This window comes from Ochotona princeps, unplaced genomic scaffold (assembly GCF_030435755.1).
Source record: "Ochotona princeps isolate mOchPri1 unplaced genomic scaffold, mOchPri1.hap1 HAP1_SCAFFOLD_355, whole genome shotgun sequence".
In the NCBI taxonomy this organism is placed as follows: domain Eukaryota; kingdom Metazoa; phylum Chordata; class Mammalia; order Lagomorpha; family Ochotonidae; genus Ochotona; species Ochotona princeps.
The window spans coordinates 14,895-159,073 of record NW_026697204.1 but is presented as its reverse complement, the minus strand read 5'-3'; the positions used below and the strand labels follow the sequence as shown (position 1 = coordinate 159,073).

Genomic DNA, 144,179 nt, shown 5'->3' with positions numbered 1-144,179 from the left:
AGAATTAACAGAAACTAAAACCACAATGTAAATCAAGAGTGCCTTTTCAAAAGATTAAAGAAAGACAAATAACTACAAACATATGAAAAGGGAGATAACACAGAAAAACAAAAGACTACCACAGAACATTAGAAACATTTACATGCCAAAAGATAGGCAAATCTACAAGTAATACACAACTTACAAAAACTGAACCTCAAAACACAGAAGACATGGATCGGCCAATGAGGAACAATACGGAATCAGTTATAAAAAGCTTTCCAACAAAGTGCAGGACCAGAGAAGCCTTACTAATGAATGTCAGAGTCAGTCAAGCAGAGTAATAACTACTCTTCTAACAATATCCCAAAATACTAACAAAGGAGGGAACTCTTCCAAGCTCATTTAGAGGTCAATGTCAAAACCAGACATGTACACCATGACAACAACAAAAACACAATTAAAACCTTGTGAGCAGAGAGGTAAAGATTCTCACCAAACACTACCAGTCAAATCCAACAACACATCAAAAAGATCATTCATCATAATCTAAAGGGATTTATCCCAGGAATGCAATGAATGAAGGTGAAAATTACGATTATTTAAATATGCAAAGAACAATTTAACTGAATAATACTCAACAAATGAGCTACAAAATGAACATAATTCATTTCAATAAATACTATATATAATAAAGCCAGGGCCCACATTGTATGACTAGTGGAAAGCTAAAAGGATTGCTTAAGATCTGGAACCAGATAAGGATGAACACTCTCCCTACTTTTACTCAATACAGCAGTGGAAGTTTTAGAGTAATTGCAAAAGAAAAAATAAGTAGAAGAGCAAGGAGTATTGTGGATACAAGAACTACATCCCTGTTTGCAGATGACACTATTCTGTATATAGAAAATCCAAAAGCAGGATCCCATATGGGTGCTGGTTCTAATCCCTGCTGCTCCACCTCCCATCCAGCTTCCTGCTTGTGCCCTGGGAAAGCAGTTGAGGACAGCCCAAAGCCTGGAACACTGCACTCATGTGGGAGACCCAGAAAAAGCTCCTGCCTCCTGGCTTCAGATCGGCTTGGCTTCAGCTGTTGAGGCTACTTGGAGAGTAAATCAACAGGAAGAAGATCTTCCTCTCTGTCTCTCCTCTTCTCTAGATATCTCTGGATAGAAGAGCTCTCTCTCTTTCTCTCTCTATTGTTGTGCACGTGATTCTATTTTTCTGTCAGATTTCTCAATCAGAAAAGAAAAACTTCTAAAAATGACTATAATCACATCATTGCACACCAAAATCAAATTGAAAAATGCTAAGAGACGAAATTCTGGGCAGATACAAAAGAATAACAGACATTGGAATAGTAAATGTAAGTCAATACTTATTTGCTCTGATTTTCAAACTCTTTACAAAGTTCCTATCTATTTGAGACACAATACTAATCTGATATGGGTTTTATAACTTGAAAAAGTAAAACGTGTTATGGTAAGTATGGCGCACAGGCTGGGAAGAGATCAGCGGAAATACACTACAATTCATAAATGAGGATACTATTACTTGGACAAACACTCTTAGCCAAAGATGAACTCTGTGAATTACAAAACTATGAAACAGATTAAAAACACTAGGGCAACAAAGGAGTCCCGGGCCATACTCCTATTTCTGTCTAGTATGAATTACTCCCATAGAAGAAAGACTTGATTTGGCATACCATAGATAAGACAGAAATCAGAAGCAACTGACAGAGAAAACCTAAGCACAGACACACAAGAGAGATCAAGAAAAGACTGATTGTTACAAAAACAGTCAAACTATGTAGCAAGGTATGCAGCAATCATGGTAAAGGGTTTTGTATGATTGCTGAGCAAATCAATCATAGAATCTAATCGAGTTCAACCTTGAGATCTCAGGTGAAAGGAGCCCTCTGCAGTGTGGTGGCTGCACAGAGTACCCGAGCCAGGTAGGACCCAATGTGTATGACTTGGCCCATGGGCACCAGCACCTCACAGTGATCGAGTCCTGGCTGTTGGAGGCCAGTGCGCCCAAAGGACACCAGGCTCCACCTGCTGGCCGCCCAGAGATGAGTACTAGGGTTTTTTGGGGTACGTAATTGCTACCTAGAGACAGCAATGGATTAGGTCAATGTGAATGTAGGTGAGGGATGAATTCTGTGTGACTCCCAGCAATGGGGTCACTGAGCTTGCTGGCAAGAATGGGGACTGAGACCTGGGAGTTTGGTTGGGAGAGTCCATACGATCTGTTTGGGTCAGATTGATTCACCAGTGCATATGGGAGTCCTGAGATGGGCTGTTAACATAGAACACTGCTGACTGACACACACCAGTCCACACAAAAGCTATGGCTGAGAGACTGGCAGGGTTGGATCCCAGTACCTGACTGAGTGTTGGAACAGGAGGGAGTCAAAATAGGAAGGGTCATGACACCAACCAGCTCGAGGCAGAACCAGGTCGGGGGTAGATTCTGCAGGGGATAAATGGGCCCAACCCTGTGGAAATACAACTCCTGTTGATCAGCTTAAGAGTTGGTGTGGAGATGGGCTGAGCTAGGAATGACTATGGATCCCAACGACACTCATGGGTGCTGGGGCTGGTGACAGCATGGGCAGGTCCAGGCTGCAGCACCTGCATGTGCATCCTACCAGAGGCTATGAGGCAGGCCGGGCCACAACATCCTCCAGTTCATAAATGCCAAGATGGAGTTGCAGGGTATGCTGGGCAAGAACCTAGCACCTCCTGGAACAAGTGAGCTCTGGGTCGGGGAGTGAACCGTTGGGGGAACATGAGAACATGGAGAATCTATTGGTGGTCACACCTCCCACTGGTGAGCACGTGTTTCAGACCTGGGTGTTGGACAGCTTGAGCAGGGTAACTCCAACTGTTGGCTGATGTGTGGGTTGGCTGTGTAGGGGGAGTGACCATGCAGGGGCAAGTCAACGTTATTTCATTGGCAAGAGCAAAAACCATGCAGGAGCACAGGTCAAGCTCAGCTAGGCTGTCACACATACCAGACTGCATGAGACGTGGAGGGGAGCAGACAGAGAAGGGCCAGGTTCCAGCACCTGCCAGTGAGTGGAAGGAATTGGGGTAGGCTGGGTCAGGTCAGGCTACAGCATCCAAACACAAAGGTCATGACAGGTGAGGGAGTAGGCCAAGCTGGGTCAGAGCAACCATTGCCAAGTGCAAGATCTGTAACTGGAAACACACCTAGTTGGGGAGCTAAGGGATGTTCTGGCTGGGTTAGGGTTCCCACTCAGGCTGGAATGGGAGCCATGTTCTGCTCTGGATATGGCTACAGCATACCTTAGCACAAGTGTGGACTGGGGCTGGGTATGCTGGGCTGGCTAGACCCCAGTACCCACTGGTGCTCATAAGGACCAAGGTAGATGTAGGATGGGCTAGGCTAGGTTTTTGCCCCTGTTGAGCCAGATGTGAGCTGTGTCTGTGTGTGCACCAGGCTAGACTGGGCTGTGATACCCAACAATAAGAACTGGATTGGGTTGAAAGCCAGTCAGGAAAGGCCATTCATTGTTCCTGCTAGATCAGGAGGTGGACTAAGTAGGGCTGGCCCCTGGACCCACCCGTGTGTGTGAGATCTAGCATTGGAAATGGTTCTGATAGACAAGCCTGGGATACTCTTCCATCGGCACATAGTCCATGCAGATGAGTATAAAAACCACGACAGGAAGCAGCCCAGAAAGAGCCAGCAAATGGTACCCAAAGGTATACATTTGGCACAGATCAGGGGCAAACCAAGGACTGCCAGTTCACATCACCCACTGGCAAATCCAAGCACATTAATGGAATGTGGGTCAGGCTGGGTCCGGTTGCAACACATGACAGTACAGATGAGGGCTGGGATTGGGTGCCGGCTGGGCTGGGCTAGGCTTTAGCCTCCACCAACCTGAGCTGGAATTGGGCATAGAGCCTCACAGGGCTGAGCTGAGCCAGGCTACAGCACCCACTGGCAAAAGCTGAGGTGAGGCAGGTCTTGCCAGACTGGGTCATGGCACCTAACCAGCACACGCAAGACCAAGTTGCGGGGGAGGAGTAAAGCTGCTAGGGGAAATGTGAGGCATCTGCTGCAGGAACACAACTCCCACTGGAGAGTGTGAGTTGGGATGGGGAAGACCAGATCGGGCAGGACTACCAAGCCCTTGGGCCTCATGTGAGCTAGATCAGGGAAAAGCCAACTGGACTGACTTCCTACTGCTGCAAACATAAATCAGAGTGGTTGAAGGTTGGCTGGGCTGTGCCACAGCACCAGCTGGCAGATGCTGGCACTGGGGATTAATACCGTCAATCTAAATTGCAGAATCACCTGGAAAGTGCATGATCCAGGAGTGGGAATGGGCCCAGGAGGGAAACAGTGGGCACCTCGCTCTTGAGTTACCATTCACACTGGAGAGCATGAGAACCAGGACAGGGACAGGGGTGGCAGGACAGAATGGCACCCAAGAGCCTCTGTGTGGCTGGTTAGTGGGGTTGGTTAGGTTGAACTAGATTTCAATGCCCATTGACATGAAGAAGGGCTCAATAGGATGTGAGACAGACTGGACCAGTATGCAGGGCAGGGAGCAGCTCTGGTGGGGGTTATTGCAAGTCACCCTGACTAGCCTGCAGCTCGAACTGGTTTGCATGAGGGCCAAGTGTGTGGTGGGCAGAATCAGGTTGGGCTGCAACACTCTTTGCTTCATGTGAAAGATAGGGCTGGAAGCAGAACTGACCCAGCAATTGTAACCACCAGCATATGCAAAACCTAATTTGGGTGACAGACTCTGCTGAACCCTGTACTAGCAAGCACACAAGAATCAGGTGGGATCACCTCAAAGTTTCTTCCAGAATCCCTCCAACTGAACTGCTGATCTCAGAACCCCAACCATGAAGAGAAGTGCAGCTTCCATGGTCTGACCACGGAGTGCAAGTGTCAAAGCTGAGCCACCTCAGAGCCTCAGACCCAATACCAGACAGCATATCCAGGTGCATATGGAGGATATGGCAGTCCATCAGAGCCTGCAGAGGACACCCAGTACCACAACAGAGGAGAGAAGACAGAACAAACCAACCAACTAACCCAGCCATGTGTTGACAGTGATTCTGGAGAGATTTCATCGTGCTTGGAATGGTGAGATCGGCAGAAATTCAGAACTGTTGGACTATCAAAACCACTTGAGCAGGACCCTCAGAGCATGCCTCACATCAGCAACCTGGGATGGGTGGGAGGCTGCGTGGGGCTTCTCACTTTCTCTCTCCCCTTACCCCAGATCTAATAACAATGTGGAAACAAAGGTTTTACCCACTTTCCTGTAGCTCTTGACCCTTTGCGCCCTAATCAACTATGGAAAGTTTGTCAAAATAAAATAGAAATAAGTTTTACAAATCTGATCAAAATTCACAGCATGACCACTTGAGGAGCTAGAGAAAAAATATATAAGCAAAGCAGAAACGGAATTGGAAGAATACTTAAAGTACAAACTCCTAGAAAACTGTGGGTGTTTTACTAGCAAATGCTCACCATTGTGCATACAGATTAAAGAAATAAACAGCTTTACTGGCTTGGATGCAAGAGGGCAAAATTTAAAGATGGCAAGATAAGCACGGATTTGGGGGATGAGTTAATCAAGGGAAGAAGCCAAGAACACAAGTCCCCAAATTTGCATTTAAACGTCAATGAAATGCTTGACAGAGGACTAAACCACATACATGCCACAGAGCTGAAAAGGACCAAAGAAAGAAGCACCACTGGAAACTGAAAGAAATGGAGAAACAGGTACTAATAATAGTGGCAGAACAAAACAAAACAAACAAACAAAAAAGCAAAAAGCCAACGCTGATTTTGGAACAAGAGTCCAGCCAGTGAACTGCTTTGCTGAACAGAAAGCACTATCCCAAACAATCCAACTCTCTCTACTGTGGAAAAGATGTGATTTACAATTTACAGGATGAAATTCAGAGTCATTGTGAAGAAGTCTGAATACATTACTCCAATACAAGTGGAAAAACAAGTAGAAATAAACCCAAGCTAACCCAGATATTCCAAGTAGCACAAAAGATTCTTATGTCATTCATAATTGACTTGAGGTCTTTAAATGAAGTTATAAAATAATGTATTTTAAACACACTAAGAGAAAAGAAAAAACAAGCACGAAAAACATACATTTTAGAGTTAAAACTAAAAGGGAAATTCACTGGTTGGCTTAGACTAGACTGAAAAGAAAACAATGGAACTTGAAATTACACCCAGAGATACCTTAATGTCTTTATACTGGAGCAGTCTAGAAATCAATCCAACACATACGTAACTGTAGTTTCACTAGGAAATGCATGTTGCAGAGAAATGGTTAAAACATTGTGAAAGACATCAATTCATAGATTCAAGATGGTGTGATAACGCCTAGTCATGACGGACATCAAGAAAACTTCTCCAAGCAAGGGACAAACTGCTGAAACACAAAGGTAAAAGACAAGACCCAGGAAGCAGCCAAAGGAAAAACAGCACATGGCATATCAGGTAGACCCATGTGCACATACGGCTACTCCCAACATGATGAAAAGGAAAAGTTGTACGCAAAATGGTAAAAGAAAATAACCTTCAATTTCTGACTTTATATCCAGTGGCATTCTAGAGAAGGAAGTGGAAAGACATTTTAGGGAAAGCAAAACTAACATAACTCCACTTACATGAACTTCCCAGGACAGACAAACTCAGAGAGTCAAATGGCAGAGTGATTGCCAAAGATTGGGCTAGAGAAATGGATTTAGAATTTACAGTGTCAGGTGACATGAAAAAGATGCTATAGATGGATAGTGGTGACAGCTGCAAATATGCGAGAACACATTTCAACCTACTCAACTGTACACTTACAAACGGCTAACACAGCACATTTTACGTACATGCTACAATTTTAAATAAGTTTTTCTTCATTTCAATAGTACTTGTACATACACACAAACAACAAATGTTTCTTAAACTAGTTTTTATTAACCAACTGGAATAAACTAAAATCTAAACAGCTTTTTAGGAGTGTGAAAACATGACAAATCACTGACAGCGGGAAGCATACAACTGTGAATTAATCAACACAACTTTACAGAATCATCAGTATAAATATATATGACTAAAAGGTACACATTATTAAAATACCTGCATCTTATTTTTGCTCTGTGCATTATTACTGCATATTACCCCTTGTTCAACAAGTCTCAGTGATTTCTGAATGGCTTCTCTGTGCAGAGAAGCCTGGCTTCGAGGGACTGGACCTCACCCTGGAACATCTGTGACATTTCTGATGCAGCATCAACAGCTGTTCCCTGTGTACTGCTGACACTGTATGCAAACACCAGAATAAAAGGAGAAACACAAAAGACTTGACATCAGATGAGATCACTCCTGAGAGAGAGAGAGAGAGCAGAGTCCAGAAGAAATCACTCTTGTCAATTTGTGTCACTGACTGAGCATCCCTAATCTTAAAAAAGCCAAATCCAACACATTTGAAGTCTCAAATTATGCAAATACTCCAAAATCTGACACACTCACAGTCCAAAACACTTGGGACTACGGATACTCAATCTGTAATACCTGCAAGGGATAAGAGGAGGATACAATTTTCATTTTCCATTTGTTAAGCTTCAGAAATCCTTTGGATAGCTACAAAAACTTACCTAACAGGGAATGAAGGCTATGATCTTAAAAGGTAGAAAAGAAGGACCAGCTGGAAACTGGGGTGTCAAACCACAAAAAGTTGAGCCAGTCTGGGAGGACTGCAGAATGAGAAGGATGGGAGCCGGGTTGGAACACCGGGATGAGCTACAGGAAGCAGGAGAGAGCAGACACAGGGGGACAGCAAAGAACTCCAGAGCAAAGCAACAGGAACGAACGGAAATCCCAGAAACAGATCACGGAGAGCAGTTTCACCAGCTGGCATGTACACACAGGCACATAATAAGACCTTCGACAAAAATTTCTTTCTGACGTCATGGCTGAAAGGCCACATGTAGTGTGAAAGGTAGCTTCCAAAGTGGCAGAAGACTCAAGGAAAGCACTGTATAAACAGTCTTTGGATTTAATGACAATTAAGCTGTTGCTAAATAAGACTTACTGGGTGTTTTTAAGTATAGACAGGCAGCGGGGCTGTTCCTAACAAACGTAACTTTGAATAGTCTACTATATATCCTGCCCACACCTCTACGTCAGAGACATGCATGGAACTACTGAAATCCCTGTGGCCCAGTGAATGCTTCAGACAGTCCAGGTTTCATTTGTGTTCAAAAGCTGCCCGGCACCACACAACTGGAGAAACTTGAGAAAACTCTACTTGCATTTAGCATTACGATAACCATTTCTAATGCAGAGAATGGAGAATGGTCTTTTGCATATTAACACTGAAAAACTTGCCACAACATCGGATTTGCGGGCAAAAAAGATGGCATTTAAGACTTCAGGGCCAGCCAGTCTTCTTTAGATGTGTCATGCTGTCTTCTCAGACTCCCACCAAGTCACGTTACATGTGTGACACTTTTCAGCCAAATCTGCATCTAACGTGGAAGACTCTAGGGTCTTGTAACCTGCTTATATCTATCTGCCAACTTCATCTTATGCCCAGCTCCCTAAAGTTCAAATGGACCTACTTCAAATGTTTCATTTTATCTCATAGGCCCTAACAAGTTGTTAAAATACAGTGCAAAACAAAAAATAAGTAAACAGCTCACCAGAGACGTGTACATTTTTCGCTCTTCTTGGAAACACATGGAGAACTCTGGAAGCATCCTTGGGAGTGGAGGAGAATGGACCATATCCATGAGAGACTGGTGTGGTGTGGTTCAAGATGTTCTTACCCAGAACTCAACACATGAGCTGGAACAATGAACAGAAAAGCCTCTCTGTGGAATAACAATCTTTTAGGCCTCAAATCAAAGCAACAAATACCCCACTAGCGATACACACAAGTCTATAACTTGATCCAGTTTAGCTACATAACTGATTTGGGTTGCTTAAAACACCTATTACCTACTCATTCAGCAAAAATGATCATTCCCCAAACAATTAAATAATTTAAACAACAGAAGAAACACACTCATCACTAAAACTAATGTTAGAGAAATATACTTGGATTAGAGAAACCACAGATCCTTATTAATACAGAGAAACCACCCAGGAATCCAAGTGAGTCTTTCTATTACAACTCTTCCTGAAGAAAAACCCTCTGCAACCCAACAGCACCTGCTCACATCTAGACACACTCTGCCTTGATGGCACTCACGGTCACAGCTCTGAGTGCTCACAAAGTGGTCTCACACTGGGCTTCGCTGCCAGTGAGACATTAGCCTTCTGGGACACACACTATGACGTCAGCGCGGGCACTGTGAATGCAGCAGCCAGCAGGGACTACCAGAAGCAGCCTTAATCTATCAGGATCAGCCTAGGCACCAGAACACTAACACTTCAGTTAGTCATCCCAATTGCCCAGCCATGCCCACCCCAAAATGTGGAGCCACAGATCTATAGTGAAGACTGGATTTTCTTTGGTCAGTAGTCTCAGCTGGTTCACTTTACAGTAAATGCTGACATATCTCAACACACAAAACCTGACACTTGTTTTCTTTTACAGAAACATCAAAATGATAAATGTGGGAGTCAACACCATGGTATAGTAGGCTAAGCTTCCACATGTCTTGCCTGCTCTGCTTCCTATCCAGTTCCCTGGTTACAGGCTGGGAAAGCAATGGTGCATGTTGGAAGTCCTTGGGCCCATGCACTCACATGGGAGACCTAGAGGGGACTTCTGGCTTGGAACTTGCTCAGCTCCAGCTGTTGCGGACATGTGTGGAGTGAACCAGTAAATGGAAGGTCTCCAATTCTTTCTTTCAAATAAAAAATAAATCAATACATTGGGGCCCAGCACGATAGAGAAGTAGTTAAAGTCCTGGCCTTGAATGTGCCAGGATCCCATAGGGGCGCCAGTTCTAGTCCCAGCTCCCTGCCTTGTGGCCTCGGGAAGTGGCCCAAATCTTAGGGACCCTGCACCCGTGTGGGAAACCCAGAAGCAGTTCCTGGCTCCAGGAGTCCTGTTTTCTTGCCTCCAGCTGTTGCAGAAGCTTGGGGAGTGAACCACTAGCTGGAAGATCTTCCTCTCTGTCTTCCTCCTCTCTCTTTATCCACCTTTCCAATAAAAATAAGTAAACCTTCAAAGAAAAAAAAATGAATAAATTGAAATTCCTCTTAAATGGCAGAGAGCCTGGCAAGCTTTCCTTTAACTACTACAAACACAGCCAGCATAGAGGGAACATTAGTAACAGATTCCAAGAAGCCAAATTTGGCGGTAGCTGATCTGAGAAGACTCTGCCTCCAGACACAATGAGGGAACACTGAATGCCTGGAAGTGAATTCTACACCCTGGAGAGCGCTCCTCCTGGCAGGCAGGCCCTGTATCCCTCAACACCCCTAAAGTAGGTCACATTTCTAGGTCCCTGCCTATTCCACTTAGTCACCCGCATCCCCCATTTATGACAACTAGCCTCAATCTTCCAGGTCGCTCAGTCTTTGACATGTCTCGGGATTAACAATTGCGTGGGCCGTGCAGCGCTGCGATCTCCAGCTTTCTGAGTGCCCATTCTGTCTCTTCTGTGGAGCCAGTGAAGGTTCAGACACCAGGGATGTTCCTTCCGGGGGTGGGGGGGATTACTAACTACAGGTGCACCCACTTGGCCACACCTTCTCTACCCCAAATAAGACAGGACCAACTTCCAGTTTGCACTCGCCCTCTGGCAACCCACTGACCTTGGAAAGTAACTCTACAGCAAATCGCACTCCCGCAGACTCCCCGTTGCACCAGGAACTTCACCAACCCAACTGCCCCTTGGGGAGTCCCGCCTGCAACGGGGCTCCCTGGCCCTGCCGCGCCCCTGCAGGGGCTGCACAGCAGCGGCGGGGCTGGCACTGCACGCTCCCCCGCCCCAGCCACCTCGCAGCCTGCGGACACAGCTCCCCCAAGTCGGCCGGGCCCACCGACCTGCCCTCCGCAGTCTCCTGACCCGATCCTCACAGGGCGCAGCCCCGGGAACCTCGCCCCGAGCGCCCCACCTGGGGATCCCACGGCTGCCGCCCAGGAAGCGCAGCCGGACACACCCGCACCTCCCTGCGCCCACAAGCCGCTCACCAGGGCCGCGGGCCTCCCTCCTCACTCGCGAAGGAACCTGGGACCACAACAGACGCCAACCCCAGGACCGCCCAGCAGCCCAAGCAGCTGGAAGCATTTGATGTCAGGAGTGGGCGGTGCGGCATATGCGCAGAAGGACCCAGCAGACGCTTTCCGCGGCCGGGAGCAGGTGACGTCATCGGGAAAGACTACATTTCCCACAATGCTCTGCGCCCGTCTGGAAGGACCCTGAGGAGCAGGAGGTCTGGGCTTTCTTGGCTGGAGAGCTGGAATATCCTGGCTGTTATTCACGTGGGGAGGTGTGGAATTCTAGCTATTTATTTATTTTTTTTAAATTTTATTTTGAATTCATTAATTACATTGTATTATGTGACACAGTTTCATAGGTACTGGGATTCTCCCCACCCCTCCCCAAACCCTCCCACCATGGTGGATTCCTCCACCTTGTTGCATAACCACAGTTCAAGTTCAGTTGAGATTCCCCCATTGCAAGCATATACCAAACACATAGAATCCAGCATCTTATTGTCTAGTCAAGTTCAACGGCTTCTTAGGTATACCCTCTCTGGTCTGAAGACAGAGCCAGCAGAGTATCATCCCGATCAATTAAAAGCTCCAACATACCATCAGCAAAAATTTACATCATTATGGAATTAATTGACATAGTAATGAGTAACCAATATGGTAAAAGTAAATGCGATTTCTTATCCACCTTCTGTGACCATCTCATTGACATTTCAATTTTGGTTTATACACAACATATAACATTCATAACATAACTTGTCATACATAACATCATATCATCTTAAATTAAGGCAAACATGTGGTATTTAACCTTTTGGGATTGGCTCATTTCCCTTAGCATTATGGTTTCCAGTTTGGCCCATTTGGCCACAAAGAACTGCATTTTGGCTTTTTTAATAGCTGAGTAGTATTCCATGGAGTAGATGAACCATAGCTTTCTTTTTTTTTTTTTTTTTTTTTTAAATTTTATTTTAAATTCATTAATTACATTGTATTATGTGACACAGTTTCATAGGTACTGGGATTCTCCCCACCCCTCCCCAAACCCTCCCACCATGGTGGATTCCTCCACCTTGTTGCATAACCACAGTTCAAGTTCAGTTGAGATTCCCCCATTGCAAGCGTATACCAAACATAGAGTCCAGCATCTTATTGTCTAGTCAAGTTCAACGGCTTCTTAGGTATACCCTCTCTGGTCTGAAGACAGAGCCAGCAGAGTATCATCCCAATCAATTAAAAGCTCCAACATACCATCAGCAAAAATTTACATCATTATGGAATTAATTGACATAGTAATGAGTAACCAATATGGTAAAAGTAAATGCGATTTCTTATCCACCTTCTGTGACCACCTCATTGACATTTCAATTTTGGTTTATACACAACATATAACATTCATAACATAACTTGTTATACATAACATCATATCAAATTAAGGCAAACATGTGGTATTTAAACTTTTGGGATTGGCTCATTTCCCTTAGCATTATGGTTTCCAGTTTGGCCCATTTGGCCACAAAGAACTGCATTTTGTTTTTTTTAATAGCTGAGTAGTATTCCATGGAGTAGATGAACCATAGCTTTCTTATCCAATCGTCTGCTGATGGGCATTTTGGCTGCTTCCATGTTTTTGCAATTACTGATTGTGCTGCTATGAACATAGGAGTGCATGTTGGTTTCTCATAAAACAAGTGTTCTGGATATATTCCTAGGAGTGCTATTGCCGGGTCATACGGTATGTTGTATTTGAGTTGTTTGAATGTTCTCCATACTGATTTCCATAGAGGCTGTACCAGCCTGCAGCCCCACCAGCAGTGGAGTAGGGTTCCCTTTTCCCCGCAACCTTGCCAACAAGTGTTGTTGGTGCTTTTATTCATGTGGGCCAGTCTTACTGGCGTTAGGTGGTACCTCATTGATGTTTTAATTTGGATTTCCCTTATTGCCAGGGAACTTGAGCATTTTTTCATATGTTTATTTGCCATTTGGGTTTGTTCTTTTGTGAAGTGTTTGCCCATTTCCCGTGCCCATTTCTTGAGTGGCTTGTTTGTTTTGACATTTTGGTTGTTTTGTAGCTCTTTGTATATTCTGGAGATCAGCCCTCTATCACCTAAGTCGTGTGCGAAGATCTTCTCCCATTCTGTGGGTTGCCTTTTTACTTTGTTGATTGTTTCTCTAGCTGTACAGAAGCTTCTTAGTTTGATGAGGTCCCAATTGTTTATTTTGGTCTTGATTTCTACTGCATTTGGAGTCTTTTTTAGGAAGTGAGGGCCTACCCCTAAGTGTTGCAGTGTGTTTCCAACATTTTCTTCCAAAAGTTTGAAGGTTTCTGGATGTAGGTTTAAATCTTTTATCCATTTGGATTTGATCTTAGTATATGGTGAGAGATGTGGGTCTATCTTTTTGTTTCTGCAGGCTGTCAACCAGTTGTCCCAACAGCATTTATTTAACAGACCTTCCCATTTGCCTGGGTTGTCGTTGTCTTTTTGTCAAAGATTATTTGGCTGTATTTGTGTGGGTTCCATTGGGTTTTGCATATATTGCTTTGATTGTGTTGTGGATTTTTCCATCTATGCCTACCTTGGTTAGGGTCTTTAGCAGGAAGTTGTGCTGGATTTTGTCGAAAGCTTTTTCTGCATCTATTGATACTATCATGTGATTCTTGTTTTTCAGTTTTTGGATGTGGTGTATCACATTTATGGATTTGCGAATGTTGAACCATCCCTGCATTCCAGGGATGAATCCTACTTGATCTGGATGAATGATCTGTCTGATGTGTTTTTGAATTCTGTTGGCTAGGATTTTGTTGAGAATCTTAGCATCAATGTTCATCAAAGAGATAGGTCTGTAGTTTTCTTTCTCTGTAGGATCTCTGCCCGGTTTTGGGATTAAGGTAATGTTGGCTTCATAGAATGAGTTTGGAAGGGTTGCTTCCTTTTCTATTGTTTTGAAGAGTTTGTAGAGGATTGGGGTTAGTTCTGTTCGGAATGTTTTGTAGAATTCTGGAGTGAAGTCGTCTGGGCCTGGGCTTTTCTTTGTTGGGAGGTCTTTAATCACTGATTCAATCTCTGCTTCAGTTATGGGTTTGTTAAGGTTGATTGTTGCCTCTGGGCTAAGTTTTGGCAGGTTGTGTGAGTCTAAGAACTTTTCCATTTCTTGGTGATCTTCTGATTTGTTGGAGTACAGTGCTTTGTAGTAATTTCTGATTATGTTCTTAATGGTTGTAATGTCTGTTGTTATGTTGCCTTTTTCATCTTTGATGCTGTTAATTCTTGCTTTCTCTTGTTTTTTCTTTGTCAGTCGGGCCAGCGGGGTGTCTATTTTGTTTATCTTTTCAAAAAACCAGCTTTTTGATTCGTTGATTTTGTGTATGGTTTTTTTAATTTCTATCTGGTTGATTTCCTCCCTTGTTTTGATGATTTCTTGTTTCCTGTTGTGTGGGCGGCTCATCTGCTGCTGCTTTTCCAATTCCTGGAGGTGTGTGGTTAGTTCCTGTATTTGGCGCCTCTCTTGGGCCTTGACATGAGCTCCAATTGTGATGAGTTTACCCTGTAGCACTGCTTTGGCAGTGTCCCACAAGTTTTGGAATGTTGTATCAGAGTTTTCATTGGTTTCAATAAATTTTTTGATCTCATCTTTAATTTCTTCCCTGACCCATTGTTCGTTTAATAGCATATTGTTCAACCTCCAAGAGTTTCTGTATTTCCTTGGGCATTTTGAATTGCTGATTTCCAGTTTCATTCCGTGGTGGTCTGAGAGGGTACATGGTATGATTCCTATCTTTTTGAAGTTATTTAGATTTGCTTTGTGTCCTATCATGTGGTCGATCCTGGAGAAGGTGCCATGCACTGCTGAAAAAAATGTATAATCTGTGGTCTTAGGATAAAAAATTCTATAAATGTCTACCAAGTCCAGTTGTTCTAATGTTTGTAAGAGCTCTGTTGTTTCTTTGTTGAGTTTTTGTTTTGTTGATCTGTCTATAGTTGTTAGCGGGGTGTTAAGATCTCCCACTATTATTGTGTGTGTATCTATGTCTCCCCTTAAGTCTGTAAGTATGAGATCTGGAACAAGACAGGGATGTCCGCTTTCTCCGCTGCTATTCAACATAGTTCTAGAGGTACTCGCTGAGGCCATAAGACAAGAAAAAGAAATCAAAGGAATCAAAATGGAAAATGAAGAAGTCAAGCTTTCACTATATGCAGATGACATGATTCTTTATATGGAAGAGCGAAAAGGCTCAACACAGAGACTACTAGAACTTATACGAGACTTCAGTAGAGTGGCAGGGTACAAAATTAATGAACAAAAATCAACAGCCATAGTGTATGCTAACAGCCCCAAGTTGGAAAAAGATCTAACCAGCAAGATACCATTCAAAGTAACAAAGGAAAGCATGAAGTATCTGGGAATTAACCTAACCAAAAATGTTGGAGACCTATTTGAGGAAAACTACAAACTACTTAAAAAAGAAATTGAACAAGATCTAGAAAGATGGAGTAACATCCCATGCTCCTGGATAGGTAAAATCAATATCATTAAAATGTCTATACTGCCAAAGGCAATATATACATTCAACGCAATCCCAATCAAATTGCCCAAAACATTCTTCACAGATCTGGAAACAATGATTCAAAGGTTCATCTGGAAACACAAAAAACCACGAATAGCTAGAACCATTCTCAAGAACAGGAAGTTAGCAGGGGGAATCAGAGTCCCAGACCTCTGGACATACTATAGGGCAGTGGTTATCAAAACAGCCTGGTACTGGCAAAAAAATAGAGAAGAAGATCAATGGAGCAGACTAGCTATTTATTAACTCCTGTTGCCACAGCTTGGGATTTTGTGGGGAAAATGGGGAATTGAGTCGATTGTTCCAATAGCTTTTGCTTTTCATTTCTCCTGTGTGCATTCTGGCAAACAAAAATGTCTCCTCACTATCTCTTGGAGACAGGCCACTTTCTTTGAAACTAGTCACTAGGCTACTACATGCTCTGTTGCAGCCAAGGTTTCTGTGCCAACTTGTGCATGACTGTCGTACAAGAGAGCAAGGACAACTTAGTGTCTTCCAAACTATCTATCTTTCTCTTTCTGTGTCTCAGTGTCCTCGTGGCTGCGGCTCTTTTCCCTGATCTGCCAGTGCCTGCTCACTAACCCTTTTCATCTCAAATGTTGAAAAATGGAGCAATTTTGCATCTGTGAAACCAGCTTCCAGTGTCTGGTCTCTATTCGTTCTCCGTACTAAAGATGACACATGCCTCATTTCCCCCTCCTCTCTTGCTGCCACAAAACAAAAACAAAAACAAAAGACCACTGCCAGGAATAATTCACTGGTTCATTTTAAACTGCTGGCTTTTTTTTTTTTTTTGCCACCAAGAAGTCTCCTTGTAGGGCCATTTTATCTAAATTCTCTCTTTTTTTGCATTCTTGCAAAAGTGAGCTTCTAGTCATTGTGATCCAAAAGGTTCTGATTTTCTCACCTGACCGGTTGTGATCGCTTCTCTGCCCACTTATTTTGGTCCCTCTGTTTTAAAAGTAGTGGGGCCAATGTATACTTTGTTAATCTCCATTTGTGATCAGTAGTGCTTTCCAGTGTAGGTGTTAAGACATAAGAGAATAGTCAGGAAAACTATGCCTTTTTTTTTTTTTTAATGCTGTGAACTGCTGAGTTGTTCTTTTGATCATGGTCATTTAAAATAATCTTAATCCACAGTTTGATTTTCTGAATATATTTGTAATTATAATTAGAGAACTATGTCTTTCAGCAAGATTTGTTGACTGTAGACTTACATGCTTTGCCTTCTAGCTTGAAAGATTTTCCTGGGGGCCTGGCATGATAACTTAGTGGTTAGGGTCCTCGCTTTGCATGTGCTGAGATCCCATATGGTCGTCGGGTCTAATCCCGGGCTGTTGCGGTCACTTGGGGAGTGAATCATCGGATGTAGGATCTTTCTCTCTGTCTCTCCTCCTCTCTGTATATCTGCCTTTCAAATAAAAATATATAAATCTTTTAAAAACACAAGATTTTTCTGAGATTCCTAGGGTTGGAAACACATTAGTAATTTACAACTTTGTAAAAATTATTTATCTGTTTACATTTAATTCCTCCAAAGCAAAAACACATGAAAGTAAAGTTCTGTTGTGCTTTAAAGTTGCTTTCCTCTTCATGTAGAGGTGTTCAGGACTGAAACAGTCACAGCCAGCTAAAAAGAAGGAGGGAGAAAAGTATAAACAGGTGCTCTTGCTCTGCCCAAGTTGGCAGGATCAACCAAAGGTCAGTTCTTTAAAAGTGAGAAGACAGGTTCAGGCCAGCTAAACATTGAACAGTCAGACATTGCCAGGCCAAAATAGAGATTAACAAGGGAGTTCTACCCAAATAAAAACAACGTTTTGAAAAGGAGAATTAGGGATGATCAGAGATGGATCACACGGTGGATCCAAATAGTATACAGCTGAATGTCTAATCACAGCTGACACTGCAGAAGTCCAGGATTCTAGGGAATTGTATAGGTTATACTAGTTAGTTCTGGAAACCCACGGCCTATACCCTACAGACTATGCAGGGAAAATCCAGAAGACTAAGGAACAATACACATGCAGCTTTTTCTGGAGTGGGAAGGAAGAAGCAGAGATGCCTATTATACCCTTTGAAGGGCAGAGATCTCTGCCATGTCTCCTGTATTATTGCTCCAATGGGAAACTGACCCTTATGAAAACTGGCATATTTGAGCCTAATCCATTAAAACAGCGGCAAGATCAATCACCACTTTTGATTTAGAGCACTAACTCTAATCCTATAACCTTGAAGTCAGTAATTCACTTGAACAGCCACCAGTTCTGTCCCTAGGGTTTTTGAAAACTGAGAACAGACATTCTTGGAACACTAGATATTCTAGGTCACATGTCCAACCTTTGATGAGCACATATTATGTGTTTTTATGGACCAGAGAAGTCTTTTGAAACAGGTGATGTACACATGGGGTCCTCCTGCTTATGCTCATTTAACAGTGGCAGAGATGACTCCAGATTGGGCTGCCCAGGCACCAGTGGCACTAGACAAAGTCCAGAGGCCACCTGGCAGCATCATGCCCTAGGGACTTGAACGTGTGATGTACATGGCGTATGGGCTATGACACAAGTGAGACTGAGCAAGACACTGGAGTTCACATCCAGGAGAGAAATGACTTACTGGGGGACATCTACAGACAAGGCCACTGTACTTTCAGGTAAGCAAGGGTGCTGAGACCATGTAGTTTGGAGGGGGGAATGGGAAGACCTTTAGAGACCAGTCCAAAGCACCAGCACACGTGGCAGACCTGAGCTGCGGTAGTTAGGTAGTTAGCATCAACCATCACCAAATAACACTCACTGGCACACTCTTAAGCTAAGGCTGGGGCCTATGTGACAGGGTAAGATCACACTAACCACCAGTGAGATTTAGAACAGGGGAAGGGTGAAGTTAGGATGGGCCATGACAATAATTAGCATGTGAGAGAATTGGGTCTGGTGGCAGAATGTGGAGGAGATGTGTGCTCACCCCTGTGGAATGGCAGTCTCCACTGGCATGCCTAAGAACTGAGGATGGGAACAGGCCTGTCTGGGTACCTAAGGGGATTCCCCAGTTGGGTTGGGGTTCCCACTGGTAAGCATGAGAGCCAGACTGAGGGCAGCAGGCTGGACTGGACTTGGCTATAGCCTACCTTGGCATGGGTGTGGACTGGGGAGCAATATACTGGGCTACGCTCCAGCACTCAGTGGTACTCATGAGACCCAGGATGGGTGTAGAATGGGCTGGGCTAGGTCTTTGCCCCTGCCAGGCCGCGCAAAAGCTGTCTGGGTGTTGACAAGGTATGGGTAGACTGCAACACCCAATAGTAAGAACCAGAATGGGTGTGGACTGATTGAGTAAGGCCACTATTCCTGCCAGGACAGAAGATGGGCCAAGTCAGCCTGGGCCAAGGACCCACTGGTGTGTGCAAGATCTGCCTCTGGGAAGAGCCCTGACAGAGGAGCTTGAGAAACTCCTTCATTGGGATGTAGTGAATAAAAGAACCAAGGCAAGGAGCAACTCAAATCATATCAGGATATAGTACCCACTGGCATATATGTGTGTCAGATCTGGGCATAGACCAGGCTGGGCCAGTTCATAACATCCACTGCATATCTGAGAACCAATACAGAGTGAGAAAAGGGCCAAGTCAGGGTGCAACACCAGCCAGTTCACACTGGGGCTAGGACTGGGTTCTGGCTGTACTGGGCTAGGCTGCAGCACTCACCAGTAAGAGCTGGAACTGGGGCCTGCTGGACTGAGCCAGGCTGTGCAAGACATAGTGGATGCTAATGTGAGGTGGGTCATGCCAGCCTGGAGTCAGTCGGTGCCGGGTTCATTAGTCCCAGGAGCAGGCCTTCCAGCAAGTTCAGTGACAGGACATGAGACCTGGGTACAGAGGATGCAGCAGGGCTCGGGTCACCTGGCCCGGGCCCTGGGTTCTGCCTGCGAGGTGGGTGCTGGGTTCATGAGCCCCAGGGGCACGGTAGCTGACTGGGTTCAGTTCTTGTCCTAGTCTCTTGACCTTCCTGCATGGTGGGTGCCAAGTTAGTGAGCCCTGGCAGCTGGGGATCTGTTTGCATTCAGGTCACCTGGCACAAGTACTTGGACCTGCCTATGAGTTAAAAAGATGGAGCAGTAGATGCAGAGCCTGTTGCACATGGAGAACATGGTAGCCCATTTGGTACCAAAGCAGAGGAAGAACAGAAAAAGTTAGACAACTACCCCAGCAAACGATGACAGCAAAAATCTGGGTGAATGGAGACTTGAAGTAACTCTGTTAGCCAATGACAAAATCAACAGCATCTCAGAACTATCCAAACCACTTGATCCGAACTCTCAGAACATGCAGCACATCGGTGCCATGGGTTGATACCAGATGGCCGTTCCCCATCCCTGAGTACTGGGACATTTGAGAGGCTGCTTGTGGCTTGCTCCTTCGTCTTCCCCCTTCCCCCAGAGTCAAGAAGAAATAGAAAATCTGGAAACAATGATTTCACCCACTTTTCCATAATCCTCAATCCTTCCCACCCTGATATACCATGCAATCATCATCAAAAATAAAAATGAAAAAGAAATACATAATTTATGCAAGCAAACCAAGCACTTAGCCTTTAGTTTTCTTTGTGTTTGCAGTCTTTTCCAGTTCTTTTATTCAACTTACCATACATTCAATAATAAATATTTCAAAATGACATACTCAGTATATAATACATAAAACATTGTGTTCAACTCTTCTGAGAAACCTAGGAACTTGATACTTCTAGTTGTTTCTGTGTATATTCAACCTACTTAATTTCTCTCCAACCCTTTCTGCATTTTAGAATTGTTTGTTTAAGCATATTTTTTTCTGTTTGGCTTATTTTTCTTTGGGATTTCCATTTACATTGTTTGCAAATGAAGTGTTGCTCATGTCTAAGTGGTCCATTTTGCCTGTGCATCCCATTTTGCTTTTGATATATTGCTGCGTTGATATCTAGGGTGTTTTCACATCTTGGATGTGTGGATAGTACTGTAAAAAACATAGGCATGCAAATGAGTATTTGGTATGCTGATTCTGTTTCCTTTGGGTATAGTCAGTACATGAGTACCAGTGGTACATATAGATCAATTTTAGTTAGTTTTTTTGTTTGTTGGTTTACAGGAAACTCCATATTGTTCTCCATAATGCACATACTAATTTGCATATTTGCAAACTCAATTCATTTTGTCACCAGTGTTTCTTATTGCTTTTTTATTATGCCATTTCAATTGCACTGAGATGATATCTTGATGACCAGTGATACTGAGTATTTTTTTACAAACATTTCAAATAATTATTTGAATGTGTTACAGGGAGGAGGAGATGCCAAGAGAGATCATCTGCCTACTATTTGACTGCCTGAATGATCACAGTGTTTGAAGCTAGGTCAGGTGAAAACCAGACCTGAAACCTTATCTGGATCTCCCACATGAAAACGGAGGCTCAAGCATCTGAGCCATCTTCTCCTTTCTGAGGCACGTTAGCAGAGAGCTATGTTGAAAGTAGAGCATGGGACTAGCATGGTGGTGCATCTGGCTAAGCATCCATCCTGTGATGCCAGCATCCCATGTGGGCACCAGTTCATGTTCTGGCTGCTCGACTTCCAATCCAGCTCCGTGTTTATGGCCTGGGAAAGCAGCATAGGATGGCCTAAGTGCTTTTGACCCTGCAACCAAGTAGAAGACCAAGAACCAGTCCCTGGCCCTCTGCTTGGCTCAGTTCAGCTCTGGCTAGTGCAGCCATATGATGATTTTACCAGTGGATAGAACCTTCTCTCTGTCTCTCCTACTTTGTAGAAAATTTGCCTTTCAAATAAAAATAAGTAATTAAAAAAAAGATACATTATTGGACCTGGTGTGGTAGCCTGGTGGCTAAAGTCCTTGCCTTGCATGTGCTGGTTCTCCATGTGGACACTGGTTTATGACCTGGCTGCTCCACTTCCCATCCAGTTCCCTGCTTATGGCCTGAGATAACAATGGAAGATGGCTCAAGTCTTTGGAACCCTGCATCTGCATGGGAGACTCAGAAGAAACTCCTAACTCCTGGCTTCAGATCAACACAACTCTAGCTGTCGTGGCCATTTGGGGAATTTGTCAGTGGATGGAAGATGTTGCTCTCTGTCTCTCCTCTCTGTAAGTCAAATCTACCTTTCCAATATAAATAAATAAATCTTCTAAGGACTGTTAATTTCATAGTTTTATTTTTTGTAGATTTATGTATGTATGTATATATGTATATATGTATGTATTTTTTATTGGAAAGTCAGATATACAGAGAGGAGGAGAGACAGCGAGGAAGATCTTCCATCCAATGATTCACTCCCCAAGTGAGCGCAACTGCCGATGCTGCACTCATCCAAAGCCAAGAGCCAAGAACTTTCTTCCAGGACTCCCACGCGGGTGCAGGGTCCGAGGCTTTGGGTCATCCTCCACTGCTTTCCCAGGCCACAAGCAGGGAGCTGGATGGGAAGTGGAGCTGCAGGGATTAGAACCAGCACCCATATGGGATCCCAGCACCTTCAAGATGAAGACTTTAGCCTCTAGGCTACTGTGCCAGGCCCTAATTTCATAGTATATTTAGCTGATAGAAAAAAAATACAAGACAATTCTCATCCTGAAGAAATAGAATTGGTAATGATTCTCCATAGAATTGTTTGTCAATTTTCTAAATCATAAAAATCAATTTTAATAAATTGTTAGTACCAGCGGATTCCTTCTTCCTGTTGAATATTCATCTGATTAATAGAAAAGAATCATTTTAAAATCTAATATCCTTCCTTGAGTGCTCTGTGATTATTCATCACAATGAATGGCAGCACAGAGTGTAAGGTAAATTAGACGCATGCAGAGCTGAGTTTAGGGGCTTGCGTTCAATCCACAGTTTCCTTTTTTTTTTTTAAAGATTTATTCATTTTATTACAGCCAGGTATACACAGAGGAGGAGAGACAGAGAGGAAGATCTTCCATCTGATGATTCACTCCCCAAGTGAGCGGCAACGGGCCAGTACGCGCAGATCCGAAGCTGGGAACCTGGAACCTCTTCCGGGTCTCCCATGCGGGTGCAGGGTCCCAATGCAATGGGCCGTCCTCGACTGCTTTCCCAGGCCACAAGCAGAGAGCTGGATGGGAAGTGGAGCTGCCGGGATTAGAACCGGCGCCCATATGGGATCCCGGGGCTTTCAAGGTGAGGACTTTAGCCACTAGGCCATGCTGCCAGGCCCAATCTACAGTTTTCTAATGCTGCATCCTGGGAATAAGAAACAAAACAGGGTGGCATGAATCAGAGCACCGTAAAGTATCAGTGTCATCTATAAAGGGAAGAGAAGTGATTCCCTCATTCTGGAACGGTCGAGACAAGCACAAAATGCATGAACCCATGATCTTTTGGGAACCCTAAATCATTTCAGAGGTGATCCCTGACCGCTCTACTGAGGACTCCAGAGCCAACCTCTTTCTGCATCAGCCGTAACTAAGATGGATGGTAGCGATGCACAAGTCCCAGGCTCCTGAGATCCTACCTGGCTATACTGAATTCTCTCAGCCTCACAGTAACTGACCGTGGGTCCCAAATATGACCCAGGATTCATAAGAGCTGAACTTGGTCTTTGCCTTGGTTCACCAAAGCGTGCTGAAGGACGTGGCTGAGAAAGACCCAAAGACATCTAATTGTGCAGAACAAGTCCCCTCTTTAGTTCAGCTATGACCATGTCTTTACAACACAAGGTGCTTTTTGTGGGCATGTAGAAATGGCATGTTTCGGGCAGAACCATCTCTCCCTGGGAATGCCAAGGGCCAGAAGCATTTGGAAATATCAAGAGCAAAGAGTTCTGAATGTCTTTGGGGGGGGGGGGTCCTTTACTCATTCTGTCCAGGTGGTACTAACATAGTATCCAGCTTGGACTACACTGACCCCAAATCTAAATAGCTGTTGTTTCTCCTGAAATCATGGAGTACTGGAAGATATTTAGTCAGCCACCTGGAGGGGGAGGACAATGAGGGCAAGGCTCTGATTTGTGCTATTTTCAGATTGTCACAATGTAAAGATTCCAACTTTGTCTAATTTCTTTTTTTTAAAGATTTATTTATTTTTATTACAAAGTCAGACACACAGAGAGGAGAGAGAGAGAGGAAGATCTTCTGTCCAATGATTCATTCCCCAGTGGGCCGCAATGGCCGGTACTGTGCCGATCTGAAGTCAGGAAACAGGAACCTCCTCCAGGTCTCCCACGCGGGTGCAGGGTCCCAAAGCTTTGGGCCATCCTCAACTGCTTTCCCAGTCCACAAGCAGGGAGCTGGATGGGAAGAGGAGCTGCCGGGATTAGAACAGGTGCCCATATGGGATCCCAGCACATTCAAGGCAAGGACTTTAGCCGCTAGGCCATGCAGCCAGGCCTAACTTTGTCTAATTTCAAGCAATTATTATATGTTTATCTATTGCATTTATTTATTTGCCAAAAATCATGTTTCACATTGAGGGTCATTTTTTTGTGTGGATTTAAACATTGCTATGTTAACAAATTGATGGAATGGAAAAATACATGTTCCTATAAAACCACTAACTGACTTTAAAGTCACTAACTGAATTTAAAACAACTCAAAAGGTGATAAATGGAGGCTTGAAAAAACCAGATCAGTACAACAGACCAATTGGCCAATCCTCCACTTGCAAGCTCAGGCATCACATTTTAGTGATGTTGTGTGTCCCAACTGCTCCAAATCCCCATCCATCTCCCTGCCTGTGACCTGGAAAAGCAGCAGAGGATGGCCCAAAGCCTTGGTACCCTGTACCCGAGTGGAAGATCTGAAGGAGATCAGATCCTGGCTGCTGGTTTCCGTTGCGACCATGTGGGAAATAAAACAGTGGATGAAAGATCTTTCCCTCTGTCTCTCTTCCTCTCTGTAAATCTGTCTTTCAATAGAAAGGAATCCTTAAAAAAAACTGGTTTGTCATCATCATGTATACTAGAGCACTTCACTTTTCTCATGGATTCATTCTTACAAACGTTAAATATTACTATAATAATATTTCCCCCATTAAATCAGTAAGGTCTTTGGAAAAGCTATGTGATTCTACTACTTTAATCCTTGTAAGTAAACCTAAATAAATGTTAGTTCTGATTTCTTTCAGAGAATACTAACGAACTACAGCTAGCTTTAATAAAAACCAAAAATTCTTAAGTTAAGTGAGTTTTTAGTTACAGTTGTGGTGAGTGGTGTAACGTGTACCTCTATTACTCCTTATGCCTTAAGTGTGATGTCTATAGACAATGAAGAATAAAGAGGCACACACAATTTCAGTGACAATTTAGAACTAATATGTCAGATGTATCTTTCAGAGAAGTAAGAGGACTTCTCTGAAAGTGGAAGCAAGGAATTTCATATGTGTGAACCTTTCAAATCATCTCATTTTGCAAATAGCCTACTGTATGTCATGGATTCAGCATTCCTTTCTGAATATATTCAAACATAAATATATACATGTGTATATTAATCAGGTTGGAGGTGTATTTTGCACCTGAAGATTTTGATTTTCTGCAATTGGCTGGTTATCCAAAATAGTCCAATATCAGCTCACATGGTAAGCAGACTTCCCTTCATGCTGTGTGTCCAGTGAAGCATGAAAACCACCCTTTGCTGTAGGTGTTTCTGTGCACAGAATGGAATGCACAGGAAAGAATGTGCTTAATCATTAAATGCCAGTGTCATAAAAGAAAAATCAAGTCTACAGGCTCTGGGTAGGCTTTCAAAATAAGTGCTGGTGCTATTGTACAAAGAACTCAACTTCCAATTCAGGAGGTTGGATGACATCATTTGCAATATTAGACACAACCTGAACAAGACATTTTTTTTTTTCTCTTTGCCAAATAACTCATTCAAGGAAATAGCAGACACCAAGTGTGGAGATTCATCTTGTGTTGGGGACAATATGTTCATTGTGTGTCTGACATTACTCACTGGCTCTAAGAAAGAAGCATTGACATCACATTGCAAAAAAAAATCTTTTTGAGAGTTTTACTTGCAGAAAAATGAAATTATGAAAGACAGAGATAATGTCCTGATTTGGGGAAGAAAGCAGATTTGTTCCTTGAAGTGTATCAGAAAGATAACTTGTCTTAGGAAGAAAAATTGGGACAATTGGCTAAATGTTTCAATTATTTCATATTTTTCCTAGATTATGGCACAAGTGGAGTGTCTATATACAACACTCCCTGCCTTTGTGCTGAGGGACTTGGGAGGCGAGGAGGCACCCAAGAGAACATAAAGCTCATGCTACTGTTTGTCGGGAGTGACCAAATGCTTTGCTTCTGACTGGCATCATATGTTTTCTGTCAGAACCTTTAAAGCTGTGACAGCAGAACTTGTTAGCCTCCATGCAGGGAAACATCTTAATCCTGACACTTTGTGGCCATTTATTTTTTAAGATTATTTTTCTGACTGTGAAAGTAGTATTTTCTTAGTGCGGGAAACTTGAAACGGAGAAAAGATGTACGAGAAGAGAAAAATTAGCATGACCATTAGGTCCAGAAAAGGATGGCATTTTAATTTTAGTGTAACTCTAGGGTTAGGGTTGTTTATAAACTCTCTATACACACATGTAAATGTAGTCATATAATGTTAACAGCAATTATTTCATTTTTATATTGCTTTTGTCCTTAAAATTGCAAGAATACTTGTCTCACTAATTTTTGTACACATCTCCTTAGTATCCTTTCTTACTACAGCTCAACCATGGTTTAAATAAAAATTCTCCTTTTATTTAACACTTTGGTGAATTAGACTTTTAGCTATTAAAATATTTCTGCAATGAGATTCCCTTTTATTCTCTTAGAATGTTTCTGTTATTTACATTTATATGAAAAAGAAACAAGACAATACTGGTATTTTCAGTAAATTTTCATTTGACATTTTTCCATATATGTTCAGGATCCAGTCTAATAATTGAGTTGGAAGTTCCACCAGAATTTGCCCAGAAATCAACTGCTCTAGTCCTGAACTGGAGCCAACTTTCTCTTTCTGAATAGTCATGGTGGTTTTTCTTCTTCCTGATCACTGATTCCAGACATCTTAGTCTGTGTCACAAATGTCTCCAGTTCACTTTTCATCCTTCCATTACGGAAATACACATTGCATGGCAGCCCATTTCTCTCCATGTCTCTGATCTCCTCTGAAGACTTAGCTTCATTTCTCTGCAATACAGGTAGATGTGTATAGGGTAATCTTTGTTTTTTGGGGTCCTACCAAATCGTAGGCTTTATTGCCTTTACTCTTTATCAATGAACTTGCAGGTTTGTTGGAGAGATTTTTCTCATCATGTTCGCTGTATGGCTGAGCTATTTGTTACTATAAAATCTGCATCATGATGACTATGTCTTGGAATGTTGGCTATCAGTTCTGGATTATAATGTACAATCTCAACTAAAAAGATGCCTACCTGGGGAATGTTCTTCTTTTCCACCATTCTCTGACAACTGCCAAATTCTCTAGAGTCACCTATAGGCTTATCTAGGCAAGTTCATCTGTTCATTTGATGCCTAATAGTTACTTTGTAACAGATTAGATTATGTATCCAAAAGTGAATTTCGGCACTAATGTATAGTATCTAATTTTATAGTTAAATCAAATTCAAAATAGTTCTTGGCATTTTCAAATGCTTCTGGCCCTTGGCATTCCCAGGGAGAGATGGTTCTGCCCGAAACATGCCATTTCTACATGCCCACAAAAAGCACCTTGTGTTGTAAAGACATGGTCATAGCTGAACTAAAGAGGGGACTTGTTCTGCACAATTAGATGTCTTTGGGTCTTTCTCAGCCACGTCCTTCAGCACGCTTTGGTGAACCAAGGCAAAGACCAAGTTCAGCTCTTATGAATCCTGGGTCATATTTGGGACCCAAGGTCGCTTACTGTGAGGCTGAGAGAATTCAGTATAGCCAGGTAGGATCTCAGGAGCCTGGGACTTGTGCATCGCTACCATCCATCTTAGTTACGGCTGATGCAGAAAGAGGTTGGCTCTGAAGTCCTCAGTAGAGCGGTCAGGGACCCTTCTTCCCCTGTGGGACCTGACCTGGCCATGTCTGGTTGGGGGACACTTCAGAGCTGAAGGTTCCAGGAGCCAGCATACACATGCTGGTTGCATCCTGTAGCCAATCGACTTTCACCCCTGCTGAAGCGCAAAAGTCTACTGCGGCAGGACTGCTCTTTCATGCTTTCAGGTTGTCCTCTGCTGGGTGGAGCACAGGTGTAAGGTGCAGAGCTGGCAAGGATGAGACCAAGCACAGGTCCACACGCAGCAGGTCCACACAGGTGCAGACTTGGGGGAGAGCTGGTAAGTGGTTTGTGATGGAGTCCGAATAGGGCACCCTGGCATAGACTTGTGGGTATGGATGAAGCCAGGTGTGGCCAAGCTGAGTATGCTCAATCTCTGCTCCAGACTGTCCAGCCCCACTCTGCTTCCCACCAGAGACCTTTCTGGAGCACCCAGAGTTGCATTCCACAGGCCCTGCATAACACTGGTGGCCAAAGACCAGGATCCTTCAGGCAGGAACCCATTTGGGCCTCTGGGCACAGAAGCCTCCAAGAGCAGCAGGCAGCCGCCTGGAAAGACTGCGGAGATCCCCAGGTCACTTTTGCTGAGGGAAAACAAGATGGAACCTTTTATAAGAATAGATACAGCTGCTGCAGAGAGGAGCGGCTTCCTGCACAGCCATGTTTGTGCTGCTTCAAGCCCATGTTCTAAAACAGGAATTACAGAGCTTTCATAGGGAAATGGGATTGGGATGTGGATTTATTGGACTGAAGTTTCTGCATCAAAGTAATTCATTCATAAACATCCAGCCTGATATTATTTTAAACAAAGAACTCACTGATTCTCTGGTTTCAACTTCAGAGCCAGTGTGGGGCACGGACACTGTCATGGTGTCATGACATGATCATGTCTCAGATTTAGGACAAAACAGCTATGGTTTAATCTTCCAAGTCAAAACAAGCCTGTATGACAGGATCAGGTTTCTTTCATGCCTGTCCCATAAATGTTGTTGGGTTTGGTTTTTAAGATTTATTTATTTTATTGGCAAGGCAGATGAGGAAAGACAGAGAGAAAGATCTTCTGTCCACTGTTCACTCCCCAAGTGGCACCAGTGGCTGGAGCCAATCCAGACCCAGGAGCCAAGGAATTCTTGCAGGTCTCCCACATGGGTACAGGGTCCCAAGGCTTTGGGCCATCCTCGACTGCTTTCCCAGGCTACAAGCAGGGAGTTAGATGGGACGCGGGGCTTCCAGGGTTAGAACCTGCACCTATATGGGATCCCAGTGTGTTCAAGGTGAGGATTTTGGCCACTAGGCCACTGTGCCGGCCCTGGTTTTGTTTTAAATGTCAGTGTTCCTGATGTGTTAGGGACACAGAAGGTTTGCAACACTCAAAACTGTGGTTGATGCTTCCAGGAACTGAGGTTCAACTCAATAAAAAGAACAGGAACAGTCTGAAATGGAGACAATGAAGCGACCTGATGGGCTCTGAGAAAATCCCTTCCTTCTTTCATTGCATGTTAATGGGGACCTAAGGAGTAAAGGGCACTGCTCAGCTCTCTGAAGATTCATCACTGTCTCCACAGGAGAAAGTTCCATGCTTTGTTCCCCCAAGCCCACCTGACTGCCTCCCTCTCCACTTCTGTTGAGGACTACCATGATCTATCCTTCCTTGCTCCATCCCTGTATCTTCTGAGCCCCTAATTTTTGTCTGATCCTGACATATTTATCACCTTATGACATGTGAAACAGGTTACATGTAGGGAAGGAGATTGTCATCAGTAACAAGGTGATAGGGAGATAATGCAGAAGGACAAAAGCTGGAAGAGGGACCTGGCGTCGTAGCCTAGTGGCTAAAGTCTTTGCCTTACACATGCTGAGATCCCATATGGGTACCAGGTTATATCCCCGTCGCCCCCGCTTCCCATCCAGCTCCCTGCTTGTTAATTAGGGCTCATAGGGTCAAAGGCTACAGGAAACTGGATAAGACCATTGTTTCCACATTCTCTTTTTTCCTCCCTGTATCTGGGGGAAGGGGAGAGACTAAGGGAGAAACAACACCCACCATCCCAACCATCCCAGGATCCCTGATGTGGGGTATGCTCTGAGGGCACTGCTCCAGTGGTTTCCATAGTTCAACTGTTCTGAATTGCTGTTGATCTTGCCATTCCAAGCATGATGAATTCTTTTCAGAATACATAGGCTGCCACATTCCATCTTGTCCAAATTTTCATTCCCAACACTTGACTGGGGTAGTTGATCAATCTGTTCTGTCCTCTGTTGTGGTACCAAGTGTCCTATACAGGCTCCAATGACTACCATATCCTCCATGTGCACCTGGATATGCTGTCTACTGCCCACTATTTCCCTACTGTGCCCATTACCACTCCTGGTTCATGCACTTTCCAGGTGGTTCTTCAGTTTGGCTTGACAGAATTATCCCCCTGTGCTAGTGTCTGCTACCTGATGCTGCAACAGAGCCCAGCCAATCCAAACTCACCCTGACTTGAACTTGTAGGACCAGACAACCCAGCCTGGCTTTTCCCTGGTACATATCACATGAGACCAACAGGTATTGTAGCTCTGCTAGGTCTGGTCTGCCCCCATCCCAACTCACACTCTCTAGTGGGAGTGGTGATCCAGCAGGGGAGCCCTCCGCATCCCCCTACCAGCTGCCCGCTAGCCCCCAAGTCTTGTTTGTACTGGTTGGATGCCATGACCTGGTCTAGCAAGGCCTGCCTCACCTCAGCTTTTGCCTCTGGAATGTGTAGGCTGGCCCAGCCTGGCCCACCCCAACTCCAGCTGATACTCTGGAGGCTACAGCCTAGCCAAGCCCAACTGGCACACAGTCCCAGCCCTCCTGTGTAATGGTGTATGTTGCAACCGAACCCAACCTGACCCTCCCTCCATTAATGTGCTCAGATTCGCCAGCAGGTGATATGAACTGTTCCTGCCTGGTTCACCCTAGACCTGTGCCATATGTATGCTGGTGGGTGCCGTTCCCTGGTCTGGCCTGTGCTGCTCCTTATTGTTGTTCTTGTGCACACCTGCATGGACTGTGTCCTTATACAAGGGTTTCCCACGCTCCTTCATCAGAACCTCTCCCATTGCCAGATCTTGCACATACCAGTGGGTCCATGGGCCAGCCCTACTCAGTCAACCTCTTGATCTAGCAGGAATGGTTGCCTTTCCTAAATGACCCTCACCCATTCTGGTTCTTACTGTTGGGTGCTACAGCTCAACCAAGCCTGGTCCACACACAGCTCAAACCTGGCTCAGCAGGGGCAAAAATCTAGCCTAGCCTGTTGTACACCTACCTGGTTCCTCAAGAGTACCAGTGAGTGCTGGGGTCTAACCCAATCTGGTGCACTCAGCCCCAGTATACACTTGTGCCAAGGAACACTGCAGCATATCCAGACCAGAATGTGGCTTGCTTTCCAGCCCCGTGCTTACAAGTGGGAACCACAACCCAGCCAGGACGTCCCCTTAGCTCCCCACCCAGGTCTGTTCCCAGCTATAAATCTTGAAAGTGTAGTTAGTTGCTCTGACCCAGCTTGACATAGCCCTTCACCCGTCTTGGCCTTTGCCTTACATGCTGTAGCCTGGACTAACCCAGCCTACCCCAATTCCTTCCACTTGCTGGCAGGTGCTGGAACCTTGCCTTGCTCTGTCTGCTCCCATACCAGGCTCATCCAAAATAGTAGGTGTGACAACCTACCTGAGCTTGACCTGTGCTCTAGCCTGGTTTCTGCTCTTGCCAATGAGGTAAGGTTGGCTTAGCTCTGCTCAGTTGGCCTACTCTAAAACCAACCTACAAATTACCCAACCGTTGGAGTTACCCTGCTCAGGCTGCCCAATACCCAGGCATAAAACACATGGTTATTAATTGGAGCTGTGATCCCAATAGGGGAATTTCCCTGGTTCCCCCACTTCACCTACTCCCTGATGCAGATCTCACATGCTCTAGCAGGTGCTAGGTCCTTGCCCGGTATAGCCTGCCACTCCATCTTGGCCTTTGAATGACTTGGAAGATGTTGTGGCCCAGCCTCCCTCACACCCTTTGAGAGCATGCACATTTGGGTGCTTCAGCCTGGACCTGCCCAGCCTGTTTCCAGTTCTAGGACCCGTGGGTTTCGGCAGGTTCCAGGGTCATGCATAGCTCAGCCTGTCACCACCCAACACTTGAGCTAATCAGAGGGACTTGTATTTTCACAGGGTTGGGCCCATATATCACCCACAGAATCTAGCCCTGAGCCTGGATCTCCCTCGTGCTGGTTAGTGTCATGACCCTGCCTAATGTGACTCATCCTCGTTCCAACACTCAGACAGGTACTGGGATATAGCCTTGCCAGACAGGCACCCAACCATAGCTTTTGTGTGGGCTGGCATGTGGAATTCAGTGATTTTCTGTGCTAACAGCCCAACTCAGGACTCCTGTGTGGACTGGTAAATTAATCTGACCCAAACAGATCTTATGGACTCTCCCCTCGATAGCACCAGGTCTCAGTCCCCATGCTTGCCTGCAAGTTCAGTGACCCCGACACTGGGAGTCACACAGAATTCATTCCTCACCTACATGCACATTGACCTTATCCATGGATATTCCTAGGAAGCAATTACATACCCCCAAAACCTTAGAGCTTGCCGCTGGGAGGCCAGCAGGTGGAGCCAGGCTCCACTTGGTGTGCTGGCCACCCAAAAGCCCAGGATTTACTCACCGTGTGGCAGCAGTGCCCATGATCTCAAACACTGAGTCCAACCTGGCTCAGGTAGCCTCAGCAGCCAGCATGCTGCTGAGGGTTCACTTCACCCAAACCCTGTAGCCAAATCCCCATCTTCTCTTTCAAACCATCTCTCTGACCCCCATGGCTGTCCCTCTCTTTCCTGATCTGCCAGTGCCTGCTCACTAACCCTTCTCACCTTAAATGTTGAAAAATGGTGCACTTTAGCATCTGTGCAGCCAAGGTCCAATGGCTGGTCTCTGTTATTTCTCCCTACTAAAAAGATGCTACGTGCCTCAGTTCCTCCTTCCTCTTCTGCTGCCATTTTGATAAAAGCACTGCCAGGGACTCATTGGTTCATTTTAAACTGCTAACTTTTTTTTCCACCAAGAAGGCCCCTCTCCACCCTAAAAACACAGACTTGAATGGTGTCGGCAGTTCCAGTCTCCTGCAAAGACTCTGATCATCACAGCCCCAGAGGACACTGGAGATTGACCTTCTGTCCTGGATGAACCATCCATTGCACAAGGTTGGGTGTAGAACATATGCCTTGAATATATGAGTCAAGTGATGTGCCCTCTGGTCATACACATGCCAGCACTAGAATAATGTGACAGGGAATGATAAACAAAAAAAACCAAAACAGAACAAAACAAACGAACTCAGTCATTCCAAATCACGTAGCCAATGTAGAGGATAACATCTTGTAAGTGGTTGTGTGGACTGAAGGTTTATACATTTCTGAAATCGAAATACAAAAGTGGAGCTCAGAAAGGGGCAGTTGCAAATGCAAGCTGTTCAAGTGAAGAGGAAATTCCAGAAACAGACATCCAGTCATGAGTGTTTCCATGGATTACTCACATGTGCTATTTTCCATATACTGAAGTTGTATGGATTCTAGTAAGTTTATTCTGTCGTCATGTTTTCAAGGTGACTCTTATGATTTCACTGCCATTGGCAAGGGTGATTTAGGACAAGTGGTCTTTGCACTATGCTCTTGGGATTTTTCTTCTGTGAAAACTACAGTGTCTACTGAAACATGACTAGCAGGAAAAAAAGTGTTTCCTTTCCTTAATACTCTGTAATTTCTTGCCTCTGGGAACTCTCTGTGTTTGTCCTGAAATGTATCCTCTTGCAAAACATGTTCCTATATTCACTGCATTCGCAATTATTTCCTCCTGTTTAGAATCTTCGGTGTTTAATGAGGTCCTTTTCTGGGGAAAATAAAAAGCTAGTGTACAGGTATTACACGCATAAAGTCTTCCATCTTTGAGAGCTCTCTGGTATACATATTATGAGGTGGAACTTTCGGTAAAAGGGTTTTTCACGGGAATGACACACTTAAGCCCTGTGTGAGTTTTATGATGCCCACTGTGGCTTTTCTTTCTGGAGAACGTTTTTCTACACTTACCACACTTGTAAGGTTGCTCCCCTGTGTGTCTGCTGATGGAAAGTGAGGCCCCCTTCTTGCAGAAGAAAGAAAGAAAGAAAGAAAGAAAGAAAGAAAGAAAGAAAGAAAGAAAGGAAGAAAGAAAGGAAGGAAGGAAGAAAGAAAGAAAAAAAGAAGGAAGGAAGGAAGGAAGAATAAAGAAAGAAAGAAGGAAACAGAATTGCAAGACAAAAAGAGAAACTTTCTTAAAAACCGTCTTTGAGGATTGTTTGTGATAGTCCAGTGACTAAATCTTTTCCTTGCATATGCTGAGATTCCCTGTGGGCACTACTTTCTATCGCAGTTGCTTCACTTCCCATGCAGCTCCCTGCTTGTGTTCTGGGAAAGAAGTAGAGGATGTCCCCAAACCTTGGGATCCTATATCCATAAGGGAGACAAAGAAGAACTCTGGAAAGGCAGATTTACAGAGAAAGAGAGACAGAGAAAGACCTTCCATCCACTGGTTCACTCCCCAAGTGGCCACAAGAGCCAAAGCTGAACTAATCTGAAGGTGCGAACCTGCTCCTGGTCTCCCACAGGAGCACAGGGTCCCAAGGCCTTGGACCATCCTCCACTGCTCTTGCAGGCCACAAGCAGGGATCTGGATGAAAAGTGGAGCAAAAAACAGTGATGACATGGAATCCCAGTAGTTTCAAGGCAAGAACGTAACCACTAGGAGACACACTAGGCCTGAAGATTTTTAAACTATGAAAAATTACAAATTGAAAATCATCCTGCTACACATTGTTCCATGTAATATATCTGAAAGGTCAGAAAATTTTTGAGGGCTCTGTTCTTTGAATTGTACAAACATGACCATTTCCATGGCTCTCATCAAAATACTTCCTAAACTGCTACCTTTCTGGTTGTAAAAGTTTCTTAACTGAATTCTTTACTTCAGAACTCTGCCTGGGAGATAGCTCAAACACAAAAAATACACACGGGGACAAGGGTGTCGAGTGTGTGGGAGGGTTCCAAAATGGCTGAATAGGGTATAGCTACACTAACTTAAGCTGCTATGGGATATACAAGGGATAAAAGAAGGATTACATGCCCAGAAGTCTGACAGAACTGTTAAGTGAGATAGTGAAAGAAAAAGAATAAAGGCTTTGTTGGACAAGAGGAGGAAAGTCAGAGACACTACTGAAGCCACCTGCATAGGGTAGGCTTTGAGCTATTATCCTTTTTCTTTTTTTTTTTTTAAGATTTATTTATTTTTATTGCAAAGTCAGATAAATAGAGAGAGGAAGAGAGACAAATATCTTCTGTCTGAAAATTCACTCCCCAAGGAACTGCAACGGCTGGTGCTGCATGGATCCAAAGCCAGGAGCCAGGAGCTCTTCCAGGTCTCCCACAAGGCTTTGGGCCATCCTCGACTGCTTTCCCAGGCCACAAGCAGAGAGCTGGATAGAAAGTGGGGCTGCTGGGATTATATCTGGCACCCATATGGGATCCCAGGGTGTTCAAGATGAGGACTTTAGCTACTAGGCCACTGCACTGGGCCCTGAATAACTATCTTAACACCTGAAGGTGGGAAGAAGTTGCTGCATGCTTCCACTATTTGCAGATTCGGCTCAGAGAGAATTCCCAAATAAGCGCACTGATCTTTACCCCATCCAGGAGAGGTGTCTGGAGCCTGGGAATACCATGTTATAGAATAGGAAATCCTCAATGTTTCCTTTTCCTCTCCTCTCTAACCTGAAAAATTGTGCCTCTGTTCTACGCCTAGCAGCAACATAAACAGTAGCAGGACAACTTGTGGGGCAAAGATCCAATCCTTTGCATCCTGCACCTGTGAACATTTTAGGGTGTAAGTCCCAGAACTATGCTCATGTCTCTGTTTGAGGTTCTGGAGGTGCCAGCAGAAGCAGTCTGCTAATAATCTGGGAGAGCCCACTACTCTACAACCAAGAACCATGAAGACTCACTGTACATTTCTTGGCACAACTAGGATATGTCCAGTGGACATAGGAAATAATCAACTTGTATTCCACCTGTTGATCTTCATACCCAAGACAGGAAAATCTGTATACCTTGTTGTCATCCGATATGGCAGAAACTGAATCCCACAAGATTCAGTTTACATTGTCCTAGTACCAGAACTAGGGCTGTTGCCATTCTTTACTTACTTACTTAATTAACTAAGTAATTTTCAACTTTAGATGATGTTAACAGTTGATCAGAGTGGGATGGATCAAGGATCATGGAATATGAGTGTAATCATTGTTTCCAACTTTTGTGTTTGTCCTTCCTGTTTTGGGAGGGGGAGGCAACAAAGGAAGAAGCCGTACACAGCCTCCCACCTGCTCCAGTACTCAGTGATCAACCCAGGGTCCCCATGTGGCACACATCTTGAGGGTTTTGCCCAGGTGGCTTCTATAGTTCCAAACTGTTGTCAATCTTGGTGATCAAAGATGAGGGAACACTTTCAATGTCCATTGGCTGGCATAGTAGACCCCAGAGTCTCCATTCATCCAGATATTTGCTGTTACTGTTTGGCTGGAGTAGTTGCCCAATTTGTTTTGTCCCCCTTCCTCTGGGAAGGTACAGATGTTTCCTACAGAGCTCACTGGGATGCCATCTCTCCATGAGGATCTGGGCCAGCTGTCCACTACTCTGTTTTGTCCAATGAGGAAAAGGTGGGCCACTCAAAGTGGGCCAAGTGCTTGAACCAGGTGATTCAGGCATTGCTGGATCCCCTGCACCCAGGGTTCACAGACCTGGCACCTACTGTGCAGGTGGACTACGGAGCTGGGCTCAGTAACACAGGTCCCACCTGACCTCACACCCCTGGGGCTCACAGACAAACATCCAATGCACAATTGGATCAAGGACCTGGGTAGGTGACTCATAGCCTCCTGGACCTTCTCCATCAAGTGGACTACAGATAAGGGCATGGCAACCCAGGCTCACCAGACCCTGCACACCAGGATTCACAGTCTGGCATCCACCTCACAGGCAGGCCAAAGGACCCAGGCCCGGTGACCTGGGCACCACCAGAATCCCTAACTAGGGCTCAGGAATAAGAACCCACAGCACAAAGGGAAAAGGATGTAAGCCAGGTGACCCAGGTGCACTGGACCCTGTGACACTGGGGTTCATGGATCTGGAACCCACCATCTTCTCAGACCAAAGAGCTAGGCCAGGTAACCTGGGCTCTTCCAGATCCCCACCCTTGGAGCTCACAGACCCAGCCTCCTACCATGCACAGATAGGCCAAAGACGTGGGCCAGATGTTCCCAGCCTTGATAGATCCCCACCCCTGTGCTCATGGACCTAGCATCCAACTCCCCCTAATTGTCATGGCTTTACTCAACACCCACCAGTGGTACTGCAGCCTGACTTGTTCCAGCATGCCCCTAGTTTCAGCTCATTCTGGTGGGTATTGCCACTTAGCCCAGCACAGTCAATCCCAGTCCCAGCCCTGATGTGAACTGGTTGTTGTTATGGCCCAATCTGGCCTGTCCTGAACCCCATCCTGGTTCTCACATCTGCCAGTAGATGTTATGAATTGGCGTAGCCTAGCTTGCCCCAGATCTGATCACATGTAAGCTGGTCGATATTGTTCCTTGCTTGGTCTGGGCTACTCCTTGTCTTGGTTCTTGCACTCATCTGCAAGGAATGTGCTCTAGCAAAGGAGTTTCCCAAACTACTCTATCAGGTCTCAACACAATGCATAGGTTGAACATACCAGTAGTTCATTGGTCCAGCTTGACTTTGTCCATCTTTTCTTCTGGTGGGAACAGTGGCCTTGCCCAACCAGCCCACACACATTCTGGATCTCACTCTTGGTGTTACAGCCCAGTTCGGTGGAGGCTGAGACCCAGCCAAGTGATATCCTGCATTCCAGTTAAAATATAATCTCTTTTACAATTAAATCTAATCTTTGATGAAGGGATGGATATTTCAGATAAATTATTGTCAGCAGACCCTGAGGTCACTGAGGGGTGAGGCAATGGCGTACTTTGGTTACAAGAAACACCACGATTCTTTATTGTGAAGAAAATATAAGCTTATATAGACTAGCAAAGGGGAGTATAGGGCATGACCTGACAGTCCTGCCACCCAACATTGACACTGTAATTGACTAGAAGGCACGTCTATTCCTTTAGATGCTCCAGTCATATCTCAGGTAAGTTCCACATGCAGGGCTGGAAGCTGTGCCGCAGGTCATGGGCATGAAGGCTGTGAGACATGCTCCCCAGGTAGCAGGCAGAGATCCAGGGGTGATCTCCCACATGAGTACACCAGACAGGCAGATGTCAACATATGGACACAGCAAATATGCAGAAGCAAGGTAGCACAGAACAAAATAAACCTCCAGATTTAGATCTTGAACTGAATGAAATGTTTGAAACGACAGAAAAACAATTCAAAAAATGATTGCAACTAAACGCAATAAGATGTCAGACAATACAGATAGGCATATTAAAGATATGAAGGAATCAAAGAGTGGCATGGTTGAAAATATTACTCTACCTTCCCTACTGGAGCTACAGAGGGTGCCAAAGAGGGAAAAGATTTCAGAAAAAAACTGAAAATCAGGCTCCTTAGAAAGAAGTATGCGGGCCTAGCGGCATGGCCTAGTGGCTAAAGTCCTCGCCTTGAAAGCCCCGGGATCCCATATGGGCGCCGGTTCTAATCCCAGCAGCTCCACTTCCCATCCAGCTCTCTGCTTGTGGCCTGGGAAAGCAGTTGAGGACGGCCCAATGCATTGGGACCCTGCACCCGCGTGGGAGACCCGGAAGAGGTTCCAGGTTCCCAGCTTCGGATCAGCGCGTACCAGCCCGTTGCGGCTCACTTGGGGAGTGAAATATCGGATGGAAGATCTTCCTCTCTGTCTCTCCTCCTCTGTGTATATCTGGCTGTAATAAAATGAATAAATCTTTAAAAAAAAAAAAAAAGAAAGAAGTATGCCAGGGCCTGGTGCAATAGCATAGTGGTTAAAGTCCTTGCCTTGCAAGCGCAGGGATCCCATATGGTCACCGGTTCTAATCCTGATGGCACTGCTAACCATCCAGCTCCCTCTTGTGGTCTGGGAAAGCAGTTAAGGATGGCCCAAAACCTTGGGAACTTGCACCTGGAAAGTGTCTGGAAAGTGTTTCAGTTTCTTTGCCAGATCTTTGCAACATTGTTAATCAACAAGAATTCAGTTAACAGGTTGCGTATGGTGGAATCATACACTATAAGGGGAAAAACTAAATATGAAGTCAGTAAATGAGTCAATTTGTAAGCATGACTGTAGGGAAATCAACAAGAAGCAAACTACCTTGAGAGAGAACGCTCTGATTACTCATTGTCTCAGTAAATAAAATATCAGCTGCATGGAGGGTCTGATGGAACACACTTCAAGGAAGTAATTACCTTTCTGAGGTCCTTCAGGTTATCTTCTCCCAGAGGTGGGATGAAGAATTCACCCATTCTGTAGAGAGTGGAGATGCTGGCAACAGGGAAGACCAGATGAACAGAAGGATCAACTAAGCGATCTGCTGTGGTGTCTTTGTAATCTAGTCAGATAATAAATAGTAAGTACATTCAAACAAATAAACTATTGCACTGGTGATGTTTTGTTACCCAAACTCCATCTTGGTGTTTGATAGATTAAATTAACAGCCCTCTTGCATAGAAAACCAGAGTCCAGTGTGCATTGTATGACAAACATTTCATGATTTGTGAGTTTTTTTGTGTGTATTGAAACAAGAAAATTTCAATGCTCATATTTATACTGGGCTATGAGTTAAAAGACAATCTTTCAGGCAATTGCATAATTGTAGTTAGGGTAATGATAGTTGAATTTATCAGAAAAATTACTAAGGAGAGATAACTCATTAATGATCACATGTTAATCTTATACAGAAAATCTTCAACCAGTGAAATTAAAAGTATGATTGAATGGTTTAACAACAGAGTAGACCAAGTGGAAGAAAGAATGTGTGACCTTGAGGATGAGAATTTTGAAATGATCATATCAGAAAAAAGAGAAAATAATGAAAAGGTATGAAGGACATCTGCACAAATTGTGGACACCCTTAAGCAAACAAATATTCATATTACAGATACTTCTGTAGGAGAACCTGCTAAACAAAATGATGGGTGAAAATTCCTAGGTCTTGAAAGAAACATGGCTATCCAGACACAAGAAGCTCAAGGAATCTCAAGCAGCCCTAATCTGAAAGGATCTCATTCAATGTCACAGGAGAACTTGCCACCACCAGACCAGCCGTATAAGAAAATCTCAAAGGTGTTTGACATTAGAAGTAAACAGAAAGCACATTTCACCATGAAATTCACTAATAGAGCAGGTAGAATTCTTATCCAACCAATAAAATCACAGGTCTTAGCTTTTACCTAATATTAATACTAATCATCAAATCACACGCACACTATATACTGTCCATAACAAACACACTTCACAAATCTACACACAGACTTAAAGCAGAGTTGGAAAAAGTTCTGCCAGGGAAATGGAAATGCAAAACAAGGAGGCATAGCTATGCTGATAAGACGTTATGGTGCCGGCTGCTCTACCTGTGATCCAGCTCTGTGCTACTGGCAGTTGAGGGTGGCCAAAGATTGGGCCCCTGCACCCATGTGGGAGATCCAGAAGAAGCTTCTGGATCCTGCCTTCAGATTTGCCTAACCCTGATTGTTGAGGCCACTGGGGTGTAAACCAGTAATTGAAAGACCTTCTCCATCTGTCTCTGTAGCTCTTTCAAGTAAATAAAAAAATCTTTAAAAATCAAGCAAACTTAATTTGCATGTAAAATCTACAGCCTGTTGTCTGAGACCTGAAGCACAGTTGTGAGAAACCTAAGCAAGACCAAAAAAAAAAAAAAAAAAAGCACTCAAATGGAACCTGGTGTTTGCTGTCCTGCAGCGATGGACTTGGTGCACTCAGCCTATGATAACTTGCATGGACCACCATGTTGGTGAGATAGCCAAAGTTTATTAACAGCATCAGACGTTTACAAGAAGATTGTCAAGTAGGCATCCAGGGAGTGGGGGTTAAGCCATTTGCATTTCAATAGCAAGGGACAGTCTCCAAATACACAACTTGTTCCTCTATCAGGTCCTGTAGCTACACCTTTGAACCAGGAGGTTTCCTGTTTATTCATCTCCATATCAACTGCTCCTAGCACATTCTGGAGGAATTACAGTTAGCTCTGGTTTTGCATGGCAGAAGATTCACCATGTCCTTCTACAAATCCCCCTTCTGTGTTTTGTAAATTAGGCCTTAAAGATGTAGCTAGGGAGAATATGCTCTTGGAAGAGCGGAAAATGGGGAGATGCAATATGATATATTGTACAAGGATGACTTCACCACCAGGGACCACTTACCCAAACTGCCTATTATCTCATCTAGCACCTCAACATCCTTTTTCCCAGGAGAATGAAACAGTTGCTGTCAGGAATAGGGGCCGACAATCTCACTGGCTGCTTCATGCCGAAAAGGGGCGGGGAGAGAGGGCCACAGCAACTGGGCATTCTCTAGGGAATACATCTAGAGGTTCTTGGTAGAAGGTAGAAAAATAATAGTTATAATTTCTCCCAAAGTAGCATGTTTCTGAGCTTAGATGTGAAAGATGTTCTGTTTAAATCTTTGTAAGAATAAACATGAGCCCTGAGCACCTTACTTTAAGATTTATAAGTAATCAACTCAATCAAGGCAACAAAACACATGAAGCTTTCCTTAGCTGTACAAATAATAGCCTAAAGCAGAGTGGTACAGGAACAGTGAAAGGATCAACATTAACATCGGGCTCTAAGTCCATCACGTATATAATGGCTGGATGCCAGTTTAACAGCAAATTTTCTATGCAGTGACATCTTGTTTAGCATTCACAGTTTTGAATTGATGAAAGTTTGAGGGGGAATATCTTAACCCCTAATAATTTAAACTTTGCAGTTTATAGTATTCAAGCAAGATTTTACAGAACTTCATGCATTTTAGGATAATCAAGACAGTTTTATAATTCCAACAAGCCATATATTAACACTTGAAGAATATAAAAGTCTTAGACAGGTGTGCAGAGAAATCCCCAATAATTTAGCAAGTGAGGAAGAACTGAACTCTACATCCTACATGGTAAAGACTAGGAAAAGCCAAATAGGAAGCCTGACCAGTAAGTACAGGCTGAGCGACTAAAGACTAACTTACCTTTTTCCTGGCTGTTCCAACCTTTCTGTATTTAGTCTCTCTCTGTCTATCTGAACTAAATTTGGAGCTCCTGATGGACCCTAATGGCCAGTGTAAGAGGACTGAGAGTCAAAGCTGGAACTAAGTAAGGACCAGGGAAAGTTCCTCTCCTGAGTCCAGAAGGCAATTGACAATCCTTTTACCTCTGAGTGCCACCTGGGGCTCCTGGCTGTTGTTCCAATTTCACCAGATGCTATGAGGAGGGTACTGGGATGCTTCAATCCCATGTGGGACATCTGATATTAAATGACTGACCTCGGAGTTTTCGGCCTATGAAGGCATTCAGATTCCCTGTGATCTCCTTGGCAGCTGGGATAAGATCCTTGGTGTCCATACTGATAATTCTTGATGAAGTATCCACTGATTGTGCAGAGAAAGCACTTGAGAGGCCTCTGAGGGTCTCACTGGAACTAGGGTACAGACCTCCGCTTATGTGACTTGCAATATCCTGGAGAGAATTCATAGTCACTAAAGACATCCATGTGACCCACACTGAAAGAGAAAATTAAAACAGGAAAATACCAGAAAAAAATAACAACAAGTTAACCTGTATGTTTTAAGTAGTTTGTGAAGTTTAATTCTTTGAAGATAATATGAGTTATCTGTCTCTCTAAATATTTCCGAATGTGGTGAGGTAGTCAGCTAGTTCAGGGTCAGGAGCTTGGAAGCCACTCCTCCCTACCACCTAGATGTTCCCTTCTGTCCACCTGTGACTCTCACCTTTCATCTGAGAGGAGGTAGTATTGCATTGTTGTGTAGCCACTCCCCTCACAGGTCCCAATAAAGGCTCATGATAAGGAAGGACTCGCTCTCTTTGTCGTGTGCTTCTGTTGCTCTGGAGCTCTGACTTTTAGCCTCCCCAGGACAAATATCCTTTGAGTATTGCCCCTGTGTCTGTATTCCTCACCCTGTGCTTACTGCTTAGGTGGGACGATGAAGATAGCAATGTTAAGATGCTTTTTATTCCTAATTTGTGTGTTGTCAGAAGTTCCAAGAGAGATAAGGCCTAGCAGTAGTGGAATGTGGGCAGAGGAGCCAGGGAAAGGTGAATGTTTGCAGCTTTGTAAGTGTGTTCAGGTTGCTCAATGCATATTGATGGGGAAGCTCGGATATAGGTCTTCAGCTTAATGGACGGACTTCAGGGTAAAGACCATTTGTTCCTCTTGGGGTTATGATTGATTGGATTGCCACATGGACTTGTGATTTGCTATTTCTAGTGGACCCTGTTATCACCAAGCTTGGTTAGTAAAGACTCCTAAATAAACCTTAGACATGTCTGGCGTGATCTTGCTTGCACCCATTACACAAACACTTTAAAAGATGAAACAAAAATGATGTGTTGGGGCAAATATTTGGCTCAGCAGTAAAGGCCACTGGGTAAGTTGCCCACATTCCACACATTACTGGGTTCAACAGGAAGTTAAACAACTCCAATAACTCAACAAATCCAGAGAAGTCCTCTTGGAGACAAACAGGAGTGTAAAACCACAGAGTACCAACTCAGTGCAGGAGAACTGCAGAGTGGTAGGAACAGGAGACCAGATAGCTCACCTAGATAAACTAGTAAACAGAAGAAATGTAGAGGTATTCATGGCAAGGAAAAAAAATTAACAGGGTTAGAAATCCCAGAAAATAATATACAGTTGCTATAAGCATGGGAGAAGATTTAGGTGAACATTGAAGAGTTCTAACTGGTTAACAGAAACTTTTTAAAGAATTGAATGAATACCAGATTGACCAGCCAAATGAAACTATGTGCATGAAAGATACAACATGGGTTCATCTGTGGCCAACTGTGTAAACAGAGAAGCAAAAGGAAATGTATGGAGAGTAACTCAAGACTTCAGTACACTGCGTTTCACACATTTCTGATTCTGTCTAAAGGTGATCCAGATAAACCGCATTCTGATGTAATAAATGGGCAATGTGGAATTAATCACCTGTGATATCATAAGGACCACTGTGATTTCAAAATATTTGTAATGTCATAAAATGCATTTTGATGTCATAACGGTGATACCATAATCAAGTGTGATGTCATAATGGTCATTGTGATGTCATAACATTTGTGATGCCTAAAATTGTACTGTGGTGTCATTATCAATTCTGATGTCATAAATGGCCATTATCATGTCATGACAATTGCAATGTCATAAAATGCATTGTGATGTCACAGATGTATTATGATATCATTATCAAATCACGATATCATGAATGTCATAATCAGTTCTGCTGTCATAAATGGACATTTTGATGACTTAATCGTGTGAACTCATAAATGGTGATTGTGATGTCAGAGCAGTTGGGACATGATAAAATGCATTGTGATGTCATAAAATTGTGATGTCATATTGGCATTGTGATACTATAACCATTGTGATGCTATAAAATGTATTGTGATATCATCATTTCGTGTGTTTTCATTAGTTAATGTGATGTCATAATTGTGGTGTTACCTAGGGGCATGGTGATGTCATTACCATTTTGATGTCATAGAATCATTGTGATGTCATAAGACACCTTGTGATATCAAAATCAACTGTGATGTCTTTATTGTGATGTGGTAATCAATTATGGGGTCAGAATTAACTATTATGATAAAATTGATTAATGTGACATCATATTCGATTTCTCTTTCTTAGAAACTCTTCGGGCCTGGCACAATAGCCTTGCAGCTAAAAGTCCTCACCTCACATATGCTGGGAACCCACCATACGGGCACCAGTTCTAATCCCAGCAGCCCCACTTCCCATCTAGCTCACTGCTTCTGGCCTGGGAAAACAGTCGAGGACGGCCCAAAGCCTTGGGACCCTGCACCTGTTTTGGAGACCCGAAAGAGGCTCTGGACTACTGGCTTCAGATTGGCTCAGCACTAGCCATTGCGGTTACTTGGAGAGTGATTCACTGGGAGAAAGATCTTCCTCTCTTTCTCTCCTCCGTTTGCATATCTGCTTGTCTAATGCAAATAAATCTTTAAAAAAAAAGGAAATAAACTCTCAATTGGCTGAAAAAATGATGTTTTCATAAGTAAAGGCAAATGTCATTTTGCATGTTTGGACATTGTTTTCAGAATTCACCTCAGAAACACCAAAGGTGTTTCCATAGTTTTTCTTTTTTTTTTTTTAAAGATTTATTCATTTTATTACAGCCAGATATACACAGAGGAGGAGAGACAGAGAGGAAGATCTTCCATCCGATGATTCACTCCCCAAGTGAGCGGCAACGGGTCGATGCGCGCCAATCCGAAGCCGGGAACCTGGAACCTCCTCCGAGTCTCCCACACGGGTGCAGGGTCCCAATGCATTGGGCCGTCCTCAACTGCCTTCCCAGGCCACAAGCAGGGAGCTGGATGGGAAATGGAGCTGCCGGGATCAGAACCCGCGCCCACATGGGATCCCGGGGCTTTCAAGGCGAGGACTCCAGCCGCTAGGCCATGCCGCCGGGCCCATTTCCATAGTTTTTCACTCAAAGAGGCTTGCAGATATGGCAGAACATTGGATGTGCTACAACACCATCCAGCTGATTCTGAGATATTCTTTGATAGACATGGAAGAATGATACTGTCAGAAATAATGGCAAATTTGCGTTAACCCTTCTTTGAACTTTGTATTCAGAATCAGCTTCACATCCAACAGTTTCCCAGCACCTTGGCACTGAATCAAGATTAAAGCTTTCAGGGAATGCAGAATGTGCCTCTGTGTAATGCTCTGCTTCTGTGATATTCTTTGATTTGTATGGAAAAATCATGGTCCCTTAAGTCATGACAAATGGGCATGAAATATGTGTTGAAGGCTGTTTTCAGAGTGAAACTCACATTCGCAAGGTTATCTGACACTTTTTTTATTGAAACAGGGTTCTGCTTTTGTGTCATGTGGTGTTTGCTCAGTCCTAAGGTGCTGTATCTGAGATACTCTCCGTTGACATGAAACAAATGATGTCACTTGTAGCCACCAACAGATGTGCACTAACCTTTGTTCTAACTTTGTTTTCAGAATGAATATCAGACATATGAACACACGTTCACTGTTTTTCTCTAAAAGACGTTTAGGGAAACTGTGGAAGAGTTCCTCTGGGATATCAATTGGGAAGTCATACAATTGAGCCTTGTGCTATCATTATCCATTGTGATGTCACACACCAAAATTACAACCTCTTTTGTGACACCATCCTCAACGGTGATATCACAAATGCCCTTGTGCTGTTGTAATCAATTATGTTGTTCCAAACAGGCAGTTTGGCAGTTTCAGTCTGAGAAGTCATTCTGATACCATAATGAAATATCGTAATGCTAGGCTAATGCTACTAAAGAAAACAACCATTATATCTGAGAAGCACCATTGGATGGCATCCTCCATTGTAAAGCATTAAGCGAAATTGTGATACTACATTGCAATATCCTAAGAACTCTTGTAATGCTGAAATTTTCAACGAGGCACTCATGTGACCATGGCAAAAACATTGTGATATTAAAATAGTCACTGTGATGCATTGCAGCTATTGTGATGTCATAAAAATTGTGCTGTCATAAAATGTATTGAGATGTCATAAATGTATTGTGAAGCCATAATCAATTGTGGTGTCATAATGGCCATTGCGATGTTATCATATTTATGCTGTCATGAAATGCATTGTGAGGTAATAAATAGTCATTGTGGCATTAATCAATTGTGACGTCATAATGGCCATTGTGATGTTATAACATTTGTGATGTCATAAAATGCATTGTGATGTCATGATCAATATGATTTATAAACCAGTTCCACAGTCATAAGTGAACACTGAGTATTGATAAACAATTGTGATGTCATAATGGTTATTGTGATATTGTAACATTTTTTAGTTATTTTAGTTTGATAATCTTTACATAGTTGATTAGGGCACAAAGGGTGAAGGGCTACAGGTAAGATCATTGCTTTCACATTTATGATTATTTTTTTCTACATCTGGGGTAAGGGGAGAATAAAGGGAGAAGCCCAATCCAGCCTTCCACCCATCCCAGGTTTCCCAATGTGGGGCATGCTCAAGTGGTTTTGATAGTCCAAGAGTTCTGAATTGCTGTCAAACTTCTCATTCCAAACATGATGAAATCTCTTCAGAATTCACTGGCTGACATAGCTCCCGTTGAGTCTCAGTTTGGCCAGATTTTCATTGCCAACACATGTCTGGAGTAGTTGATTAATTTTTTCTGGCCTCCATCCTCTGTGGTGGTAGCACATGTCCTCTGCAGGCTCTGATGCACTGCCATATCCTCCATGTGCACCTGGATATGCTGTCCATTGTTCTGTCTGAGCCTCTGAGAAGGCTCAGCTTTGACACTTGCACTCCATGTTCAGACCATGGAACCTGTGTTTTGCTTCATGGTTGGGGTTCTGAGTACGGCAATTCGATCGGGGAGATCTCCAAAGAAACTTTTTCTGAGATGATCCCAGACCTGATTCTTGTGTGTACTTGCCAGTGCAGGGTCTAGCACAGTCCGTTGCGCTAATCAGCTTATGCATATGCTGGTAGTTGCAATTGCTGGCTCAGTTCTGTTTCCAGCCATCTTCCATGTGAACCAATGGGTGTTGTAGTCCAGCCTGATTCTCCCCAGCATACACTTGGTCCTCATGCAAACCAGTGGGAGCTGAAGCCTAGTCAGGGTGACTCCCAATAACCACCACCAGGTCCACCCCCTGCCTTGGTTCCTGTGCTTGCCAGTATGTACAGCAGACTGGTCCAGTCTGTCCCACATTCCACTCAGCTCCCATTCAGTTCTCCTACATATCAATGGGCATTGAAGTCTAGTTCAACCCAACCAGCCCCACTATACAGCCCACGCACATGCTATTGGGTGCCGTTCTGTCTAACCACTGCCGCAGACCTAGTTTTCATGCTCTCCTGTAGGAGTGATAACCCAAGAGGGAGGTGCCCACTGTTTCCCTCCTGGGCCACTCCCACTCCTGGGTCATGCACTCTTCAGGTGGTTCTGCAGTTTAACTTGGCAGAATTAGTTCCCAGTGCCGGCATCTGCCAGCTGATGCTGTGGCAAAACCCAACCTACCCTTACCCACTCTGATTTATGCTTGTTCAAGTAGGAGCCATCAACCCAGCCTGGCTTTTCCCTGATCTAGCTCACATGAGGCCAACAGGTGTAGCTCTGCCCGGTCTGGTCTATGCCATCCCAACTCACGCTGTCCAGTGGGAGTGGATGTCAAGCAAGGAAGCCCTTCACCATTTCCCCTACCAGCTTTACCTCTTCCTCACTGGGTCTTGTGCATGCTGGTTGGGCACCATGGCCTGGCCTGGCATGGCCTGCCTTACCCCAGCTTTTGCCAGTGGGTGCTGTAGCCTCACCCAGCCATGCTCACCCCCAATTCCAGCTCAGGTTGGTGGGGGCTAAAGCCTAGCTTAGTCCAGCAAGCACCCAGCCCAAGCAGTAATGAGTACTGATGTGTGTTGTAACTGGACCAGCCTGACCCATACTCCATTCTAGTGCTCAGATTTGCCAGAGGGTGATATGAACTGGTCCTGCCTGGTTCACTCCTGACTTGCACCAAATGTATGTCACTAGGTACCATTCCCTAGCCTGGTCTGGGCTGTTCCCAATCATGGTTTTGTGCTTATTTGCATACACTGTGTCTTGACCAAGGTATGTCCCAGGCTCCTCCATCAGAACCATTCCCAATGCCAGATCTCACACACATGGGTGGGTCTGTGGGCCAGCCCTACTCAGTCCACCTCTTGATCTAGTAGGAACAATGACATTTCCTGAGAAGGCTTTCACTCCATTCTGGTTATTATTGTTGGGTATTACAGCCCAGTCTAGCCTGGTCCACATGCACTCACAGTTCATGCCCAGCTATTCAGGGGCAAAATCCTAGCCTAAACTGTCCTACACCTACCCTGGTCCTCACAAGCACCAGTGGGTGCCCAGTGTGGTGCACCCAGCCCCAGTCGACACTTGTGCTAAGGTATGCTACAGCCATATCCAGACCAGAACACGGCTCCCATTCCATCCTTGTGCTTATCGGTGAAACCCCAACCCAGCCAGGCCATCCCCTTAGCTCCCCAGGTAGGGGAGTTCCCAGCTATAGATCTTGCAAGTGGCAGTGGTGGCTGTGACCCAGACTGGCCTAGTTCTTCACCTGTCATGACCTTTGCATTTGGATTCTGCAACCTGACCTGACAAGCTCAAAGCAAGTCCCATCACTCGCTGATTGGTGCTGGAATCTAGCCCTGTTCCGTCTGCTCCCCTCCAAGTCTCATGCAGTTTGATATTTGTTTTTTTTTTAAGATTTATTTTTATTACAAAGTCAGACATACAGAGAGGAGGAGAGACAGAAAGGAAGATCTTCCGTCCGATGATTCACTCCCCAAGTGAGCAACAAAGGGCTGGTGTGAGCCGATCCGGAGCCCGGAACCTGGAACCTCTTCCGGGTCTCCCACGCGGGTACAGTGTCCCAATGCACTGGGCCATCCTCAACTGCCTTCCCAGGCCACAAGCAGGGAGCTGGATGGGAAGTGGAGCTGCTGGGATTAGAACCGGCACCCATATGGGATCCTGGCGTGTTCAAGGCGAGAACTTTAGCTGCTAGGCCACACCGCCGGGCCCCAGTCTGATATTTGCATTAGCCTAGCTGAACCTGACCTGTGCTCCAGTCTGGATTCTGTCCTTGACAGTGAGTTAAGGTTGGCTTGGCCCTGCCCATTCGCCCCCCCTACAAAGCCAAAACACATGTTCTCCAACAGTTGGAGTTACCCTGCTCAGGCTGCCCAACATCCAGGCCTGAAACACGTGCTTACCAGCAAGAGCTGTGACCCTAAATAGGTTCTCCAAATTCTCAGTTTCTCAGCCCCCTCCCGACCCAGATTTCACATGCTCTAGCAGGTGCTAGGTTCTTGCCTGGCATAGCCTGTCACTCCATCTTAGCCTATGTATGAGCTGGATGATGCTGTGGCCCAACCTGCCTCATAGCCTCTGGTAGAATGTACATGTAGGTGCTGCAGCCTGGACCTGCCCATGCTGTCATCAGCCTCAGCACCCATGAGTTTCATTGGGATCCATAGTCATTCCTAGGTCAGCCCATCACCACCCCAGCTCTTAAACTAACCAGGGGGACTTGTATTTCCAAGTATTGGGCCCATATATCCCCTGCAGAATCTAGCCCCAGACCTGGTTCTCTCACATGCTCGTTGATGTCATGACCCTTCCTAATGTGACCTGTTCCCTCTTCTGACAGTCAGGTACTGGAATCCAACCCTGCCAGACAAGCCCTCAGTCATAGCTTTCATGTGGACTGGCGTGCGACAGTCAGTCATGCTGTATGCTAACAGCCCATCTCAGGACTCCCATGTGGGCTGATACATGTATATCTGTCCCAAACAGATCATATGGACTCTCCTCTCCGAATGGCCAGATCTCAGTCCCCATTCTTGTCAGCAAGTTCGGTGACCCCATCACTGGGAGTCACACAGGATTCATCCCTCAACTACACTCACATTGGCCTTATCCATTGATGTCTTTAGGTAGCAATTACCTACCCAAAAAACCCTAGAGCTAGCTACCAGGCTGTCAGAGCCTGGCACCCAAGGACGCACTGACCTCCCAACAGAGAGGACTCACTCACCACATGGTGATGGTGTCCATGGACCAAGTCCCAAGCATTGAGTGCAACCTGGCTCAGCTGCTTTCCACAAGCGGCCATGCTGCAGAGGGCTGCCGTCACCAGAGCCGCCAAGGTTGAACTCCAAACTCCTAGTTTCTGCTGCAGAGCAGGGACAGAGGCCTAAACCCATTTCTGAGATTCACTCATGGTGAACTAACCACGGGGGCAGAAATCTCTCTCTCGGGACTCCCAACAGCCACTACTCCCTCACCACATGGTGACAGTTTCCATGGGCTGAGCCCCAAGCATTGGGTCCAACTTGGCTCGAGTACTGTCTGCAAACCATCACGCTGCAGAAGGTTGCTGTCACCTAAACTGCCAAGGTTGAACTCTGATATTATAGCATTTCTGATGTCATAAAATGCATTGTGATATCGTAAACAATTTTCTTGTCCTAAGCAATTCTGATGTCAAAAATGAACATTGTGATAGCATAACCACTGAGATGTCATAAAATGCGTTCTGATGCCATAAGTTACATTGTAATGTCCTAAATGTGTAGTAGTGTCATAATATAATGTGATTTCCTAAGAGCCTAATCATGGCATCTAAGACAGAGCAGGTCACACTGTTAATACGGAGGTTGGAGAATAAACTGGAGCAGCACAACAATCAGAGCTCCCAGCCCTTGAATGTAAGAACAGCTGCTGGCAAAGCAACTGATGTCTGATTTTTTCATCCTGAAAAGCATGTTTCCCTTCCCCTAAAGGCAATTTTTTCATTGAAAAAAATCATTTAATTCTTTGTCTCAAGAGATTTTCTAAGTTTCCATGAATGTTTTTAGTAAGTTTAGCTTCATTTTATGAGGATAAATTTACAGTAATGTTACCTCTGATTAAGACTTGCCTCACTAAAGTCATATTAAACAGTTACATTTCCTAAGATATCAGCATTTTTTGTTTTTGCTTCCTTGTAAAGTACAATTTAAATTACAGACAAATAAATCACATATTTATCTGGTTAATATGATATCAGTCTGATGCAACGTGTTGGTTTTCTTCCTATGTAGTTTTTGGTGCTTGAATTCAAAATCTAACAAATGTAATAATTTCGTGCTTCAAGAGCAATTGCTATTTTTTTTGTCACCTTAATTATTCAATGGATTCATTCTAGAATTTATCAAACACATCTTTATATATAGTTGAAATGCAATTTTGATGACACATAAATGTCATTTGTACACAATCTATTCTGTGGTGCATAAAATACCCAGGCCCTCATTTGTAACATCCTTTGTTTTGGGATGAGGGTGAGAGTGAGTCCATTTTGTCCAACAGGTGGCACTGTTTGACTTTAGAAGGGTTTCCTTAGGATGAAGGGGCGTTTCAATGATGTGTGGAATAGGAACATACAGCATCCTGGTAAGTGGACAAAGAACTTCTATTTGAAATTGAGTATTTCAACTAAGCAGCACTAATTCTAGTGGCTTCTGAAATAGTTTCAGATTCACACAAAAGTTCCAAGAATAGTATTGAGAATCTGTATAACTTTCATTAGATTTTCCAAATGTTCATAATTTATGCTTGCTTTCTCCTTCTTCCTCTGTAAATCTATTTCTGAATGAGTTGCCAACAAATTGTAGCTATGCTATCTTTCATTCCTAAATATGTCATCACATACTCCTCAATATATTGATATAACTAGAGAACAGTTGTTGCTAAATCTAGGAAAAGGAACATTGCTATAGCGTTAATTTCTAATGTGTGGACCTTACCCAGAATTCTCTTCCATTTATTCATTTTTTTAATTGGAAAGTCAAATATATAGAAAGAGAGAGAAAGGTCTTCCATCCAATGGTTCACTCCCCAAGTGGCTGCAATGGCTGGAGCTGAGATGATCCAAAGCTAGGAGCCAGGAGCTTCTTCCTGGTCTCCCACATGGGTACAGGGTCCCAAGGCTTGGGATCATCCTTGACTGCTTTCCCAGGCCACAGGCAGGGAGCTGGATGGGAAGTGGGGCCACTAGGATACAAACTAGCACCAGTATGGGATTCTGGCATGTGCAAAGTGAGAATTCAGCCACTAGGCTACCACTCCAGGTTCCTTATCCAGTTTTCAATCATCGTACTACTACACTTCTTTTTAGCACATATGTGCATATATATCAATATCTTAGTCTATGTAGCATCTCTTGAGGAACCTCAGTATCAAAAATCCCAAGCATCTGTTCATGGCTCATTGTTACTAAGAAACTGTGTTTGCCAGTAGGCCAAATGGCCTATGTGACCTTTAGCATCAATGGGCTCCAATTCTCATGAATGAAGGCCCACCTAAGTTTTGTTATCTCACAGGTGGCTCCAAGTAATTAAGTGGGTGGCTGGAGAAGAGCCAGGCATGGGCTGTGCAGCCAAGATAGGTAGGGAATATGTGGTATTGCACCTCACCTGGCATGCTATTGTGAACTGCCCCTATAAAAACCCTGTGAATGTGCTGTTAGGGGCTACGTTCCGGTAACGGGTGTTGGTCCCGGCCGGCTGGTTGGAAGGTTTGTCAGCTGGCTGCCTGTTCTCAACCAAGAACTCAAGTTTGGACATGCCAAGCTTAAATAAACCATCCTTGTACACTTGCATCGACTTCAGACTCCTGGTAATTTGTGGGGATCTCGAACTCTGGGCACAACATATTTCTCTCTCTCTCTCTCTCTCGCTATATATATATATATATATATATATATATATATATACACTTATACATATATATGTACACACACACACACGTGTGTGTGTGTGTGTATGTATTTCCTCCTGTTCAGAACTTAAGTGATAACTGGGTCACATTTGCAGGTGGGGATAGAACTTGCTCATGCTTAGGCTATTAAAACTGAACATTAAAGATGGATACGCACTGTATCTATATTTATGTTTGTCTTCACCCTGATAATTATCCTTTCACAGTTATAATTAGATTCCATAATTGGCTATTTTAAAGCTTTTGTATGTATCCCTGAAAGTGACAAACCCAAACTCTGGATTTTTTTTGTATTTCAGTCTAAGGGCCTGAATCATTAATTTGCTCATTGTTCTTCACCTGCAGAGTCCCAGGCATGGATGAGCCAAGGAGTGAAAATGTTATGGGGTGCTAGCGAGATCACAGCAGACATGTCTAAGTTTTCTTAAAGAATTTTTATTAACCATGCTTGGTGATAACAAAGCCCACTAGAATTTGCAAATCACAAGTCCATATTGCAATTCAATCAATCATAATCTGATAATCATAACCCAGGGCCTGGTACGATAGCATAATGGTTAAAATCCTCACCTTGCACATGTCAGAATCCCATATGGATGCCGGTTCTATTCCCAGCAGCCCCGCTTCCCATCCAGCTCCCTGCTTAAGGCCTGGGAAAGCAGTCAAGGATGGCCCAAAGACTTGGAACCCTGCACCCCTGTTGGAGACCAGGAAGAGCTCCTGTCCTGGCTTTGGATCAGCTCAGCTCCAGACGTTGCGGCCGCCTGGGGAGTGAACCATCAGATGGAAGATCTTCCTCTCTGTCTCTCCTCCTCTCTGTATATCTGCCTTTCCAATAACAAAAAAATCTTAAAAAAATTATAACCCAAGAGGAACAAATGGTCATTTCTCTCAAGTCTACCCATTAAGCTGAAGACCTATGTCCCAGCTCCCCCAACAATATAAGTTATCCTAAGAGAAAGGCAGTGAATAACCTGGACACACTTACAAAGCTGCAAACTTCACCTTTCCCTGGCTTCTCTGCCTACATTCTTCTCCTGCAAGGCCTTGCTTCCCCTGGAACTCCCAACAGCACACAAATCAGAAATAACATCATTGTCCCACATAAGCAGTAAAGAGAGGGCGAGGAATACAGACACACAGGGGCACCATGCTCAGGGTATTACCTGACCTGGGGAGGGCCAGAGTAATGGAAATATACAACCATGCACTCAATCAAGAGACTGAGCCCCTCCTCATCATGAGCCTTTAAAGGGGCTTGTGATACTGCCCCCTCTCAGATGATAGGTGAGAGTCACAGGTGGACAGAAGCAAACACCTAGGTGATGTGTATGGGGGGGGGGGAGGTGGCTGAGAGTTTCCTAAGGATGGAATTAACATTCAATTGGTGTTAGGCCCCACTTTCAGGACAGAGGGTGGGGGACACAGACACATTCCATTTGCCAACTGTCAATGGGTGCTGGCTATCCCTGGCTGCACCCCCTAGCAAAAACACAAGGAAGGTTGTCTATGGCCATGCCAACATGAATACACCTGATTTTGTCTGCTCATGCAGGATAAGCAGGGTCAGGTCTGGTTACTGCATGGTCAGGAGACAAGGAAGGTTCCTGGGGACTTTGTGTTGTGCAGTGAAGAGTATTCGTGCCCTGCGTTTATGAGGCTGGTGTTGACAGAACTAGGGGCTCTTTTACAGGCTATTGACTGAGTGCTAGCAATCTCCTCCTGTAGGTAGCAGTTCTGGTTAAGCCATATGGTGTGATCTGTGGTCTATCCAAGTCAGAGAAACAGTAATCTGGTTTATTATTATTGTTAAGTATTTTGCTATGGTTTGTGTCTTCAGAAAGAAACACAGCTTTCTTCTTACTTCATTGAGCTCCAGTCTTGCCAGCTGTGTTTATTGCCCTTGACTTCCCAGTTAGGAAAGGCAGTGTTGATGAGCTCTGAGAGTGGTTCCTGCAGGAAGAAAGATGAAGACAGACTGGGCTTTTTGGAAAGTGATCATGGGAGAGTTTTTCTTTTTTTTTAAGATTTATTTATTTTTTATTGCAAAGTTGGATATATAGAGAATAGGAGAGACAGAGAGGAAGATCTTCCTTCTGATGATTCACTCCCTAAGTGACCGCAACGGCTGGTGCTGTGCCAATCCAAAGCCAGGTGCCAGGAACTCCCTCCAGGTCTCCCATGTGGATGCAGGGTCCAGAGTCTTGGGCCATCTTTGACTGCTTTCCCAGGCCACCAGCAGGAAGCTGGATGGGAAGTGGAGCTGCCAGGATCAGAAACAGCATCCATATGGGATGCTGGCGCATTCAATGTGAGGACTTTAGCTACTAGACCATTGTTCTGGGACCGGGAGAGTGTTTCTTCCCCCTCTCCAAAGCACAGCTCTGAGATACACCACTGACTTTGGGGGGAAAGCCTATAGGGGACTCACCTTTTTGAAAGAAGCTTTCTTGCAGCCTGGGTACCTTGAAACACTGATCCTGGGGAGGGCCCACAGAGATCCCAGACTGGTGAATTTCCTAGTCCTTACTGGGCCGGTTACACTTTAACACTCTAAGTTTTTGTTTCTGCTTAATTTTTTGCTTGTTTCTTTTGCTTTCCTGAAAGTGTTAGTCATTTGTGCTACCTTCTGCCATGCTGGAACTTTTGATACAGTTTGTATTTTACTCCACGATCTTAGTGAGCCCTCCCTATTGAAATTCAAACCCAAGTGAATTGACAGGAACATATAGAAAAATGTTAATTTGGTGGCCATAGAAGGAAGATGACGAAGAAACCATTGCAACAAGACGAACACGCTGTGTTGCCTACCAGCTGCGTAAGTCTACCTGCGGCAGTTGGGCTACCCTGCCAAGGACAAGAGGAAATATAACTGGAGTGCCATGTCTAAAAGATGCAACACCATGGGGACCAGCCAGATGAGGCCCCTCAAAATCATGTAGCACAAGTTCAGACGTGGATTCTGTGAAGGTACAACACCTAAACCCAAGAGGGCAGCTGTGGCTGCATCCAGTTCACCTGGAGAGGAATTTCAATGATTAGGCAATAAATATTTTGGTTTTTTAAAAAAAGTCACACAGGTTGTCATTCAGGAGCTAGCCTCTGACTCCTTTCATCTTCTATCCAGATGACACATCTTGTTGCGGAGCAGAGGCCTTGGACAATGGTGGGTTGCTTTGCTGATGTCGGAGACAGGCTTTCTCAAGCCTGGTTTTGTTTTCCTAGGGTAATAAAAGTGAGTACTTCTGGTATAGACAGGCAAAATAGCTAACCCCAAAGAGCAAACTTGGGGGCTTAAAGAAAAATGGACTTGTTATGAAAGGTATCGGGTTGTGGAAATCTCTAAACATTGATTAAAAATAGGCCTGGAGAGTCGGAGTGATGTTCAACATCTCTTGAGGCAAGAGAATCCATTTCGTGGCCATTGGGGGACCATGAACAGAAGGAGGGATGAGGTGGCAGGGACCAGAAACAGCAACCAGGTACATACACAATCCTGTGATGGGGGAGGTGGATGGAAACACGTGTGTCTGTGCTTCCACTGACACATTTTTAGACTATCATAGTCAAAACGTGTGAGGAGCCAGACAGGATGGTAGGCAGCTATGGTTTTTCTGGTCTCTGGCTTATTATTATTTTTTTAATATATAATTATATTGTCTCTCTCATGTCTCAACTTCCCCAGAGTTCATTTCTCCCAAGGACATCCTCTTGCCTGAAAAGACACGGGGACAGAATTAACATATCAACTCATCACCTGCAAGTGGCCAATCTAATCTCATCTCTGGGCCACTGTCAAAAAGCTACTGCCTGAATGATCCGTTTAGCATTAGAAAGGGACTGAGGAAGCTAACTGATCCCTCATCTATGAGGCTTCTGTCTCAGAGCCAGGTGCTATGGAGAACAAATTCTATTCTTTGTATTTGGAGAACTTCCTTTGAAATGGGGTTTAAAACCTACAAGCTCCCTTTGCACACGGATCTTCCCTACCTTGGAGCCCCCTTCATCCACTAGGGCAGCAGTCACTTTCCCTCTTATCTTCAAGTAAACCTTGCTTTAAAACAAGACTTTTTCTGGGCTCGGCAGTGTGGCCTAGTGGCTAAGGTCCTTTCCTTGACCCCATATGGCTGCTGGTTCTAATCCCGGCAGCTCCACTTCCTCTCTATCTCTCCTCCTCTCGGTATATCTGACTTTGTAATAAAAATAAAATAAATTAAAAAAAAAACCAATAAGAAATGAGGTCACTGTTGTGTTTTTGCATCAAACATCCCACAACAAAAACTAGTATATAACTGTGGAGGGAGGTAGAACTAAGAAAAAGTATCTCTTGCTACCATGGTGTTTTAATAGTGTTAGATGATGACTGCTGACTGCCCTCCCGCTGGTGGAATAATATCAGCAAGTTGTAACAGAAGCTTCATTGGCAAATCCACACCTGACCCCCCTTCGTGCAGACTGGAAGAAAGATTGAGGCGCAAAGGGCAGCTGAGACACATGTCCAGGAGTTTAAACTCCTCCAGACACGTGGGCTGGTGACGGGCTGTCTATGCCCTAATTATATAAGGAATGTCTGTCCAGGTGTGCCATTGGCCAGCTGGAATCCCACCAGACAAGTGACATAACTGGCTCCTGTGGGTCCTCCTGTTCTGGGTTGAAGCCTGGGCGACATGTTGGGTCTGGAGCAGATCTAACCCCTTGCCTCTAGTGCCCTGAGTAGCCATCAAATAGGTTCTCTAATTTTTCTCTTATGGTTGATTTTTCTCTTATGGTTTTCTCTTATGGTTAATTGGTTTTAATAGATATCCCAAAAGCAACGGGTAAGGAACACGTTACCACATATAGACTATAATGGTAAATAAGTTGCTGGACAGCAGCAAAGAGAATAAATTTTTAAAAATTAAGATTTGTTTTTATTGGAAAGTCATTTTTACAGAGAGAAGGAGAGATAGAAAGATTTTCTGTCAGGTGATTCACTGTACAAGTGGCTGCTATGGCTAGTCTAGCAATCAGAAGCAGTAGCCAGGATCTTCTTCTGAGTCTCTCATGTGCATGCAGGGTCTCAAGGCTTTGGAACATCCCTCACTGCTTTCCCAGGCCACAAGCAGGCAGCTGGATGGGAAGTGCAGCACCCAGGACATGAAGCAAAGCTTGTATTGGATCCTGACACTTGGAGGTGGATGTAGTGAGGTAGTCAGTTGGTTCAAAGTCAAGAGCTTAGATGCCATTCCCCACCACCAACACCTGTGTGTTCACTCCTGCCCACCTCTGACACTCAGCTATCATTGAGAGCGGGCGATATTGCACTGTAAAGTAACCACTCCTCTCACAGGCCTCTATAAAGGCTCATGATAAGGATGGGCTCACTCTGTGGGTCAGGTGCTTTCTTGTTGCTCTGGCACCCCGAACCCTGGCTGCCCCAGGATAGGTTTCCCCTGAGCCTGGGCCTGTGTATCTGCATTCCTCACCCGCTGTTTACTGCTTAGGTGGGTTAATGAAGCTAGCAATGTTCAAATGCTTTGTATTTCTAGTTTGTGTGCTGTTAGGAGTTTCGGGTGTGGCAATGCCTAGCTGTAGAGGAATGTGGGCAGAGAAGCCAGGGAAAGAGGAATGTCTGCAGCTTTGTGTTTCCAGGTTATTCTTTGCATGTCTCTTAGGATAACGTATCTTGATGGAGAAGCTTAGGTCTTCAGCTTAATGGATGGACTTGAGAGAAATGACAATTTGTTCCTCTTGGGTTATGATTGATAGGAAGCGGGGCTGCTGGGACATGAACTGGCACCCATATGGGATCCCGGCGCATTCAAGGCAAGGACTTAGCTGCCAGGCCATAGTGCCAGGTTCTTGTAAATTAACTTTTAAAATTCTTTTTTTTTTTAAGATTTATTTATTTTATTACAAAGTCAGACATACAGAGAGGAGGAGAGACAGAGAGGAAGATCTTCCATCTGATGATTCACTCCCCAAGTGAGCCGCAACGGACAGTGCTCGCTGATCCGGAGCCCGGAACCTGGAACCTCTTCCGGGTCTCCCACACAGATGCAGGGTCCCAAAGCTTTGGGCCATCCTTGACTGCTTTCCCAGGCCACAAGCAGGGAGCTAGATGGGAAGTGGAGCTGCCGGGATTAGAACTGGTGCCCATATGGGATCTCGGCACATTCAAGGCGAGGACTTAAGCCGCTAGGCCACGCCGCCGGGCCCAACTTTTAAAATTCTTGTAACAAAAGTTAATTGCAATGGGGTAGATTTGCTTGTCTGTATGTTTTTAAAGGTATCTTGGTACCTATTGTCCACTGCCCGGCAGGGGCAGCATTGGAGTCATTGTGGGGAAATTGAAGAATTTACTTATCTTTAGGACATGCAGCAGGATGGAATGGGCTTAATGCCGTGGGGCTGCAAGACTGCCTTACTGAATTATCTGAACCTGGGGCTGAAGGATTTTCTTGGGCTCTTGCAATTTATGGAGTCTTAAGGGATTGGTAGATTAGGCCCTGTGACTGTCCCGGATCTCCTGAATTAAATAAATCCCTGATAGATTAGGGTAACTGAGAAATCTATTCTGTAGATTGTTAAAAGAATATTTTTAAAATCCTCAGTTAGGGCCCGGCAGCATGGCCTAGCCGCTAAATTCCTTGCCTTGAATGCACTGGGATCCCATATGGGTGCCGGTTCTAATCCCAGCAGCTCCACTTCCCATCCAGCTTCCTGCTGGTGGCCTGGGAAAGCAGTCAAAGATGGCCCAAGACTCTGGACCCTGCATCTGTGTGGGAGACCTGGAAGAGGTTCCTGGTTCCCAGCCTCGGATCAGCACAGGACCAGCCATTTCCACTCACTTGGGGAGTTAATCATCGGACGGAAGATCTTCCTCTCTGTCAATCCTCTCTGTATATCTGACTTTGTAATAAAAATAAATAAATCTATTTAAAAAAATCCTCAGTTAGATTCTAACTCTGTGAGAAAAATGTGATTTATAAATGACAGATTCTTACAGGCTGGACTACAACACCCATTGTTTCATGTGGAAGACAGGGTTGGAAACAGAACTGAGCCAGCAATTGCAACCACCAACATATGCATAAGCCGATTGGGGTGATGGACTGGGCCAGACTCTGTGCTGGCAAGCACACACAGGAATCAGGCCTGGGATCACCTCGGATGAAATTTCTTTGGGGATCCTTCCAACTGAACTGCTGATCTCAGAACCCCAACCAGTGCAGGTTCCATGGTCTGACCAAATGTCAAAGCTGAGCCTCCTCAGAGGCTCAGACAAAACAGTGGACAGCAAATCCAAGTGCACATGGAGGATATGGCAGCCTATTGGAACCTGCTGAAGACACCTGGTGCCTCAACAGAGGATGGAGGACAGAACAATCAATCAGCTATGCCAGCCATGTGTGCTAATGGAGACTCTAAAGTGGATTATGTCAGCCAGTGGATTCTGGAGAGATTTCATCACGCTTGGAATGGAAAGACTGGCAGAAATTCAGAACTGTTGGACTACCAAAACCACTTGAGCAGTGCCTTTGAAGCATGCATCACGTTGGGGACCCTGGGATTGGTGGGAGTCTCGGTGGGGCTTCTCCCTGTATCTCTCCCCTACTCCAGATCTAAAAAAAAAAAAAAAAAAAAAAGGAAAAAAATGAGATTCTTAACTGCTCTGTACATTAAGAAAAAAGCTATAGAGACTTACAGTAGAATCTAAAACCTCTTAAAGGTAGCCACATTGTCTTTTATCACAGACCAAAAGGGGATCCCATAGCAAAATAAGAGGATAAGAGTTGGTATGTACTCCTGGTCCCAGCGAGATCCTTTGAGGCTTTCAAACAGCTTTCACATCCCCGGACTTAAATGACCAAGTGACAAAATAACAAAGATACTGACCTTAAAAAAAAAAAATCCTGCCCCACTATGGCAGCTTTGAGGCCATTGAGGAGAACAGGTAGCTCTGGGTAACCAATGCAATGCAAGGGAAAGGAGATAGCTTCAGCTGTTGGTTTTAGCATGCGGAAGATAAAGTCTGTGATGGTGCACACCAAAGGAAGTAAGATGAAGAGCAAGAGAAACTGAACATCACCTACTTTCTGCATAGTCACAGGCTGTGCTTGCTTGCATAACCCACACCTGCTTGGATCACACCTTGTCAGGTACTGGGTTTGGGAGGGGCGTTGGTTGCAGGCTCCTTCTCCTTGGGTGGAGGCAGCTCCACAGCCACCACTTGCTTCCCACTGAGCCTGGGTGAGCAGCAGATGTGTGCCCATGTGCACGCATTTTTAGCAGGGCACAAGTGTGTGCCAATATAAACTCTACGTGTAGAATAAGACATATTACCTGGGTTCTCTTTTGCAGCATTTTGAAAATTAACTGAATGCTCTTCAAATTACATTCTTCCTTATGAAATGTCAGCCTCTCAGCCCACCACACCCCCAATCAAGTGCGCTGGATTTCCTCACAAAGTCACCCTTTATGGCATTTTTAATGTAGTGGAGATGGGGGGTGGAGTGCATTTTCAAAGTGTTTCTCTTTCTGTAACTCTGACTTCCAAGATAAACAAGTTTTTAACAAGTGTTATAAAGAGAGTGAGACAGGGTGAAGCCCTGGTTAGTTTCCCCAAATAACCAAATGTCTGGACTCAACTGGTTTGAAGTAAGGAGCTAGGATCTTCTGGGTCTCTCATATGTTTGCAGAGTTCCCGAGAACTTGGACCACCTTTCACTGCTTTCTCAGGTAGTAGCAGGGAAACTGATCAAAAGTGGAGCAGCCAGGGCTTGAAACAGCACCCAGAAGGATGGTGGCACTGCAGGTGGCAGATTTATCTTCTATGCCACAATGCTGGCCCAGAGATTACTGTTAAAACACAGACACACACACACACACACACACACACACACACACACACACTCACACACACACCTTTTTTTCCAAGATAAACATTTGTCAAGTAGAATTCTTTTAGACAAAAAGGGGGGGATGTAAGGAGACTGATGAGCAGTTCAACTAGAGGACATTTATAGGAAAAGGAATATGGGTTAACTCCCTGTTGATTCATCTGGAGAAGCAATGGAAGATGGCCAGTGATCTGGAGATTTGGATGAAGCTCCTGGCCCCTTGCCTTCAGATTGGCTCTGTGGAGGCAGTTGGCCCTCAATGGGAGGGTGAAACTGTGGATGGAAATGTGTGTTGAGGGTGTGTCCCTCACTGTGTCTATAACTCTGCTTTTCAAAGCAATGAACTAAATCTTAAAGAAGGAAATGAGATCATTTAAAATTACTTCCTCATTTGTAGGATTTCCCCTTTCTCATCTGTGCAAATTGATGACTTTGGTTAGACCTCATGTGGAACATGTTCTGACCGTAGTAGCTGTCTCTTAGAGTGGAAAGGTGCTTTATTGCTTCTAGGGAAACCAGCTGGATCTTTGCAACCCCACTTTTCTTCATCTGTTTCTCCTGGCTCTTCTTGCTCTGATATCTTTTGTGCTCTGCTTTCTTTCTCCTCTTCATCCTCATACTTTTATGTTCAGGTTTTATAAAGCGCTGTATAATCTGTGTTTTTCCTCTTATATAGTAAATAGATATTTAATGTCCGGATTTTAAAAAATGATATTTGCATAGCTAATGAGGATGGGAAGGGTAGGGGCTTAGGGAAAAGTGGGTGTGATCAGTGTTTCCAAATTTTTTATTTCTTCCTTCTGTATCTGGGGGAACGGAACACATGAGGGGAGAAGCCATACCCAGCTTCCCAACCACTCCAGTACCCAGTGATGGGGAACAGCCTCCCAATATCAATCCAGGCTCCACGATAAAGTGTATACTCTGAGAGTTTTGCCCAAGTGGCTTGGCTAGTTTTGAAATGATGTCAGTCTCAATAATGCAAGGGTGAGAAACTCCTTGCAATGCCCAATGGATATTTGCTGTCATGGTATGCTGGAGTAGCTGTCCAATTTGTTCTGCCCTTCTTCCCTGATATGGTGCCAGATGTCCTGTGCTGGCCTCATGGGCTGACACATCACCTGGGCCAGGCATCCACTGCTCCATTTTTTTTTTTTTGCACTGAGGCCCAGCTCTAACACATGAAATCCATGGTAAGACCATTGATCCTGGACATGAGACCCAAGACCCCCACATGTCCCCAACTGTGCCATCGCCAAACCCCTGTAAGTCTACACACCAGCTCTTCACATGTGTGCTCCTGGGTGGCCAGTGAGCTTACCCTGATGTCATTGGTATCCCAGGCTACCTGCCTAAGGCACTGTAGGGCCCCCAAGCTGGGGACTCATGGACCCAGTACCCACCACACAGCTGGATCTAAGACCCTGGGCCAGGTGACTTGACCCTGCCAGTTCCCCTTCTCCCAGGGCTCTCAAACCCAGCACCCATTGCACAGGCAGGCCCAAGGACCTGGGTCAGGTGACCCATTCCATTCCCCATCGAACCACATACCCCTGGACCTCACTGATGCACCAATCTTTAATGCTTTGTTTTCTTCTCAAAATTTCCCTCTTATAATTATTCTTCATTTTTCCTTCTATTTTACTTTTAAATTTTGCTTACAACCCCGAATTGCTTTCTTTTTAGTTTATGTTGTTTCCTGAAAGTCATTTGATTCCCAGTAAATAAAAAATACCTCTCTCTTGAGGCAGGCATCATAGAACAGTGGTTTAGGCTGTATGTTGGGTTCTCTGGAATGGAGTTCAACCTCTGCCTCCAATCCAGGCTCCTACTGATGATCCTCAGAAACAGAACATTGTGCTTCAAATCTTAGGGCTTGCATGGTTCAAATTCCTGACATCTGGCTGTGGGCTGTCCCACCCTTATGTGCTGTAGGATTTGATGTGTATAACAGGATGCCATATCTTTTTTTTTTTTTTTCCTTTCTTTGCTTCTACCATTTTGCCTTTTAAGTACATGAAAACAAAAATAACAAACACTTCCTCTGTGGTGCTATGCAGACCATTCAGCTCTGAGTCAATCCCTGCTTGTGGATGGCTGCAGAGGTTTTTCATCACAACTCTGGTAGCAGTCACTTCTTTCACTGTCATGTTGATTGTTTCTTCCACCCAAGTTCTTGATGTTAAGGTCTTTTTAGGATTTGTGAGATTTTTCTTGCAATGTTTATGTTTGAAGCACACACTAACTCTTTATTTCTTCATGTGCCACTTCTTTACTAAAATTACTTAAGGCAAATAAAACAAAACTTATAAAGAATGGAACTAATGAAACAGTAATGACTTTTTAAGAATTATACACAAAAGTTAAACTAGTACTTATATGATCATGAGTTAGATATTTCTTCGAAGTTATACATGTGAATCCTTGCATTTCAATCCCGATCCAGAGCAAAACAAAAGTGGCAATCAAGAATCCACTCCAGGGCCCGGCGGAATGGCCTAGCGGCTAAAGTCCTCACCTTGAACGCACCAGGATCCCATATGGGCGCCGGTTCTAATCCCGGCAGCTCCACTTCCCATCCAGCTCCCTGCTTGTGGCCTGGAAAGCAGTTGAGGACGGCCCAAAGCTTTGGGACCCTGCACCTGTATATCCGGCTTTCCAATAATAATAAATCTTTAAAAAAAAAAAAAGAATCCACTCCATTTGATTATTGAAGTACCAAGAAATATATAAAAAGAATTGATCATACCATAGTAGTTTATAGATGGGTTATAGTAAATCATAGTCCTCGACTGCTTTCCCAGGCCACAAGCAGGGAGCTGGATGGGAAGTGGAGCTGCCGGGATTAGAACCGGCGCCCATATGGGATCCCGGGGCGTTCAAGGTGAGGACTTTAGCCACTAAGCCACGCTGCTGGGCCCCTTAATGGATTCTTTTTTTTTTTTTTTTACTTTTTCTTTATTAATTATTATGCATTATGTGACAGTTTCATAGGCTCTGGGAATCCCCCCCCCCTCCCCATGCCCCTCCCCCCTGGTGGATTCCTCCACCTTGGTGCAGTATTACAGCTCAAATTCAATCAAAATTCTTTCTTTGCAAACATATACCAAACATAGAGTCAAGCTACTTGTTGTCCAGATGGGTTGAACAGTTTCTTGGGGAGACCATTTCTGGTCCGAAGTTAGAGCTGGCAGAATATCATCCCAGTCAATTAAGAGTCCTAATATAACATCAACAGCAATTTGCAATATTATGGAATTGACATGGTTTTGCGCAACCAGTATGTTAAAAAAAAAACAAAAAACAAGTTCTTAACCACAACCTGTGATTTGCTCATTGACATTTCAATTTTAGTTTGTATACAGGACTGGCTACTATACACCTTAAAATGGCTATAAGGTACCATTCAGCTGTCTCGTGTCGATTTCATTTTAGTATTTAACCATTTGTTGTGTTGAAGTATAATTTTGCTGATCTTGGCAGATTTTAGGATAATCTAGACTGGCTTGTAACTCTAACAAGATATTTGTTGACATTTAAGGTGCAGAACATTTTTTTGGGGGGTGGGGGGTTGTGCAGGGAAATCCCCAACACCATGGTGAGGAGTGACTAATCTTTGTGTCCCACCCAGTGAGACATGAGCCAATCCACGCCAGCTCTTTCCTGTCAAATTTAAAGCTCTACTTTCTGTTGTTTGTCTATTTATTTTAGGTTTTTTTAGTTTGTATGATTGATTGCTTGGTGTGAGGGGTTTTCGAAGCAATCCCGATGGTCATTGCGAGGGAGGGTGGGGGTCCAGAGGTGGAGCCAGGCTTGGACCAGAGAAGGCTCTCCTCCCTGGTCCCGAAGGACGTTTATTGTTCTTCTGTTTCTGCGGACCGCTCAGGGCTTCTGGTTGTCTTTCTGATGACGTTGGTTTCTGCACGGTAATGTTTGGACTTCTTCCATCCCCAGTGGAAGCTCCGGTTGTGGGTGGGTGACCTCAGAGTACTCGGCCTCCGAGGGCATCCAATTCCCTGTGGCCTCCTTGGCAGTTGGGATATAGTCCTTGTTGCTCATATTAATAGTTTGTGGTGAAGGTCTAGAAGACTTCTTGGTAGGGATCCAGGCTTTCGCCTTGCCACCTGCTCCACCCTGGAGTGCCCCCCTGCTCCACGCACATGACCTCCTCTTAAGAAGTTGTCAGGATCACACCTGATTCCCCCCTCATGCATTGGTATAGTAGTTTTACTGTTATTTAGTGCCACTTTGAGTCTGTTGTCTATGAATTACCAGATTTGATCTTGATAGGCTATATTGTACTTTTTCCTCACTCTTTTTATGGTCCTGAAAGATTTCCCTGCACTCCCCCCGCATTACGGATTAACATAGCCTATTGAGGGTAGAGTAGGTTTTACAGTTTTTTGATGTAGATCTTAAGTATTCTGACATTAATTGTTGGTTTACAGATTATATCACATTATCTTATTGTATTGGATACAGGTTGTTAGAGATTGCAATAATATTACAATATACAGGTACTATCTTCCAGGTTGTCATCTTTTCATCTCAAATTAAGGCAAACATGTAGTATTTAACCTTTTGGGATTGGTTCATTTCTCTTAGCATGATGGATTCCAGTCGGGCCCATTTGACCACAAAGAACTGCATTTCATTTTTTTTAATAGCTGAGTAGTATTCCATAGAGTAGATTGAACCATAGCTTTCTCATCCAGTCTTCTATTGATGGGCATTTTGGCTGTTTCCAGGTTTTTGCGATTGTAGATTGTGCTGCTATGAACATAGGCATGCATGTTGGTTTCTTGTGTAGGAGATGTTTTGGATATATCCCTAGGAGTGCTATTGCTGGATCATATGGTATGTTGATTTTCAGTTGTTTGAGTATTCCCCAAACTGATTCCCATACAGGCTGTACCAGTCTGCAGTCCCACCAGCAGTGGAGAAGCGTTCCCTTTTCCCCGCAACCTCGCCAGCAAGTGTTGGTGGTATTATGTATGTGTGCCAGTCTTACTGGTGTTAGGTGGTACCTCAAGGTTGTCTTCATTTGGATTTCCCTTATTGCCAGGGAACTTGAGCATTTTTTCATATGCTTGTTTGCCGTTTAGGTTTGTTCCTCTGTGAAATGTCTGCCCATTTCCCGTGCCCATTTCTTGAGTGGCTTGTTTGTTTTGACATTTTTGTTGTTTTGTAGCTCTTTGTATATTCTGGAAATTAGTCCTCTATCACCTATGTCGTTGCCGAAGATCTTCTCCCATTCTGTGGGTTGCCTTTTTACTTTGTTGATTGTTTCTCTAGCTGTACAGAAGCTTCTTAGTTTGATGAGGTCCCAATTGTTTATTTTGGTCTCGATTTCTACTGCATTTGGAGTCTTTTTTAGGAAGTGAGGGCCTACCCCTAAGTGTTGCAGTGTGTTTCCAACATTTTCTTCCCAAAGTTTGAAGGTTTCTGGATGTAGATTTAGGTCTTTTATCCATTTAGATTTGATCTTGGTATATGGCGAGAGATGTGGGTCTATCTTTTTGTTTCTGCAGGCTATCAACCAGTTGTCCCAACAGCATTTATTGAACAGACCTTCCCATTTGCTTGGATTGTTGTCTGTCTTTTTGTCAAAGATTAATTGACTGTATCTGTGTGGGTTCCTGTCTGGTGTTTCTATTCTGCTCCATTGATCTTCCTCTCTATCTTTGTGCCAGTACCAAGTTGTTTTGATAACCACTGCCCTATAGTATGTCCAGAGGTCTGGAACAGTGATTCCCAATGCTAACTTCCTGTTCTTCAGGATGGATCTGGCTATTCGTGGTTTTTTTGTGCTTCCAGATGAACCTTTGGATCATTGTTTCCAGTTCCATGAAGAATGTTTTGGGCAATTTGATTGGGATTGCGTTGAATGTATATATTGCTTTTGGGAGTATAGACATTTTAATGATATTGATTTTACCTATCCAGGAGTATGGGATGTTACTCCATCTTTTGAGGTCTTCTTCAATTTCTTTTTTAAGTGGTTTGTAGTTTTCCTCAAATAGGTCTCCTACATTTTTGGTTAGGTTAATTCCCAGATACTTCATTCTTTTCTCTGTTATTTTGAATGGTATTTTGCTGGTTAGATCTTTTTCCATCTTGGGGCTGTTCGCATACACTATGGCTGTTTATGTTTGTTCATTAATTTTGTACCCTGCCACTCTACCGTACTCTCGTATAAGTTCTAGGAGTCTCTGTGTTGAGTCTCTTGGCTCTTCTATATAAAGAATCATGTCATCTGCGTATAGTGAAAGTTTGACTTCTTCATTTCCAATTTGGATTCCTTTGATTTCTTTTTCTTGTCTTATGGCCTCAGCAAGTACCTCTAGGACTATGTTGAATAGCAGTGGTGAAAGTGGACATCCCTGTCTTGTTCCAGATTTCAGTGGGAAGGGTTCCAGTTTTTCACCATTCAGTATGATGCTGGCATTGGGTTTTTCATATATTGCTTTGATTATGTTGTGGATTTTTCCATCTATGCCTACCTTGGTTAGGGTTTTTAGCAGGAAGTGATGTTGGATTTTGTCAAAAGCTTTTTCTGCATCTATTGATATTATCATGTGATTCTTGTTTTTCAGTTTTTGGATGTGGTGTATCACATTTATGGATTTCCTTATGTTGAACCACCCCTGCATTCCAGGGATGAATCCTACTTGATCTGGATGAATGATCTGTCGGATGATTTTTTGAATTCTGTTGGCTAGGATTTTGTTGAGTATCTTAGCATCATTGTTCATCAGAGAGATAGGTTTGTAGTTTTCTTTCTCTGTAGGATCTCTGTCTGGTTTTGGGATTAAGGTAATGTTGGCTTCATAGAATGAGTTTGGAAGGGTCACTTCCTGTTCTATTGTATTGAAGAGTTTGTAGAGGATTGGGGTTAGTTCTGTTCGGAATGTTTTGTAGAATTCTGCAGTGAAACCGTCTGGGCCTGGGCTTTTCTTTGTTGGGAGGTCTTTAATCACTGATTCAATCTCTGCTTCAGTTATGGGCTTGTTCAGGTCGTTTGTTGCCTCTGAGCTAAGTTTTGGCAGGTTGTATAAGTCTAAGAACTTTTCCATTTCTTGGTGGTCTTCTGATTTGTTGGAGTATAGAGCTTTGTAGTAATTTCTGATTATGTTCTTAATGGATGCAGTGTCTGTTGTTATGTTGCCTTTTTCATCTTTGATGCTGTTAATTCTTGCTTTCTCTTGTTTTTTCTTTGCCAGTAGGGCCATTGGGGTATATATTTTGTTTATCTTTTCAAAAAAACAACTTTTTGATTCATTGATTTTGTGTATAGTTTTTTTTTGTTTCTATCTGATTAATTTCCTCCCTTGTTTTGATGATTTCTTGCTTCCTGTTGTATGTGGGGCTCTTCTGCTGCTGTTTTTCCAATTCCTGGAGGTGTGTGCTTAGTTCCTGTATTTGACGCCTCTCTTGGGCCTTGACATGGGCTCCAATTGTGATGAATTTACCCCGCAGCATTGCTTTGGCTGTGTCCCATAAAATTTGGAATGCTGTGTCAGAGTTTTCATTGGTTTCCATAAATTTTTTGTTCTCATCTTTAATTTCTTCTCTGATCCATTGTTCGTTTAATAGCATATTGTTTAGCCTCCAAGAGTTTCTGTATTTCCTGGGGCATTTTGAATTGCTGATTTCCAATTTCATTCCGTGGTGGTCTGAGAGGGTACATGGTATGATTCCTATGTTTTTGAAGTTATTTAGGTTTGTTTTGTTTCTTATCATGTGGTCAATCCTGGAGAAGGTGCCATGCACTGCTGAAAAAAATGTATAATCGGTGGCCTTGGGGTAAAAAGTTCTATAAATGTCTACCAAGTCCAGTTGTTCTATTGTTTGTACGAGTTCTGTTGTTTCTTTGTTGAGTTTTTGTTTTGTTGATCTGTCTATAGTTGTTAGCGCGGTGTTAAGGTCTCCCACTATTATTGTGTGCATATCAATGTCTCCTCTTAAGTCTGTAAGTAATTGCTTCACGTAGCTAGGCGCGTTGGAATTTGGTGCATATATATTCACAATGGTGATTACTTCCTGACGTATCAGTCCCCTCACCAATAAATAGCTACCTTCCCTGTCTTTTTTGATGTCTGTCAGCTTGAAGTCTATATCATCTGAAATTAGAATAGCTACCCCAGCCTTTTTTTCTCGTCCATTGGCATGAAATATCTTTTTCCATTCCTTTACTTTCAGTTTCTTAGAGGCTTTTCTGGTTAGATGTGTCTCTTGTAGGCAACAGATTGATGGGTTCTGTTTCAGGATCCAGTCTGTTAATCTGTGTCTTTTGATTGGTGAATTTAGGCCATTTGTGTTTAGAGATAATATTGAAAGAAATTGATTTTGAGCTGCCATGAGTGTGTGTAAGTGTGCAAGTGTGTATTTGCGACTATTAGAATCTCTGCCTGGTTGACTGTCCTCTTATGGATATTAGTGGGGAGGTCTTCCCATGTGCCATCTTTGATTTTGGTTTTCATTTTTTTCTCTCTGGGTTTAGCACCTTCCTGAGGAGGTTGTCTAGGGCCGGTTTCGTGCTAGTATATTCTTCTAGTTTCTCTTTGCTGTTGAAATATTTAATTTCATTCTCAAATATAAATGAGAGTTTTGCCGGGTACATTATTCTCGGTTGGCAGTTGTTTTGTTTCAGGATTTGAAAGGTTTTACCCCACTCTCTTCTTGCCTGGAGTGTTTTTTCTGAGAGATCTGCTGTGATTCTGATTTGCCTTCCTCTGAAAGTAATCTTGTCCTTTTTTCTTATTTGTCTTAGAATTGTTTCTTTGTATTCGCTTGAAGGCAGTTTGAGGACCACATGTCTGGGTGAGGATCGCTTTGGGTCGACTATTGGGGGATTCTCTGACCTTCCTGGATTTGTGCTGGATTTATATTTCCAGTGTTCTGGAAGTTCTCCTGTATTATTTCATTGAAGACCCGTTGCAAGCCTATCTCCTTTTCCACTCCCTCTGGAAGGCCTATTATTCTAATATTTGATTTTTTGAGGTTGTCTTTCATTTCCTGTATGGACCTATTGGCTTTCTCCAGATTTGTCTCCAACTGTTTGATGAACTGCTGCCTTTCATTCTGAATGTCTTCCAATTCTGATATTCTGTCCTCTGCTGTGTTCATTCTGTTGGTTAGGCTTTCAATTTTGTGTTCTATATCGAGGATTCCCTTTTTGACTTGATTTATTTCTGCAATGATATGGTTTTCGAATACCTTGGACTCTTTCCAGCGCTTCTCGCTGTCTCTGATGAATCTCATCACTAGTTTCTGAAATTCCTTCTCTGGTAATTCCTCTATGTCATCATCTTGCATGTCATGTATTAAGATTAGTTTTTGGTTGTTTTGGGGAGAAATGCTTGATCTTTCTTCTGAGTCATTACCTTTTCTGATACTTCTCCTCATTGTGTTGTTGTTTCTTGCCATTTTGGGATTTTAGCCTCTGACTTGCTTGTCCGGAGCCATTGCCCCGGTGCTGTAGCTTATAGGAAGTGTGACCCAGCTACTGCTGTATGGAGTGTTGGCCTAAGTATAGCTAAGCACAGCAGGGGGTTCCAGCTGCTTGTTGTTCCGAGTTTGCAGACCACAGCCCCAAGCTGGGTCAGGAGACTCTATGTCCCAGCCCTAGTGCCAGGCCTTCCCCGTGCAGCTCCCACTCAAAGTCGTTGCCTCACTGGAAGCCACACTGCTCCACACCTCCGTCTGAGTTCGTTGACTCTGCTGAGCTGTGTTTTGCCTCTTGGGCTCAGAGCCTCTGGGCCACCTCAGGATACAGGTCTACAGAGTCGGTCCCGCCTCTTGTGCTTGGGGCGAGAGCCGCGTGTAGCTGGGGCCTCTGCGCCACCTCAGGCCACAGGTCCACAGTCTCTTCTTGCCTCTTGGGCTCGAGGCGGGGACTGGGGCCGTGGCCGCGTGTAGTAGGGGCTTCTGCGCCAACTCAGGTCACAGGTCTAGAGAGTCGGTCCCACCTCTTGGGCTGGGGGGGGGAGCCATGTGTAGCTGGAGCCCCTGCGCCACCTCAGGACACAAGTCTACAGAGCCCTGTCCCACCTCTTGGGCTCAGGGTGGAGCTGCGTGTAGTAGGGACCTCTGCACCACCTCAGGCCACAGGTCTAGAGAGCTGGTCCCACCTCTTGGGATCGGGGCAGGAGTCACGGGTAGCTGGGGTCTCTGTGCCACCTCAGGCCACAGGTCCACTGGGAGAACTTGCCCAGTGGTCCTGCAGAACCGGTTTTGCTTTGGGGTCTCCTGCTGAGCTGAGCACAGCAGGGGATCTATTCAAGTTCACAGTCCTGCCCTGCCCCCTTTACAAGGCTTCCCTTTCTCTTTTTTTTTTTTTTTTTTTTTTTTGCACTTTCTCAGAGGTGTTCTGCCATTGGGAGCAGAGCCATGGGAGTCATGCAGTTGTGCTCCCACCAGCCTGCACCTCTGTCCAGGGAGGCTATGCCGAGTGTTGCCCCGCTCCTAATGCTCAGGCTGAGCTCAGCAGTTTCCACTGGAGACTTTTGCAGTTAGTCAACCTTTCGGAGCCGGGTTGGGGATTACTGTAACCCGAACCCAGAGCTCAGCTCCCGTCTCCTCTGCACTCTCTCAAAGTTGCTGACCTGCTGGGAGGCAAGTTTCTGGGCAACCCCCCCTGCTTATCTTCGTGGGATGATGCCCCCTTTGTTCAATCCAGCAGCCTCCTTTAGGGTCTCCTGCACTCCAGTGGTCTGTGCCCCTGTGGGTGTGGACGCCTGTCCTTCCAACCGCCTTTGTCCTCCCAGGAACGGCTGAGATTCCACTGCCTTCCCCCTGGCTGGGATCGCGACTCACCAAAATTCTCACGGCGTGCTGTCCCCTCTTTTTTCCTTTTTATGGTTGTCTCTCCACGCTGTGTAGATCTTCTTACTTCAGCGAACTCCAGTGACCTTCCTACACCTATCCCCTCATTTCTGTGTCTCCTGGTTTGTTTCTCTGCTGGATCAGTTTTCCTCTGTCCCCACACTGCCCTACACCAGCTCTCTATGGTCGGCCATCTTCCTCCGAATCCCCTTAATTGATTCTTGATGCAGCAGCAAGCGTGACAACTTAGACAAAGGAGGACTCCTTTGTGTAAATGACATGAATACACAATTACACAGGTCTTATTTTCCCCCTGGAATAGTTTATGATGAACTAAATACTTGAATGGTGCAGAAATATAAACTTACCATTGCAGAATCAAGGAGTTGTTAGACCTGTTTATCTTCATGGGTAAACTCCTCAGCAATAACTTTTTGTTGTAGTTGTTCTCCCTTGAACTCTATTTCTGAAACACTCCCTTGACCATAGCTGATGTTCAGTAAGGAGCTCCTGAATAAATTAAGCTTCTTTCAAATAATCTCTGCGTTTTTGCTTTAATCACTAACTGCCTTATTTTCCACGGAGATTGACCATTCAAAGATATATCTACTACTTTTGTTCAAATTACTTCCTGGTTATTACTCTACTTTTCTGTTTGAATTGACAGATCATACCCAGAGACCTTTATTTAGCTGCTTACAAGCAAGCTAGATTCCTAAGGTTAGCATAGTAACAACATTTTTTACACTTTATTAATTTGTAAAAATAATCTCAGTTGATTAGGGCACAAAGGGTCAAGGGCTACAGGAAAGTGGGTAATACCATTGTTTCCACACTAATATCATTTCCCCCCTGTATCTGGACCCAGGGGAGAAACAAAAGAAAAGGCCCCGCCCAGTCTTCCACTCATCCCAGGTCCCCGACATGAGGCGCAGTCCAAGGGTCCTGCTCAAGCAGTTTTGATAGTTCAACGTGTCTGAATTGCTGCCAGTCTCGCCATTCCAGGTGCAATGAAACCTATTCAGAATCCACTGGCTGATATAGTCTCTTCATGGTTGGGGTTCAGAGATCAGCAGTTCAGTTGGAGGGATCTCCAAAGAAACTTCATCTGAGATGATTCCAAAGCTGATTCTTGTGGGAGTTTGCCAGTACAGGGTCTATTCTACTGGGGATTATGCTATTCTACTGGGGAAACAACTGAAGATGCCCCAAATGCCTGGAACTATATCACCATGAAGGAGACCCTGGAGAAAATCCTAGCTCCTGGCTTTAGGCTGGCTCAGCCACAGCCATTGCACCTATTTTAGAAGCAAATCTGTAAAAAGATCTTCTCTTTCAGTAATTTATTTGTTTTCCCAATAAAATTAAATATATATATATATATATATATATATTAGAATATACGTACATACATTTTTAAAAAGATTTATATATTTTTATTGGAAAGGCAGATGTACCGAGAGGAGGAGAGACAGAGAGGAAGATCTTCTATCCAAAGAGTCACTCCGCAAGTGGCTGCAATGGCCAGTGCTGCATTGATCCGAAGCCAGGAGCAAGGAAGTTTTTCTGGGTCTCCCACGCGGGTGCAGGGTCCCAAGGCTTTGGGCTGTCCTCGACTGTTTTCCCAGGCCACAAGCAGGGAGCTGGATGGGAAGTGGAGCTGCTGGGTTAAAACAGATGCCCATATGGGATCCCGGGGCTTTCAAGGCTAGGACTTTAACTGCTATGTTATAGTGCTGGGCCCTACATACATATTTTTAAAGAGACGAAATGTGAAGATATGTGAAAATGATAGTCATGCATGGTAAATGAATTGAGTGACATTTTAATGTTTAACCAACTCAGCATGGATTCAGCCAGACTTTCTACTTTTTAAAATATTTTAGTATGGACCCAGCGTGGTAGCCTAGTGATTAACATCCTCACCTTGAATGCACTGGGATCTCATTTGGGTATTGCTTCTAATCCTGACAGCCCCAATTTCCATCTAGCTGCCTGGGAAAGCAGTCGAGGACAGTCTAAGGCCTTGGGATGCTGCACCAACATGGGAGAGCCAGAAGAGGCCCCAGGCTTCTGGCTTTGAATCACTGCAGCTCTAATCATTGTGGTTACCTGGGAGGTGAATCATCAGACATTCTTCCTCTCTATCTCTCCCTCACTATATATATATCTGCTTTTCAATTTTAAAAAAATCACTAACTTGTACACATCAGTGAGTGAGTTTTGAAAAAAGATTTTATCTTTATTGGAAAGTCAGATTTACATAGAAAGCTTCCTTCGATCTCCCACGTGGGTTCAGGGTCCTAAGGCTTTCCGTCATCCTTCACTGCATTCCCAGGCCACAAGCAGGAAGCTGGATGTTAAGTGGAGTCGTTGGTAGGTGAACCAGTGTCCATATGGGATCCTGGCATGTGCAAGGGTAAATTAAGCCACTGGAGCATTCCACTGGCCCTGAACTGTGTTTTTTTTTTTTTTTTTCTTTTCATAGTGAGCGACCAAATTCAGAACCCAAATCTCACCTTCATCCGTATACCATTCTTCTCCAAGCATCAACATTTTCCAGTAGAATCTGTATTTTAGGTTTTGAAAACCAATGCTTTGAGAAACACTGCCTCCAGGGACCACCCCCACAATCATCAAGGGAAAAGTCATGTAACTGTCCCTGATGACAGAGGCCTTTCAACAATGACAGCTGTCCACTGTCTTCCAGCGAAGATTCAGGAGAACAGTGGCACTACGGGAATTGCCAATGTAGAGGAACCAGGGTGGAGGTGATAGGGCTGAGAACAGCACACAATAATGGGCTATCAACTTTCTGTGGCACAGAGACCTGATAACCATCAGGAGCATTCACAGACATATTACAAGCATGTCTCTTCCCTCTCTAAGAGTATCTGGTTAATGCTTATTCTGTTATCAGTAGTCTCTAATTCTTTATAACTCACACTTTTACATATCCCATCTGCAAGAAAAAAAAATCCAAGTTTCAGTAAAATTGGTCATGAGTTCTTACTAAAATCACTGCAAATATCCATTTACCAATTCCCCTTTGAATTTTTCTATGACACATTCTCAGGAAAAAGAAAACCCACAGGAACTTCTGCATAATATTTCCATTTAGGTGACAAGGAAAAAATGAGTCTTTTAAAATATTTTGGTATAAAAATTTTGTGCATTTATTATATTACTTTTAATGTTTGATGACATTTACATTTCGACCAGGGTAGGAAGGTTATAAAACTGTGGAAGTGTGAGTGAGACCACTGTTTTCAATTTTCATTGTAAGAATGTTGAGGCTTAATGAGAATACTGGTGGAAGGCAGTGAGATGTACAAAAACATCATTCTGAAATTTAAGTAAAGTATTGAATACATGCTACAAGTACATTCTGTAAAAAAAAAAAAAGTTGCCTCTCTTGCACTTGATGCTCAGAAATTTGGGCTTGCTAGGGCCTTGTATGTAAAAATTAAGTAGTGAAAGTGGTCGAGGCTGTCACAGATGAGAAATATGCCAATGTGCTTCACACCAAACACTTGGCTTACATCAACATTAGACATAATGCGTACTTTTTCAAAATAATAAAAAATTTGATAGCAGCAGTATAATGAGAGACAGAGTATTTTCAAGCAGCTGAGCTTATGTGAACTGAATCCAGGAACTAGAAGTAGACCAGAAAGGATATGAACCAGTCATGCCCATCTGGGATGCCATGACACCAGATAGAATCTTACCCTATATGCCACAACACTAGCTCATTCTTAGGGTTGAAAGATTTCATGTCATGGCCATATCTGGAGGAATGGCTCAATCAGTTGCAAAGCACTTGCTGTGGTAATACATGACACATGAAATCAGTGTGAAGCTGAGCAGTAGTTCTGGCAGCTGATAAACTCTGGTGGTCATTATATCCCAAGAATCTGATACCAGACAATTCTTATGTCTCTGGGATATACCTCCTAGAGTATAGGAGGAGACAAAGTGGCCAAAACTGATTCACATTTTGCCAGACATCACAAGAAAATCTCCACTCTGGACAAAAGATACATCTTTCAAAGCTGGGTATTCAGCATTATAATTGCCACATGCCTCAACTAATAGTTGTGATTCCAATATTAGTCTAACAAAATGTGGGAGGATAAAGAGACTATAAGAAAGTTATATTAGGTAACTGCAAATTAAAAAGATGGTATTTAGAATAAGTGTTATACAGTGATTATTCATTAACAAAATTAAAATAGGAACACAGAACTTATTCACATTTTTTTCACTCATAACAAAGGGAGAACAAGTACAGACTGCATTTGAAATATCTTAGCACCATGAAGCCTGTATTTTGAAATACAATCATACTCCTCATAATTTTGCTGATGTGTAAATGAGAGCTGTCCGCCAGCAAAAGGTTATTCAACATTGCTCATACTAAAAATGTTCCTCTATTGTGAGCTTTATGATGGGTGATTAGGTGTGACTTATGTCTAAAAAGAGGTAAGTGCTGGTAAATGGTTTTTCCATACTCACCACATCTGTTTTCATGTGTGAATTCTCTGGTGTCTAATCAGAGATGACTGCGTATAAAAGGCTTTTCCACATTCATTGCACATATAAGGTTTTTCCCCTGTGTGGATTTTCTGATGTCTAATAAGACATGACTTCTGGCCAAACACTTTTCTACACTCACTACATTCATAAGGTTTTTCCCCTGTGTGGATTCTCTAATGCGTGATTAGGTATGATTTCCTGTAAAAAGCTTTCCCACACTCACTACATTCATAAGGTTTTTCCCATGTGTGGACTCTGATGTTTAGTGAGAGATGACTGCTGGGAAAAGGCTTTTCCCCGGTGTGGATTCTCTGATGTGTAATGAGAGCTGATGGCCTGAAAAATGCTCTTCCACATTCGTTACATTCATAAGGTTTTTCCTCTGTGTGGATTTTCTGATGTTTAATTAGGTATGACTTCTGAGAAAAAGCTTTCCCACACTTAGGGCACTGATAAGGTTTTTCCCCTTGGTGGATTTTCTGATGTATTATGAGAGCTGACTTCTGACAAAAGGCTTTCCCACACACACTACATTGATAAGATTTTTCCCTTGTGTGGATTCTCTGATGTGCAATGAGAGATGACTTGTGGCAAAAGGCTTTCTCACACTTGATACATTCATAAGGTTTTTCCCCTGTGTGGATTCTCTGATGTGGGATTAGATGTGATTTCCAGCAAAAAGCTTTCGCACACTGACTACATTCATAAGGTTTCTCACCGGTGTGTATTCTTTGATGTATAATTAGGTATGATTTCCAGCGAAAAGCTTTCCCACACTGGCTACATTGATAAAGATTATGCTCTGTGTGGACTCTCTGATGTCTAGTGAGAGATGACTGCTCATAAAAGGTTTTTCCAGTCACTACATTTATAAGGCTTTTCCCCTGTGTGAATTCTTTGATGTGTTATTAGGTGTGATTTGTGGCAAAAAGCTTTCTTGCACTGACTACATTCATAAAGGATTTCACCTGCGTGGATTCTCTCGTGTCTAATGAGAGATGACGGCCTGAAAAAGGCTTTTGGACACGCAATACATTTATAAGGCTTGTCCCCTGTGTGGATTTTCTGATGTTTAATTAGGTATGACTTCTGAGAAAAAGCTTTCCCACACTTTGGACACTGATAAGGTTTTTCCCCGGTGTGGATTCTCCAATGTGTAATGACAGTTGGCGGTCTGGAAAAGGCTTTTTCACATTCACTACCTTGATAAGGTTTTTCCCCTGTGTGGATTCTCTGATGTGTAATGAGAGATGATTTGTGACAAAAGGCTTTTCCACACTTGCTACCTTCATAAGGCTTTTCCCCAGTGTAAATTTTGTGATGTTTGATGAGGTATGACTTCTGATGAAAAGTTTTCTGACTGCTGGGTACATTAGAAGCAGGCTTTTTCCCAAATGGTGTTGCATCAGGATTCCTAGGAAGAAAACATATTTTTAAATAAATGATGGTGTCTTTCATTCTCTCCTTTCAAGAAGCACCCCAATTCCAATCTCTCTTCTGTGGGGTGCTTTGTTCCTCTGCTATTTTTAGTACACTTGGTCACTTTGGGAGTAAATGTCCTGTCTGTAATTGAATCCCAGTTTCTGTTTCCATGCTAAGCTGTAGAAGGAATCACTGAGCTTTGATGGTAACATTTTCCCTGGTGCCCAACATGGGGCATGAAAAAGACTTCTAATTCTTAGACCAGATTCATGTGGCTTGACTCAGCAAAGACTTTAAAAGGTTCATATGCCTTTCCTCAAATAGGACTGAACCTGTGGAAATGAACCTTGGCCTCCCACAGTTCTACATTATCATGAGCCCCACTACCCACCCCAACCCTGGCCACTGCCTAGCTCCAGCTGAACCTCCACATGGACTATATTCTTAGTCGTGTGGAGACAGGAAGCACGGTTGTCTAGGACTGAAGAGGCTCTAATCCCCAACTAACTCTTTGCCTATCACCTGAATTTTAATTTTGGGAGCAAGACTCTGGGTGTGTGTATTTCTTTCATTTTTTTTTAAAGATTTATTTTATTTTTATTACAAAGTCAGATATACTGAGAGGAGGAGAGATAGAGAGGAAGTGGAGCTGCCGGGATTAGAACCAGCGGCCATATGGGATCAATGTCAGGACCTTAGCCACTAGGCCACGCTGCCCAGCCCAAGGGTGTGTGTATTTCAAAGAAACCTTTGGAACCTGAGGACTGAGAGTCCCTGGCATAGGCCACTGTTCTACATGACTTGAAACTTCCTAGGCATATTCTGAATGCCAACATCCTGTCATGGTAACCATGTGCCAAATTCCTTTTTCATACTCCAGTTAGTTTATCCTCTTTGGAAGAGGGCTGAGACTCATGGCACCCACAAGTATTCTGCCCAAATTTGATCTTGACTCATGTGGACCTTTGCACAATGCACTCTACACTTCCCAGATGAATGGAGCAAAGACCAGTTCCTTCATTCTGTCTCCTATCTCAATTCTACCAACCACGTGACTTGCACCTCTGAAATCTAAACACCCATAGAATAGAAGGTGAACATTTTGCATTGCACACTAGCAGCTGTTTCCAGACTTGTTGAGAGAGAACCAATGGGAAATGTCTTTCCCACAGGTTCTGGCCCAGAGAAGGACAAGATCAGGAAACACTTAAAACCTAAGATGCTTTGACAAATGTGGGTGCCTCTCACTCTCTACATTCAAATGAGACTCTCCCTGGCTCTCGCCCAGGAAGTACTTTACATTCCCTTCTCTTTCTACGATTATCAGGTCACTCTGCAAATGAAACATTTCTGTGTGCAATGAAAAGACAGAAAAGAAAGGAATTAAGTTTCTCAAGTTTCTTTTTTGTACATTATCCCTTTAATATCATGTTTCAGTTATGGCCAGAGCTAAAATTAGGCATCTATGCAAAACAACTCTTTTTTTTTTTTTAAGATTTATTTTTATTACAAAGTCAGATATACAGAGCAGGAGAGACAGAGAGGAAGAACTTCCGTCCGATGATCCACTCCCCAAGTGAGCCGCAATGGGCTGGTGCTGTGCCAGTCCGAAGCCGGGAACCTGGAACCTCTTCCGGGTCTCCCACACGGGTGCAGTGTCCCAAGGCTTTGGGCCGTCCTCTCCTGCTTTCCCAGGCCACAAGCAGGGAGCTGGATGGGAAGTGGAGCTGCCAGAATTAGAACCGGCGGCCATATGGGCTCCCGGGGCTTTCAAGGTGAGGACTTTAGCTGCTAGGCCATGCCGCCAGGCCCAAAACAATTCTTTTTTAGTTACACAATTTTTGTGATTACAACTTGCCTGAAGATTCCTTCTTGACTTTCCCGATTAGCTTCAAGCAGCTCATTCTTTTTGTAGGGCTCTGGAATCAGGAAAAAAAGAGTAACCATATCCATGAATCACAACTAAGTATTTTTGTTCAAATGCTCAACTAAAGTGAATGAGGTTGCTTGCCATTCTAGATACAGCACACTTTAATATCAATAAAATGTAGACAGTTATAAGCATTATATCTTTTTTACTAATACTTCAGAATAATAATTTTTTTTTATTTTAAATTACTTGGAATTTTGTATTTTAAGTTGATGGGGTAGGACAGAAAAGATGATACAGAAATTCTATAGATGCTTGGAAGGCCTTACATCCCATAATAGAGCCAGTCTGTCTCACCTTGGCTACTCTGCTTCCAATACAACTTCCTGAAAACATATCCTGGGAGGTTGCAGATGATGACCTAAATGGTTGGGATCATGTAAAAGATCAATATGCAGTTCTAGATGTTTTACTTCAGACTGTGAAATTTTAATAGTTGAAGGCATCGTTAGAATAAACCTGCACATGCAGACTATAGAATGCTGTGTCTCATGCATGACACTAGCTGTCCTTTGGGAAGAAACTTTCCCAGCCAACATGTACTGAACTATGTTACCATCCTCCCCACCTTCTTTGCTGACCTACCTGGAACACCCTGGTTTACAGAGTTTTCCCCTATCCGATGCACTGATTCTTGCTCCAACTTGAAGATCACATCAGGCTTTGCAATGTAGAACCCTGTTAATGAGAAATAATGTAGCCTTTGTGAAAGCACTAACTTGGGGACTTCAAGGAGAAAAGCGTGGTTCCAGGACCTGTGTCACAAAAGGGCTAATAGGAATTATTATCAGGCAGGTAGATGTTCAAGTTCTTTACAGCTTCAAATACTAGACCTATCAAGTCCTAAACTTTCAAAACTCTTTAGTTTGTCAACTCTACAGAAGATATTCTGTTTGGGCATGACAGAATTTCACTCACCCAAGAACAGCAGATTGATATAGGTTTCAAGCATCACATCCTTGTGCAGAGTTTTCTGAGCATTGTTCATGTGCTGCCATTCCTCCTGGGTGAAGTCCACAGCCACGTCTTCGAATGACAACAACACCTAGAAAAACACATGTCTCCTCAGTGCTGGATCACTACATAGAAAGACTGATAGTGCATTCTATATATGTTTAAGTTGCAACTTGTATGGATACAGCTGAATTTACAATCTATGCATCATAGTGTGAAATGAAAATGAAAATATCTTACCCTGCATTACTTTCATACTTCCAAATGACAATACAATATCCCTTATTATTCAGTAAGTGATCATTTTCTCTAATGACTCTGATTCTAATTAACTTTTGAAGGCACTGGATATCATATTTGCCAGAAATATATGCAGTCTTCAACTATATAGTCTTCTGGTGCCTGGCATGATAGTGTCGTCACTGAAGTACTCATCTTGAAAGTGGTGAGATCCTATATGGGGACTGGTTCTAATTCTAGCAGCTCCACTTCCCATCCAGCTCTCTGCTTGAGGCCTGGTAAAGCAATTGAGGATGGTCCAAAGCCTTGGGACCCTACACTTGTGTGGGAGACCCGGAAAATACTCCTAGCTCCAGGTTGGCACAACACTTGCCATTGCAGTCACTTGGAGAGTGAACCATCGCACTGAAGATCTTCCTTTCTGTCTATCCTCCTCTCTGTGTGTCTGCCTTTCTAGACCCAGAAGAAGTTCCTGGCTCCTCGCTTTGGATTAGCTCAGCTCCAGCCATTGCAGTCACTTGGGGAGTGAACCACTGGACAGAAGATCTTCCTCTCGATCTTTCCTTCTCTCTGTATATGTATTTGCCTTTCCAATAAAAAGAAATAAATCTTTAAAAGTAATAATAACAAATGAATCTTCAATGTAAAAACAAGAAAAACCCCACAATATATATAGTGTTCAAATTATGCACTAACACCAAACAATGTAACCCATGTGAGAGTGATATTCTGGTCTGTCAGTATTTTGTATATCATTTGTTTAAGCTCTTGAGGACTAGTAAGTAGATTTTTCTTCTTTGTTACTATTATATATCTTCATGTGTTTATATATTTATCTAATGGAGTGTTACACTTGTGAATCTGAAATGAAATCAAAGTATGTTTTTATAAAAAGTAGAACAACAAGGAAAAAAGAAAGGAGGGTGAATGCAAGCAGGAGGGAAGCTAGAAAAAATATACTAAACTAAAATTTGTATTTATATGTATAATTTGTTCACTACATACAAACATGTGCATATGTGTGTTATGTCTGCACACTAGATAGAAACATTACATCATAAAAGATGATGCATCAGAATGACATAATTATGAAGTAAATGTGTATGCCAAAATGCCCAAGAAACATGACACAAAATTTTTACATAAGAAACTGAAAAAAATCACAAAGTTACAAAATTTGCATTTATTTTCCAGTATCTGAAAAACTGCTGAAATATCAATTACAAACATAAATGATAATATTTTTATATCACTCTGTGCACTATGACAAAACATATGCTGAAGTATAAGTCAAAAGTACAATCATTGGGGCCAGTGTGATAATGGCAGGACAGGAAAAGCAGTTCAGAATGGCCCCAAGACTTGGGATCCTGTATCCACATGGGAGACCCAGAAGAAGCTCCTGGCTTCAGATCAGTTCAGCTCTGGCTGTTAAGGCTGCATTGGGAGTGAAGTAGTGTACAGAGGGTCTTTCTCTCTGTATCTTCTTTTATTATCTGCCTTTCCAATAAATAAAAAAATAACAATATTTTAAGACAAATGAAGACTAGAAGATCTAAAAGGCAAAGTGTTTAAATCATTAGGTCGCTTCTCTGATCACATGAAATTAAATTAGAAACTTGTTCTATGATCTCACAGAATTTAGTTGGGAAATAATATTCTAAATACTCTGAGAAAAAAAAGTCAGAAGGGAAATCAGGAAATACATTTGACAAATTGTATCTTAACAATAGCATTATAATTTGGGTTTGTAGTCATCAAACTCACTCCTATTCACATATTATATATAGCACATTCATTGTGGGCTGGTTTGGGGTATTGTTTAGCCAAGATTATTAAGCATAGTGGGACACTGACAAAATTATTAAGCTCAATGGTTGGTAGAGTTACAGGGTAATCTCCATTTAATTTGTCCATCAGTGTCAATATACATTATTGCGTTTTGCAAAATAAGAATATGATTGTCACCTAAAGATTTTAAGACCAAATAAAGAGGAAAAACTAACATGGGCAACAAAAAAGTTATAAATACTGTAAATTAAAACCTTTTGCATATCAAGACTCCCATAAGAAGTGAAAAGGAGAAAAGTTTATGAGAAATAGCTACTTAGCACAAGCAGATTTTCAGGATGATTTATCATTAAGTGATTGAAAATGACAACCATAATGAATGTCACTTTATATCCATTGCAACATCCTTCATAAACAAATGTTCACAAAGAGAAACTGAAATTAGGCATTTCTGATGTAAGTGTAAAATGATGAAACAAATATGAAAAATGGTATTCAAAGACTGCCTATCTTGTTAACATTCTCCCAAACGTTGGAACCAGTATAGGGTATCATGTGGAAGAAGCAGGGAGCATGTAAGTGTTTTCTTGGTCTGAATCTGTTTCCTTTTAAAGCTGTCAATATCTGTGGGATGAGCTATGGCATGGTAGGCTGTTTTCCATATTGGTGCAGCTCATGACCTGGGTGTTCCACTTCCAATTCAGTTTCCTGCTTTTGTCGTTGGACAGCAATGACCAGAGTGGAGTGGATCCAGGAGCTTCTTCTGGGTCTCCCATGTAGATGCAGAGACCTAAGGCCTTAGGCTGTCATACACTGCTTTCCCAGGCCAAATGCAGGGAGCTGATGGGAAGCCAGGTCCCTGGGAAACCGGGTCGCTGGGATACCAACCAGTGCCCATATTGGATTGTGTCTCATACAAGGCAAGTACTTTAGCCATTAAGCTACCATGCTGGGCCTGGGTGTTCCACTTTTAATCCAGTTTCCTGCTTTTGCCTTGGGAAAGCAGCAGAGGATGGGTAAAGTCCTTGAACACCTTTGCTCATGTGGGAGATCCAAAAGTCGTTCCTGCCCTTGGATTGGCTAAGCTTTTGCTATCGTATATGGCAAGTAAACTCACAGATGGAAGATTATCTCTCTTACTGTCTCTCACCTTTTCTGTGCAACTCTGCATTTCAAATAGAAAGCAGAGATAATACAAAGGGGCCAGCAATATGGTTTAGCAGATAAAGACACTGGCATCCCATGTGGGCAATGGTTCATATCCTGCATGCTCTATTTCTGATCCAGCTCTCTGATAACAGGCCTGGAAAAGAAGTGGAGGATGGCTGGAGCATCTGGATTCCTGTAACCAAGTCACAGACATGGACAAAACTCCTGACTCATGGCTTCAGACATGTTTACCTCTGGCCATTGTAGTTATTTGAGAAATGAGCCAACAGATGGCAGACTCTCTCCACCTTTCCTCTTCTCAGTAGCTCTACTTTTCAGGGAAGGGAAGGGAAGGGAAGGGAAGGGAAGGGAAGGGAAGGGAGCGGAAGGGAAGGGAAGGGAATGGAAGGGAAGGGAAAACCACCTGCAATAGGAAAAGGTATCCTGCCATAGCACATTAAGCTACCATCTGCCCCAATTCCAATCCAGCTCTAAGCTAATGTACATTGGAAACAGTAGGAGATGGCTCAAGTATTTGGGTGGAACACTCAGTTGGACCTCCTAGTTCTTCTCTTTGACATGGCCCAGCCCTGACATTGGGACCACTTGGAGATACAATCAGCAGATAGCAGACAGGTCTCTGTCTCTCTCTTCTTTCTGTAATTCAGTCTTTTAAATAAGTAAATAAAAAGGATTTATTTAAATCTTGAACAAAAGAACATGCAGCATATTTCATTCCACTCATTCCTGTTGCAGCTCATGAACATACTATAGCTTCCAAATATTATTAGGCATTTCCAAAAAAGCGAAAATATGAATATTTGGAAACTCCTACTACTCAAAAAGCTTGAGTGTTTATTTTTAGGTTGGTACTCAATGATTTTTGTTGTATCATGTATAAGATCTGCAAAACTCATTTCAAACTTGATATACCACAGTAATTAACAATTTTTGTTTCTTCTTCTTTTTTAAAAAAATTTATTTATTGCCATTGCAAAGAAGACCCTCCATCCGATGACTCACTCCTCAAGTGACCACAATGGCTGGTGATGTGCTGATCTGAAGCCAGGAGCCAGGAACTTCCTCCAGGTCTCCCACATGGGTGCAGGGTCCTAAGGCCTTGTGCCATCCTCAACTGCTTTCCCAGGCCTCAAGCAGGGAGCTGGATGGGAAATGGAGCCACTGGGATTAGAACCAGTGCCCATATGGGATCCTGGCACATCCAAGTCGAGAACTTTAGGCACTAGGCCACAGCACCGGGCCCATCAATTTTAGTTTCAAATTGAATCATGTAAATAATATGTCTGTCTTATGACATTAGAAAATGTGGAGAGAAAGTTTCAATCAACTTTGGCTGCTCCAATGTATTAGTTATGACAATTTTACTTTCTTTCCTCTTGGGTTATCATTTGAGTTTAGGAAACATAAAGCCCCTACAATACAATTTAAATCAAGCTGAGAAGTAAGCATACAACTTACTGAAGGTGTGTTTGAAAGCATGTCTTGGAAGTATGTGGTGGGCTGCAGGGCTACACCTGCAAGAGAAGGTGGGGAGAGGGAGTTAGGAATTGGTCCTGCTTGTTCCTAGTCTCCTTAGCGGCTCCTATTGTGCTAAGTAATGTCAAGACAGGAATCAGACACAATGGCCGGAAACACAAAAACCATCATCTTCCCTGGGCAAGAATAATGCTTTACAGAGGACAGTGCCAGGAAGGCTTCCTTGAAACAGCATCAACAATTTCAATAATTGGCAGTGATTAAACTCAAGTTCTCGTTAGGTTAATGCAAAGATATACTACTTATTTAAAAATAATATTACTCCCAAGCACTTCCTTATTTTTCAACAACCATTGTTCAAATTACAAGATAACACAGAAAAACACCATTGTAAAATGGATACTACAGTAAAATAATTGGGTGGTATTAAGTATTTCCCTATTATTGTTTTAAAGATTTATTTTTACTGGAAAGTCAGATATACAGAGAGGAGGAGAGACAGAGAGGAAGATCTTCCGTCCAATGATTCACTCCCCAAGTGACTGCAACGGCCCGTGTGCGCGGATCCGAAGCAGGGAACCTGGAACCTCTTTCAGGTCTCCTACGCGGGTGCAGTGTCCCAATGCATTGGGCCATCCTCAACTGCTTTCCCAGGCCACAAGCAGGGAGCTGGATGGGAAGCAGGGCTGCCAGGATTAGGAACAGTGCCCATATGGGATCCCGGTGCATTCAAGGTGAGGTCTTTATCTGCTAGGCCACTGCACTGGGCCTTAAAGAAATATCCTGAAACAGTGGGGCCATTTTCTAAATCAACTTAGTTTCCTTAAATGGACCTCAAACGTAAAAAGTGGTTTCCAATTACCTGGGAAACATGAATATCACTCAAAGTGTCATAGTTTCTGATGTGAAGTAATAAGCCTCAAAGTAGGGATTCCATTTAGGTCAGATACAACCCTGCCATGAACCGTAGCCATGCTAGGAGAATAAGCTAATAACATCCTGTTTGGCAGAATGTTTGAACCCACTGGCGAGGTTGCTGAAATGAGTTCCATCTGCCAAGACATTAATGGTGACTAAGTTAATAATTTTCCATCCTGTAAGGTAGTTCCACATTGAGCCCAGCCTGAGATAACCTTGAATATTGGCAATTTGTAATTTTGTCCTTACAAACCGTGATGTTTTGAACTTTGAAGTCAAGGATTCTTTCTTGGGGCCAGAGCAGTGCTCAATGGCTAAGGATGACGCTAAGGATGGAAGCAGTACTGCCAAAACTAGAACCGGCGACCATATGGGATCCTGGCACGTGCAAGACGAGGACATTAACCACTACACTATCTCGCTGGGCCGTTTAGTTTATATTTTAAAAAACTATAAATATTAGGGCCCGGCGGTGTGGCCTAGCGGCTAAAGTCCTCACCTTGAATGTCCCAGGATCCCATATGGGCACCAGTTCTAATCCCGGCAGCTCCACTTCCCATCCAGCTCCCTGCTTGTGGCCTGGGAAAGCAGTTGAGGATGGCCCAATGCCTTAGGACCCTGCACCCGCATGGGAGACCTGGAAGAGGTTCCAGGTTCCCGGCTTTGGATCAGTGCAGCACCAGCCATTGCAGCTCACTTGGGGAGTGAATCATTGGACGGAAGATCTTCTTCTCTGTCTCTCCTCCTCTCTGTATATCTGACTTTGTAATAAATCTTAAAAAAAAAAACTATAAATATTAGCGCAAATGTTAATTGTTATTCTTTCTACATGCAAATGACTACATGCATATGATCATCAAGCATTTTCATAATGGTGTATATATGCATATACAAGTGTTGTATCTAACTGCTATGCACAGAAATGTGTCTCTCTAAATTTCAAATTAGGACAGGAGGATCACCAATGTGACTCTACTTTGAGACAGCACTTTTAGGAAGGTAATACTACTGGGCCCAGTGTGGATGCCTCGTGGCTAAAGTCCTTGTCTTGCATGCACTGGCATCCTATATTCGTGCCGGTTAGTATACTGGCTGCTCTACTTCCCATCCAGCTCCCTCTTTGTAGCCAGGGAAAGCAGTCAAGGACAGCTGAACACCATGGCATCTTGTACCCACATGAGAGCCAGAAGCTGCTCCTGGCTTCAAATTGGCTTAGCTCTGACCACTACAACCACTTGGGGAGTGAACTACTGAGTGGAAGATCTTTTTGTTTGTCTCTCCCTCTCTCAGCAAATGTAACTTTCCAATAAAAATGAATTTCTTTTAAAAGAAGGCAATTACCAGAAAACAATATGATAACCGTGAAGCCATTTCAAATTGCCTTAGGTTCCTTCAGTAAAGGATGCACATGGACACAAGGAACACCACGCGAAGGAACAGGAAAATGGAGGCTGTGAGTTGGCCAGGGAGAGAGACCTCAAGGGAGACCACGCCCAATATCAATCATTAGAACAAGAAGAAATGAATTACTGTGACTTAAGACGTATTCTATAGAATTGTTATGGCAGGGGCCCAGCAGCATGGCCTAGCGGCTAAAGTCCTCACCTTGAACGCCCTGGGATCCCATATGGGCACCAGTTCTAATCCTGGCAGTTCCACTTCCCATCCAGCTCCCTGCTTGTGGCCTGGGAAAGCAGTCGAGGATGGCCTAATGCTTTGGGACCCTGCACCCGCATGTGGGAGACCTGAAAGAGGTTTCAGGCTCCTGGCTTTGGATCGGCACAGCACCAGCCGTTGCAGTCACTTGGGGAGTGAATCATTGGACGGAAGATCTTCCTCTCTGTCTCTCCTCCTCTCTGTATATCTGACTTTGTAATAAAAATAAAATCTTAAAAAAAAATACCTGTCATGGCAACCAAGAAAACACTCTTATTTGTAACTAAACTTCCTACAGCCAATGATAAAGAATCCATCATCATCACAGAAATATGGAAGTCAAAGGTTATGACTCAGATGGCCAATGCTTAACAACAACCACAACATATCAAATTAGCAACCTAAGTACTGAAAGTACTCATCTCCAAGTCTCAGAAAAATACAAAATCTAGGAGTAATAAGAGGAAATTTAAAATAAAGATCAGTGAAGGAATGAATAAAATTTATATTAAGAAATACTGAAAATAAAGCAAAAATTGTTTTTTTAAAAATATATTTATTTTTATTGGACAATCAGATATACATAGAGGAGGAGAGACAGAAAGGAAGATCTTCTGCCCGATGATTTACTCCCCAAGTAACTGCAACAGCCGGAGCTGAGTTGATCCGACGCCAGGAGCCTCTTCCGGGTCTCCCACATGAGTGCAGGGTCCCTGATCTTTGGGTTGTCTTCAACTACTTTCTCAGGCAACAAGCAGGGAGCTGGATGGGAAAGTGGGGCAGCCAGAAGTAGAACTGTTGCCCATATGGGATCCCATCGTGTGGGAGGGGAGGACTTTAGCTGCTAGGCCACCGTGCAAGACCCGGAAACATAGATTTTTTTTAAAGACACAATTAATCAACCTTTAGCTAAATTAACAAAAGAGTAGGCTCAAGTACATAAAATCAAAAAGAAAAAGCACATGCTAACATTGCTATCATAGAAGAACAGTGGACCAGAGCTGCCTGTGATAGAATGGGTTCTGCCACTACTTGTGATGTGACCATCCCATGTGGATGTCACTTCAAGCCCTGGCTGCTTCACTGCTGATCCAGCTCCCTGCTAATGCACGTGGGAATGCAGAGGAGGTCCCAAATGCTTGAGTTTCTGTACTAATGTGGGAGAACTGGAAGACTCCACTGAATCCTGGATTCCAACTGGTCTTGCTTTACCCACCTTGGTCACTTGGAGAGTGATAAAGCAGACGCAAGATCTCTCTTTCTAACTCTCCCTCTTTCTCTGTAACTCTGCCTTGCATAGATAAAATATTTAATAATAAAAAAAAAGAAATGCAATGGATTACTAGGGACTAGTAACAAGAATTATAAACAAACAAGTTCTTAGAAATGATTAATTTCCATATATTTGCTAGCCTACCAAACTGAATCAGAAAGAGATGAAAAATGTTAGCTTGGAACTAACAGGAACTGGGCTTGTGGCTAAATACACCTAGACTAATTGGACTCATCTGTATCCAATATCCTGCTAAATGAGTATGTGGGGAAAGAGTATATAAGGAGAGGTAAAGGAGCAATAAAAAGAGACTTCCAGAGACTTCTACCATCACTGGTCTCCTGTCGGTGCTTCATCCCCAGACCCTCTCTGTGTCCACGTTACTGGCTCTGCTGGCTGGAACAGGGAGAAACCAGTTCCAAACTTATTCTGAGACCAATAACACTTTCATGCCACATCTAGACTGAATCAATGGTTGGGAGATCTTATCCTACACAATGTTTTAAATGGAAAAGCACAACAGATTCAGGCAATAACAATGCATTCTCCATTGCTTCACAATTGGTTTTCTGTATATTAATTTCTTAATGCTTTTTCTGAAATATCTCAAAATCTAGTTTCATATCTCAAAATCTAGTTTAAAAAAATCATAGACCAGGGCCTGGTGAGGTGGCCTAGTGGCTGAAGTCCTCTTTTTGAACATGCTGGAATCCCATAGTAGCACCAGTTCTAATCCCGAATGCCCCACTTCCTGTCCAGCCCCCAGCTTGCAGCCTGGGAAAGTAGTCCAGGACGGTCCAGTGCCTTGGGACCCTGCACCCACATGGGACACCTGGAAGAGCTCCTGGTTCCTAGCTTTGATCAGCTTAGCTCTGGCCACTGAGGTCACTTGGGGAAGTGAATCATCGGGCAGAAGATCTTCCTCTCTGTCTGTATGATCTTCCTCTTCTTCTCTGTATGTCTGACTTTCCAATGGAGATATACATTTCTTACAAAAAAAAAATCATAGACCAGTATACCTGATAAAATAAGTAAAATTCTTATAATACATGTAAAATGAACTCCATATAATAATCTAGGTGTATCTAATCTGAGAATGTAGAAAATCAGACTATTAATGCAAATCAACAAACCAAATATTTCACATAAACAGGATAAAGAATAAATACTATGAAGTCATATGATAGGGAATTTTCAATACAATTCAATGTTTATTTTGTCATAACTTATATATTTAAGTTGGGCAAACCTACAAATATTTATAGATATAACCTCAATATGCCTCAATATCTCAATAAAATAATATCTACAGATGACACACCTATTGCCATGACACAACTAAATGCCAAAAAATCAAAAGCATTTCCTCCAAGATGAAATAAAAGTGCCAACTTTTCACCATGGTGCAAATTAATATTTTCCCAAAGGAAGAAGGCAAGGGAAGGATATAAAAGGCACAGAAATAGGAATGAAGACACTCAACCCTACTTGTTTTTAAAATTTCCCCATTAATTTATTAAGTGAAACCTAATGAATGCTAAGACAATAAAAACAAATAAATCTTTAAAGAGTGTTATTTGCTGCAAAATACATGAAATTGGATATAATACAATGAAATAAAGCTAATGCAGCAATCAATCTAACATGTTATCATATACCTAAAAGTCAAAAACAATGGCTACAAACAGAATGGGGATTATTACTAGTTGAGAAGAGTGTTTCCTGGGGATAGGAAGGAGGTAGCACAGGTAGCAAAAGAAAGTAAGACAGAAGGAACAAGAGCCAGCATTCCATCACAGCCTGTGGCGGCTGTAGTTCACAATGTGATAAACTTATGGAATAAACTGGAATGGAGGGCCTAGTGTGCTGCAGAAACAAAGATACACAGAAAGCCTGGGTATCTGGTTACTCAGTTTGTGCTGCATATATTGAAGTAATGCACTGCTACCATAGACTACCACTAAAGTGCACGCTGATCAAAATTCACTAGAATTTTAAAAAATCAGAGTCATCCCTTCACACTAACAATGAACATTTAAAAGAAATTAAACAGCCTCCACCTACAGTGTTTTTTATATTCTTCATTGTATTTTTCTTTTTAAAAATATTATTTTCATTGGGAGATCAGACTTACAGAGAGAAGAGAAAGAGAGAGGGAGAGAGAGAGAAAAAGATCTTCTATCCCTGGGCCTGGCATAGCAGCTTAACCACCTAACTCCAGTAAGGATGGCACACATACATAATACCACCAACACTTGCTGGCGAGGTTGCGGGGAAAAGGGAACGCTTCTCCACTGCTGCTTCTCCACTTGTACAGCCTCTATGGGAATCAGTTTGGTGAATACTCAAACAACTGAAAATCAACATACCATATGATCCAGCAATAGCACTCCTAGGGATATATCCAAAACATCTCCTACACAAGAAACCAACATGCATGCCTATGTTCATAGGAGCACAATCTACAATCGCAAAAACATGGAAGCAACCAAAATGCCCATCAATAGAAGACTGGATGAGAAAGCTATGGTTCAATCTACTCTATGGAATACTACTCAGCTATTAAAAAAAATGAAATGCAGTTCTTTGTGGTCAAATGGGCCCGACTGGAATCCATCATGCTAAGAGAAATGAACCAATCCCAAAAGGTTAAATACTACATGTTTGCCTTAATTTGAGATGAAAAGATGACAACCTGGAAGATAGTACCTGTATATTGTAATATTATTGCAATCTCTAACAACCTGTATCCAATGCAATAAGATAATGCGATACAATCTATAAACCAACAATTAATGTCAGAATACTTAAGATCTACATCAAAAAACTGTAAAAGCTACTCTACCCTCAATACGCTATGTTAACCTGTAATGGGGGGGGGGGGGAGTGCAGGGAAATCTTTCAGGACCATAAAAAGAGCGAGAAAAAAGTACAATATAGCCTATCAAGATCAAATCTGGTAATTCATAGACAACAGACTCAAAGTGGCACTAAACAACAGTAAAACTACTATACCAATGCATGAGGGGGGAATCGGGTGCGATCCTGACAACCTCTTAAGAGGAGGTCATGTGCGTGGAGCAGGGGGGCACTCCAGAGTGGAGCAGGTGGTAAGGAGGAAGCTTGGATCCCTACCAAGAAGTCTTCTAGACCTTCACCACAAACTATTAATATGAGCAACAAGGACTATATCCCAACTGCCAAGGAGGCCACAGGGAATTGGATGCCCTCGGAGGCCGAGTACTCTGAGGTCACCCACCCACAACCGGAGCTTCCACTGGGGATGGAAGAAGTCCAAACACTACCGTGCAGAAACCAACGTCATCGGAAAGACAACCAGAAGCCCTGAGCGGTCCGCAGAAACAGAAGAACAATAAATGTCCTTCGGGACCAGGGAGGAGAGCTTTCTCTGGTCCGAGCCTGGCTCCACCTCTGGACCCCCACCCTCCCTTGCAATGACCGTCGGGATTGCTTCGAAAACCCCTCACACCAAGCAATCAATCATACAAACTAAAAAAACCTAAAATAAATAGACAAACAACAGAAAGTAGAGCTTTAAATTTGACAGGAAAGAGCTGGCGTGGATTGGCTCATGTCTCACTGGGTGGGACACAAAGATTAGTCACTCCTCACCATGGTGTTGGGGATTTCCCTGCACAACCCCCCACCCCAAAACAAAATGTTCTGCACCTTAAATGTCAACAAATATCTTGTTAGAGTTACAAGCCAGTCTAGATTATCCTAAAATCTGCCAAGATCAGCAAAATTATACTTCAACACAACAAATGGTTAAATACTAAAATGAAATCGACACGAGACAGCTGAATGGTGCCTTATAGCCATTTTAAGGTGTATAGCAGGCGGTCCTGTATATAAACTAAAATTGAAATGTCAATGAGCTAATCATAGGTTGTCGTTAGGACTTGCTTCTCTTTTTTTTTTTTTTTTTTAACATACTGGTTACTCAAAACCATGTCAATTCCATAATGTTGCAAATTGCTGTTGATGTTATATTAGGACTCTTAATTGACTGGGATGATATTCTGCCAGCTCTAACTTCGGACCAGAAATGGTCTCCCCAAGAAACTGTTCAACCCATCTGGACAACAAGTAGCTGGCCTCTATGCTTGGTATATGTTTGCAAGGAAAAAATCTTGTTTGGATTTGAGCTGTAATACTGCATCAAGGTGGAGGAATCCACCAGGGGGGAGGGGAGTTGGGAGGGGATGGGGGAATCCCAGAACCTATGAAACTGTCACATAATGCAAAATAATTAATAAAAAAATAAAATTAGTTTATTGATATGCAAGACAGAACTATAGAGAATGGGGGAGAGTCAGAAAGAGAGGTCTTCCTTCTGCTTTATCACTCTCCAATAACCGCAATGGTTAAAGCAGGTCCAGGTTGAAGCTTCTTCCTAGTTCAACCATATCAGTACAGGGAATCAAGCACTTGAGACATCCTTTGTATTCCCACATGCACAAGAAGGAAGATGGATCAGAAATAAAGCAGCTGGGCCTGTCACGATAACCTAATGGGTAAGTCCTTGCTTTGCAAATGCTGGGATTCCATATGGGTGCCAGTTCTAAATCTGGCATTCCCACTTCCCATTTAGCCCCCTGCTTGTGACATGCGAAAACAGTGGTGGATGGCCCAAAGCCTTTGGACCCTGCACTGGTGTGGGAGATCCAGAACTATGTACCTATGAGGTACATAGGCTCTAGGCCTCTGGCTTTAAATCTGCTCAACTCCAGCCATTGTGGCCATTTGGGGAGTGAATCAGCAGATTGAAGATCATCTTCTCTGTCTCTCCTCTTTTTAATTTTTCTTTATATCTGACCTTAAAAAAGTAAATTTTATTAAAAAAGAGAGAGAAAAAAATAAAGCAGCCATGACGTAAGGTGGTGTATGCATGGGATGTTCATATCACAAGCAATGGCTGCACCCACTTTGTCCAGACAGCCCTGATCCGCTGTACTTCTGTGATATCAAATTTTATATGTTCCTCTTTTTTTGGTGTTAGGTACTTGAGCCTACTTTTTGATTAATCTACTGAAAGGTTTATTGATTCTTTATCTCCAGTATTGCAGAATACTATTTTTATTCATTTCTACACTAATCTGTACTTTGAATTTCCTTTTTCTACTCCTAGACTTCGCTTCTTATTTTTCATAGACTTAGAAATCAGTACTTAGGATGGTTTTTTGACATTGTGTTGTTGTTGTTTAGTGTTGGCCATCTAAAGTCATAACCTTTGATTTCCTTGATCATGGTCAGTTATTTTTCATTGGCAATAGGCAGCATAGTTGAAAATAACAGTGTGCTTTGGCTGCCATAAAAATATACTGCAAAATATGTTTCTTGAATCACAGTAATTCATTTCTTATGGTTCTTTTTTTACATTTTATATTCATGATGTTTACACGGTTGAGGAGGGACCATGCATGCACATGTGGATACTGATTAAGCTAGGAAAGATGGAGAATTACGGGGAAGTGGACGAGACCATTGCTTCCAAATGTTCTTCTTGTGTCTGTGGGATGGTGGAGTGTAGGAGAGAAGCCACTCCCAGAATACCAATCACAATAGAACCATGGGATATGGAATGGTCATCTGATTTTCCAGGGTCCCTGCTATGGAGGATGCTCTGAGGGTTCTGTTCAAGTGGTTTCCATAAGAAATTGTTCTAAGATCCATTTGTTGATATTCCAACTAGAGTTTCTATTCAGGCAGATCTTCACGGTTAATACTTGCTTGGGGTAGTTTTCAATTTTTTCTGTCCTCCTTCACCTGCAGGCTCCAATAGACTGCCATATCCCCTCTGTGCATCTGAGCATCTCCGCCATAGATCCTTTGCATGTTTTGCACAGCAGACTGCTCTGTGCTGCATCCTAGACCAGTATGTCTTGTTCCCAATCCCAGTATTCATGTGTGTCAGAGGGTTCTATGGTCATGTGCAGCTCAGCTCTTTACAACTCTCAGCTGTTGGGACAACCTGCAGAAATTGCAGTTCCACAGGCTGAGCCCTCATATTCCCCACACGATCTGCCCCCAGACCTGGTTCTTAAGCATGCATGTTGGTACCATGGCCCAGCCTCACATTATCTGCCCCTTCTATGAAACTCATTGGCAGTAGTGTAATCTTTCCCTGCCAGACAGGCCCCCAGCCCTACCTTAAGTGTGCACTGGTGGGTGCTGGTAGTCCATGTTAACCATCCTGCTCAGTTCTCCCATGTGGGTAGATGCACTCATCGAACCCAGAAATTTCCTCAGTGCTAGTTTCCAAGCCATTAAGTGTTACCCTCCTCATTTACCTGCAACTAAAGTGGCTTTTGTCAGTAGAAGTGTTCCAGAAGTCATTCCTCACCTGCAAAATACTCATTCAGTGATCCTGACTCCCACATATTCCCTTACCCCTTTTCCTGAGCAATCCACAATTCCTGTTCCTGGGAATCAAGCAGCCCAGCCTAGCTGGTTGAATGCAGCTTCAGACATCTTGGCCTGGGCTGAGAGTGTAAGTGTGATGTTGGAACCAGTGTCAGCTCTTGGCTGGTGGCAGGAGGAGCACAGACCAGCCCTGGCTGCTTAAAGGCAGCTTGAGCCATTCTTGCCTGGGCTAGGTGCCATAATGGATCCTGAACCACACTGGCCAACTTTTGCTGGGGGGGTGGGGGCACAACACAGTCTGGTTGCTTAAAGGCAGCTTGAGCCATCCTGGCCTTGGAATGTTCACTAAAGAACGGAACTCTCGTCCCACTGGCTGCATTTGGCTGGTTGGAGGGACAGAATAGGGCCTGGCTACTTGAAGGCAGTTTGAGCCATCCTTGCCTGGATTGTTTTAATGAAGGACATTGCAATGGATAGAAAGTGGTATATCATTGTGGTTGCCATTTTCATTCACTTAATATTCAATCATGCTGAAAATTGCTATTCTAATTAATTAACCTTTTGATTATCTTCTTTGTAGAAATATATTTATTTCTTTATCCATATTGGTATTTGTTTTTATTGCTTTTGAGTCTTGGGATTTTCCTGAGAACATGCCCGAGACCACCAAAAGGATGAGGTGTCAGTGTTCTTGGGCTGCAAGAGCCATCGGGGATAGTCTGAGGGAGCATGTCCACTTATTCTAAAGTGAGCACAGCTAATGCGCACTAGGAAAAGAGAGCAGAAGGGCAGTCCCTGATGGCCCTCTCACACAACAATGACACTGTAATTGACTAGAAGGCATGTCTTTCCCTTTAGACCTTCCAGTCATATCATGGGTCAAGCACTGCACACACAGCTCTAAATCATTTGTCAGGTCATAGGCAGTAGGCTGTTAGTCATGCCCACCAAGTTGCATTTGAGTTGACAATCATATTGTAATATGTGATTATTTAATTTGCAACTGATACACAAATTAAATGAAGATTGTCTTGTAAGTCTACCTTGTGTTGACCTTAATAACTTTTTCAATGTACCAACTATGTTTAATGTTGGTGTAACAATTCTTAAATCCAGCTGACACTGAATGTGCTATAATGTGTGAAGAGGAGTGAAATCTTGATGACCGCAAATGATCCTATAATACCATTGTTAAGGTACAGTTTGTTAAATGTGTTTTCTAACTTATTTTGATTGGAAAGTCAGATTTACAGAGAGAAGGAGAGACAGATCTTCCATCCACTGGTATAATTCCAAAATGGCTGCAATGGCTGGAGCTGCCAGAGCTGAACTGATCTGAAGTCAAGAACTTCTTCCAGGATTCCCACTCAGGGGCAGGGTCCCAAGGCTTTGGGCCTCCGTCTACTGCTTTCTGAGGCCACAAGCAGGGAGCTAGATGGGAAATGAACAACCAGGATATGAACCATTTGCATAGGAAGGAGAAATAGAAAATTTGGAAACAATGATCACATTAACTTTTCTCTAACCCTTGGACATTCCCACGATGATCATCTATGTATACATCATCCACAATAAACATAGAAAATTTATATATATATACATTTATATATATGTACATTTATATATAAACACATATATATATATATATATATATATATATATATATATATATATATATATATATACCAATGCAGATATAGAGAAAGAAGAGGATACAAAGATTCTTCATCTGCTCTCACTCCCAAAGAGTTGTAATGGAAAGAGCAGGGCTGATCAGAAGCCTGGAGTTTCTTCTGGACTCAACACCGAGGTTTTGGGTCCCAAGTCTTTTGACTGTCCTTCACTACATTCCCACAGCACAAGAAGGGTGCTGGATGAGAAGTGTATTAACAGGACACACACTGGCACCTATATGGCATCCCGTTGCATGCAAGGTGAGGGCTTTCACCTCTAGGCTCTTGTGTCAGGCCCCTTTTCCAATTTCTGTATCTCCGGTTAGAACAGGAAAGCAAAAAAATTCCAAATCTAAATGGAAGTCATGCTTCATTCGTAAATATTAAGCTTTTTGTTTGTTTTTTTTTTTGTTCTAGAGAGATTATACTTGTAGTGTAAGCTTTTTGCATTGTTAGAATTTCTATGTCACTTTTTGTTAAAAGGTTTTGTTTAGTTTTTATTGCAAAGTTGGATATACAGAGAGGAGGAGAGACAGTGAGGAAAATCTTCGTCTGATGATTCACTCCCCAAGTCACAACAGCTGGTGCTGCCTGATCCAAAGCCAGGAGCCAGGAACTTCCTCCAGGTCTCCAAAGCGGGTGCAGGTTCCCAAAGCTTTGGGTCATCCCTCCTGCTTTCCCAGGCCGCAAGCAAGGAGCCGGACAGAAAGTGGAACTGCCAGGATTAAAACTGGCCCCATATGGGATTCCCGTAAGTTCAAGGCATGGTGGCTAGGCCACCGTGCTGGGCCCTTTATATCACTCTTAATAATTTGCCAAATATCATGACATAGGAAGTCCCATGTGTTGTTCAAATTGGCAACTTTTATTTTTCAAGTTCCATGTGACCTTAACAACATAAACATCCTCTGTTTGGTAAAGAAATAATCAAAGAACCTCAGTATCTAGTTCTCAAAATAGCCAATTGGGAAATGTAAATCAAAATCACAAAAAAATATCTCAACCCTGTCAGAATGGCTATTATTATCTGGAAGAAAGGGTAATAAATACTGGTGAGGAAGTAAAAAATGGCAACTTTTTTACAATGTTGATTGAGTTATAAATTAAGTCATCACGTGAAAAATAGTATAAAAATTTTAAAAGATTAGAAATAAGATTGCTGGGTCCAGTGTGGTGGCCTCACAGCCTAAGTCTTCACCTTGAGTGCACACCTGGATCCCATATGGGTGCCGGTTCTAATCCCAGAAGTGCTGCTTGCCGTCCAGCTCCCTGCTTGTGGCCTGGGAAACAGTTAAGGATGGCCCAAAGCCTTAGGATCCTGCATCTGTAATGGAGACCTGGAAGAGCTCCTGGCTGCTGGCTTCAAATTGGCATGGCAGCAGCTGTTGAGGTTACTTGGGCAGTCAATTTTCGGATGGATGACTTTCCTTTTTGTCGCTTTTTGTCTCTGTATGACTTTGCAATAATAAATATTTATCAAAAGATTAAATAAAATATGAAAGATTACATTTAAATAAGATTGCTGTAAGTTTTAGCAATCTCACTTATAGTTGTATTTCCTGAAAGTTATGAAAGAGATAGCATCTGGTTTTACAGCAGCACTATTCATAATAAACAAGATGTGGAATGAATTGAGGTGTGCATCATTAGATAATTGAGTAAGGAAAACACCTGTGAAAATAAAATTCTGTGTTTTATATCAAAATGAGTGTATCTAGAGGGCAAGATGTTAAGTGAAATATCCTAAATACAGATGTACAAATAGGTTATTCTGTTATGTAGAATACCTTAAGGAATCACAAGCAACAACAAAAGGGGGAAGAAACAATGGTATATGTCAGTATTGGTGCAATCTTTGTCAAATAGTGAATGATGATATCATACTATAATTAATGATCTATGTTTGTAAATTATATGATTTAAACATATCTTTTCATTTCATTATATTTATACTGCTTACCTATTTAATTGGTCATTTTACTTTCCTTTTAATCATTTCCTGAAAAATTAAGATCTTGAATACAATATGAATTTAAAACATGTTATTTCCCATGTTTAAGAGAGCAACAGGGGAAAAAGGAAGATTTGAAAGAAGTATCATACTGTTAAAATTATGTATATCAGCTACATTAGCTTTATTTTTATGTTAAAATTACTAAATAAATAACTGGAACAAAAGAAAAACCCAGATAACTGGGTAATCTGGGCGAAAGGGCTTCTAATTTTTTTTTTAAAAAAAGAACTAGGTTTGTTACAGCATGACATTTATCTTACATGTATATTTTTCTCTTCAACTGGCAGGCTTTGACTGGCTGATACCAACTAATTATCAGAAGAAGATAGTTTTGTATGAGACTATCATTTGTGTGTCTCCTAAGTAGTAACATTTGTATGTTACTATGTAGAAATTAGAATTTCAGTTTAATGATGTTATTCCATAAAAAGTAAAGCAAAAACAAAGTTGAAAGAATTTTAATATGGGCATACTGAAAAGTGGAAAAAACAGGAATATATGTATACACATACAGATTGTTTTATATATATACACTGGAATTACCATAATTTTTAAACTTTTGAGTATGTGCACATATAATATGTATTATTGATATGATCATATATTATACATATTTGATAACAGTGTAAGCTGTAGAAAATATTTCCTCATGCAAGTAGAGTTTTAAAATATTTAAGTGTTCCATTATTTCACTTTGAAATAAGAAAATTTAATTTTATTATTGCTTTAAAATATTTTTAAGTATCACAGCACTTTTGAGAAAATAATTAGTAAGCTACCAAAAATTTTTCTCATTATCTTGTGCAATATTAAGCATTTGTCTTATCTAATCTAGCATGTTATTTAGCTTATGTGTATCTAAATATTGCACAATGAGGGCCTGGCATGATACCCTTGCGGTTAATGTGCGTCCCTTTCATGCACCAAGATCCCATATGGGTGTCAGTTTCAGTTCCTGCAGCCCTGCTTTCCATCCCACTCCCTGCTTGTGGCCTGAGAAAGCAGTCGAGGATGGCCCAAAGCCTTTGGACCCTGCACCCACATTGGAGACCAAGAAGAACCTCCTGGTTCCTGGCTTACGATTGGCTCAGCTCCAGCCATTGTGGTGACTTGGGGAGTGAATCATCAGATGGAAGATCTTCCTTTCTGTATCTCCTCCTCTCCGTATGTCTGGCTTTCCAATAAAAAACGGAAAAAAAAAAAAGATTGCACAATGAACTCATCTGACACAGAATAATAAGGGTATTGTAGCTTCGGAATTCGAAAACATATTACAGGACAAGATGTTTTGTTTTTACCCTATGTTGCCATATAGATTGTAAATTAAGCTACATTCGTAGAAGATTGAAATTAAACATACACAGAAGAATTAAACTCAGCTTAGTGTTACAGGTTCTGAGTTAATATTTTGACTCAGAGCCAATATGATTATTTATGCTAATTTATTTGAAAAGCAGAGTGGCAATAATGGACAGAGTGATATCTTCCACTTAAAGAGATAGTCTAGAAATGCCTTCAACAGTTCATCAGAATCGTTAGAGAAAACAACCTTTAAAAGAATAAGGAATATTCTGTTGTAGTATTGGAATTGCAAAAGTAGTACAGCACAAGGTATTTTCATTTAACAGTTACTCTATGATGGTATATAAATTGTAGGTTAAACTGCATTCATAGAAGTTGTAAGTTAAATACACAGAGAATGCACTGTCAGTGTTTCAATTTAATAATCCAGAACTGAGGAGACATGTGCTGTTACAGGTGTCTGTGTCCTTTGAAGATGTGGCTGTGGACTTTACCCAGGAAGAACGGCAGACAATGGACAAGACTCAGAGGAACCTGTACAGGGAGGTGATGCTTGAGACCTATAACAATCTGCTGTTCTTGGGTGAGTGAAGTTGTCATGCCTAAGGAAAACACTTCTGTATAGTTTGCTACTGAAAGAAGAGATTATAAAGTGTAGTAGTTGGTGAGACTAGTGGTAATTTCAGAAAATCTGCATCATTCTCCATTAACAGGGTACTCCATGACAAAGCCTGATGTGATCCTCAAGTTGGAGCAAGAATCAGCCTGTCACCATAAATGTAGAAGTATATATGTGTCTTTTCTTGATCCCAAATACTTGAATCACACCTGCCACCTCCAAAGATACATTATTAGGAAGTTGTGTTTGTAGTAGTGTAGCCAGGAAAAGACAAACTAGTGCTGAGATGCGATGTAAGATACCCAAGACTTATTTTGAAGTTTATGCTATATTTTCTGTCATATCCTGTTTAACTTAAATACACAATCTCCAATAGTTGAAATTTTTATTTTAAAAAAGGGTATTATGTTAAGGCATTAATAGATGCTCATAAATGTCCACATTTTGCTAACATGAAAATGTGCTGTATCTAGAATGGCAACAAATCTCATTGGCTTCACTTGAGAACTTAAAAAGAAATATTTAGATGTTATTCATACATATGGTTACTTTTTCCTCATTTCAGATCCCCATGGAAAGAATGAGCTGCTTGGAGCTAATCAGAAAGGTGAACAAATAATCTTCAGGCCAGTTGTAATTACAAAAATTATATAATAACCGACAAGAGTGCTGCATTGCTACAAAGATGCTTAACATTAACTCTGGCCATAATTGAAGCACAATATGAAAGGGAAATTGTACAAAAATGAGACTTGAGAAATAGGATTTCATTATTTCTCCTTTTTTTCCCCATTTGCTGAGAGAAGTTTTATTTGCAAAGTGACCAGGTAAATGTAGAAAGCAGAGAGAATCAAATATCATTTCTTGGGGGAGAGCCAGGAGATGGTGTGCCTCTTGAATGGAGACAGCAAAATTTTTCAGAAGTGTCTCAGATTTTTAAGTGTGCCCTGAGCATTCCTTGTCTGGACAAGAACCTGTGGGTAAGATACTTCCCATTGGTTTTCTCTCAATCAGCAAGGAAATCGCTGCTACTACACAGCTTCAAACACCTGCCATTCTACGGCTGTTCAGCTGTCAGAGGTAGGAGGCCACATGAGTGACAAAATTGAAGAAAATGACTTTTTCTCAATTTATCTATGAAGTGTAGAGGAGGTCATCCAAAGGCCCACATACGTCATTTCTAAATATCAAACCCGAGGGCATGGCATGTTAGGATAGTGGCTGGCCCTCACCTTGCATGCTTTGGGATCATATATGGACACTGGTCTGTGCCCTGGCAGCCCCATGTAACATCCAGCTTTCTGCCTGTGGCCTGGGAAAGCTTTTGAGGACAAGCCACACCCTTGTAATGCTACACCAGTGTGGGAGACCCAGAAGAAGCTCCGGGCTCCTGGCTTTGAATCAGTTCAGCTGTGACAGTTTTGGATTTTTGGGAAGTAAATCAGTACATGGTACATCTTTTTATCTGTCTCTCATCCTCTATCTATAACTGAATTCCTGATAAATATAAAACCATCTTAAAATTTTAAAATTAAATCCAAAGTGAATATTTGGTGGTGCCAGAAATCTCATTATTCCTGCAATGAGGATAAATCAACCTGAAGCATGAAAAAGGAGCCAAGAACTTTGGTCCCATGTCAAGTGGTTGGGATTCAGGATACACTTAAGGAGTTTCAAGTCATGCAGAAAACAGGCCTCTTCCAGGGACTGTCAATCCTCCAACAGGAGTTTTCCAACTACAAGCACCCATAGCATTACTTCCAAAATGGAAATCGATGTGATAGGAAAAGTGAAAATAGGTAGTTGGTCACTATAGCCTGTTTTTTTTTTTATAATGTGTTTATTGATTTATAAGACACAGTAACATTTAGGGAGACACAGACGATGCCAGCTTTTGTATCCACTGATTCAGTTCCCCAAATGCCTGTAATAGCCAGGGCTGGACCAGGCCAAAGCCAAGAGCCCAGGATGGATAGCAGGAACCCAAGCACTTAGGCCCACTAGCTTCCCAGGCACACTAGCAGGAAAATGAACAGAAAGTGGAGAAGGCCAGATTCCAATCAGCGCTTTGGTGAAGGATGTGGGCATCCAAAGTGGCAGCTTGACCCACTATGCCACAACACTGACCTCAACTTGTACACTGTAAATGCATGTAGTGTATTATGTGCTGGTTACATCTTTTTAAAAATTATTTATTATTTAATTTCATTAATTACATTGTATTATGTGACACAGTTACATAGATACTTGGGTTCTGCCCACCCCTCCCCAAACCCTCCCACCATGGTGGATTCCTCCACCTTGTTGCATAACCACAGTTCAAGTTCAGTTGAGATTCCCCCATTGCAAGCATATACCAAACATAGAGTCCAGCATCTTATTGTCCAGTCAAGTTCAATGGCTTCTTAGGTATACCCTCTCTGGTCTGAAGACAGAGCCAGCAGAGTATCATCCCAGTCAATTGAAAGCTCCAACATACCATCAGCAAAAATTTACATCATTATGGAATTAATTGACATAGTAATGAGTAACCAATATGTTAAAAGTAAATGTGAGTTCCCAGCCACCTTCTGTGACCACCTCACCTACACTTCAATTTTAGTTTATACACAACATATAACATTCAAAACATAACATGTTATACATAACATCATATCATCTTAAATTAAGGCAAACATGTGGTATTTAACCTTTTGTGATTGGCTCATTTCCCTTAGCATTATGGTTTCCAGTTTGGCCCATTTGGCCACAAAGAACTGCATTTTGGTTTTTTTAATAGCTGAGTAGTATTCCATGGAGTAGATGAACCATAGCTTTCTTATCCAATCCTCTGTTGATGGGCATTTTGGCTGCTTCCATGTTTTTGCAATTACTGATTGTGCTGCTATGAGCATAGGAGTGCATGTTGGTTTCTCATAAAACAAGTGTTCTGGATATATTCCTAGGAGTGCTATTGCTGGATCATACGGTATGTTGAATTTGAGTTGTTTGAACATTCTCCATACTGATTTCCATAGAGGCTGTACCAGCCTGCAGCCCCATCAGCAGTGGAGTAGGGATCCCTTTTCCCTGCAACCTCGCCAACAAGTGTTGTTGCTGCTTTTATTCCTGTGGGCCAGTCTTACTGGTGTTAGGTGGTACCTCATTGATGTTTTAATTTGGATTTCCCTTATTGCCAGGGAACTTGAGCATTTTTTCATATGTTTATTTGCCATTTGGGTTTGTTCCTTTGTGAAGTGTTTGCCCATTTCCCGTGCCCATTTCTTGAGTGGCTTGTTTGTTTTGACATTTTGGTTGTTTTGTAGCTCTTTGTATATTCTGGAGGTTAGCCCTCTATCACCTATGTCGTGTGCGAAGATCTTCTCCCATTCTGTGGGTTGCCTTTTTACTTTGTTGATTGTTTCTCTAGCTGTACAGAAGCTTCTTAGTTTGATGAGGTCCCAATTGTTTATTTTGGTCTTGATTTCTACTGCATTTGGAGTCTTTTTTAGGAAGTGAGGGCCTACTCCTAAGTGTTGCAGTGTGTTTCCAACATTTTCTTCCCAAAGTTTGAAGGTTTCTGGATGTAGATTTAGGTCTTTTATCCATTTAGATCTGATCTTAGTGTATGGTGAGAGATGTGGATCTATTTTTTTTTTTTGTTTCTGCAGGCTATTAACCAGTTGTCCCAACAGCATTTATTGAACAGACCTTCCCATTTGCTTGGATTGTCGTTTGTCTTTTTGTCAAAGATTATTTGGCTGTATCTGTGTGGGTTTCCTTCTGGTGTTTCTATTCTGCTCCATTGATCTTCCTCTCTATCTTTGTGCCAGTACCACGCTGTTTTGATAACCACTGCCCTATAGTATGTCCAGAGGTCTGGAACTGTGATTTCCCCCTGCTAACTTCCTGTTCTTCAGGATGGTTCTAGCTATCCGTGGTTTTTTTGTGATTCCAGATGAACCTTTGGATTATTGTTTCCAGTTCTGTGAAGAATGTTTTGGGCAATTTGATTGGGATTGCGTTGAATGTATATATTGCTTTTGGGAGTATAGACATTTTAATGATATTGATTTTACCTATCCAGGAGTATGGGATGTTACTCCATCTTTTGAGGTCTTCTTCAATTTCTTTTTTAAGTAGTTTGTAGTTTTCTTCAAATAAGTCTCCTACATTTTTGGTTAGGTTAATTCCCAGATATTTCATACTTTTCTCTGTTATTTTGAATGGTATTTTGCTGGTTAGATCTTTTTCCATCTTGGGGCTGTTCGCATACACTATGGCTGTTGATTTTTGTTCATTAATTTTGTACCCTGCCACTCTACCAAACTCTCGTACAAGTTCTAGCAGTCTCTGTATTGAGTCTCTTGGCTCTTCTACATAAAGAATCATATCATCTGCATATAGTGAGAGTTTGACTTCTTCGTTTCCCATTTGGATTCCTCTGATTTCTTTTTCTTGTCTTATGGCCTCAGCGAGTACCTCTAGGACTATGTTGAATAGTAGTGGAGAAAGTGGACATCCCTGTCTTGTTCCAGATTTCAGTGGGAAGGGTTCCAGCTTTTCTCCATTCAGTATGATGCTGGCGTTGGCTTTTTCATATATGGCTTAATTCCTAAACTGTTGTGCTTGCTATTTCCGCCTCCCCCCACCTCCTAAAAGCAAAATCAGTCTGGAGGTTTACCTGGAGATAGGTGGTAGTTGGTGGTTGAGTGGGTGGGTGAGCATTTTCATGTTTCTTCGGAGGCATAGCCTGCCAAGGATCATTTCCACTCTTTCAGTATGAACATTGTGTAGTCTTCTCTTTTTTAAGTCCAGCCACACAGCTCTGTTATAAGAGCCAAGTCTTTTTCAAGTCCCATATTGTGCACCAAATGAAACATTACCAGGAAAGATTAGTGGTTGTTTACTGAGCTTAGTATAGAAACAAAAAATGGAAACCAGTTGTAGATGAAATTTTTACTTGTTAAGTGACCAGTGAAACTGGGAAGAGGGAAAGGGGAAAGCAACTCCCAGGAGGGGATCAGAGATTTGATTCCTTATGAAAGAAGACATGAAATGACACCATAGTTTATTTTAACTCCCTTTTCCACACAGGAAGCCTGATGAAATGTCATTTGAAAAAAAGGATGGTTCTAATATCCCTGAGAACAACCTCAAGAGTGGAGAAAATCTCAATCAGCTTGACAAGATCCACATTTGTCAGCAGTCCTTTGAACACAATGGGAAAGAGAAAACTTTCAGTGGCAAGAAGATAGTCCTTACGTGTGAGCAAGTTTATACCAAAGATCCATGTATAAGGAACCTGTCAGTGTGGGAGAAGCAATTCCTGTTGGCTAATATACATCTTACCTTACCACCAACCTGAGAACTGACACAGGAGAACATTTGTATGTGTCCAGTGAATGTAAAGAAAACATGAACCAGAAATCAAAACTCATTAGAGATCAGATCCTTCAAAGTGCAGAGAATCCATATGAATACAATGGGCACGGAAAGGCCTTTCACCAGCAGTTATCTCACATTAGGCATCAGAGTAACCACGAGGAAAAAAACCTTATGAATGTAAGGATTGTGGAAAAGCCTTTACTCATACATATAGCCTAATCGTACATCAGAGAATCCACACTGGGGAAAAACCTTATGAATGCAGTGAATGTGGAAAAGCTTTTTCTCGCTATGCAAACTGTAGAGCACATCAGAGTATCCACACAGGGTAAAAAATCTCATGAATGTAGTGAGTATGGAAAAGCTTTTATTCTGAAGTCAACCTTAATGATACATCAGAGGGTCCACACAAGGGAGAAACCTTATGAATATAGTGTGTCCTAAAGCCTTTACTCAACAGTCAAGTCTCATTCGACATCAGAGAATCCAAACAGGGGAAAAACCTTATGAATGCAGTGAGTGCAGAAAGCATTTACCAATCAGGTTTCCTTCAGCATCATAAAATCCACACCAGGGAAAAGCCTTATCAATGTAGTGAGTGTGGAAAAGCTTTTCCTCATTATGGAAGCCTAATGATACACCAGAGAGTGCATACAGGGGAGAAACTGTACAGATGTAGTTTGTGCAAAAAAGCCTTTACTTATGAGTCACTTTTCAGTCAACATCAGAGAATACTTACAGCATAAGAACTTTATGAATGTAGTGGGTGCGGAAAACCCTGCTGAAAGTGGTCAAGATTCATGAAACATCAGAATTCACATAGGAAAAGCATGAATACATTACTTGTGTTTTAAAACTCATACACATTTTTAGTCCAGTGGAAAGCATACATGCTTCAATAATTAGCATATCCATAGTAAAATATCACTGAATTGACTGAAAAATCATTTTTTCTGAAGTCAGTCATCAGTAGAATCACAGACCCCAGAACTACAAAAGCATCTAGCTACCATAAACATGCTATTATGGTCTATCAGAGCTTTTAACGTGAATGAAACAACAGTTAGCAGGAGTAGAAACACAAAACATTATAAAAGGCCAATGGGGAGAATCAAGATGGTGGAATAGGGTAAGGACACGTTTAAATGGGCTGAAAAACATTTAAGGAGGAAAAGCAAGGGAAAGGACTGAACATACGCTGAGCTGGGGATGAGCTCATTTCTGATTCAGTGAACTGCAATGATGTGGCATTCTACAGGTTCCACCCGGAGCAGGTCTGGGTAGCCCTCGATCTGACGGCTAGCAGATCAAGAACTGTAGTGGTGGTACATCAGGCACCATTTTGCACAATGTGGCAATAGTTTTGGGACTGGGGGGCTAACAGTGAACTGTGCATGTGCTGAACTCGTGAAATCTCACTGAGTTCTGTGGATTGCACTGGTCCCAGAGGAAAATAATACTGACTGTAGCATCATACCAGCAAAAATAGGTCCGTGTGGCACCCAGACCTAAAATTAAACAGGTTTTGGCAAGATCAATAGCAACAGCAACAACCTAATTATGTAGGACACCTAGTGTCTCTCTAATCCTGGGACCTGTTCCAACCAGAAGTGGGAGAAAGTTTACAGAGACAATGGTGCAGCCTTAGCACGGTATCACAGGAGGTGGAGAGTGGTGAGCCAAGAGCTGGGGCTGTAGAGACCATGGTGGAAAGCTGACATAACAACCCAAACCTGGAACTCACTGGAGGTTGTGGCACAAGTGGCTGCAAGCAAAAATTTGTGTACCAACCGCCATAAGTAAAATCTCATTGTAGACCTGTGGGTGACACAGCTTAGTAACCTACCCCAAGGAGAAGACTCTGCTAACCAGAAGTACAATGATCAAGGGCAAAAGAGACAGTGGCACAATGAGTATTACTGAAGTCTCCCCTGCAAAGGAGCAAAACCCTATGCCAACCCAAGTTAACTCAGGAAGATATCTAGAAAATGGGGCACACAGAATCCATAAGACTCATTTTAAAGATTGTGATCAACAATGAGAAGCTCATGCAGGAGTTCAAAGAATTTAAGGAAGCAACAAAGCAAATCAAGGCTGGTATATCAGAAATTGCGAACACAGTACAGCACATTAAAAATACAGTGGAGAGTATCCAAAACAGAATGAAACAAGCAGAAGAAAGAATCTCAGAATTGAAAGATATTTCCTGTCACCAGGGGGAAGCAAACAAAAAGCTGGAAGCAGAGCTGGATCAGACCAAAAAAAGTATCCAAGAATTGAAAGACACTATTAAGAGGCCAAATATAAGAGTTATCAGAGTCCCAGCAGGTTCAGAAAGAGAAACTGGGATTAAGGGTGTATTAAATTAAATAATAAGGAATAATTTCCCTAATCTAGAGAAAGAATTGGAAAATAACATCGAGGAGGGGCACAGAGCTCCCAATAGGCTTGACCAGAAGTGATCTTCACCACAACACATGATCATCAAGCTCTCTTCAATTGAATATAAGGAAAAAATCCTTAGATATGCACATGAAAAAATCAACTCGTATATGAAGGATTGCCAATTAAACTCACAGGAGACTTGTCACAGGAAGCTCTACAAGCAAGAAGAGAATGGAGTGACATTCCAGATTCTAAAAGAAAAAATTTGTTAGCCCAGGATAACATACCCAGCAAAGCTTTCTTTTGTCTTTGAAAATGAAATCAAATTCTTCCACAGTAAAGAAAAGCTAAAAGAAAATGCCTCTTCCAAACCTGCCCTACAATTGATCCTTCAAGATGTTCTCTTGACAGAGAACAGGAATAGCACCTACCAAAACCAAGAGCAAAAGGGAAGAACATCCCAGTAAAATGATAACAGAAGACTAAACCAATGAACAACCCATTCCTAAAATGACAGGACCAAAGTAACATCCATGTATATTGAACTCTGAATGTAAATGGCATAAGCTCAATCAAACGTCATAGATTTGTAGGTTGGATTAAAAAACAAAACCCATCTGTTTGTTGTCTGGAGGAAACACCTTTCAACAAAGATCAACATAAACTACATAGCATGGGTTTTGTTGTTTTCTGTTGGTTTCATCTCTTCAAAACGTTTTCTTCTGATTAAATCATTCAATGACTCCTAGATCATGCAGTGGCATCATTTTCTTCAAGGAAGTTCTTGATTTTCATTTCCTCAGCTACACATTAGTCATTTAATAGCATGTTATTTAGCTTCTTGGTGTTGTTAATTTCTTTTTCTCCTTGATGTTGATTTTGTTTTGTGGCTCTTCATTTAAGGAGATGTATAGTAGCTGTGTAATGGAGCCTGTCATATCTAGTAATATGTCATTTAACTTCATGGCATTGTAAATGTCTATTTTTCTTTCTATTGTTGATTTTGTATCATGACTTTTTATTTAAGGGTATGTACACTAGTGTGTAATGGAGACTGTAATATCTAGTAACATGTCATTTAACTTCAAGACATTGTAAATTTCTATTTTTCTTTCTATTGTTGATTTTGTATCATAACTTTTCATTTAAGGGGAAGCACAGTAGCTGTGAAGTGGAGACTAACATCCAGATGTGAGGATGCAGTGTGGTATGCATTTTTGCTTCCAAAGTTGGACTTACAATGAAACTGTGTACTATATCTTGACAATATGATTCCGGACTTTCTGCCATCATCAATGCCTGCAATGATGGGCATATAACTGAGTATGAAGAACTATATGTAGTAATGAAATAGATGAACTAGGTGGGGGGAGGAAATTGAGAAGGGGATAAGGGAATATGGAGCTGTATCATAAAATGATAGCAATAATGTTAAAAAAAGGGCAATGGATGTGAAAGCATACTTTGAAAGTCTCAGCAAGTGTTAAATAATAAACACGAGGAGTGTCATTTCAGATGAGAGGTTATTTTTTTCTAAAATAATTAAGATGAGGTTGTTCATGCTCTCCCTTTGTTGTGAGGTGGGAAATGTGAATGATTTATGCTTTCAGATTTTAAATGTTCATAGTAAATATTCAGTGTGTAACACTTTTTTGAAATAGCATCTTTGTCATTTACACACTTATTTAATAGACCTTTTTGGAATCTCTAAATTTCACATCCTAGTGCAGATTTATATGGAATCACAGATATCAAGTGATGCATGTGGCAATTGTAATGATAACGACCCACATTTGAAGGTTGAATCTTGTCCAGATGGAGATTCTCTTGTGATATCAGGCCAAATGTTGATCATGTTTGACTGCTGTCTCTCCTTGAATAATCAAAGTATGAGATCACCCCCAGATCTCTGCTTACTTAGCCCATGCGGTAGGCCATTTGCACAAGGCACACTGTGTCTCCGAGGCAAACCCCTGGCAGTGGTCTCAGCTTTACAGAGACTCCATCTTGGTCTATTCACTAGGCATGCATCCAGTGTAGTAGGCTGTATGCCAATGTGTCCCTATGTAGCTGTGCTTGAATTTCCCTGATAAACAACGTGACCAGAACAGCAAGATTGGCAGCAAATCGTAACTGTTGAGCCATCAAAACCACTTGAGAATATCCCTCGGAGCATGCCCCACATCAGGGACCTGAGTTGGGTGGGAGACTGGGTGGGGCTTCTCCTTTAATATCCCCCCTCTAACCGAGGATACATGAAGGAAACAATGTGGAAATAATAGTGTTACCCACTTTACTGTAGCTCTTTACACTTTTCACCCTATTTAACTATGTAACGATTGTCAAAAATATAATAAAAAATGAAAAAAAAGTATGTGCCTAATTTATAAGGTTTTAAAAAATGTTAAATGCAACTCTCATCTTGTTTACCAGTCACATGTAATGTTCATGCCCAATGCCATAGTTTTCAGCCCAGGTGCTAGCATATCTTGGTCCACCTGCACATGGCCTAAAACATTAAGCTCCCAATCCTGCTCACAGAATGTAACCAGTGACTTGATTAGAGTGTCCAGAGAGACAGGAATGCCTACTGGTCAGTTATAATAACAGTGTAGGGTGGGAATACTTTCGAGACCACCCTTCTGCCTTCTCCCTTTCTACTGTATATATGCTTGTATGATCTTCCCAATAAAGGAACATCCTTCAGCAGTTTGTCTCCGGTGGTTCTGCAGCCAAGCAGCACCATCATCACAACCCTCAGGATTTTCAGTGAATGCTGGTCAAATAACACCCAAGACTATAAGAGGCATATCTCAGAGACAAAAAATCATTTGACATCAGACTCTTGTACTTCCTCTTTCAAGTCGAGCGTATGTGTCAAATGCCACCACTACTGCTCAGATTTACACTGATTTCATGCATCAGTGGTTCCCACAATAACTTTCTTGCCATTTCATGAGCTAGCACATAACACTAGATACCAGCCTGTGCCTGAAGTCTTTCAACTGTAACAGTGAGCACCAGGACCAGGATCGTTACATAGTATGTCAACTGTCCGAGATCCTAGCCGATCCACCATGGTTTTGCTCTTGGCTTTTGGTTTCATAGCAATTCAGCTAATGGTATTCAGCCATTGGGGTATATGAACCAGTGGACAGAAGATATTTCCCTGCTTCTGTCTTTCTCATTGTAATTCTGCCATTATAATAAAAAAATTATGAGTGGGTACCATGACTGTTGTTGAGGTAAATAAAACTTTTTTTGTGAAGCCCATTGACAGCATCTCATATGCGACAACCTGGACCACTTCTACATAGGATGGACACTGAGAGCAAGAGAGGCAACTTTTTTTTTTTTTCAAATCTGCTGTATAATCAGTGCCTTACTTAAACTACAGAGTGTATGAACACCCTTTCCTGCTTCCCACCAGAATTCTCATTTGAGCCCCCAACTGTGGACTCTCTGCTGTTGTTTCTGATCAGATCCTGGCTCAGGTCCTCTCTAGGAATACTCCTCAGAGAGCTTCCTGTAACAATGAGATTTATTGAATATTTTGCAGTTCCTCTTTTAAAACAGTCCCAGTCTCTGACAGCATCCTAACATCTTTTGATATTTGTAATTGCATCATAGGAGTGTGGAATTGGGTGGAAGGATGGAATGCAAAGCGATTTGGAAAAAACAGGAGTGGGTCCTCTATTCCAGTTATGCATCCTGCTTTAGTAACCAAGCTTTGTATCAACAGTCAAGAGTTACTAACTGGGTATCTCAAATTTCAAGAGATACCACCACCACCTAGTTTTCTCTCAGAAAGTGCTTTTCCCTTCCCACTTCTTCCCTGCTCACATGGCCACTTTGCAAATAAAACTGCTCTGTCTGAAAAAAAATTAAAAATGACTTTGAGATCCAGTTTCTGTACTACCTCCTGAATGTGATCAACTGGCACTTAGTCCAAAGTCCATATTTTCTGTGCCCTCATGTACACTTGCTGTTTCTGGGATGATCCAAGCCCAGTTGGGCTCAATGCTTGGAACCCTAGGTTCAGCCACTGTGACTATGTGGTGAACTTGGCCTTGGCCTGTCTGGGCTCAAGAGGCTTCCACCTTCCTGCTGAGTACACTGGGAGTGGATACCTTGAGAAAAAGGCAGGCCTAGGCTCCACCAGCTGCCAACATCGTGAGGTGGTTGGGACCGGGTGGGGGCAACCTAATCATTTTTTTTTACTGTTTTGGGTTTTTGTGTTGTGTGTGTGTGTGTTTGTGTGTGTGTGTGTGATTTAATTGCACTCAATGTGTATGTGTGTGTATTAGATCATAAAGTAGATGGTGTGATTTCTTCCAAATATTCCATTTTTCCTTCCTGTTTTAGGTCAGGGGTAAATGATATACAGAAAATCTGTACCTGGCTTCTCAACTATCCCAGTACCTTAAGAATGGGTACTGGACTCCCAATACCAAACCAGGGTGTCAATATGCCAGACACTCCAAGGTTTCTGTCCAATTGGTCCCAATTGTTTTGAAATGATGTCCATCTAACCAATTCAAGGATGAGAGACCCCTTTCAAAGTTTATTGGCTGTCATGGTTGACCTTAGATTTTCCATTCACCCAGATATTTGCTGTTATCATTTGGCTAGGGTAGTTATCCAATCCCTTCTTTCCTCCTATCTCTTGGATGGTCCAGATGTGCTCTCTAGGCCTCGGTGGGCTTCCATCTCCAGGTAGATCTGGGCCAGTTGTGCAATACTCCTTTTCAACTGAGGAGTACCTATTCTTGCAAGTGGGCCAGAGCTGAGGCAGTCAATCCGGCCGCATTGTACCCAAACTCTCAACACTCACTGAGCTAGCACCACCATGCACGGATGTGAAGTACCCAAGCCAGGAGACCTGAGGCCTGCCACATGCTCTACTCCAGGGAATTGCAGACCCAGAATCCATCGCCCTGGCCAGTCAAGGACCCAGGCCAGGCAACACAAGCCCCACCACAGGTATACCCGATGGTCTTCATTACGCAACTGTGCCCAAGGGCCCAGACAAGGCTACCAGGGCCACACTGGATCTCCTGCCCCAGGGTTCATGGGTTAAGCACCAACATCACCCTGATTGCCATGGTTTGAGTCAACTCATTTTCCACCAGCACATGCTGCAGACTGGCTCAGTCTAACCTTCCTCCAATTCCACTTTGTGCTGCTGTGTGCTGCAGCCTATCCAGGTATAGCATGCCCCCTTTTCAGCCCTGATGTAGTTGCCTATTGTTGTGGCCTGATACAGCACTGATGCTGCTCCCTGTGCTGGTTCTCAGATCTGCTAGAGGATGTTATGAACTTACCTACTTGTGCTTTTGGCATCTTTTGTAAGAAGTCATACCCGGAGTGACAAAAAGGCCCCAGGCGCGGCTCTTTATCTCTCTTTCTGGCATCCCCGCAGCCTCATCCTTCCCTTTTTGACTGCTGATCTCCCACCACCTCCATCCCTTTCCTGAGCCATTGGAATAAACCTCCTAAGATACCACATTGCATCTGGTGTTTTCGGCACACAGAAGCTCCTGGTTAACTTTGAGCAGCATCCTGGGATGACCATAACCACATCCTTATGATCCTGTATCTTTGAACACATTCACTAACTGATAGACACAAAAAAGCAGCATACGCAACCATGTGATGTTGCAGTGACTGATACCCCAGAAGCATTCAGTGAGCCACGATTCATACTCCACCAGCAGCCAGAACTCCACCAGCAGCAAGTGGGAAGGGACATTTACTGGGAGTTCAGGAGTTCAATTCAAAGAACTGCCCACCCTGCAGGTCTGTTTGATTTGACCAAGAGCAGAGACAGAGCAGCAGGTGCCAGACAGGCAGTACAGAGAGCAGGGTCAATTTAACAACACAGTCCATTGCCTACAGCCAAATTGGGTGCCATTTTGTACAGTGTGAAAAACTGACTGCAGGGACAACAGTGAGCTACACATGTGCTGAGCTGGGAACAGACTTGCTGAGCTCAGTGCATTGCGGTGGTCCTACAGAAAAATAGTACTGACATTGGCATTGTACAGGTCAAAATACTTCCATGTGGCCCTCAGAAGTAGCAGCCAACAGGTTTTGGCAAGATCAATAGCAATAACAACTTAGCTGTATAGGACTCATGGTGTCTCCCTAATCCTGGGACATGCTCCAGCTGGAAGTAGGAGAAAAGTTGTACAGACAACGGTGCAGCCTCAGCTCAGTATCACAGGAGGTGGAGAGTGGTGAGTCAGGAGTTGGGGCGGGGGGTGGGTTTGGTGAAAGTCTATAATAAGAAAAACCCAGACCTGGAACTCGCTGGGGGGAGTGGCACAAGTGACTACAAATAAAGTACCAGGTATCAAATGCAATAAGTAAAATTAAACAGTAGATCTGTGGTAACACAGCTTAGAAACCTACCCCAAAAAGAACAATCTGATAATCAGAAGCACAATGACCAAGGGCAAAAGAGACAGTGGCACAATGAATATTACTGAAGACTCCCCTGCAAAGCAGCAAAACCCTTTGCCAACCTCAGGGTTTACTGAGGAAGGCATCGAGAAAATGGGAGACTCAGAATTGAAAATACTTGTTATAAAGTTTCTTATCAATAATGAGAAGTACATGAAGCAGGCATTCAAGGAATTCAAGGAATGTGTTACACAGCAAATAACAGCAGTGAAGCAAATGAAAGCTGATATATCAGAAATGAAGAATACAGTGGAACAAACTAAAAGTACAGTGGGTAGCCTCCAAAATAGAATGAAGGAGGCAGAAGAAAGAATCTCTCAAAATTAGAAGATATTTTCTATCACCAGGGGGAAGCAAACAAAAAGCTGGAAGCAGAGCTGGATCAGACCAAAAAAGTATCCAAGAATTGAAAGACACTATTAAGAGGCCAAATATAAGAGTTATCAGAGTCCCAGCAGGTTCAGAAATAGAAACTGGGATTAAGGGTGTATTAAATTAAATAATAAGGAATAATTTCCCTAATCTAGAGAAAGAATTGGAAAATAACATCGAGGAGGGGCACAGAGCTCCCAATAGGCTTGACCAGAAGTGATCTTCACCACAACACGTGATCATCAAGCTCTCTTCAATTGAATATAAGGAAAAAATCCTTAGATATGCACATGAAAAAATCAACTCGTATATGAAGGATTGCCAATTAAACTCACAGGAGACTTGTCACAGGAAGCTCTACAAGCAAGAAGAGAATGGAGTGACATTCCAGAATCTAAAAGAAAAAATTTGTTAGCCCAGGATAACATACCCAGCAAAGCTTTCTTTTGTCTTTGAAAATGAAGTAAAATTGTTCCACAGCAAAGTTAAAAGAAAATGCCTCTTCCAAACCTGCCCTACAAATGATACTTCAATATGTTCTTTTGATGGAGAAAAGGAATAGCACCAACTAAAACCAAAGGCAAATGTGAAGAATATCCCAGTAAATAACAACAGAAGACTAAATCGATTAAAAACCCATTGCTAAAATGACAGGACCAAATTACTACCCATTCATGTTAACCCTGAATATAAATGGTTAAACTCATTAATCAAATGTTATAGATTACTGAACTGGATTTCTTTCCATTTTTTTAAAATTTTATTTTTGACAATCTTTACACAATTAATTAGGGCACAAGGGTTTGGGGGCTGTGGGAAGGTGGGCAAGACTATCATTTCCACATTTTTTCCCCTATGTCTGGAGTAGAGGGGAAGGCAAGGGGGAGGTCCCACCCAGAAGCTCAGAGTTGCAAGATGAAGACATTGGGGAAGTAGCAGATAAGGAATTAAAAAAATCATCATGAATCTCTTCAGAGACAATGAGAAACACTGGGAAGAAGTCACGGAATTCAAGCAGAGCATTATCACAGAAAATAAGCTGGTCCAAATTGAAATGTTATGACTGAAAAACAATGTAGAGAGCCTAACCAACAGAATGATTGCTCCATAACAAAGAATATCAGACATAGAAGATAACCAAAATGAATACACACAATTAATAAAATATCTGGAAGAAAATATGAACAAACCCAAGAAATCTATACAAGAAAGGAACAATACCATCAAAAAGTCAAATGTCAGAATTATAAGCAAAAGACATAGATTAACAGAATGGATCAATGAACAGGACCCAACCATCTGCTGTCTACAAGAGACATACCTAATGAACAAAGATGCAAAGAAGCTGAAAGTGAGAGGATGGTGAAGAACATCTCACACCACTGGAAAGGAAACAGAGCAAATGTAGCTTTTCTTAATTTCAGATGCTATAGACTTCACCATGGAAGACACTGAAACAGATAAGAATGGACATTATATAATGATAAAGGGAGCCATCAACCAAAAGGAAATAGCAATAATAAATGTTTCCATGCCAATCACAAGAGCACCTAGCTATATTAATCAATCGTTGACTGACTTAACAGGAGAGATTGATTTCAATACAATAAATATGGAGACATTAACAGCAATAGATCAAGGAAACAGAAATGAAGCAAAAAACAATAAAACTCACACAATAGAACAAATGGACCTAATTGATTATATATATATATTATATATATACACACATATATAACACATATATTATATATAACACATATATAAAATATCTAAATATATATGTGATTTTATATATATATATTTATATTTATATAAAACATTCCATCCCATGGCCACAGAGTAATGCATTCTTTTCACCAGCACATGGTACCACCTCTAGGACTGACCACATGATAGGGCACAAATCAAAACTTACCAATTTCAAAAAAAATAGAAATCACACCATGTATCTTCTCACACTATCAGAGTGAAGCTGGAAATCAATAAATGCAAATACCCTAGGAAATTGGTAAACTCTTGGAGGAAGAGCAACATGATTTACATGAACAATGAGTCAGAGAAGAAAATAAAGAAGAAATCAAAAAATTGCTTGAAGCCAATGAAGACTCACACACAACATATTAAAATATGTCGGATACCACCAAGGCAGTATTAGAGGTAAATTCTTCAAAACAATAGAAGGGGAGGCAACTCTTCCAAAAAAATTCTTTATTTTTTTTTTAGTATATTCTATTTTATTGTATTGTTGTTGACAATCTCTACATAGTTAATTACAGTTAAAGAAAGAAAAAGAAAGAAAGAAGAAAAAAAAGGTTCAGGGGGATAGGGAAGTGGGTAATACTATTATGTCCATATTGTTTCCATCATGTATCTGAGGTAAAGGGGGATATTGAGGGAGAAGCCCCACCCCGTTTCCCGCCCACCCCGAGTCCCGGATGTGGGGCATGCTCTGAGATATGTGCTCGAGTGGTGTTAATAGTTCTCCGGTTATGAATCGCTGCCAGTTTCGCTCGATGAGGTCGTCCACTGATTGACTTAGTCCATTATAAAATCTCCGTTTGCCCCATATTTCGCTGCCATCATATAGCTGAGATGGTTGATTGATCTGCTCTGTCTTCTGTCTTTTCTTGATTAGAGTTCTGAGTCCAGCAGTTCGACTGGGGAGATCTCCAAAGAAACTTTGAGGTATTCCCAGACTAGTTTCTTGTATGTTCTAGCAAGCACAGGGCCCGGCACAGTCCATCACCCCGATCAGCTGGTGATTGCAATTGCTGGGTTGGTTCTGTTTTCGGTCCCGAGTTGCACTGGAACCAATGGGTGTTGCAGTCCAGTCTGGTTCGGCCCTTACATCAACCAGTGGGAGCTGCAGCCTAGTTGGGGAGACCCACAATAACCCCCACCAGGCCCGCCCCCTACCCTGGTTTGCCAGTATGTGTAGCAGAAGACCAGTCTGTCCCACATCCCATTTGGCTCTTGTACTTGTCAATGGGTATTAAAGCTTAGTTCTATCTAACCAACTCAACCATCCAGCCCTCACGGGTGTTGTTGAGTGCCTCTCTATCTAGCCATCCCAGCTCTCGTCCTAGTTTTCATGCCCTCCCACGGGAATAGTGACCCAAGAAGGGGGAACCCACTTTTTCCCTCTCAGATCTCTCTGTCCCCGTTTATGCACTCTTTATGTGGTTCTGTGATTTGACTTGACAGAATTAGTCCCCAGTGCCAGCTTTTGCGGCTATGCCCATACATCCCTCACCCACTCTAGTTTATGCTTGCACCAGCAGGAATAATCAGCCCAGCCTGGCTTTTCCCTGGTCTAATCCACATGCAGCGCACAGGTGATGTAGCCTTGCTTAGTCTGGTCTGTCTCTATCCCAGCCCACGCTCTCCAGTGGGAGTAGCTGTCCAGCGAGGGGACCAGCTCCTTAATCCCCCTGCTGGTTCTGCCCCTCCCTTCCTGGATCTCACGTGTGCTGGTTGGATGCTGCATTCACATCCAGTACAGGCAACCACGCCCTGGCATTGCATAATGTGTACTGGTTTTGTCACGACCAAACCCGGCTCATCCCACACTCTGTTCTGGTGATCAGATTTGCCAGTGGATGACATGAACTGATTCAGCCTGGTCTGCTCCTGACCCATGCTGAATGTGTGCCAGTGGGAAACTTTCCATGGCCTATTCTGGGCTGTTTCCTATCATGCTTCTTGCGCTAACCTGCAGGGACTGTGTCCTGCCAGAGGAGTTGCCCAGGCTCCTCCATCAGAACCCCTCGCAATGGCAGATTTTGTGCATGCCAGGGGGTCCTTGAGCCAACCCTACCCAGTTCACCTCCTGTCCTAGCAGGAACAGTGGCTTTTCCTGGCTGGCTTTCACCCCATTCTGGTTCTTGTTGTTGGATGTTTCAGCCCGGCTAGTCCATACCCACATACAGCTCACGCATGGCTCAAGAGGGGATTGGGACCCAGCCTAATCAGTCCCACATCTACCCTCTGGTTCTTCATGACACCAGATGGTGTAGGGATCTGAACTGGCCTGGTGCATCCAATCCCAGCCCACACTAGTGCCTCGGGTGACTACAACTGTTTCCTAGATAGAATGCAGCCCCCATTCCAGCACACGCACCCCTTGGTGGGAACCTCAACCCAGTTAAGGTGTCCCCATGTCTCCCCAACTGGGCCTGTTCCTAGCCGTAGATCATGCGCCTGCCAGTGGTTGCTCTGACTCAGCTTATCTCAGTCCCTCACTTGTTCTGGCATCTGCCTTAGTGTGACTTAGCGTCCTTGACTCAACTAGCTACCTAAGCAGCGGTTCAGACAACCAATACCCCAGAGCTCCCTGGCCGGGCAGCCAGCAGACAGAGCCTGGCAGCACATGATGCCCTGGCCACCCTGGGGGAGGCCGAGGATTCGTTCACTGCCTTGCGGCAGTGTCTTGGGCGTGAGCCCCCAGCATTGGGTCCGACCCCGCAGGGGCACCCCCCACAACTGCCACACTGTGAGGAGAGCCACTTGCCCCCGAATCCCAAGGCCCGAACCCCTTCCAAATTCACCGTGTCACAAGATATTAGCACCTGGGCAGAGTTAGGAATTTTAACCCAGTTCCCAAGTTCCCTCATGGTGTACTTACCCTGAGGGAAGAGTTCTCTTGGCTCCTGGGGGAGGCCTACGACTTGTTCACTGCGTTGCAGCAGTGTCTTTGGCGTGAGCCCCCAGCATTGGGTCCGACCCCGCAGGGGTACCCCCCACAGCTGCCACACTGTGAGGAGCAGCACTTGCGGCCGAATCCCAAGGCCCGAACCTGAATTCAGAATTATGAGTTCTGAATTACGAGTTCCGAGTTCTGAATTCTGAGTATGAGTTTTGAGTACTGAATTCTAAGTTCTGTGTTCAGAATTCAGAATTCTGAGTTCCTAGTTCTGAGTTCTGAGTTCGGAACACTGCATTCTGAGTTCTAATTTTGAATTCTGATTTCTTAGCTCAGAATACTGTGTTTTGAATTTGGAGTTCTGAGCTGTGATTTTATGTCTGAATTCTGCGTTATGAATTATAAATTCTTAGCTGAATTTTGAGTTCTGAGTTCTGAGTTCTGAATTCTGAGCTGAATTCTGAATTCTGAGTATGAGTTTTGAGAACCGAATTCCAAATTCAAAGTTGTGAGTTTGAATTTTGATTTCTTTGTTTTGAGTTCTGAGTTTTGAATTCAGTGTGGAGACGAACTGTAATATCTGATTCAGAATTCTGTGTTCGGGGTTCTGAATCCTGCGCTCTGCATTATGAGTTCATGTTCTGAATTCTGAGTTCTGTGTTCAGAATCTGAATTCTGAATTGTTAGTTCTGAGTTTTAAGATCTGAATTCTGAATTGCTAGTTCTGAGTCCTGAATTCTGAGTCCTGAATTCTGAGTAATGATTTCTGATCTCTGAATTCTGAGTGGAATTCTGAATTCTGATTTCTGAGATATGAATTCTGAGTTCTGAATTCTGAGCTGTGAGTTCTAAGTCTAAATTTTGAGTTTTGAGTTCTGAGTGCTGAATTCTGTGTTGTGCTGATTTGTGAATTCTGAGTTCTGAGGAAGTCTGAGTTCTAAGATCTGAATTCAGAATTCTGAGTTCTGAATTGCGAGTTCTGAGATCTGAATTCTGAGTATGAGTTTTGAGTTCTGAATTTTAAGTTCTGAGTTCTGACTTCTAAATTCTAAGTTCTGTGCTCAGAATTCAGAATTCAGAATTCCTAGTTATGAGTTCAGAACACTGCATTCTGAGTTCTACTATTGTCTTCTGGTTTCTGAGCCCAGAATTCTGAGTGCTGAATTTGGAGTTCTGAGCTGTGCGTTTTATCTCTGAATTCTGAGTTCTGAGTTCTGAATTCTGAATTCCAAATTCTGAGTTCTGTACTACGAGCTCTGATGTGTGAGTTCGAATTTTAATTTCTTTGTTTTGAGTTCTGAGTTCTGAATTCAGTGTGAAGCTGAATTGTATTTTCTGATTTCAGAATTCTGAGTTCTGGGTTCTGAATTCTGAGTTCAGAATTACGAGTTCTGTGTTCTGAATTACGAGTTCTGTGTTCATAACTTGAATTCTGAATTGTTAGTTCTGAGTTTTAAGATCTGCATTCTGAATTGCTAGTTCTGAATTCTGAACTCTGAGTCCTGAATTCTGAGTTATTAGTTCTGAGCTCTGAATTCCGAGTAGAATTCTAAATTCTGAGTTCTGGATTCTGAATTCTGAGTTCTGAATTCTGAGCTGTGAGTTCTAAGTCTAAATTCTGAGTTTTGAGTTTTGAGTCCTGAATTCTGTGTTGTGCTGAGTTGTGAATTCTGAGTTCTGAGGAGGTCTGAGTTCTAAGATCTGAATTCAGAATTCTGAGTTCTGAATTCCGAGTTCTGAATTCTGAGTATGAGTTTTGAGTTCTGAAATCTAAGTTCTGAGGTGTGAGTTCTAAATTCTAAGTTCCATGTTCAGAATTCAGAATTCTGAACTCCTAGTTATGAGTTCTGAACACTGCATTCTGAGTTCTAATATTGAATTCCGGTTTCTGAGCTCAGAATTCTGAGTTTAGAATTTGGAAGTCTGAGCTGTGAGTTTTATCTCTGAATTCTGAGTTCTGGGTTCTGAATTCTGAATTCCAATTTCTGAGTTCTGAATTCCGAATTCTGAGGTGTGCATTCGAATTTAAATTTCTTTGTTTTGAGTTCTGGGTTCTGAATTCTTTGTGGAGCAGAATTGTAAATTCTGATTTCAGAATTCTGAGTTCTGGGTTCTGAATTCTGAGTTCTGAGTTCTGAATTCTGAATTCTGAGTTCTGAATTCCGAATTCTGATTTCTGAATTCCGAATTCTGAGGTGTGAATTCAAATTTTAATTTCATTGTTTTGAGTTCTGAATTCTGAATTCAGTGTGGAGCTGAATTGTAATTTATGATTTCAGAATTCTGAGTTCTGGATTCTGAATTCTGAGTTCTGAATTCTGAGCTGTGAGTTCTAAGTCTGAATTCTGAGTTTTGAGTTCTGATTGCTGAATTCTGTGTTGTGCTGAGTTGTGAATTCTGACTTATGAGGAGGTTTGAGTTCTAAGATCTGAATTCAGAATTCTGAGTTCTGAATTGCGAGTTCTGAGTTCTGAATTCTGAATATGAGTTTTGAGTACTGAATTCCAAGTTCTGTGTTTAGAATTCAGAATTCTGAATTTCTAGTTCTGAGATCTGAGTTCTGAGTCCTGAATTCTGAGTTCTAATATTGAATTCTGAGTTCTGACCTCAGAATTCTGAGTTTGGAATTTGGAGTTCTGAGCTGTGAGTTTTATCTCTGAATTCTGAGTTATGATTTCCGAGTGCTGAATTCTGAGTTCTGAGTTCTGAATTCTGAGCTGAATTCTGAATACTGAGTTCTGAATTCTGAATTCTGATGTGTGAGTTCAAGTTTTAATTTCTCTGTTTTGAGTTCTGAGTTTTGAATTCAGTGTGGAGCTGAACTGTAAATTCTGATTCAGAACTCTGAGTTCTGGCTTCTGAGTTATGAATTCTGAGCTGAATTCTGAATTCTGAATATGAGTTTTGAGTTCTGAATTCCAAATTCTGAGGTGTGAGTTTGAATTTCAATTTCTTTGTTTTGAGTTCCAATTTCTGAATTCAGTGTGGAGTTAAATTGTAATTTCTGATTTCAGAATTCTGAGTTCTGGGTTCTGAAGTCTGAGTTCTGAATTACGAGTTCTGTGTTATGAATTTGAATTCTGAATTGTTAGTTCTGATTTTTTTTTTAGAAAGGAAAAGATTTATTTTTATTTATTTATATTTTTTATATATATATTAATTTATTCATTAATTACATTGCATTACATGACACAATTTCATAGGTACTGGGATTCCCCCCCCTTCACCCCAAACCCTTCCCCCATCATGAATTCCTTTACCTTGATGCATAACCACAGCTCAAGTTCCGTTGAGATTCCCTAATTAAAAGTTTACACCATACAGAGTCCAGCATCCCACTTGTCCAGTTCAAGTTCAACGGCCTCTTAGGGAGGCCCTCTCAGGTTTGTAGGCAGAGCCAGCAGAGCGTCACCTCAATCAGTTAGAAGCTCCAACATATCATCAGCAACAGTCCAGGTATGATGAGGCTGGTGCAGAGTCCACTGATTGACATAGTCCATCTTAGGGTTTCCCCTTGTCCAGTTTTCCGCTGGAAGCATAAAGCTGAGGTGGTTGATTCATCTACTCCATTTTCCAGCTTTTCTTGGTTAATGCTTTGATTCCTCCATTTTGTTCAGGGGAATCCCCCTAAAAAAAAAAACTTTGAGGCATTCCCAGTCCAGGCTCCTACATGTACTACTAGTAAGCACAGTGCTCGCCACCTTCCATCACTCCGATCAGCTGTTGGTTTTAACCCCTGGGTTGGCTCTCTTCTGAGCCCCGACCTCTATTGGAACCAATGAGTATCGCATCTCTCCCTGGCTCTGCCCATCACACTCTCGTCCCTCACCTAAACCAGTGGGAGGAGTGCTGGTCGGGTGTTGTATTCCCTACTAGCACAGACCATTTCACCTTGGCATTTTGTGTTTTGTATCTTTTTTTTTTTTTTTTTTTAAGCGCAACCAAACCTGGCCAGGCCCCCATACAGTTTCAGCACTTGGGCTTGCCAGTGGATGACGTGAACCGACTCAGCCTGGTCTGCCCCAACCCGAGCCAAGTGTATGCCAGTGGGTCACATTCCAAAGCCTCTTCTGGGTTATTTACCTCCATGCTTCCTGCGTTTATTTGTAGAGTCAGCTTTCTGTCAGAGGAACTGTTCAGGTTCCTCCCTCAAACTCCTTCCTGGTGTCAGGCTTCACGCATTCCAGCAGGTCCTTAGGCCAGCTCTGCTCTTCATCCCAAGATCTGCATTCTGAATTGCTAGTTCTGAATCCTGAACTCTGAGTCCTGAATTTTGAGTTATTTGTTCTGAGCTCTGAATTCCGCGTAGAATTCTAAATTCTGAGTTCTGGATTCTGAATTCTGAGTTCTGAATTCTGAGCTGTGAGTTGTAAGTCTGGATTCTGAGTTTTGAGTTCTGAGTCCTGAATTCTGTGTTGTGCTGAGTTGTGAATTCTGAGTTCTGAGGAGGTCTGAGTTCTAAGATCTGAATTCAGAAATCTGAGTTCTGAATTGCGAGTTCTGAATTCTGAGATCTGAGTATGAGTTTTGAGTTCTGAATTCTAAGTTCTGAGGTGTGAGTTCTAAATTCTAAGTTCTATGTTCAGAATTCAGAATTCTGAATTCCTAGTTATGAGTTCTGAACACTGCATTCTGACTTCTAATATTGAATTCTGGTTTCTGAGCTCAGAATTCTGAGTGGAAATTTGGAAGTCTGAGCTGTGAGTTTTATCTCTGAATTCTGAGTTCTGAGTTCTGAATTCTGAATTCCAATTTCTGAGTTCTGAATTCCGAATTCTGAGGTGTGCATTCGAATTTTAATTTCTTTGTTTTGAGTGCTGGGTTCTGAATTCTGTGTGGAGCAGAATTGTAAATTCTGATTTCAGAATTCTGAGTTCTGGGTTCTGAATTCTGAGTTCTGAATTTTGAGTTCTGTGTTCATAATTTGAATTGTGAATTGTTAGTTCTGAGTTTTAAGATCTGCATTCTGAATTGCTAGTTCTGAATCCTGAACTCTGAGTCCTGAATTCTGAGTTATTAGTTCTGAGCTCTGAATTCCGAGTAGAATTCTAAATTCTGAGTTCTGGATTCTGAATTCTGAGTTCTGAATTCTGAGCTGTGAGTTGTAAGTCTGGATTCTGAGTTTTGAGTTCTGAGTCCGGAATTCTGTGTTGTGCTGAGTTGTGAAATCTGAGTTCTGAGGAGGTCTGAGTTCTAAGATCTGAATTCAGAAATCTGAGTTCTGAATTGCGAGTTCTGAGTTCTGAATTCTGAGTATGAGTTTTGAGTTCTGAATTCTAAGTCAAATTCCGAAGTTCTGTGTTCAGAATTCTGAATTTTGAATTCCTAGTTATGAGTTCTGAATTCTGAGTTCTGAGTTCTGAATTCTGAATTCTGAGTTATGAGTTCTGAATTCTGATTTCTGAATTCCGAATTCTGAGGTGTGAATTCAAATTTTAATTTCATTGTTTTGAGTTCTGAGTTCTGATCAGTGTGGAGCTGAATTGTAATTTATGATTTCAGAATTCTGAGTTCTGGATTCTGAGGTCTGAGTTCTGAATTCTGAGCTGTGAGTTCTAAGTCTGAATTCTGAGTTTTGAGTTCTGATTGCTGAATTCTGTGTTGTGCTGAGTTGTGAATTCTGACTTATGAGGAGGTTTGAGTTCTAAGATCTGAATTCAGAATTCTGAGTTCTGAATTGCGAGTTCTGAGTTCTGAATTCTGAATATGAGTTCTGAGTACTGAATTCCAAGTTCTGTGTTTAGAATTCAGAATTCTGAATTTCTAGTTCTGAGATCTGAGTTCTGAGTCCTGAATTCTGAGTTCTAATATTGAATTCTGATTTCTGAGCTCAGAATTCTGAGTTTAGAATTTGGAGTTCTGAGCTGTGAGTTTTATCTCTGAATTCTGAGTTATGATTTCTGAGTGCTGAATTCTGAGTTCTGAATTCTGAGCTGAATTCTGAATACTGAGTTCTGAATTCTGAATTCTGATGTGTGAGTTCAAATTTTAATTTCTCTGTTTTGAGTTCTGAGTTTTGAATTCAGTGTGGAGCTGAACTGGAAATTCTGATTCAGAACTCTGAGTTCTGGGTTCTGAGTTATGAATTCTGAGCTGAATTCTGAATTCTGAATATGAGTTTTGAGTTCTGAATTTCGAATTCTGAGGTGTGAGTTTGAATTTTAATTTCTTTGTTTTGAGTTCTGGATTCTGAATTCAGTGTGGAGTTAAATTGTAATTTCTGATTTCAGAATTCTGAGTTCTGGGTTCTGAAGTCTGAGTTCTGAATTACGAGTTCTGTGTTATGAATTTGAATTCTGAATTGTTAGTTCTGATTTTTTTTTTTAGAAAGGAAAAGATTTATTTTTATTTATTTATATTTTTTATATATATATTAATTTATTCATTAATTACATTGCATTACATGACACAATTTCATAGGTACTGGGATTCCCCCCCTTAACCCCAAACCCTTCCCCCATCATGAATTCCTTCACCTTGATGCATAACCACAGCTCAAGTTCCGTTGAGATTCCCTAATTAAAAGTTTACACCATACAGAGTCCAGCATCCCACTTGTCCAGTTCAAGTTCAACGGCCTCTTAGGGAGGCCCTCTCAGGTTTGTAGGCAGAGCCAGCAGAGCGTCACCTCAATCAGTTAGAAGCTCCAACATATCATCAGCAACAGTCCAGGTATGATGAGGCTGGTGCAGAGTCCACTGATTGACATAGTCCATCTTAGGGTTTCCCCTTGTCCAGTTTTCCGCTGGAAGCATAAAGCTGAGGTGGTTGATTCATCTACTCCATTTTCCAGCTTTTCTTGATTAATGCTTTGATTCCTCCATTTTGTTCAGGGGAATCCCCCTAAAAAAAAAAACTTTGAGGCATTCCCAGTCCAGGCTCCTACGTGTACTACTAGTAAGCACAGTGCTCGCCACCTTCCATCACTCCGATCAGCTGATGGTTTTAACCCCTGGGTTGGCTCTCTTCTGAGCCCCGACCTCTATTGGAACCAATGAGTATCGCATCTCTCCCTGGCTCTGCCCATCACACTCTCGTCCCTCACCTAAACCAGTGGGAGGAGTGCTGGTCGGGTGTTGTATTCCCTACTAGCACAGACCATTTCACCTTGGCATTTTGTGTTTTGTACCGTTTTTTTTTTTTTTTTTTTTTTTTTAATCGCAACCAAACCTGGCCAGGCCCCCATACAGTTTCAGCACTTGGGCTTGCCAGTGGATGACGTGAACCGACTCAGCCTGGTCTGCCCCAACCCGAGCCAAGTGTATGCCAGTGGGTCACATTCCAAAGCCTCTTCTGGGTTATTTACCTCCATGCTTCCTGCGTTTATTTGTAGAGTCAGCTTTCTGTCAGAGGAACTGTTCAGGTTCCTCCCTCAAACTCCTTCCTGGTGTCAGGCTTCACGCATTCCAGCAGGTCCTTCGGCCAGCTCTGCTCTTCATCCCAAGATCTGCATTCTGAATTGCTAGTTCTGAATCCTGAACTCTGAGTCCTGAATTTTGAGTTATTTGTTCTGAGCTCTGAATTCCGAGTAGAATTCTAAATTCTGAGTTCTGGATTCTGAATTCTGAGTTCTGAATTCTGAGCTGTGAGTTCTAAGTCTGGATTCTGAGTTTTGAGTTCTGAGCCCGGAATTCTGTGTTGCGCTGAGTTGTGAAATCTGAGTTCTGAGGAGGTCTGAGTTCTAAGATCTGAATTCAGAAATCTGAGTTCTGAATTGCAAGTTCTGAGATCTGAGTATGAGTTTTGAGTTCTGAATTCTAAGTTCTGAGGTGTGAGTTCTAAATTCTAAGTTCTATGTTCAGAATTCAGAATTCAGAATTCCTAGTTATGAGTTCTGAACACTGCATTCTGAGTTCTAATATTGAATTCTGGTTTCTGAGCTCAGAATTCTGGGTTTTGAATTTGGAGTTTGAGCTGTGAGTTTTATCTCTGAATTCTGAGTTCTGAGTTCTGAATTCTGAATTCCAATTTCTGAGTTCTGAATTCCAAATTCTGAGGTGTGCGTTCGAAGTTTAATTTCTTTGTTTTGAGTTCTGGGCTCTGAATTCTGTGTGGAGCAGAATTGTAAATTCTGATTTCAGAATTCTGAGTTCTGGGTTCTTAGTTCTGGGTTCTGAAATCTGAGTTCTGTGTTCATAATTTGAATTCTGAATTGTTAGTTCTGATTTTTAAGATCTGCATTTTGAATTGCTAGTTCTGAATCCTGAACTCTGAGTCCTGAATTCTGAGTTATTAGTTCTGAGCTCTGAATTCCGAGTAGAATTCTAAATTCTGAGTTCTGGATTCTGAGTTCTGAATTCTGAGCTGTGAGTTCTAAGTCTGAATTCTGAGTTTTGAGTTCTGAGTCCTGAATTCTGTTTTGTGCTGAGTTGTGAAATATGAGTTCTGAGGAGGTCTGAGTTCTAAGATCTGAATTCAGAAATCTGAGTTCTGAATTGCGAGTTCTGAGTTCTGAATTCTGAGTATGAGTTTTGAGTTCTGAATTCTAAGTCGAATTCCGAAGTTCTGTGTTCAGAATTCTGAATTTTGAATTCCTAGCTATGAGTTCTGAATTCTGAGTTCTGAGTTCTGAATTCTGAATTCTGAGGTGTGAATTCAAATTTTAATTTCATTGTTTTGAGTTCTGAGTTCTGAATTCTGATCAGTGTGGAGCTGAATTGTAATTTATGATTTTAGAATTCTGAGTTCTGGATTCTGAGGTCTGAGTTCTGAATTCTGAGCTGTTGTTCTAAGTGTGAATTCTGAGTTTTGAGTTCTGATTGCTGAATTCTGTGTTGTGCTGAGTTGTGAATTCTGACTTATGAGGAGGTCTGTGTTCTAAGATCTGAATTCAGAATTCTGAGTTCTGAATTGCGAGTTCTGAGTTCTGAATTCTGAATATGAGTTCTGAGTACTGAATTCCAAGTTCTGTGTTTAGAATTCAGAATTCTGAATTTCTAGTTCTGAGATCTGAGTTCTGAGTCCTGAATTCTGAGTTCTAATATTGAATTCTGAGTTCTGACCTCAGAATTCTGAGTTTGGAATTTGGAGTTCTGAGCTGTGAGTTTTTTCTCTGAATTCTGAATGCTGAATTCTGAATGCTGAATTTTGAGTTATGAGTTCTGAATTCTGAGCTGAATTCTGAATACTGAGTTCTGAATTCTGAATTCTGATGTGTGAGTTCAAATTTTAATTTCTCTGGTTTGAGTTCTGAGTTGTGAATTCAGTGTGGAGCTGAACTGTAAATTGTGATTCAGAACTCTGAGTTCTGGGTTCTGAGTTATGAATTCTGAGCTGAATTCTGAATTCTGAATATGAGTTTTGAGTTCTGAATTTCGAATTCTGAGGTGTGAGTTTGAATTTTAATTTCTTTGTTTTGAGTTCCAATTTCTGAATTCAGTGTTGAGCTGAATTGTAATTTCTGATTTCAGAATTCTGAGTTCTGGGTTCTGAAGTCTGAGTTCTGAATTACGAGTTCTGTGTTATGAATTTGAATTCTGAATTGTTAGTTCTGATTTTTTTTTAGAAGGAAAAATATTTATTTTTATTTATTTATATATTTTTGTATATATATTAATTTATTCATTAATTACATTGCATTACATGACACAATTTCATAGGTACTGGGATTCCCCCCCCTTCACCCCAAACCCTTCCCCCATCATGAATTCCTTCACCTTGATGCATAACCACAGCTCAAGTTCCGGTGAGATTCCCTAATTAAAAGTTTACACCATACAGAGTCCAGCATCCCACTTGTCCAGTTCAAGTTCAACGGCCTCTTAGGGAGGCCCTCTCAGGTTTGTAGGCAGAGCCAGCAGAGCGTCACCTCAATCAGTTAGAAGCTCCAACATATCATCAGCAACAGTCCAGGTATGATGAGGCTGGTGCAGAGTCCACTGATTGACATAGTCCATCTTAGGGTTTCCCCTTGTCCAGTTTTCCGCTGGAAGCATAAAGCTGAGGTGGTTGATTCATCTACTCCATTTTCCAGCTTTTCTTGGTTAATGCTTTGATTCCTCCATTTTGTTCAGGGGAATCCCCCTAAAAAAAAAAACTTTGAGGCATTCCCAGTCCAGGCTCCTACATGTACTACTAGTAAGCACAGTGCTCGCCACCTTCCATCACTCCGATCAGCTGTTGGTTTTAACCCCTGGGTTGGCTCTCTTCTGAGCCCCGACCTCTATTGGAACCAATGAGTATCGCATCTCTCCCTGGCTCTGCCCATCACACTCTCGTCCCTCACCTAAACCAGTGGGAGGAGTGCTGGTCGGGTGTTGTATTCCCTACTAGCACAGACCATTTCACCTTGGCATTTTGTGTTTTGTACCTTTTTTTTTTTTTTTTTTTTTTTTTTAATCGCAACCAAACCTGGCCAGGCCCCCATACAGTTTCAGCACTTGGGCTTGCCAGTGGATGACGTGAACCGACTCAGCCTGGTCTGCCCCAACCCGAGCCAAGTGTATGCCAGTGGGTCACATTCCAAAGCCTCTTCTGGGTTATTTACCTCCATGCTTCCTGCGTTTATTTGTAGAGTCAGCTTTCTGTCAGAGGAACTGTTCAGGTTCCTCCCTCAAACTCCTTCCTGGTGTCAGGCTTCACGCATTCCAGCAGGTCCTTAGGCCAGCTCTGCTCTTCATCCCAAGATCTGCATTCTGAATTGCTAGTTCTGAATCCTGAACTCTGAGTCCTGAATTTTGAGTTATTTGTTCTGAGCTCTGAATTCCGCGTAGAATTCTAAATTCTGAGTTCTGGATTCTGAATTCTGAGTTCTGAATTCTGAGCTGTGAGTTGTAAGTCTGGATTCTGAGTTTTGAGTTCTGAGTCCGGAATTCTGTGTTGTGCTGAGTTGTGAATTCTGAGTTCTGAGGAGGTCTGAGTTCTAAGATCTGAATTCAGAAATCTGAGTTCTGAATTGCGAGTTCTGAATTCTGAGATCTGAGTATGAGTTTTGAGTTCTGAATTCTAAGTTCTGAGGTGTGAGTTCTAAATTCTAAGTTCTATGTTCAGAATTCAGAATTCTGAATTCCTAGTTATGAGTTCTGAACACTGCATTCTGACTTCTAATATTGAATTCTGGTTTCTGAGCTCAGAATTCTGAGTGGAAATTTGGAGTTCTGAGCTGTGAGTTTTATCTCTGAATTCTGAGTTCTGAGTTCTGAATTCTGAATTCCAATTTCTGAGTTCTGAATTCCGAATTCTGAGGTGTGCATTCGAATTTTAATTTCTTTGTTTTGAGTGCTGGGTTCTGAATTCTGTGTGGAGCAGAATTGTAAATTCTGATTTAAGAATTCTGTGTTCTGGTTTCTGAATTCTGAGTTCTGAATTTTGAGTTCTGTGTTCATAATTTGAATTGTGAATTGTTAGTTCTGAGTTTTAAGATCTGCATTCTGAATTGCTAGTTCTGAATCCTGAACTCTGAGTCCTGAATTCTGAGTTATTAGTTCTGAGCTCTGAATTCCGCGTAGAATTCTAAATTCTGAGTTCTGGATTCTGAGTTCTGAATTCTGAGCTGTGAGTTCTAAGTCTGAATTCTGAGTTTTGAGTTCTGAGTCCTGAATTCTGTGTTGTGCTGAGTTGTGAATTCTGAGTTCTGAGGGGGTCTGAGTTCTAAGATCTGAATTCAGAAATCTGAGTTCTGAATTGCGAGTTCTGAGTTCTGAATTCTGAGTATGAGTTTTGAGTTCTGAATTCTAAGTCGAATTCCGAAGTTCTGTGTTCAGAATTCTGAATTTTGAATTCCTAGTTATGAGTTCTGAATTCTGAGTTCTGAGTTCTGAATTCTGAATTCTGAGTTATGAGTTCCGAATTCTGATTTCTGAATTCCGAATTCTGAGGTGTGAATTCAAATTTTAATTTCATTGTTTTGAGTTCTGAGTTCTGATCAGTGTGGAGCTGAATTGTAATTTATGATTTCAGAATTTTGAGTTCTGGATTCTGAGGTCTGAGTTCTGAATTCTGAGCTGTTGTTCTAAGTGTGAATTCTGAGTTTTGAGTTCTGATTGCTGAATTCTGTGTTGTGCTGAGTTGTGAATTCTGACTTATGAGGAGGTTTGAGTTCTAAGATCTGAATTCAGAATTCTGAGTTCTGAATTGCGAATTCTGAGTTCTGAATTCTGAATATGAGTTCTGAGTACTGAATTCCAAGTTCTGTGTTTAGAATTCAGAATTCTGAATTTCTAGTTCTGAGATCTGAGTTCTGAGTCCTGAATTCTGAGTTCTAATATTGAATTCTGATTTCTGAGCTCAGAATTCTGAGTTTAGAATTTGGAGTTCTGAGCTGTGAGTTTTATCTCTGAATTCTGAGTTATGATTTCTGAGTGCTGAATTCTGAGTTCTGAGTTCTGAATTCTGAGCTGAATTCTGAATACTGAGTTCTGAATTCTGAATTCTGATGTGTGAGTTCGAATTTTAATTTCTCTGTTTTGAGTTCTTAGTTTTGAATTCAGTGTGGAGCTGAACTGTAAATTCTGATTCAGAACTCTGAGTTCTGGGTTCTGAGTTATGAATTCTGAGCTGAATTCTGAATTCTGAATATGAGTTTTGAGTTCTGAATTTCGAATTCTGAGGTGTGAGTTTGAATTTTAATTTCTTTGTTTTGAGTTCCAATTTCTGAATTCAGTGTTGAGCTGAATTGTAATTTCTGATTTCAGAATTCTGAGTTCTGGGTTCTGAAGTCTGAGTTCTGAATTACGAGTTCTGTGTTATGAATTTGAATTCTGAATTGTTAGTTCTGATTTTTTTTTTAGAAAGGAAAAGATTTATTTTTATTTATTTATATATTTTTATATATATATTAATTTATTCATTAATTACATTGCATTACATGACACAATTTCATAGGTACTGGGATTCCCCCCCTTAACCCCAAACCCTTCCCCCATCATGAATTCCTTCACCTTGATGCATAACCACAGCTCAAGTTCCGTTGAGATTCCCTAATTAAAAGTTTACACCATACAGAGTCCAGCATCCCACTTGTCCAGTTCAAGTTCAACGGCCTCTTAGGGAGGCCCTCTCAGGTTTGTAGGCAGAGCCAGCAGAGCGCCACCTCAATCAGTTAGAAGCTCCAACATATCATCAGCAACAGTCCAGGTATGATGAGGCTGGTGCAGAGTCCACTGATTGACATAGTCCATCTTAGGGTTTCCCCTTGTCCAGTTTTCCGCTGGAAGCATAAAGCTGAGGTGGTTGATTCATCTACTCCATTTTCCAGCTTTTCTTGGTTAATGCTTTGATTCCTCCATTTTGTTCAGGGGAATCCCCCTAAAAAAAAAAACTTTGAGGCATTCCCAGTCCAGGCTCCTACGTGTACTACTAGTAAGCACAGTGCTCGCCACCTTCCATCACTCCGATCAGCTGTTGGTTTTAACCCCTGGGTTGGCTCTCTTCTGAGCCCCGACCTCTATTGGAACCAATGAGTATCGCATCTCTCCCTGGCTCTGCCCATCACACTCTCGTCCCTCACCTAAACCAGTGGGAGGAGTGCTGGTCGGGTGTTGTATTCCCTACTAGCACAGACCATTTCACCTTGGCATTTTGTGTTTTGTACCGTTTTTTTTTTTTTTTTTTTTTTTTTTTTAATCGCAACCAAACCTGGCCAGGCCCCCATACAGTTTCAGCACTTGGGCTTGCCAGTGGATGACGTGAACCGACTCAGCCTGGTCTGCCCCAACCCGAGCCAAGTGTATGCCAGTGGGTCACATTCCAAAGCCTCTTCTGGGTTATTTACTTCCATGCTTCCTGCGTTTATTTGTAGAGTCAGCTTTCTGTCAGAGGAACTGTTCAGGTTCCTCCCTCCGACTCCTTCCTGGTGTCAGGCTTCACGCATTCCAGCAGGTCCTTCGGCCAGCTCTGCTCTTCAACCCAAGATCTGCATTCTGAATTGCTAGTTCTGAATCCTGAACTCTGAGTCCTGAATTTTGAGTTATTTGTTCTGAGCTCTGAATTCCGAGTAGAATTCTAAATTCTGAGTTCTGGATTCTGAATTCTGAGTTCTGAATTCTGAGCTGTGAGTTGTAAGTCTGGATTCTGAGTTTTGAGTTCTGAGTCCTGAATTCTGTGTTGCGCTGAGTTGTGAAATCTGAGTTCTGAGGAGGTCTGAGTTCTAAGATCTGAATTCAGAATTCTGAGTTCTGAATTGCGAGTTCTGAATTCTGAGTATGAGTTTTGAGTTCTGAATTCTAAGTTCTGAGGTGTGAGTTCTAAATTCTAAGTTCTATGTTCAAAATTCAGAATTCTGAACTCCTAGTTATGAGTTCTGAACACTGCATTCTGAGTTCTAATATTGAATTCTGGTTTCTGAGCTCAGAATTCTGAGTGGAAATTTGGAGTTCTGAGCTGTGAGTTTTATCTCTGAATTCTGAGTTCTGAATTCTGAATTCCAATTTCTGAGTTCTGAATTCTGAATTCTGAGTTGTGCGTTCGAATTTAATTTCTTTGTTTTGAGTTCTGGGTTCTGAATTCTGTGTGGAGCAGAATTGTAAATTCTGATTTCAGAATTCTGAGTTCTGGGTTCTGAAGTCTGAGTTCTGAATTACGAGTTCTGTGTTATGAATTTGAATTCTGAATTGTTAGTTCTGAGTTGTAAGATGTGCATTATGAATTGCTAGTTCTGAATCCTGAACTCTGTGTCCTGAATTTTGAGTTATTAGTTCTGAGATCTGAATTCCGAGTAGAATTCTAAATTCTGAGTTCTGGATTCTGAGTTCTGAGTTCTGAATTCTGAGCTGTGAGTTCTAAGTCTGAATTCTGAGTTTTGAGTTCTGAGTCCTGAATTCTGTGTTGTGCTGAGTTGTGAATTCTGAGTTCTGAAGAGGTCTGAGTTCTAAGATCTGAATTCAGAAATCTGAGTTCTGAATTGCGAGTTCTGAGTTCTGAGTTCTGAGTATGAGTTTTGAGTTCTGAATTCTACGTTCTGAGTTCTGAGTTCGAATTTCAAAGTTCTGTGTTCAGAATTCTGAATTTTGAATTCCTAGTTATGAGTTCTGAATTCTGAGTTCTGAATTCCGAATTCTGAAGAGCAAATTCAAATATTAATTTCATTGTTTTGAGTTCTGAGTTCTGAATTCAGTGTGGAGCTGAATTGTAATTTATGATTTCAGAATTTTGAGTTCTGGATTCTGAGGTCTGAGTTCTGAATTCTGAGCTGTGAGTTCTAAGTCTGAATTCTGAGTTTTGAGTTCTGATTGCTGAATTCTGTGTTGTGCTGAGTTGTGAATTCTGACTTATGAGGAGGTCTGTGTTCTAAGATCTGAATTCAGAATTCTGAGTTCTGAATTGCGAGTTCTGAGTTCTGAATTCTGAATATGAGTTCTGAGTACTGAATTCCAAGTTCTGTGTTTAGAATTCAGAATTCTGAATTTCTAGTTCTGAGATCTGAGTTCTGAGTCCTGAATTCTGAGTTCTAATATTGAATTCTGAGTTCTGACCTCAGAATTCTGAGTTTGGAATTTGGAGTTCTGAGCTGTGAGTTTTTTCTCTGAATTCTGAATGCTGAATTCTGAATGCTGAATTTTGAGTTATGAGTTCTGAATTCTGAGCTGAATTCTGAATACTGAGTTCTGAATTCTGAATTCTGATGTGTGAGTTCAAATTTTAATTTCTCTGTTTTGAGTTCTGAGTTCTGAATTCAGTGTGGAGCTGAACTGTAAATTCTGATTCAGAACTCTGAGTTCTGGGTTCTGAGTTATGAATTCTGAGCTGAATTCTGAATTCTGAATATGAGTTTTGAGTTCTGAATTTCGAATTCTGAGGTGTGAGTTTGAATTTTAATTTCTTTGTTTTGAGTTCCAATTTCTGAATTCAGTGTTGAGCTGAATTGTAATTTCTGATTTCAGAATTCTGAGTTCTGGGTTCTGAAGTCTGAGTTCTGAATTACGAGTTCTGTGTTATGAATTTGAATTCTGAATTGTTAGTTCTGATTTTTTTTTAGAAGGAAAAATATTTATTTTTATTTATTTATATATTTTTGTATATATATTAATTTATTCATTAATTACATTGCATTACATGACACAATTTCATAGGTACTGGGATTCCCCCCCTTAACCCCAAACCCTTCCCCCATCATGAATTCCTTCACCTTGATGCATAACCACAGCTCAAGTTCCGTTGAGATTCCCTAATTAAAAGTTTACACCATACAGAGTCCAGCATCCCACTTGTCCAGTTCAAGTTCAACGGCCTCTTAGGGAGGCCCTCTCAGGTTTGTAGGCAGAGCCAGCAGAGCGTCACCTCAATCAGTTAGAAGCTCCAACATATCATCAGCAACAGTCCAGGTATGATGAGGCTGGTGCAGAGTCCACTGATTGACATAGTCCATCTTAGGGTTTCCCCTTGTCCAGTTTTCCGCTGGAAGCATAAAGCTGAGGTGGTTGATTCATCTACTCCATTTTCCAGCTTTTCTTGGTTAATGCTTTGATTCCTCCATTTTGTTCAGGGGAATCCCCCTAAAAAAAAAAACTTTGAGGCATTCCCAGTCCAGGCTCCTACATGTACTACTAGTAAGCACAGTGCTCGCCACCTTCCATCACTCCGATCAGCTGATGGTTTTAACCCCTGGGTTGGCTCTCTTCTGAGCCCCGACCTCTATTGGAACCAATGAGTATCGCATCTCTCCCTGGCTCTGCCCATCACACTCTCGTCCCTCACCTAAACCAGTGGGAGGAGTGCTGGTCGGGTGTTGTATTCCCTACTAGCACAGACCATTTCACCTTGGCATTTTGTGTTTTGTACCGTTTTTTTTTTTTTTTAATCGCAACCAAACCTGGCCAGGCCCCCATACAGTTTCAGCACTTGGGCTTGCCAGTGGATGACGTGAACCGACTCAGCCTGGTCTGCCCCAACCCGAGCCAAGTGTATGCCAGTGGGTCACATTCCAAAGCCTCTTCTGGGTTATTTACTTCCATGCTTCCTGCGTTTATTTGTAGAGTCAGCTTTCTGTCAGAGGAACTGTTCAGGTTCCTCCCTCAAACTCCTTCCTGGTGTCAGGCTTCACGCATTCCAGCAGGTCCTTAGGCCAGCTCTGCTCTTCATCCCAAGATCTGCATTCTGAATTGCTAGTTCTGAATCCTGAACTCTGAGTCCTGAATTTTGAGTTATTTGTTCTGAGCTCTGAATTCCGCGTAGAATTCTAAATTCTGAGTTCTGGATTCTGAATTCTGAGTTCTGAATTCTGAGCTGTGAGTTGTAAGTCTGGATTCTGAGTTTTGAGTTCTGAGTCCTGAATTCTGTGTTGTGCTGAGTTGTGAATTCTGAGTTCTGAGGGGGTCTGAGTTCTAAGATCTGAATTCAGAAATCTGAGTTCTGAATTGCGAGTTCTGAATTCTGAGATCTGAGTATGAGTTTTGAGTTCTGAATTCTAAGTTCTGAGGTGTGAGTTCTAAATTCTAAGTTCTATGTTCAGAATTCAGAATTCTGAATTCCTAGTTATGAGTTCTGAACACTGCATTCTGACTTCTAATATTGAATTCTGGTTTCTGAGCTCAGAATTCTGGGTTTTGAATTTGGAGTTTGAGCTGTGAGTTTTATCTCTGAATTCTGAGTTCTGAGTTCTGAATTCTGAATTCCAATTTCTGAGTTCTGAATTCCGAATTCTGAGGTGTGCATTCGAATTTTAATTTCTTTGTTTTGAGTGCTGGGTTCTGAATTCTGTGTGGAGCAGAATTGTAAATTCTGATTTAAGAATTCTGTGTTCTGGTTTCTGAATTCTGAGTTCTGAATTTTGAGTTCTGTGTTCATAATTTGAATTGTGAATTGTTAGTTCTGAGTTTTAAGATCTGCATTCTGAATTGCTAGTTCTGAATCCTGAACTCTGAGTCCTGAATTCTGAGTTATTAGTTCTGAGCTCTGAATTCCTAGTAGAATTCTAAATTCTGAGTTCTGGATTCTGAGTTCTGAATTCTGAGCTGTGAGTTCTAAGTCTGAATTCTGAGTTTTGAGTTCTGAGTCCTGAATTCTGTTTTGTGCTGAGTTGTGAATTCTGAGTTCTGAGGAGGTCTGAGTTCTAAGATCTGAATTCAGAAATCTGAGTTCTGAATTGCGAGTTCTGAGTTCTGAATTCTGAGTATGAGTTTTGAGTTCTGAATTCTAAGTCGAATTCCGAAGTTCTGTGTTCAGAATTCTGAATTTTGAATTCCTAGTTATGAGTTCTGAATTCTGAGTTCTGAGTTCTGAATTCTGAATTCTGAGTTATGAGTTCCGAATTCTGAAATCTGAATTCCGAATTCTGAGGTGTGAATTCAAATTTTAATTTCATTGTTTTGAGTTCTGAGTTCTGATCAGTGTGGAGCTGAATTGTAATTTATGATTTCAGAATTCTGAGTTCTGGATTCTGAGGTCTGAGTTCTGAATTCTGAGCTGTGAGTTCTAAGTCTGAATTCTGAGTTTTGAGTTCTGATTGCTGAATTCTGTGTTGTGCTGAGTTGTGAATTCTGACTTATGAGGAGGTTTGAGTTCTAAGATCTGAATTCAGAATTCTGAGTTCTGAATTGCGAGTTCTGAGTTCTGAATTCTGAATATGAGTTCTGAGTACTGAATTCCAAGTTCTGTGTTTAGAATTCAGAATTCTGAATTTCTAGTTCTGAGATCTGAGTTCTGAGTCCTGAATTCTGAGTTCTAATATTGAATTCTGATTTCTGAGCTCAGAATTCTGAGTTTAGAATTTGGAGTTCTGAGCTGTGAGTTTTATCTCTGAATTCTGAGTTATGATTTCTGAGTGCTGAATTCTGAGTTCTGAGTTCTGAATTCTGAGCTGAATTCTGAATACTGAGTTCTGAATTCTGAATTCTGATGTGTGAGTTCGAATTTTAATTTCTCTGTTTTGAGTTCTGAGTTTTGAATTCAGTGTGGAGCTGAACTGTAAATTCTGATTCAGAACTCTGAGTTCTGGCTTCTGAGTTATGAATTCTGAGCTGAATTCTGAATTCTGAATATGAGTTTTGAGTTCTGAATTTCGAATTCTGAGGTGTGAGTTTGAATTTTAATTTCTTTGTTTTGAGTTCTGGATTCTGAATTCAGTGTGGAGTTAAATTGTAATTTCTGATTTCAGAATTCTGAGTTCTGGGTTCTGAAGTCTGAGTTCTGAATTACGAGTTCTGTGTTATGAATTTGAATTCTGAATTGTTAGTTCTGATTTTTTTTTTAGAAAGGAAAAGATTTATTTTTATTTATTTATATTTTTATATATATATTAATTTATTCATTAATTACATTGCATTACATGACACAATTTCATAGGTACTGGGATTCCCCCCCTTAACCCCAAACCCTTCCCCCATCATGAATTCCTTCACCTTGATGCATAACCACAGCTCAAGTTCCGTTGAGATTCCCTAATTAAAAGTTTACACCATACAGAGTCCAGCATCCCACTTGTCCAGTTCAAGTTCAACGGCCTCTTAGGGAGGCCCTCTCAGGTTTGTAGGCAGAGCCAGCAGAGCGTCACCTCAATCAGTTAGAAGCTCCAACATATCATCAGCAACAGTCCAGGTATGATGAGGCTGGTGCAGAGTCCACTGATTGACATAGTCCATCTTAGGGTTTCCCCTTGTCCAGTTTTCCGCTGGAAGCATAAAGCTGAGGTGGTTGATTCATCTACTCCATTTTCCAGCTTTTCTTGGTTAATGCTTTGATTCCTCCATTTTGTTCAGGGGAATCCCCCTAAAAAAAAAAACTTTGAGGCATTCCCAGTCCAGGCTCCTACGTGTACTACTAGTAAGCACAGTGCTCGCCACCTTCCATCACTCCGATCAGCTGATGGTTTTAACCCCTGGGTTGGCTCTCTTCTGAGCCCCGACCTCTATTGGAACCAATGAGTATCGCATCTCTCCCTGGCTCTGCCCATCACACTCTCGTCCCTCACCTAAACCAGTGGGAGGAGTGCTGGTCGGGTGTTGTATTCCCTACTAGCACAGACCATTTCACCTTGGCATTTTGTGTTTTGTACCGTTTTTTTTTTTTTTTTTTTTTTTTTTAATCGCAACCAAACCTGGCCAGGCCCCCATACAGTTTCAGCACTTGGGCTTGCCAGTGGATGACGTGAACCGACTCAGCCTGGTCTGCCCCAACCCGAGCCAAGTGTATGCCAGTGGGTCACATTCCAAAGCCTCTTCTGGGTTATTTACCTCCATGCTTCCTGCGTTTATTTGTAGAGTCAGCTTTCTGTCAGAGGAACTGTTCAGGTTCCTCCCTCAAACTCCTTCCTGGTGTCAGGCTTCACGCATTCCAGCAGGTCCTTCGGCCAGCTCCGCTCTTCATCCCAAGATCTGCATTCTGAATTGCTAGTTCTGAATCCTGAACTCTGAGTCCTGAATTTTGAGTTATTTGTTCTGAGCTCTGAATTCCGAGTAGAATTCTAAATTCTGAGTTCTGGATTCTGAATTCTGAGTTCTGAATTCTGAGCTGTGAGTTCTAAGTCTGGATTCTGAGTTTTGAGTTCTGAGTCCGGAATTCTGTGTTGCGCTGAGTTGTGAAATCTGAGTTCTGAGGAGGTCTGAGTTCTAAGATCTGAATTCAGAAATCTGAGTTCTGAATTGCAAGTTCTGAGATCTGAGTATGAGTTTTGAGTTCTGAATTCTAAGTTCTGAGGTGTGAGTTCTAAATTCTAAGTTCTATGTTCAGAATTCAGAATTCTGAATTCCTAGTTATGAGTTCTGAACACTGCATTCTGAGTTCTAATATTGAATTCTGGTTTCTGAGCTCAGAATTCTGGGTTTTGAATTTGGAGTTTGAGCTGTGAGTTTTATCTCTGAATTCTGAGTTCTGAGTTCTGAATTCTGAATTCCAATTTCTGAGTTCTGAATTCCAAATTCTGAGGTGTGCGTTCGAAGTTTAATTTCTTTGTTTTGAGTTCTGGGCTCTGAATTCTGTGTGGAGCAGAATTGTAAATTCTGATTTCAGAATTCTGAGTTCTGGGTTCTTAGTTCTGGGTTCTGAAGTCTGAGTTCTGTGTTCATAATTTGAATTCTGAATTGTTAGTTCTGATTTTTAAGATCTGCATTTTGAATTGCTAGTTCTGAATCCTGAACTCTGAGTCCTGAATTCTGAGTTATTAGTTCTGAGCTCTGAATTCCGAGTAGAATTCTAAATTCTGAGTTCTGGATTCTGAGTTCTGAATTCTGAGCTGTGAGTTCTAAGTCTGAATTCTGAGTTTTGAGTTCTGAGTCCTGAATTATGTTTTGTGCTGAGTTGTGAAATATGAGTTCTGAGGAGGTCTGAGTTCTAAGATCTGAATTCAGAAATCTGAGTTCTGAATTGCGAGTTCTGAGTTCTGAATTCTGAGTATGAGTTTTGAGTTCTGAATTCTAAGTCGAATTCCGAAGTTCTGTGTTCAGAATTCTGAATTTTGAATTCCTAGCTATGAGTTCTGAATTCTGAGTTCTGAGTTCTGAATTCTGAATTCTGAGTTCTGAATTCTGAATTCTGAGGTGTGAATTCAAATTTTAATTTCATTGTTTTGAGTTCTGAGTTCTGAATTCTGATCAGTGTGGAGCTGAATTGTAATTTATGATTTTAGAATTCTGAGTTCTGGATTCTGAGGTCTGAGTTCTGAATTCTGAGCTGTTGTTCTAAGTGTGAATTCTGAGTTTTGAGTTCTGATTGCTGAATTCTGTGTTGTGCTGAGTTGTGAATTCTGACTTATGAGGAGGTCTGTGTTCTAAGATCTGAATTCAGAATTCTGAGTTCTGAATTGCGAGTTCTGAGTTCTGAATTCTGAATATGAGTTCTGAGTACTGAATTCCAAGTTCTGTGTTTAGAATTCAGAATTCTGAATTTCTAGTTCTGAGATCTGAGTTCTGAGTCCTGAATTCTGAGTTCAAATATTGAATTCTGAGTTCTGACCTCAGAATTCTGAGTTTGGAATTTGGAGTTCTGAGCTGTGAGTTTTTTCTCTGAATTCTGAATGCTGAATTTTGAGTTATGAGTTCTGAATTCTGAGCTGAATTCTGAATACTGAGTTCTGAATTCTGAATTCTGAATTCTGATGTGTGAGTTCAAATTTTAATTTCTCTGTTTTGAGTTCTGAGTTCTGAATTCAGTGTGGAACTGAACTGTAAATTGTGATTCAGAACTCTGAGTTCTGGGTTCTGAGTTATGAATTCTGAGCTGAATTCTGAATTCTGAATATGAGTTTTGAGTTCTGAATTTCGAATTCTGAGGTGTGAGTTTGAATTTTAATTTCTTTGTTTTGAGTTCCAATTTCTGAATTCAGTGTTGAGCTGAATTGTAATTTCTGATTTCAGAATTCTGAGTTCTGGGTTCTGAAGTCTGAGTTCTGAATTACGAGTTCTGTGTTATGAATTTGAATTCTGAATTGTTAGTTCTGATTTTTTTTTAGAAGGAAAAATATTTATTTTTATTTATTTATATATTTTTGTATATATATTAATTTATTCATTAATTACATTGCATTACATGACACAATTTCATAGGTACTGGGATTCCCCCCCCTTCA

General features: G+C 42.3%; 2 protein-coding genes and 1 pseudogene across 2 annotated transcripts; 1 reads left to right on the top strand and 2 right to left on the bottom strand.

The window, feature by feature from the left end:
- Nucleotides 1–26,758: 26,758 nt before the first annotated feature.
- LOC131478900 (zinc finger protein ZFP2-like) lies at nt 26,759–79,338 on the bottom strand. The gene is given in 6 exon segments (XM_058659519.1): nt 26,759–26,923; nt 39,273–39,415; nt 42,361–42,597; nt 77,909–78,543; nt 78,545–79,099; nt 79,301–79,338. Coding segments are annotated over 6 exon segments (1,773 nt in total).
- Nucleotides 79,339–80,937: 1,599 nt separating this feature from the next.
- On the bottom strand, nt 80,938–89,496 carry LOC101530265 (KRAB domain-containing protein 4-like). Its single transcript, XM_058659518.1, has 5 exons — nt 89,490–89,496; nt 86,651–86,706; nt 81,956–82,082; nt 81,623–81,715; nt 80,938–81,026 (listed from the first exon to the last, which is right to left on the bottom strand). Exons 1-5 carry the CDS (start codon nt 89,494–89,496, stop codon nt 80,938–80,940), a joined length of 372 nt encoding a protein of 123 aa, XP_058515501.1.
- On the top strand, nt 89,495–108,623 carry LOC131478899 (zinc finger protein 3-like; annotated as a pseudogene).
- The last annotated feature ends 35,556 nt before the right edge of the window (nt 108,624–144,179 follow it).

Bases quoted from the DNA above. Each gene is read 5' to 3' on its own strand.
- LOC101530265 (XM_058659518.1), bottom strand. The intron at 81,716-81,955 runs GTGAGTGAAATT...TCTCATTAACAG, and splicing joins TATCAATCTGCTGTTCTTGG to GGTTCTACATTGCAAAGCCT. The intron at 81,027-81,622 runs GTAGGTCAGCAA...TCCTGATTCCAG, and splicing joins TGTAAACCAGGGTGTTCCAG to AGCCCTACAAAAAGAATGAG.